Here is a 119,063-nt window from a genome sequence, read left to right on the forward strand (position 1 = left end):
CCACTTTGGTAGGAGATGAAGAGGGGCGGCTGTGGGTCTAAGCGTACACGCTGGGAAATGAAGTTGTGTCCAGGTCCCCGCTTGAGGAAGCTTAGTCCGGCGGTGTGCGCCTAACTCTGCCCTTGAACTCGACTGCCTTTGAAATGTGTGTAGTCCCACTAACTCCACAGCCTGGTATCATCTGCCTGCCCTCTGACATCTGTGTCTCTTCAGGTTTGCAGCCAAGGAAGGGAGTTTATGAGGAAGTGGGGGGTCAGAGCACCCTTCCCTGCCAGCTAAGGAAACACTACAGATTGCAGGCCACGGTTCCTCTGGGCCCGCCCTGATTCTTTTGCCTGTGTCCAAGGTCTCTTTCCAGGGGTACCAGGCGCCATGCTTTCATGGAACTTCTAGAATGGGCTGCAGGCTACCATGTCTGCCCTTCAGGGACCTTCTTGTGACCTCTTATGTGGAGTGTTCAGCCTGTAGGACCGCCTGCCTCTCCCACCCTCGGATGACAGAGCATCCAGTCCTGTCCATAAGCAAATAAGTGCCTTCTGTTTCAATATTTAAACAGTTTGGCTCAGACCTAAAAAGCCCATTAGCTTAGGTCTAGAGCTTTAAGGCAAAGGCACAGTTTTGTGTGGTTGGGATCCTTACCACACTAAAAAAAAAAAAAACAAAACCCAAACCACCAAGTGAACACACACAGCTGTGTCAACTTCACATCTGGAAGGCTAGTGTCTTCCTCCTGTTCAGCTAACCGGCAGGGACCATCTTCCTCACTCCGCTCCGGACCCTTGACATGGCTTTGCCCTCTAAAAGTGTATTTATGGCAGCCAGGTGGTGGTGGCACACGCCTTTGATCACAGCACTCAGGTAGATGGCTCTCTGAGATTGAGGCCGGCCTGATTCACAGAGCAGGAAGGCCAGGAGGGTCCCATGGAGGAGCCCTGTCTTGAAACACCAAAAAATAAGTAAATAAAATAAAATTTTACAGTATTTATTTATTGGGGGGTGGTGGTGTGAGTATGCGGCACACATGGAAATCAGAGGACCATTTGAGGAAGCCACTTTCTCTCCACAGTGTCTGATCGGGGCATGGCTACCGTTCTCAGCCTATCAGGCCTGTGGCAGGAGCCTTTCCCCGCGGAGCCGTTCTGCTGGCCTGGCGTTATTCTTTCCTGATGGATGGGAAACACACAAGAGGTCGGGAAAGCAAAAGTCTTTCTGTTTCAATTTCAGTAGACATGTATTAGAAAACACAGGAGAAGCCAGGTCCTGTGGGAATGGATGGCCTGTCTCATCACTGTGAAGCCATTTCTCGAAAATGCTCCCGAGGCCGCTGGCGAGCAGACAGGTGTTAACTTGGATAAAGAGTCGGTTGTGTCAAAGGAGACAGCAGATCTCTCTCTTTCTCTCTTGATGGCAGGGCCATCAACAGGACAAATGTCTAACGGGCATGTCTCTGTATGTCCAGGCTTTCCTGGCTTCTGTGTAGGAGCCTTGCGTTCACTCTGGAAATGGAAGGAGGACTTTCATGTTCAGAAAGACACTTGCTCATGCTGGAGGGGACACACTGCCAGGTTGGGAAAGGCCTGGGACAGGCTGCAGAGAGGGAGGAAGGGCCAGTGCCAGTTTTCCCAGGGAAGAACGGTGTCATGACCTTGGGAATGAAACCGGGACTGGGGAGGAAAAGGTATAGGGATGATTTCCCCCCTCCCAAGAGCAGAAGAAAAATAAAGCGATCATCGGCAGGGGCGGCCACTTTTCTCGTGGGCACGCCTCAAGAAGCTTTTCCTGCAGCAATACCAGGATTTTGAACTTTTCTGATCCTTGAATCCAATTTTTTAGATCCTCCCTCAAATGTTACTCTCAACACTTAAACAATACAAGACCCGGAATAAAGTTTTTTCTTAAGATTTAATACTTAAAATTGTACATCTTTTTTTTTTCTTTTTTAATTTTACCGTGTGTGTGTGTAGCTTTCAGGTATTGACTCTTACCTTCCATTGAGGTTTATGGGCCTAAACTCAGCCCGACTTGCCTAGCAAGCCTTATTACCTGCTGAGCCATCTTGCCAGCCCTACACCTCCATTGTCCCGCCTGCTGAAGTACATCTCAAACGTCTGTTGGTCTCAGCAAAACGAAGTGTCTGTCGTCCTGTGAAGGGTTGCAGGCCTCACTCTCATGACAAGAACCACCCCTCTGCCTCAGGCTACCCTCTCCTCTCACACGCAAACCATCCGTGAACAAAGCTACAGAGAGTGTGCAAATCTACCTGTAGACACAGGCTGTAATGAGAAGGCCTGTGGGACAAAACCTTATGTTCCCGGTGGACTGGTGGAGTCTGGCAGCACAGGGAGCTTCCTAGGACTAGAACCCCAGCCCTACCCCTGTGCTAAAGAATCAAAATCTGCATGCATCACGATTCCCAGATGGTTCAAACATGCAGCAAAGCTTGGGATGCCATGAGACCCCCCCCCACATACATTGCGAATTATACTTTTCAGTGTGGCAGATTATTTTAGGTTTTATATTAGAGTCATGGCGGGGAGATTCCGCAAACTCCTGATGCTTGGAGCTCTACGCCCATTGATGAAAACAGAACCCCTGGATAAAAATCTGGTGTTACCACAGGGCTGAGGTCGAGCACCGCTGGTTCCCACCCGGTTCCCGGTGCCTTTTCTCCAGTGGCTGGAAATCCAGCAAGAGACACTCCTCCGCAGAGCTTCACATTCCCCCACACCCACACTGTCTTTTCAAGGATGTTAGAACAATAAACAGCCCTGGAAGCTGGAGATAGTGTTTCCCTCTGGAGTGAAGGGCAGATTTATTTACTGTCCGGTATAATAAAAATAATGTCTGTTTCTGAAGCCCAGGACAGTTGGGTTCACTGCCTATTACGGAAGTTCAGGGTCTTTGGGTTTCAGCCCTGTCACGTGATGGGCATAGAAGCCTCCCTCTCCTGCTTCATCCACAAGCAGGAATCTGAATAAACTGGAAACCGAGGACTTTCCTTGGACTTACTAGAGAATGGAGGTCAGAGGTCAAGCTGATATCCTGGACTCTAGAGAGACAGCACTTTCGGGGTCACAGATGTGCCCTATGTACCCAGAGCAGAAGACACGGTGGGTAGGAGGAGCAGAATTGCACAGCAGTTTAGTTGAGGGTGGAGGTTGAGCGTGGACCTGTGTGAGTGTGCGAGACCACCCAAGACACAGGCTCAGTCTCCTTTCTTGTGTTTTTTGCTTTGTTTTCTTTTTGTGGATCTTTTCTCTGGACCCTCACTAGGGTCTCCTGGTTAAGAAGCCAGAGAACTTTCCTGTTGTCTCAGACAGGGGGAGAGAGAGCCAACCATTTTGAAACACACCCAGTGTGTTCTCCTCAGCATAGCCCTACTCTGTAGAAGAGGGAATATTGACTATGTCAGCATAAAGAACTGAGGCGTGAGGCTGGAGTGGCGGATCCATGGTTAAAGGCACTGGCTGCTTTTCCAGAGGACCTGGGTTGGCGTCTCAGTACCCGCATGGCAGCTCATGTCTGTAACTCCGGTCCTAAGGGATTCCACGTCCTCTTCTGGCCTCTGCAGGCACCAGGAGCATAAGCGGTATACAGTGGTACACAGATGTACATGCTAGTGACCCTTATTTGATCATTGGACATGGATCACATATGTCAAATATCTCTCTCCACCCCCATGAAGCTACATGCTAATCTTAAAATCATCTCTAAGTGCTGAGTGGGACTTCCAAGGCTTTGTCTGACTTTGGGGGAAAGACATGACCAAATCCAGCCTTCTCTAGTCTTCCTCGCCCACTTAAGGGAGAGAGGGGAAAAGAAAAGCTAAGAACACTGGTAAAGTTTGAAGTTCAGGAACTCATCAAGACTGTTTCATCCTGAGGCTATGAAGCATTTTCTTACCCTCCTATCTTATTGCCCCACCAGCAGGGCTCACTGTGGATTAAAACTGGAAGAATTGCAAGGTGCTGACTTTCTCAGAGATTGCTGTTGAGGAAAGCCCAAAGAGAAGAGACATAAACAAACAAATAATAACAATAAACACTTGAAAAATCTGAAGGCTCTAGTATTGTTTATCTATGTCAACCAGGAAACACAGCCTGGCTTCTACGAAGATTAATATAGACCCTCACACCCAAGGCCTATTTAGTCCAGTTCTATTACTCCATATGTTGTGTCTATCTTTCAACAGAAAGATACAAGGCGTGCTGGAGGGCAAGGAACAAAGTGCCGTAGAGGGAAGGCAAGCATCAGAACTAGAGTCATATTGGGGAGCCATCACATGGGGAATTAAAGATAACCAGGACCAGGAATTAGGAAGACGGCTCAGGGCTTAAGAGCACTTGCTGCTTGAAGGCCAGAGTTCATTTCCCAGCATTGTATTGGGTGGCTCATAGCTGCCTGTAACTTCTGCCCCCGGGTCTCTGACACCTGTTTCTAGTCTCCTAGGGTATCCCACACGTGGGTGTACATATTTATACACATACATACATGTAGATAAAAATAAAATATATCTTTAAAAAGCAACAGTGATCAATATGTTAAGGACTCTAATGGAAAGAACCACATGAGTGCTATAAACAGCAGAGAGAAAACAAAATCCCAAAGGAAGTGCTGGCAAAAGACGTCCTGAAGCAGAATTAAAGGATGCTTTGGATGGACCTATTATTAGTAAACTAGACAAGGCCAGAAAAAAGAAAAAGGGAGATTAAAAATATAGTCAATAGAAACTTCTGGAAGTAAAATGTAAAGGGAGAAAGAAAAAAAAACAACCTTCCAAACAGAACAACAGAATACCTAAGAACTGTGGAACAATTTTTAAAGGTCTAGTATATGTGTAATTGGAACACTAGAAGGGGAAGAAAGAACAAAGCAGAAGAAATATTTGAAGTAATATGACTGAGAATTCTCACAAATTAGTATCGTAAACACCAGGAAATTATCCTCAGAGACATCATAATTGAACTTCAGAAAAGCAGAGACATCAGGAGGGGAGGCCACCTTACACAGAACCAAGAATCAGAGTTACCTAGCTGCTCTGCTAGAAACTACGCAAGCAAGAAGAGGGGAGTAAAATATTTGCAGGGTCGGGAGACAAGCTCACTCTTCTAGAATTCTGTATCCAGTGAGATTATCCTTCAAGAGTCAAGGATCAATACTTCCTCGGACAAGCGAAATCCTAGGGCATTCGTCATGGCAAACTTGCTCTGAAAGCAATAGTCAAAGCAGTGATTCAGGTCATAGGAAATGATATAGGCCAGACATTCGGATCTATATAAAGAAAGGGAAGGGGAAAGAGTATCTGAAGGAAAAAAAATCAAAAGAGTTTCTTTTTCTCATTCTTTATTTAATGGCTAACTGGTCAGTAAAATGGCAGCGTGTTCTGGATATAGCCTATGAAGCGGCGAATGAATTTAGCAGCAATGTAAAGACAGGAGGAAGGGAGCAGGAGGACCAGTTACCAGGCACCTGCCTGGTAGCAGAGTTCCATTTGAGAGAGTACTATAAGCTAGAGGCAATTACAGGCTAAGCGTGATACATTAATGAGGCAAAACTTGACAAAGCCACAAGGAAAGCCCAAGTCTACCATTATGGTTGGAGACTTCTTTAGAAACTCATCTTTTGGTAATTTATAGGCGACACAGGCAGAAAATCAGTAAAAAAAAAAAATAGGGTTGACCTGTTAAAGCGCCATCCATCAGCTTCCTATCACTGGCATTTATGGAATAATCTATCCAACGGCAACTGGGTACGAATGCCTTCTTCTGGAGATCCCAAGGAATACACGCTAAGGTAGACAGCTCCTGGGTCATAAAAATATCAAAAACTTTATAAGAACAGAAATCATACACAGTTTCAGGTTCTCTAGGCTCAGACGCTTCTGTAATTCAGCCCACTGGGGTTTGCAGGAGTCTCTGATCTCTTGTTGCCTCGTGAGAAACGGGGCTCAGGGGAGAGGTAGACACGTTGACAGTGTCTCCGAGTCAGGGTTTGTGTGTCTTCTGCCATCATCTGTCAACTAACTTGCTCTTTCTAGAAACTGTAAGAAAAGTCCCCAACTCTTCACAGTTTTCCATTTTTTAAAATGATCTTTACTTTGTATGTTACGGCATATGTGTATGTTGGTGTGGGCGTGTACATATATGTGTGTGGATGTGCATGCGTGTGTGAGTGTGTGCAGGCCAGAGGTTGATGCTGGGTCTCTTTCTCAGTTGCTCTCCACCGTATTTTGGGGAGCAATAGGGCTTTTCAGTGAACCTGGACTGCATGGATTCTGCCCTCTGACTCTGTCCCCTCAGTCCTGGGGTGACAGACATGTGCTGCCATGCTTAGGTGTTTACATTGGTCCCAGGGATCCAGACTCAGTCCTCATCTTACACAGCAGGTATTTTACCAAAGGGCACATTTCCTCAGCCCCGATTTTGATTTGTTTCTTTGTGTGCATGTGTGTGCGAGTTTGCGCATGTGCTTGTGGAAGCCAGAGGACAAAGTCCTCTACCTCAGTGTTTCATAGTGTCTCTCAATGACTTGCAGCTTGTTTGGTAGGCCAAGCTGACTGGCCAGTAAGCCTTGGGGACACACTTGTAATCCCCACACTGGGATTACAAGTACATGCTACTAATTGGACATTTGTGATGTGGGTTCTTCTTCTTTTGTTCTTCTTCTTCTTCTTCTTCTTCTTCTTCTTCTTCTTCTTCTTCTTCTTCTTCTTCTTCTTCTTCTTCTTCTCCTTCTCCTTCTCCTTCTCCTTCTCCTTCTCCTTCTCCTTCTCCTCCTTCTCCTTCTTCTCCTCCTCCTCCTCCTCCTCCTCCTCCTCCTCCTCCTCCTCCACCTCCTCCTCCTCCTGCCTTTATTGTTTTTTTTTAAACTTTATTTTATGAGCATTGGTGTGAAGGTATCAGATCCCCTAGAACTGGAATTACAGATAGCTGTGAGCTGCCATGTGGGTGCTGGGAATTGAACCTGGGCCCTCTGGAAGGGCAGTCAGTGCTTATAACCACTGAGCCATCTCTCCAGCCCTAATGTGGGTTCTTGAATTGAGTTCAGGTCCTCATGCTTGCACGACAAACACACTACTGACTGAGCCATTTCCTCAGCCTCCTTTCACAGTCTGTGACTACGTCTTCCCTAGCTTTTACCTTTTCCCCCTATCTTAATCAATATTCATACAGCCAGGCTAAACCAAAGATGTCTGAGGGAGGGTAATAATTGGCCTCCAGTACGCTGGCTTCGTTGTTTTGGTTGCATCAAGGTTATCGAAACTTTCAGACTAATACATTCAGCTTTCCGGTTTCCACCCCTTTGCAGAAAGCGCACCAGATGCTGCTGTGTGGACGAAGACAAGGGAGGTGAGGAGCCACACGGGAAGGCTCCCCACCCGGTCTCCCACCCTTGTACAAAAGTTGGCTTTGTTCAGGAGACTGACTTCAGCAATAAGGGAATATTGCTATGTAATTTCTGTTTGCCAAGCCCGGCCTGCAGCCAATATGAAGCAGGAGTTTGAAAATTATTGATCCCAAAGGCCTTCCTTGGGGTACGATGGTCCTGACTCTACGTGACAACAAGGAGAAGCCAAGAAAATCCCAACCAGACGCCAGGCTCTACAGGCAAACTCTTGCTTACAGTTCTGCTCAATATTTCCCCCCTCATAGTACAACAATTTCAAGGATAGTGAAATTCCCCAATGTCTATCAACATTTATTTAGCAAAAAAAAAATCAATTAAAAATCAGATTCTGCCACCCGGCACCGTGTGAGAGATATTTCCAGGAACAAAGAAACGACAGTGTGAAGGTTTTCAAAATTAATTGATGTGCCATTAGCCCGCACTTCAGTTTTTTTCATGCTGCATTCCTATAATTTAAAAAATTAGCATGTCACACCCAAGCTGCATAATTACATAGCTTAGAAATTCTGCACAAATATCATTATATTCGCATTTTACTAAACAGAAAGAAAAACCGAAGTTGAAAAGGATGAGATTAAAAATACAGCACAGAAGTCCCGATCCTTTCCTCTCCCCCCCCCCCCCCGACAGGATCAAATGCCACACTTGGGAGGTTTCTGAATCAGAGCACTAGTCGTTAGCTCTGATCCCCCGACGTACCCTCTGCTAGGTTTGCTTTAGTCATAAAAGAACATCCATTCTCAACTAGATGAGGGCCCTTCGCGCTACAACCCGCAGACTTGGTCTAACCTCTACCTGGGTTGTACAGCCTTCAAACTAAGAATCCTGGGTAGCCATCCCCACCCTGATCCCCTAGCTCCCACCACATGGTAGCAAGGGTTGTGGAACAGAGGCCCAGGGCGTGTTTCTGTACAGTCCCCAGCCCAGAGATTAGCGGAATGGGTTAGAACTGGGGTTCCCTTGGTGGGTATCTGAGCCAGCTGTAAGGGCAAGAAGGTCTCAAGGAGTTGAGAGACAGTAGCTGGTGTCTGGATGGAGACAGCCATGTAGCAGAGGGTTGTCTGAGAGTCTGTGATTAACAGCTGGAACAGGGCAGGGAGGGCGGGTGTGAGGTGATGATGTTGGAGAGTTACACTTGAGGATGATGTCAAGTGGGTTCTCTGGCTGTAGGGACTGGACTGGGGTCCAGTAACTAAAACTGGAGAAGCAGGTTTCAGAGCTCTGAGTGCTGGGTGCAGAACTGGAAGAAGCCGGCATTGTTGAAGGTCCCGGAACTGGGAGTCTGTTCTAAGATGGGAAGGAACGTTCTAAGATGGGAAGCACAGAACAGACAACACACAGTTAGATCCTAGAACCCGGTCTGGGCTATCCATGTGATTCCTGAAGTTGAGCAGATGCATGGCCAAGCCCCAGCTGACAAGGGGCTAGCTGCATATCGTTGCAACCTGCAAGGAATTTGAGTGTGTGGCCGATGGTGACCAAGGAGGCCCAAGACATGATTAGCTAAACCGGGAGATGTGGTTCGTGGCTGTGGTTTCCCCTAGCGGGTGGGAAACCCTGTGCACAGTTTTGAAGGAGGAAGCAGTTCTAGAGCCCCCGTCTCCAGCAATATTAGCCCACCTTTTGGTAGCTCATTGTTTTCTTGGATATCCAATACCTAATCCCCTCTGAAAGCACATCTCTCGAATAGTTCTGGAAGGTAGGCTAAACCTGCTTTTCAGTTAATTCAATCACATTTGAGTATCCTGGGGGAGGGGGGATCTGCTATTTTAAAGAACTGTGGAAAATTCGCTTGTTAATCAAAGAACCCGACGGGAACGATGGCGCGCTCCTGTTTTTCTGTTGTTTTAAAGATTACAGTTGACGTATTTATTTCTGTAAAGCACCCAAAGGGGACTTGTGGAGATTAAACATAATTTAGTCTGGGAGTTTTATTTGTGAGCGTTGAGGCACCTCATGGATCTTGGAGACCCTCAGGGTGGTCGCTGACAGAAGTGGGAATTAATACCTTAATGACAGGGATTCAGGGCTCTCTAGCATCAGGTTTCCTGGTGCCTTCCTGTCCTTGCCGTGGCTGCTTAGCTCCTTCTCATCTTACCTAGCAGCTCAAATGTCACTGTTTATTCTCTTTTTAATTTTCTTAAAAAATTCTGAGTGTATAATTAAATATACACATACATACATATATATATAATATAGAACTTAGACATTTTCGTAGCATTAAGAATGTTCATATTACCACGCAACTATCCTTACCCACACATCTCCTGGATGTCAGGGCACCCAACTGAAATCCCCACTCAGTAAGCACCTCTCCCCTCTCTCCTCATCCTTGGCAAATCTCTCTATGTATCCCTGACTCTAAATTCATAGTTCACTTTGGAGACTTAGAGACATAGTCAATGTCTTGTTTGAAGGATGAAATCGCTTTCTAAACTCTTTCTGTGAAGAGTCCCGCCCACATCTTGCAACCATGTTACTTGAATTTATAAACCCAGGTAAGGGTGTACACGGCTACTTTTTGACTTTTCAGTTTCGGGCATTTTTTTTATTGATTTCTTACTATGAAAAGTACAAATATAAGCTGGATATGATGGTTCACATCTGTAATCTTGGAACTTAGGAGGTGGAGGCAGGAAACTTGCCATGGGATCTGAGCCCAGCCTGGACTATAGAATGAAACATCATCTTATCCATCCCCTTAAGAAAAGAAAGAGAAAGAAAACTTTAACATTCTAGCATCTTCTGAAAGGCAGACATCCATTCATTTAAAAACATATTGAACATACATATACATTGGTTTTATGTTCTTTTTTAGCCCCAGAAAAAGAAACAACATCATCACCAAAGAGCTTCACAGCCTCTTAATGTACACCCTCCCTTCCCCCAGCAAAACCACCAATCTGCACTATTGATTTCCTTGCTTTTCCTCTTACTTATCACATAGGTATACGTGTTCTTTTAAAGCAGAGTGCTGTTTTGTAGGCCTATATAAATGGAGACAAGCATCTTCTGACTTTGCCACTTCACATTACACTTTGGGGTTTGTCCACCTGGGCGCGTGCACCTGGTATTGATTCATTTCCATTTCTTGCTTTTGTTTTTGAGGCAGAATCCCACTATGTCGTCCTGACTGGCCTCGAACTCACAGAGATCCACCTGCCTCTCGGTCTCCCGAGTGCCGGGATTAGAGCGGTGCACCACCATGCCTGGCTCTCGTTCTCCATCCAGCCTTGCGCAGGAACTCTGGTTCATCTGCTTTCTGCAGGCTGGTGGGCAGGGCATTAGGGCACAGCACAGTTTCTCCCTTACTAGCTAAGGCGATGCCAACAAAAAGGATATTTCCACATGCTAGGGATTGTAGTGAGCCGGACAGGATCGCCATTACAAGATGGCGCCGACACCCTGTCTTGTTTGTTACAAACAACTCCATATTTGGCTATTCCACTGAGAGCTGCGCTTCCCAGCTTCCCGCATGCGCGGTGGATGTAGATTCTTGAGCCTATCCCGATGCGGTCTGGTGTCAGCTGTTGGTGGCAGCCAATCACAGGGCGACCCGTGTGCCAATTCCCTATTTAAGCGGCTGCCTAAGTGCACCCCCTTCCCTTCGCTTCCTGCTCCCCTTCGCTTCCTGCTACCTCTCCCCTGTGCTCCCTGCCCCTTTGCTCCCTGTCCCTCGTTTTCCTGCCCCCTCGTTCCATGCCCCCATCAATCAAGGGCACTCCAGTAAAGCGTGATCTGAGTTGAATCCTGGTGTGGTGGTCGTTCTTCCGTCACCGGTCAAGAAGTCCGCCGCAACTGGTGCCGAAAACCCGGGAACTTCGGTCGCCAGGCGAAGGGCCGAAGAGGATTTTGAACTCAACACGCGGAGTGGCGACGTCGGTAAGTTTCTCCCAGTATGCTGATTTCAGTCTCCCCAAGTATGCTGTTTGCGGGAGTGGGTTCTTGGATGTTTGGTCTCGTGTTCGTGGCGTTTGTGGTGTTAGTACTAGCCTGCTTTCTCTGGTTTCACTGCCTTAAGTCCGGCTGCAACCTCAGAGCAGGGAACAACGTGGACGTTCCGAGAGAGGGGCGAAAGGCCCGGATTAAACACAAGAACGGTTTTTCAGATTCAAAGGGAGGAAACTTGGAAAGGCCTGAAAGAAAAAAAGTAAAAGAAAAGGATCCTGATACAATCCTCTCTAAAAGAGAGGCTAATGAGAAGAGGGAAGGTCCCCTCTATCTAGCGCTCGTGGAATTTGCGGGCCTGGATCGGTCTGAGGAGGAGTTAGACCCTCAGGAGGAGAAAAAACTGGAGAAAGCCGCCTCTGGCAATCTTAATGTGTCATCCTATGGTAGGCTTGGTAGAGATCTGGCCGCTAAACAAGATATGCTAAGGAAGGGAATTATATTCTTCTGGTTCGAGTTACCAAGGCCTCCAGATTTTATAAAATGTGAACCGCTGAGGCTCCAAGGTCAAGCAGCACGGAGGGTCTGCAAAGCTGAAAACACAGGACCTGCCTTGAGGACCCACAGGCTAAAATTCTAGGCCACTCCCAGCGTGGGCCTCAGGGCATAGTAGCGCAGCACGACAGTGGTAAGGCTCACCAGCTTGACCGGTTGGGCCCAGCCGCTCTGCTCAGCCACACATCCAAGCAAGGCTGAGCTGCTGAGCACATGTTCTTGTGGTTAAACAACTTTGTATTTAGGCCCAAAAAAGGGTATTGCTAAGTTTTGAGGTAGATATTTGCCTAATTTTAATAAATAGACATAGTGGGAGACTCCCAGTGCTGGGGAAACTCTCACTCGGGTCTAGGGATGGTGCGGACCCCCGCATGGCTCGCCAGAGACCATCCTTGCTGAGGTCGCACACGTGGCCTTGGTTGGCGCTGGAGGAGTTCGACCCCCAGTGACCGGGAGAAAAAAATTTTTTAAAAAAGAGGCCACTGCCCAGTGGTCCAAAAGGGTCATAAATTCCAAAAAATCCACAGGTGGTTGCCTTGGGACCACTCCCAAGGTCGTAATCTGTTCCTAAAACACAGCAAGCTGATAATCACAAGGAGGAAACTCACTGTTTCTTGGGATCGTTATCAGAATTGCAGTCTGGTTTTGTCTTCAGCTAGTTCCTGATGCAAGGTCGCTGTACACGCTAGTCCTGGATTTTTGGTTCTTCTCTTCCTGCTGGGAGAATCTGGTTTGTTCAGGTTTTTCAATACGATGTGCGATCCAAAGATGACTGTGTCAGTTTACACTTCCAACAATAAAGTTTTTTCTTTAACCACATTTTCTTAAACATAAATTGTTAGCAATAATTTTTAATCTTGGTCATTTTTACAAGGATAAGGTAAAATCTCAGAGTTTTGGTTTGCATTTCTCTGAGGGCTAAAGGTTGTTATGTTTGAGCATTTTTTAAGTGTCTCAGTCATTTTTAAGTTCGTCTGAGAGTTTTCAGTTTAGATCTATAACAAATATTTATTGGATTAAAATTTTTAATAACTAATTTCCTGAGTTCTTCATATATTTTTGAAATGGATTTATGATAAGTAAAGATCTTTTCCCACTATATAGCCTTGTTATACAAAAGCATCTCAATTCAGGAGATATAATTTATGGTTTCTCACAATGTTTGTGCCACTGAGGCTATGTTTGAGACGTGGCAAAGTGTGCTTCAAAAATTTTTCTCTGTGAGATTCAACATAATTTTTATATGCTAAGGCCTTTGGCTCATTTAAACTTAAGTTTTGTACATAAAGATGGATATAGGTCTATTTTCATTTTTTCTACATGTTGGGGCCTGGTCTTGGCACCAGATAAGATCCAACAGACTACTGCTATAAAATTTCTGGGGGCAGTTATATCCCCTTTGACGGTGACCCCTCAAAAGATTTCCATTCGCACCCATCATTTGAGGACACTTAATGATTTTCAACAATTATTGGGGGATATTAATTGGATTAGGGGGTATTTAAACATCCCCCGGGCAAAGTTGTTGCCCTTGTTTTCTATTTTGGAAGGTGATCCAAATGTTAATTCGAACAGAACTTTGACTCCCTTGGCTGAAAAGGCTTTAAAACAGGTGGAGAAAGCAATGACTAAGGCACAATTGTGCCGAGTCGATCCTGATTTGCCTATATTCTTATGCATCTTAAAAACTGCACATTACCCTACTGGGGTGCTATGGCAAGATGGCCCCTTGTGGTGGATCCATGGTAATTCTTCAGGTACCAAAACCATTCAATATTATCCCGAGTTGGTTGCTTCTCAAGCGGTATTGGGGATAAAACATTGTTTAACATCTTTTGCTACCATGCCAGATAAATTGATTATTCCCTATACCAAGGGACAGGTGGAGACATTGGCAGCTACAGTAAATGAATGGGCTGTTTTGGTTTGCGCTTTTCCTAACCTTATTGATAATCATTATCCAAGACATCCCCTATTAAATTTTGTGGAAAGGAACTTAGTGTATTTTCCTAAGGTTACCTTTAAAAAGCCCATTAATATGGCCTTGACTGTTTTTACTGATGGCTCCAAAACTGGCAAAGGTGCCATAGTAATTCAAGGTAGGGATCCCATTTTGCTTGATTTTCGACCTGATTCCCCACAAGTCACGGAATGTATGACCGTGCTGGAAGTTTTTAAAAGATTTTCAGAACCCTTCAATTTATTTTCAGATTCTAAATATGTGGTGAATGCTGTTGCCTCATTGGAGGTGGCTAGCTTTGTTAGAAATTCAAGTACAGTTTCCAATATTTTGTGTCAAATTCAAGAATGCATTTTACAAAGAGATAATCCCTTTTTCATTGGACATATTCGGGCTCATACTTTGCTTCCAGGACCCATGTCTGAGGCCAATGATTTGGCTGACTGCCTTACCCGGTCTATGGCTTTGGTCGTCTCGGACCCTGTAGAATTAGCACGAGATTTTCATAAGCTTTGGCATGTGCCTGCCAATACCCTTAGAAAAAAATTTCATATTTCCAGAGAGATAGCAAGAGAAATAGTTAAAGCCTGTTCTTCATGTGTGACCTTTTTATACCCCCCTAATGTTGGGGTCAACCCTAGAGGGCTACAACCTAACGCGTTGTGGCAAATGGATGTTACCCATCTGCCTGATTTTGGCAAATTAAAATATTTACATATATCAGTGGATACCTTTTCGGGCATTATTCATGCCACGCCCCTAGCGGGAGAAAAGGTAACTCATGTAAAAACACATTGCCTGGAGGCCTGGGCCGCCTGGGGAAAACCCCTACGCCTGAAGACAGACAATGGCCCGGCATATACCTCCCATGGATTTCGTGCCTTTTGTGCACAGCTCCAAGTGACCCACATTACGGGTCTTCCATACAATCCACAAGGACAAGGTATTGTGGAGAGAGCCAACAAAAATATTAAAGAAATTCTACAAAAACAAAAAGGGGGAATAGCTGAATCCGCTTCCCCCAGGGAAAGAATCTCCCTTGCTCTCTTCACACTTAACTTTTTAAACCTGAATGAGTCGGGTGCTGCAGCAGCTGAAAAGCATGCAGCAGGCCCTATGGAACAAAAGGAATATGTGAAGTGGAAAGATGTATTGGATAACAAATGGTATGGACCGGATCTTGTGTTGGCAAGATCCAGGGGAGCTGTATGTGTTTTTCCACAGGGCCAAGAGGCTCCGCTTTGGGTTCCGAGCCGGCTGACACGCATGATCAAGGAAGTTCCTAAGGATGAGGCTGAGTCTCTGGAGAAAGTTCCTGCAGACATCCCTGATGACGTGGATCCAGTGGAAGGCGGAGCACTGAAGGGGAATCCTGTCAGCCTTCCCAAAGGCGATGCCTGTTCGGCATGATGCCACAGTTCTCCCCAGATTTTTACCTTTTAGGAGAAGCACGTAACTTTACAGAGAAAGGGTCCCTGTGCTTTCAGTTGCGTGGGCATGTTTTTGGCAAGCTGCCTGGGTGGCTGTGTGTTGTGCCTGTGGTTGGTTTGCTGCCTTCGAGCCCAGACCAATAGGGATAAGGCTATATTGGGATAAAGTTATAATCTCTCAGGCATTAGCTACTCTGGAGTGTGGCTCCTTCCCCCAGATATGGTTGTTAGCACTAAGAGACGCTTAGAGCTTCCATCCTGCACAGCCTTTGCACCCCATGGGATCTGTTGATCCATTGCACTTGGGTAGGTGTGCGGATGTAGGCTCCTTCTGCACAGCCTTTGCACCCCATGGGATCTGTCGATCCATTGCACTTGGGAAGGTGTGTGGTTGTAGGTTCCTGCGACACAGCCTTTGCACCCCCGGGGTTCCTCGAATACCCATTGCACAGGGGAAGGTGTGTCCATGGAAAATATTTTCCATCCTCGATCGACCAACACATCATGAGGTGGGGGTCAGATTGGATGACGTTAGTCCTGCGCTCATTGCTTACAAACAATAAGGGGGAACTGTAGTGAGCCGGACAGGATCGCCATTACAAGATGGCGCCGACACCCTGTCTTGTTTGTTACAAACAACTCCATATTTGGCTATTCCACTGAGAGCTGCGCTTCCCAGCTTCCCGCATGCGCGGTGGATGTAGATTCTTGAGCCTATCCCGATGCGGTCTGGTGTCAGCTGTTGGTGGCAGCCAATCACAGGGCGACCCGTGTGCCAATTCCCTATTTAAGCGGCTGCCTAAGTGCACCCCCTTCCCTTCGCTTCCTGCTCCCCTTCGCTTCCTGCTACCTCTCCCCTGTGCTCCCTGCCCCTTTGCTCCCTGTCCCTCGTTTTCCTGCCCCCTCGTTCCATGCCCCCATCAATCAAGGGCACTCCAGTAAAGCGTGATCTGAGTTGAATCCTGGTGTGGTGGTCGTTCTTCCGTCACCGGTCAAGAAGTCCGCCGCAAGGGATAGAGTCCGGAGCCTCATGCATTACGAGGTAGGTGTTCTAGTGTTGTTCTGACACCGTTTCATCTTAGACTCTACCATGCATAGATGACAAGCTATGTGCACCACATCTGTTTTTGTTAACTCTTGTCATTGGCTGAGATTTTAAACTTTGGCTAATTTGGTAGCACGCAATCGTAATTTCGTTGTGGTTTTAACTTGCTGTTGTATGGCTGAATTTTGTACATTTATAGACAATTTGAGTCCTCTTCTGCCACATAACCTTTCATTAAAAATAATTTATAGAAATTGATTTACATATGTTCTTTATATATCTTGAATATTAACTCTTTACCAGTTTTATATGTTGCAAAAAGTTCTTAATTTAGAATCTTAAAAACAGATGTCCTTTCTTTTTTTAATTAGTGGTCTTGTTCAGTGGCTCAAGCTGCCTCCAACACATGTAGCTCAGGCTGGCCTTGAATTTGTGAGCTTCTACATCAACCTCCTGAGTAGCTAGGATTATGAGTGTGCACCACTGTGCCGGATTTAGACAATTTTCATTTATTTTTTTATTTTAACATTAGAAATAATATTTTTTTTGAAACAGGGTTTCTCTGTAGCTTTAGAGCCTGTCCTGGAACTCATTCTGTAGATAGGCTGGTCTCGAACTCACAGAGATCCATCTGCCTGCCCCTGCCTACCGAGTGCTGGTATTAAAGGCATGTGCCACCACCACCTGACTGAATAAATTAATTTCTAATTTTATTTTGAGATAGAGTATCACTGTGTATGCCAGACTGTCTTCCAACTTGTGATCCTCCTGCCTCAAACTCAATAGTGATGGGATTAAAGCATTTACACTATTGCCTGGCAATCAATCTTTTTTTTTCTTTTGCTCTTTCTTTCTTTCTTTCTTTCTTTCTTTCTTTCTTTCTTTCTTTCTTTCTTCTTTTGCTTTTCTTTCTCTTAAGAGATGGGGGTCACAGATTCAGCGCAATGCCCAACAAAATCCCAGAAAAATTCTTCAAAGACCTTGAAAGAACAGTTCTCAACTTCATATGGAAAAGCAAAAAACCCAAGATAGCCAAAGAAATCCTGTACAACAAAAGAACTTCTGGAGGCATCACAACCTCTGACTTCAAACTCTACTACAGAGCTACAGTACTGAAAACAGCCTGGTATTGGCATAAGAACAGACAGAAGGACCAATGGAACTGGATAGAAGACCTGGATATCAATCCACACATCTTTGAACACCTGATTTTTTACAAAGAAGCAAAAAAATATCAAATGGAAAAAAGAAAGCATATTTAACACGTGGTGCTGGCATAACTGGATATCAACATGTAGAAGAATGAAAATAGACCCATATCTATCACCATGCACAAAACTCAAATTCAAATGAATCAAAGACCTCAATATAAAGCCAGCCACACTAAACCTTATAGAAGAAAAAGGGGGAAATACACTTGAACACATTGGCACTGGAGACCACTTCCTAAATATAACCCCAGCAGCACAGACACTGAGAGAAACAATCAATAAATAGGACCCCCTGAAACTGAAAAGCTTCTGTAAAGCAAAGGACATGGTCAACAAGACAAAACAACAGCCTACAGAATGGAAAAAGATCTTCACTAACCCCACATCAGACAGAGGTCTGATCTCCAAAATATACAAAGAACTCAAGAAATTTGTCACCAAAAGAACACATAATCCAATAAAAAAAAATGGAGTACAGACCTAAACAGAGAACTCTCAACAGAGGAATCTAAAATGGCTGAATGACACTTAAGGAAATGTTCAACATTCTTAGTCATCAGAGAAATGCAAATCAAAACAACTCTGAGATTCCATCTTACACCTGTAAGAATGGCCAAGATCAAAAACACTGATGACAACTTATGCTGGAGAGGTTGTGGGGAAAAGGGAACACTTCTGTATTGCTGGTGGGAATGCAAGCTGGTACAACCCCTTTGGATGTCAATGTAGCAATTTCTTAGAAAATTAGGAAACAACCTTCCTCAAGACCCAGCAATACCACTTTTGGGTATATATCCAAAGGATGCTCAGTCATGCCACAAGGACATGTGCTCAGCTATGTTCATAGCAGCTCTGTTTGTCATAGCCAGAACCTGGAAACAACCTAAATGCCCCTCCACCGAAGAATGGGTAAGGAAAAGGGGGTACATTTACACAATGGAGTACTACACAGCAGAAGAAAAAATAATGACATCTTGAATTTTGCAAGAAAATGAATGGAGCTACAAAACATTTTGAGTGAGGTAATCTAGATACAGAAAGACAGTTATCACATGTACTCACTCATAGGTGGTTTTTAAACATAAAGCAAAGAAAACCAGCCTACAAACCACAATCCCAGAGAACTTAGACAACAATGAGCACACTAAGAGAGACTTACATAGATCTAATCTACATGGGAAGTAGAAAAAGACAAGATCTCCTGAGTAAATTGGGAGCATGGGGACCTTGGGGGAGGATTGAAGGGAGGAGGAGAGAGACAGGGAGGGAAGCAGAGAAAAATGTAGAGGTCAATAAAAATCAATAAAAAAAAAGATGGAGGTCTCAGTATGTTCCTTGGATGACCTTAAAAATATCACCCTGCTTGAGCGTATTCTGATCTCTGAAGCTTTAGATACTGTTGGGAGCTGTGACCCCTCAGACCCTGAATTTCTTGTAAACAAAATGTTATGCTTGCAGCTGCTCTGAGCAGGAGACCCTCAGGAGTTCCTGATGGCAGGGGAGTGGTTTCTGGCGGGTTTGGCTGGGGCGTAGCTATCAGTTAAGGATCCCTATTTAAGCTGCTCCTGCTACAATAAAGGGGCCTTCTTGGGACATTCCTGTTTACAAGGATGACCCGCGTCACTGTCTCTCTGTCTGTGTGTCTTTGTGTGTTTCAATCTCCAGCCCCTTGCCCGGTTCACAAACTGTACGGTAGCGCATAGAGCGCAGACAGGCGTGGTGCGCTACAAGATACAGCCAGCTAGAGCTTCCTCACTTTAGTGTGGTTAATTTTTTTTTTTTTACCAATCTTTCCCTTTATACAAACCTTTATTTTATTTTGCTTCTCATGTTTTGTTTTTAAAAGCTACTTCTTACCCCAATGTTACATACACTGTGTTGCCTTCTAGAAGCTTTATAGTTTTGCCCTCACATTTAAGAATTTTAATCTACCTGGGATTGATTTTCGTATGTGGTATAATAGAGATTTCATTTCATTTCCCCATACAGATCTATACAGTCCCAGCCACAGCCACTGTCTAGTCTGTCTGTTCCACATCGATCCGCGGTGCCATCTCTAAAAAGATGAAGTTTCCGAATGTGTTTGGGCTTCTTTCCGTGCTTCCTATGAGCTATTGGCCTCGCTATGGCATTATACCATCCCAGTAATGACCGAGACTCCCCCTCGTCTACAGGGTTAGCTGCACTTTTCTTATGGTCTTTGTTTTTTGCGGCTTGTTGAATTTTACGTAACCGTTAGGCTTTGAGGTGAAAGGAATTAGACCGAATCTCTGGATCCTGGCCTGTTTAAGTTTAAATGAACAACAATATAAGGCGTCCCTTGTCGGTTTCTCTATCTTCAATGGTTCAGCCACTGAGGGATTTGTTGGGAAGAGGAAAGGATTCAGAGAGAAGAGGGAGAGACCACAGAGGTGAGTTTGAGGACATAAGCATGATACATTACATAAATGCGTACAACTGTTAAAAAAAGGCACCGGGTGGTGGTGGCGCACACCTTTAATCCCAGCACTCAGGAGGCAGAGCCAGGAGAGTCTCTGTGAGTTCGAGGCCAGCCTGGTCTACAAGAGCTAGTTCCAGGACAGGCTCCAAAACTACAGAGAAAGACCCTGTCTCAAAACAAACAAACAAACAAACAAACGGTTAGGTACATACAGCTCGGTGATAGAGCACTTGCCTCGCATGCATGGGAAAGGACCAAGAATTTGATTAGTTGAGCTTGAAGAAATATCAACTTGAATTACAAACGAAAAAGTAAATACTCGATTTTGTTGATGATAAAATAGGATTGATTGCAAGAAACCGTGATTTTTATGTGCCCTCAAAACCACTGCCACTTACTAGAAGATGCGACCTTCCTGCCTGCCTGCACAATGCATCTTGATTTCAAAGGTTTTGAAATGAGAGGAAAAAATTTGTTTTAGGATTGTTGTATTAAGCAATTGAAGTTTAAAACTCACTCGATCAGTTAAATTACATATTAAATTTAATTGGTGAGAAAGTTAACAAACGTTTGATGCAAATTAATTCTCTTAGACGTAGCCCAGAAGGACAATGAAATGAAAACATAACGGGATAGTTTAAAGTCTGAGAGGATGGCATGAAAAGGCCTAATATCATCTAATCAAGAGCTCCAGATGGAGGTAATGGGGACTGGAAAGGAGACAATGTTTGAAAAACAGGATGGCTGAGAAAATTTGAAAATAGTGCTAATATCCAAATGTAGGGAACTAAATGAGTCTCAAACAGAAGAGAACAAAGAGGCTCATCCTCGGGCTTATTATGATTTCTGAAGTATAAATGATAACAAAACTGTAGAACATGAAAAGCAAAGAGATCTTCAAAGCAACCAGAAATGAACAAAACCTACCAAGGAACTTGGAGCAGATAGACCAAGTGATTAAACAGCAAAAGAGAAGCCACAACACTGCGGGACAGATTTTCAGTGTGTCCAGAGACAAACAATGATCAAGTGGGATTTGTACCCATTAAACCTCCTTCAAGAATGAGAGCGGAACAAAGGCTTCTCAAAGAAATCAAAACAATGATAAGAAAATTTTCTTTCTTATCCAAGCAAATGGGGGGGGGGGGAAATCAGCCTAGATATGAGGTGTACCTTCTGGGAGGAGACACCAGGGCTCTGCGAACCCAGGGGAAGGCTTGCTTGGCTCTCGATGTCTGGCTGACATTTTAGGACTGTTGGGTCCGCACACACTTACTTGTATGGCATCCCGGCGATGCGTTTAGAAAGATGTTTTTGAAGATATTGTATCCTCCATCCCAGTTGCTCTTTTTTGGGCAGCATTGTTTAATCCTGCCCACTTGCCGAAAGTAAAAGTCTGTCAACAAATTTTTGTTTAAGGACACTTGCAGCTGTGTGTTGTCTGTCCTTGCGTGCTTCTCCCGGGTGGCAGATGCACCACGCCCACCTGCTGTGCGCTCTTCACTGTCAGCTTACCCCTTGGAAACAATGAGGCCCGGGTTAGGTTGTATTTTTACTCCCAGATCTCGGTGAGTGTTTGGCACATAGTAGGTGTTCCGGTAGACTGCTCATTGAGTAAATGATTAACGGGCCATTAATGATGAATGAGAAGCCAGTATGAAGAATTTTGTTAAACAGATATATGCTTCAAATGTAGCCATTGTCTGTGACACTCGGAGGCCTACACAAATTCCTATTGAACTCTGCTGGCTGCTATTGTAGGCATTCCCTAAGTGGGGCTATTTAAATTAATGAAAAGGAAGCACAATAAAAGTTTCTCCAACATGCCAAGGGTCCGGTGGAGTGCTCTCTTGATGATGTGAAGGTAGAACATCTCCATTATGCTAGAAAGTTCTATTGGGAGTGCTGCCATAGAATCCTCTGGAATTCCTAACGCTTCTCTTTCTCTCTCCTTGCCCTCCCCCCCCCCCGACTCTGACTCTAATTCTCTCTCTTTCTCTCTTTCCATCTCTCTCCCACTTCTAAACCAAGTACAGGGATAGTTGTCTCATTGTCAGTGGCTTAAAATGATGCTTTTGAACAAGAGGATGCTGGGTGCTTTCGGTGACTAGTACCATTCCCACTTTTTTTTCCCTTTTAAATTTCTGAGCTATTATTTACCAGCTCATTCTTGTATTCTCAAGGCGACTAAAGCCGGACAATTGCTTTCTTTTCTAGGTCCTTAAGCCCTTTGCTAATGTTACTTTCTGCGCGTTTCCAAAGCTGGGGTTCTAGGAGAGTTTGGCGTGTCTGAACAGCTGACCCATGAAATAATGGAGTAAGGGCAGGCGGGGTGGAGAGCGGGGCCCACTATCAATAGGAGAGTGACCCCCTCTACACACATGGCCCGCTAATTGGCCGTTGTGGGAAAGCATGGGTGGAGAGGGGGCTGCGGAGCGCCTCTAGTGACAGTTAAGTGGCCTCTGTGGACAAAACAACTTTGTTGGATTTTGGCTTGGAATCTTCCCACCTCTCGGATTTTGTAGATTCGTCCTGTTTTGTTCAGGCCCCCATCTTTCGCTCCGTTCTTTCAAGATGGCTCCTTTGTGTACTGGCCTCTGCTTTGTTCTTCCTGTTCCCAGACCACGAGGAGACTGTGTAGGGCTTCTGCAGGACTGAGAAATGAACTTTGCCGTTTGTTGAGAATATAGAAGTGACTGCTGTGGCTTCCACGTCCTGCAGAAATTGCTCCACCTGTCTCAGTGGAGTGGTGGCTCCCCGATGACAGAGACCGGGCATCCTGACTGAGTTCCTTCTCTTGTACAATATATATATTTCCTCTGTTTCACTCTCCCTTCGCCCTCGCAACAGGCGTCAGACCTGTGGCTAAGAGTTAATGCCTTCTAAATAATAAGACATTACGTGTCCTAGGCTTCACCAAGCCAATTCGTCCAGGTTGTCTCATTTAATACTTCAGGTCTTCTGTGAGGGAAGGAGGGAAGGTATTTTTTTCATCACCACCTGACTGGCAAGTTAGTCCCTGAGATTAGAGCAGGTCAAAGGCCCGGTTCCTTTAGACAGGGCCTGAGCACCCCTTCTCTGTCCTGAGGCCTGTGACCCTTCAATGATGCTTACTCTCTTCTGTGTAGGAGCATCTAGCCCAGTGACAGTGTCAGTGTGTGGGAAGGGAAGGGGTGGAAGAGCAGTTTTGTGGAGGGGACAGCCTAGAGCCGATAGCGACTTCTCTTTCTCTGGAGATGGAGGATTTGATGCTCCTGAGGAGGTTGGCGCAGGGAATTTCCTCCTCATCCTGCAGAGGAAAGAAGAGTCTTGTCTTCCCTTTCCCCCATCTTTCCACCCCCTACCAGGAAAGGAGGGAGGAGGGTTGGCCTGGCTCTCTCAGGGCCTGGCATGTGGGTACCACATGCTAGACCTAGACCCTTAGAGCCTAATGTCCATTCTCAGGCCCGGCCTGCTGGCCTTTAGGTGATGCGCTGTCGTGAGGCCTAGGCCATGGCCAAACTGGAAGAAAGCCCCCGAAGCTTACCTGGAGAAAGAAGCATGCAGGGCCCCCGAGGAGGAGGAACAGGCCCTGGGCTGTCTCCTGTGGGCAGCCGGACACTTCTGATCTGTACCTTTATCCTGGCTGTAGCTTGGGGCCAAATGAATTTTACAGGGTGAGTTGCTGCTGCTCGGTGGGAAGGAAGACTGGCTGGGAGGGAGGAGACCTAAATGCTCGGAGTGTGTGTGTGGTGTGTGTGTGTGGTGTGTCTATGTGTCTGTATATGATGTGTGTGTGTCTGTGTGGTGTGTATATATGTGTGTGGTGTGTATGGTGCATGTGTGTGCTTATGTGTCTGGTGTGTGTGTGTCTATGTGTCTGTATGTGGTGTGTGTGTGTGGTGTGTCTATGTGTCTGTATGTGATATGTGTGTGTCTGTGTGGTGTGTATATATGTGTGTGGTGTGTATGGTGCGTGGGTGTGCTTATGTGTCTGTATGTGGTGTGTGTGTGGTGTGTGTGTCTATGTGTCTGTGTGTGTGGTTGGTTGTATGTGGTGTGTGTGTCTGTGTGTCTATGTGTGCGTGGTGTGTGTGTGGTGTGTATGGTGTGTGTATCTATGTGTCTGTATGTGGTGTGTGTGTGTGGTGTGTATGGTGTGTGTGTCTATGTGTCTGTATGTGTGTCTGTGTGTGTGGTTGGTTGTGTGTGGTGTGTGTGTCTGTGTGTCTATGTATCTGTGGTGTGTATGGTGTGTGTGTCTGTGTGGTGTGTATATATGTGTGTGGTGTGTATGGTGCGTGTGTGTGCTTATGTGTCTGTATGTGGTGTGTGTGTGTGTGGTGTGTGTGTCTATGTGTCTGTATGTGATGTGTGTGTCTGTGTGGTGTGTATATATGTGTGTGGTGTGTATGGTGCGTGGGTGTGCTTATGTGTCTGTATGTAGTGTGTGTGTGTGTGGTGTGTGTGTCTATGTGTCTGTATGTGGTGTGTGTGTGGTGTGTGTGTCTGTGTCTGTATGTGATATGTGTGTGTCTGTGTGGTGTGTATATATGTGTGTGGTGTGTATGGTGCGTGGGTGTGCTTATGTGTCTGTATGTGGTGTGTGTGTGGTGTGTATGGTGTGTTGTGGTGTGTATGGTATGTGTGTCTATGTGTCTGTGTGTGTGGTGGTTGTGTGTGGTGTGTGTGTTTGTGTGTCTATGTGTGCGTGGTGTGTGTGTCTGTGTGTCTATGTGTGCGTGGTGTGTGTGTGGTATGTGTGTCTGTGTGTCTATGTATCTGTGGTGTGTGTGTGGTGTGTATGGTGTGTATGTCTGTGTGTGTGGTGTGCGTGTCTGTGTCTGTGTGGTGTTTGTATGTGTCTCTGTGTGTCTCTCTCTGTGTGTGTATGTATCTTTGTGTGGTATATGACTTTGTGTGTATGTATGCATGTGCCGTGTGTGTGTCTGTGTGTATGTGTATCTGTGTATAGTGTGTGTGTGTGGTGTGTGTCTGTCTGTGTAGTGTGTGTATGTGTCTGTGTATCTCTGTGTGTCTCTGCTTGTGTGTATGTGTGTAACTGTGTGTCTGACTCTATGTGTGCATGTCTGTAAGTCTGTGTGTGTGTGTGTCTGTGCATGTGTGTGTGTCTTTGTGTACTCCTGGGTGAGACAAGACAGAAGGTTCAGTCTCATCCAGAACCCCTTCAGGTTCCTTGATCTCCCACTCATACTCCGGAGCTGATATCTTGGCTATGTTATTATCCCTTTCCAAATCTAGAGTTCTAAATCTGAAGCTCAGGATGAAGTTTTTAGGGTTCTGAGAGGATCCCCTAAAATTGAGACTAATTGGGAAGAGGGAAAGGACCAGAAGAAATGGGAGGGGACGAGAAAGGACAGTGGGGAAGAGTGAACAGGATCAAAATACATTATATGCATGCATGAAACCGTCATAATGAAGCCAATTATTAAGTACAATTAATATACATCAATAAAAAAACAAATTAAAAACTTCTAAAATCACATGCAGCAGATTTTATACATGTTCTTCTTTAGGGTCGAAGGCTTATATTTTCCTTGAAGAATTTTCTAATCCTTGTTAGACTATACACTCATATCAAAAGTAGATGTGCTCTTCACTGTGCACCGACCCACCCAACTGGAAGGAAAGAGCACAGCTCCGCTGTCAGGAGAGGCTGGAGGTCTCTGATCTCCCTTTCGTGGGGTTCAGTACGCGGAGCTGCCCTTGGCTCCCTAGCCCCTTTGAATCCATCCCTCCCCAATCTTCATCCCTTTTGCTGTGTGCTGAGTCTTTCCTGCCTTCCTCTTCTCCACATCACCTCTTCCTACTGACCTAGCCTTCCAGGGTACCACCATAGCTTTCTCCCCATGTCTTCCCAGAGACCAGGTTCTTCGAATCCTGGCTAAAGATGAGAAGCAGCTGTCACTTCTCAGGGATCTGGAGGGCCTGAAGCCCCAGAAGGTGAGGACTGCTCTCGGGAACACGACTATCACAGCCCTTGTCACTGTCTGCCTAGGCTCCTTGTCTGGTCCCCTTACTCTTTCCACCCCCAAACCTTCCTGACGTCTCAAAAATGTTCCTCAAGCTGCGGACAACTCCAGTGTGGCTCCTCTGCCACAATGTCCCCATGAAGTTGGGTGGCCTTTCTAAGCTGTGACCCCTTTAGCTTTTCCCTCTGTCGTGGATGAGGGAATGACAAGCACGCTCTGAAAACAGCTGCAGCGTCCTAAAGCCACAAGGAAGCACAGATGTCCCTGCTGCCGTGCCACGAAGCACGGGGGCTGCTCACATCTGCCTTCCGACTGGAGTGGCTTCGCTTGGCAAACTTGTGTGGTATTTGGGTTGGTGTCTGTCAGCCCGGGTTTCTGTTTCCAAGAACATTTGTCCTCCACAAGTTCTCACAATGGAAAACATTTTCTTCGACAATTATAATAGAGGGGGCTTTTGTCTGAGGGCTTGTAAAACAACCAGCTCTTTTTGGATGTGGCCCAAGGCTCTGGCTGCTCCTTGTAGGCGTGGCCCTATCAGTGAGGGATTCTCCCGCCCTGAGTCTACAGTTTACACATCTATAGGTAGACGCAGGGTGTGGCCTCCTCCTTTGACTCTGCTTCTCGGGGGACTATCACAAGTCATGCTTGCCTCTTCTGGTCTTGACCAGGCTAATGTCCCAGGTGATGACAGTCTCACTTGTAGGAACTCTAGGGCTCTGTGGATCCAGGTGACAGAGCAAGGGATGAGTGAGGCAGGGCAGTAAGATGACCAGGAAATGGGAAAAGAAGTTTGGTGAGGACGGATTTCTTCCTCTCTGCATACCCTAGGATTTTCTTTATGGACCTGGACCCCTTTGAAGTATAAAAGAAACCGAGTTCCCCTCTCCCCCTGCCCTGTAAGATGCCCCTGGGGGAAGGGATATATAAAGACAGGCAATAAATACAGCTGTGTTTCTTCCCTTCCTCCTTCTGTTCCTCTCCCTTTCTTTTTTCTTTTTCTTTTTTTGTGAACAAGGTGGACTTCTGGCGTGGTCCAGCCAGACCTAGCCTCCCTGTGGACATGAGAGTTCCCTTCTCTGAGCTGCATAATGTCAAAGACTATCTGAAGTCTCACGGCCTTGTTTACACCGTCATGATAAAGGACATCCAGGTGAGGTCCTACCCTGGGTCACAGTGAGAATCTCATTTTCCACATTCGTTTTTGTTGGTTCACACCATGGAGAAAAAAAAAAAAACAAACAACATACCAAACCAAAATAAAACAAAAACCCCTCAGGCCAAGTGCAGACATCTTGCTTGTGGATATCCAGTTGTATGTTTGTGGACATATTATGGAAGAAATTAAATTGTATATTTCTGGGCTTGGGGATGTAATTCAGTAGAATATTTGCCTAGCATGGATGAGACCCTGGGCTCAATGTTCAGCTCTGCATGGAACTGGACATAGAACTGGGCACAGAGGCACATATCTGTAATCCTAGTTAAAGGGAGTTGTGAGTTCAAGGCCAACCTAGGGTACCTAGGCTGTCTCAAAACAAAAAGCAAACAAACACAACTGCATATATGAACACACGCAAAACCAAAACGAACTAGATAAAATATTAAAGCGTACATTTCTAAGAGGAATTTTAAGTCTGGGACAGAATTCCCTCATGAAGGCAAGGCGAGCTCACAGTGTGATGTACCCTCTTCTGGGAGACTTGGCAACCACCAGGAAAGTATAAGGGAAAACGGAGACAGAAGGGAACAGCCAAGGTCCTTCCTAGGCCCCTCTGATGGCTTCCTCTTGTCCCCTGTTAGATTTCAGACATACAGTACGAGGGATTCTGCGGGGGGAAAGACGTCCAAAGACTCTGCTGTGCTTAGCCCCTGTCCTGTACCCAGTGTGCTCAGAGCATCTCCCCAGATGGGATTCTTCCAATAGCTTGGGGAGTATGGCAGACCCTGCTCAGGTTAGGGCACAGAGAATGGCATCTTAAACTCCCAAACTCCCTGCCCCAACCTGATTCCACCTCGTCCACTGTCTTCTAAGCGCTATGAAAATGGATTTCATCTGCGCTCTGTTCAAGGACGGGTCTGGGGAGATGATTCAGTTGAAGTGCTTGCCACTCAAGCATAGGATCTGAGTTGGATTGCCAGCATCCATATCAAACTCAGCAGCAGCCTGAGATCCCAATGTTGGGGAGGTGGAGACAGAGGGAGGATCCTGGGGCTTTCTGGCTAGCCAGTCTAGCTGACTCAGAGAACAAGAGGTTCAGGGAGAAACCTTGTCTCCAAACCTAAGGTGGAGAGTGAGTGAGAGAGACATTGTCTTCTGGCCCTGCTGTGCACCACCTGCACATAAGGGGAGTGGGTATTGGTAGCACGGCCTCCTCCCATAACAGATCCTTGGGTACCACTCAGACTTTCAGCCTCTCAGGCTGCATCCTTATGCAGATTCTGTTGTTGCCTATGTACCTGTAGAATTGCATCCACAGAGATTCATTCCTAACCACACTGTTCAGCTCTAATCTCCTCTAAAGGCTTAGAGTGTGGGAACACAGAGCCTCCCAACGCGCACACACTTGACACCGCATGCCAAGGGATCAACGCATTAGGCAACATTCCTTTCCCAGGCCAGCACAGGGCTGGGGCACTGGGTCCATTCAAAGTCCTTTATCCCAGATCAGACACATCTGTTTCCCGCTCAACATGTGGGGGTGGGATGTTTCTCTAATTAAATCCCCCACAAACAAAAATGGGGAAACTCACACAGACAAAAGAGGCTACCACATCAAAAGAACAGGACCGAGTTCTCGTTTTTTAACCCATGCCTGCGTTTCGAAGTTCCCATTTTCCTGCTTCTGCTGCTCCAGCCTGGGAACCCAGCAGCATTTAGCAAACAGACACTCAGAAAACTGTTGATTTCTGCATGATAGGGACAGTCCCTGGGTCGCCCTGTGTTTCCCTCACTGGCCCCTCTAGAGAGAGCCTCTCCTGAAGTCCCCAAGCCTGAATTCCTACGGGATCCCTTCCCAGGAAAAATGCCCTGAGCACTCTGCTCTAACCTCTGCAAGCAGAATTTCCAACCATCCGTCTGCAAAGCATCAAGCTCGGACTGCCGTCCTTGAGGTCACTCTGTGGCTTCGAGGGCGCCAGGGGTGGGGAGAGGCTGTTGTTCCTGGTTGATTTGTGGTGACAGTGGGGGAGGGGTGCAGGCCAGAGGCTCAGACAAGCCTGGAAGGGATTTGCACACCCAGGTCGATGTGAAGCAAGTTTATTTGAGATGCTGACCCAGGCTCAGCTCTGGTACTAGCTTTATGCCCTCAAAGTGAGCCTTCCATAAAGGTAGCTTGAATGATGTCACTGGGTCTAGGACTGGCATGGACGGGGGTGGGGAGGGTCCTTATTGATATATTGGTCTCCTCCAGATCCAGCTGCATTTTTCTCATTGATCTGTGCACCCCTGGCCTTGGCTGGGCCTTAATAAGGGCTGGCTGAATTAATATATATGAAAAGGCAAAGAAGAAAGAAGTGTGTCTGGCAATTGGGGCCAGGCACGGAGGCTTCATGAAAACCTTTGCTGGTGGTTTTGATTTTTATCCAGAGGCTGGCAAGACTTTTGAGGAGAGGACCAGGGAGTACTTAGAAAGGCAGCTGTGCTTGCTCCACTGCAGACACACATGTGCCTACTGTGTGCTGGGTACTCCACCCGTGGACACACATGTGCCTACTGTGTACTGGGTACTGGGCAAAGCGCTAGGAAACACAGGAACTGAAAAAAATAAAAAATAAATAAAACCCACCGAACTCAGGGCTGTATCCAGGGTAGCGGGAGAGAGTGGGGGCTGGGAGGGTGGGAGTAAATGGTGGGTACAGTGGAGTGGGTGAGGGCCTTGATGGAGTGTGCACAGGTTGCTATGGGAGCGAATACCAGAGGCATTGCACGTCACCGGCGCTGTGAAGCAGTAATTACCCGTGCGTGTGTGGGGCTGAGCACGGAAGGGGGGCTTGTGGGGAAGGAGGCCCCCCACCCTGATTTGATGATGGGGCCCAGACTCCATGTAAAGGGCATCTTCTGCCCTGTGGAGTGGGAGGGGTTTATTCCCCCCAAACCGTAGCTAGAAGGGAGAGACTTAGGACGTACACCATCAGATTTGCATTCAGAAAGGCTGCTCTTACTGAGGCTGTGTTGAGCTGGGGACAAGGCCCGGGAGACTGACAGGCAGAGGCTGGTGGGGAAATTGCAGTGGGCCAGGCAAGAAATTATCTGATTCCGAGGGTGCTTGATTTGCATTTAATTTTTCTTCACCTCTTCGTTCTTTTCAGTCCTTCAGTGGTTTGTTTTTTTTTTCTTCCTTCCCGGGATGAGTCACCACTGAAAGCTTCACTTGAGCAATCAGCTCTTCGGATTTTAATGGCTTTTTTCTGATTACAAAATTAATAAATATTCATGTTAGATAATTTGGAAAACAGGGGAAAAGCACAAGAAGAAAACAAAAATCACCCGTGCTCTGACCATCCAGAGAGAAATACAATTTAGCATAAAGCCCGCTTCAGCAGCTTCCCCTCGCTGTAGGCTGGCCGCATCAGCATACAAATGGGCGCTATTGAGTTCTCTGGAAAAAAGCCTCCCGATCCCTCTCTTTCCCCCTCATTGAGTATGCCCTATTTCGCTGCTTCCTTCTAGAACAAAACTAGAAATACTGACTTTTTATTTGTTCTGCCTACCATTTTCCTTTGGCAGGCTGTCTACCCCTCACTTCACCAAAAGGGTCCGGGACAAAGACACAGAGACATTCGGTCCACTTCTCAGTTGATTGTACATCTTTCCCTGGTGCGGTTTAGCAGTGTCTCTCCGCTGGCTTCCTGGCCTCTGTGTACTGTCACCAGCTCTGTGAGTTCCCTGGTTGCTCTGTTGACCACGGTGTTCTTGTTGGCAGGAACATTCAGACCATTCTCGACACCTTGGTCCAGGGTGATGGAGCTAACCCTCCCCCCACGATCCCCGTGTCTCCAGCTGGGGTCTTCCTTGAACTCTAGCACCTCCTTCCTATAGTTCGCATGGCTGTCTGAGGGTCTTTGCAAACTTTACAGGTACAATAGCAACATCCTAAGTCTCCATCTGCTCCTCTACAGCCTCTGGGAGCTCAGGAGTTCCCTAGGAACCATTCTGGACTTCCTTCTCAAACCTTCCAGCCAGCCTACCGAAGATCCTGCAGGCTCTTCCTTCAAACACTTCTAATGCATTCCAAACTACCACTGCGGGTCAGCATAACTATCACTGGGGGTCTGTGCCAGCAGTGTCCCACTAAGGGACCCACTAAGCCTTCCGCCTCAGCCTCCTTGAGAATTGGGATTATAGGAGTGGTGGGCTGTGTTCCGGGAACTTTCTAATTTCTCTCCCCAACTTTATCCTTGCTTCCCTCTTATCCATTCTCAAGACAGCAGCCAGATGGGTCCTTTACAAAATGTATGAATGTGATTATGTCCATTCCCTACTTGACAATCTCCCTTTGGGGCTGGGCGAACCACCTCTCTGGAGATGGAGCTAAGGGGATGTTAAGTTCCAGGCTGGCTAGATAGTATGACTCTGTCTAAGTAAGTAAGTAAACAAACAAACAAACAAACAAACAAACAAATAAAAGCAGGAAGAAAAGGGCAGGCAAGTTGTTGGGGGGCTTCTCCAACTCAAAATGAATGCAAAGTTCTTGAAAAAGTCAAGGCTCCGAGTGAGCCACCCCTTACCCCAAGTCATCCTTGCTGTCTAGTGATCGGTTCCAGCTGCCGTCTTTGACATTCTTAGAACTTGCCTGATACATTCCTGCCTCAGGGCCCTCGGCTATACCCACACCTCAAGTCTTTATAGCGGCTGGTGTCACCCCTGGAATGCCGTTCCAGTAGGTGTCTGTCTGCATGGTTTATTTGCTCATTACTTTCAAAAATCTTGCCCCCATGTCAGCGTCTACCCCTCTTTAAACTGTCCCTGTCCCCTCTCCTATTTTCCCAGCCCCTTGTCATGGTCACTACCCTCCTCCTCCTAGCTAAAGTTAGCTGGAATTTACCGTGTGCCAGGCTGCTCCTTATGACAGCACTTTTAAGTATGTGTTAGAGTGTAAGATAAAATGACCCTCATTGTACAAGGGGAACTGTTGGGGACAGTATTAGTGTCTCATCTGAGACAGCCTGACTAGGGGACCACGCCGTGTCAATCAAGATGGTTGCTTGTGTGTGGTGTTTTAACTTGGGTTTCACTGCCCTAGGGTTCAGCCTTAACTGCTGAGGGGCCTCATTTTAACAACGGCAGGTCAGTAGCACCTCCCATATATGCTGCTTACATAGCAAACGTTAGGCCTAGAAAAGAGAGACAGAGAGAATCCAAGAGAACTGCTTGCTGAGCTGTGTCTACGGAGGTCTGTGGGTGGAGCAGGGGGCATGGAGATAGGCATTCTTCAGACCTCAGCTCCATTGTTGGGGTCCCAAGGCTGCTTCTTTCTCTCACTATGGGGCTGCTGGTTTTTTTCCTTACGGCCTCACACTTCCTTATCCCTGTAATAAATGAATGCAATTCAGGTCTCTCTGTCCCTGTCAGGTTATGGCTTCCAGGGAGGGCAAATGGCCGACTTCTAAGCTTTTTGTTCTAACTCTTCCCCCTGAGGAGCCTGACGGGGGGGTGTTTGACATCCTGAACCGGTGTTAGGCCTCCTTCTCAGCTCTCAACCTCTTCCCTCACCCCCAGGAGGGAGCAAACATCTGTGCAGTTTTCAGGCCAGGGTAGATTGATGTTCCTAGAACTGAGGTCCAGCTGTAAGGGCTGAGGGTTCCTAGGAGGGTGTCCTATCTCTTCATGGGACCTGGAGGGGGTTTGAAAAGACATTTGCAGTTTGGTGCCAACCTCCCATTTGTCTCCTGCCTGATTTGTGGGATCCAGGCTGGACTCTTCCGGGCTGTGTGCTATGGGTGTCCCTGGCCTTGTTGGAAGAACTGGACCTTCTGTGACTTTCTTCCCAATTTCCCCACCAAACATCCCCAGCTCAGGCCTCACTACACCCTGGGGCATTAGAACTCCCGACCTTGCAGCTTATTTTTGGTGGGTGTAGAGAAAGACCAGGCCTGCCCGGACCCAGCTGTCAGTCTTCTCACAGCTGTTCACGACAGCTGACTGGACCAGCCCTCGGTGACAGATATACATTGGTCACGGTGGGCTGCTGTGATTTGGGTGGATTTCCTGGGAAGAAGACACATTCCTTCTATGGGAGCTTTCCCACGGTAGTACTCGTGAGTGGCCCACGAGGATCCGGTCTCCTCCAGCCATGTCTTGACTTACCTAGTTATTCCGGCTTTGCCCAAGCGGGAAGACCCTAGCTGGGCCAGCCTAGTTCGAAACATGGTAATTGCAATTACTGAACCTGTAGCTGGTGCTGAGACAGTAAGTCATGCGAGCCCCAGATATTGCTTTCCAGTCCTGTTTTAAAATGTATAATCTGTGAGTTTGAGGGTTGTGAGCAAGCGGACGGGGCCCTTGGGGATGCATAGGCCACTGGGCAAGTAGCCTCATGCCGAAATAGCAGTGGGTGGGGACCCTCTCCCTCCCCCAGTCCTGGGGACGGAAGACATTGCAGCTGGCACTTCACACGAGTATTAAGGCTTTGGTTCTGGTATTATTTATTCACGTAAAAGCCCTTGCTCACTGAAGTAGTATAAGCATGTTGCCAAAAATGTAAAAAAGAGAGTATGGGGGAAAATGTTCAAAACTCTAATCTTATTCGAACAGGCACCATTAGCATTTTGTTATATTTATTTTTGGCATTTTAATGTCTTGCTTTCCTGTGTTCGAGGATACTTGATTTTTCATTACTTGAAAAAAAATTTTAATTGCAAGAATGATAGGATGGCGTCTTCGGCTGTTAACATTTTGCCTACTTCTGTTTCCTCTCTTTATCTATATTTATTTATATACACGCAAATATGCATATCTGTGTGTATGTGTTATTGTTGTTAGTCTGTGGTCTCTGATAGCTCAACTTGAGGAATCCAGGGCTGGGGACCAGAAGATCTGGCTTTCATCTCATCTCTGCCACTTCTTAGCTTTGCATTGAGGAGCTGTCACCTCTCCAATCTGTTTTATCTCTAAAACACCCCGACCCGGAGTTAATTCCCTCCCTGGAATCTGGTCATCTGACCAAGTGAGAGAGAGAACAGAGGATAAAGACCAAAAGGCACTGCTCACCAAATAAGGCAATGTCCAAACTGTGACCCAGAGCTTAAGGAGGCCCCTTTGGGTCAAGGAGGATGCTGGCTCACACCCTCAGGCAGAGGACTTGGGCGCTTCCCACACTGAACAACCCAGGCTAGTCCTGGGGTGCCTTAGGTCAAGGCTTGCCTGTCACTCTCCTACCTGAGCTAGGAGCAGGTTCCCAGCAGTGATTTCAGCAACGGGTAGTCTGAGAGGTCAATAGTCAGCTGAGGCATTTGACTGCACTCCCGTCCCGTGACCAGGGGGAAAGTATTACACGAAGGTTGAATGCCAACAGCAAACCAGCACTCCAGGGCATTGCTGCTGGCTCCTGTGTCTGGTCTGGCAAGTAGCTAACGTGAGGAGTGAGAATATTGACTCGTTCGTCATGATTTGGGCTGGCTTTTTCCATGCCTGACTTTCTGAGTGGCTTGGATACTAGTTGTCTAGACTGCTTCCTAGAAGAAGGGTCGCTGTTGGACATCAGAGCAGCCATCTGCTCCCCAGGGGGCTCAGTGTCCATGGTTCGGTGTTAAAAAGTGCAAAAACAACCCTGGCGGGAACCCATGAACGTCTCTCTTGGTGCCCCTTCAAACCCATTACTACCTTTTATCTTGTGAGGCCGCACAGCCAAGACAACTAAGGCTACAGCAAGTAACACGAGGGTTGGGAGCAGAGACGCTTAGAACTTGTCTCTTCAGACTGACTCATTCTGCGCTCATTTGGGCAAAGGTAGCACGGATGTCAGTACACGGAGGATCGCTCTTCATCCGTACACCCTTCCGTTGCATGGCACACGATCGTGGTGGCTCATTCCCCGGTGTCGCTGCTGTGGGTTGAGCCTTCTTCTGCTTTTCTCATGTGTCTTCCTATCGGATAGGTGCTGCTGGATGAAGAGAGAGACGCCATGGCGAGGTCCCGCAGGCTGGAGCGCAGCACCAGCGGCTTCAGCTATTCTTCTTACCACACTCTGGAGGAGGTAGGGCCACCTGGGCAAGCCCCTGAGCCCCTTGGGGTCTCCAGGAGGAAACGTTAGGCAAAGGGATGTTTGGTAGACGGCAGCCTATAGGGGTCCAGAGTCAGACACGGGGGGGGGGGGGAGCTACAGCTCAGAAGTACACCTAGGCAGGCTCAGAGCCTACGGGATGGCACTTCGGTTGGCACCCTAAGGTGTGGATCCATGACAGGCCAGAACAGAGTAGCTGGAGGCACCTGACTATGATTCATTGATCTCCCCGGGACCAGTCCTGGTGATCTGTGGTCCCGGCTGTGGATCCCTGAGGTCTGAGGGGCAGCAATCCAGACGCATTGGGAAGCCATACTTGTGGAAACATCAGTTGCTTATACTTGGAGAAAATGTATGGTCGTGGAGACAGCCAGCTAGGGCTGATTTGAGCCATGGTCACTGTGTTTAAGGGGGAACAGACAAGTGGGTACAGAAACTTCCACTCCAGAAAGAAACTCGAGGCACAGGTCTCGTTTGCCTGTACAGGACACGCCATTACTGATACGGTCTCCTCTACCCCTCTTCCCAATTCATAAGACCTGTAACGGAGAATCCGTTTTCTTTCTAATGTTTATTCATTGATATGTACTGAAAGGACAAGAAAATGAACTAATATACACTGTCACTGTTATTGATGTCAACAATAATAAAATACTACCCTTCCCTTCAAGCTGCTGAGTGCAGAAGGAGTGGGAAGATAAAACAGGGCTCCACAGTTTATGAGATCTGTCAGACGGATAAAGCCAAGGCAAGAGAATGAATTTTCAACCGAGAGGTCCATGCAGACCACGTCTAGGAATTTATTTATTTATCCGTGATTATTTTTTTAGATGGGGCCTTCCTATGTAGCCTAGGCTGGCTTGAATTACTGATCCCTCTACCTCTGCCTCTCAAGGGTTGGGATTACAGACATGGCAGCTCCTGCTAGGATTTGAGAGGGCTTAACACACTTTGTTCTCCCAGTGAAAATACAGCTCTGCATGGGCATGAGGAGCCTGGCATTCTAGCAGGCCACAGCTCAATGTCCTTTAGTTCTGAGGGTATCTTTGGGATTTGCAATTGTTGAGCCATGATCTTCAAGATGCTCAGGGGAAGCGGGAAAGCAATAAGGAAGGGAGATGGATGAACAGTATCATTGGCAAGCTTGGAACTCACCCCCTCCCCATTTAACTGCCAGTCTGATAGACCTCGTTGCTTTCAGATATACAATTGGATGGACAACTTCGCAGCTGAACATTCTAATCTCGTCTCCAAAATTCGCATTGGCAACAGCTTTGAAAATCGGTCCATTCTTGTCCTGAAGGTAAGAGCCTGCTGCGTCAGGCAGTAGATCAGACAGTGAATGTCTTTATCATAAGATCGAGCTCATGGAGAAGTGACTGGGCGGAAGTTTCTGGATAGCAAGGATATGCGTATTCTATACCACACACCCATGAGCTTTGTGTAATCAGGGGCTCCCCTCTGTAGCTATGGACAGGCAGCAGTGCCATGACCTGGGCGGGAAGACGTGGAAGGTTGTCAAAGAGACAGGCATGTGGCTTGGTAGTTGTCACCTCAGCTCAGGGTGCGTGTGTGAGTCAGTGCCCTTCCTGTTGCCAAACTGGCTTTACCTGCTAGGTGAGAACCCAGGGCTCATTTGATAGTGACCGGGGGTGTCGGGTTTTAGCAGCCCTACAGATGGGCCCTCAGCTCTAGAGAAACCTTCCAGCCCTTCAGGGGGGGCCACTGAACACAGCCTGAGCAAACTGTAGTGCTCTTGGTCATGATGGACGCACATCCTCCTAGAAAAGAATCCATAGCCTGTGGTCCAGCGTGTGAACCATGTGGGGACTTGACATTGGTTGTCAAGGAGGCTAGGCACTGAGCACTCGCAGGACTCTGGTAGATGCTTCTGGACAGTCACATGACCTCACCTAACCTTGCCATGACTTGACTTGCCTCTGCTTTGACCTCTCACCAGGCATTGCCACAGTCCTCTCTCTCTCTCTCTCTCTCTAAAAGGACATTGCTCCTCAAAATGTGACTTTGTACATCAGTCCCCTCATCACCTGGAAGCACCTGTATCAGAAATGCAAACTTTACCGCTTCTCCAGACTCATGCACCATAGCATGCATGAGAACACGTGCCCATTAACATCTGAGAGGCACCAGGCTTTTTCGTTTTTGTTTTTTGTTTTTCGAGACAGGGTTTCTCTGTAGCTTTGGAGCCTGCCCTGGAACTCTCTTGTAGACCAGGCTGGCCTTGAACTCACGGATCCACCTCAATCTGCCTCCTGAGTGCTGAAATTAAAGTCGCCACCACTGCCCCGCTGAGACACTAGTCTTTTTTTTTTTTTTTTTGATGTTGTAGGCAATCACCATTTTAATTCTCTCATCTCTAAATTATATTCAAGCTTTGCAACAGTATCATCAGCTATCAGGAAAATTTAGTTTTCGTTCAAGTGTCAAGTAACAATCTTCTAAACATGCACTGTGAGTTTCGTAAGTAGGTTTTAGGGGTCCATGCACACTGTCAACTAATTCAACTTATTTCCTGCCCCTCTTTTCTAAGTTGCAAGTGGAAACACATTTCATTACAAAATCCTCCAAGTAATTGCCCTTTTGTTCAAAAATATTTTAGTTAATTCTTTGATAATTTCATACATGATGTCTACTTCTACTTTTTGTAAATTGATTTTTATTGAGCTCTACATTTTTCTCCTGCCTGTCCCCTCCCCTTCATCCCTGTCCCAAGATCCCCATGCTTCCAATTTACTCAGGAGATCTTGTCTTTTTCTACTTCCCATGTTGATTAGATCTATGTACGTCTCTCTTAGGGTCCTCATGCCGTCTAGGTTCCCTGGGATTGTGATTTGTAGGCTGGTTTTCTTTGTTTTATGTTCAAAAACCACTTAGGAGTAAGTATATATGATCATTGTCTTTCTGGATCTGGGTTACCTCACTCAGAATGAGAGGCACAAGTCTTAAGGTACTTTTAGTCTTGGGAAATTCTGTGTTCCGGGTTGGGTGGCTTTGCCTTCCAGCTGGTGTTCTTGGAAGGCAAAGCTACCGTATGTGTTCCCTCTTCACAAGTGTGTGTGCATGGACCAGCGTGTCCTCCTTGAATCAGCTTGAGTGCTTTGCCATACGGATTCGTTCCAGACAGTGAGAAAGCATCTTGAGGGACAGCACGTGGCTGTCTTGGTCATACCTCTGTTTGTGGTCTGGTCCTTTTCCCCAGTTCAGCACTGGAGGTTCAAATCGCGGAGCTGTCTGGATCGACACTGGGATCCACTCCCGAGAGTGGATCACCCACGCCACTGGCATCTGGATCTCGAATAAGGTCAGCTATGACTGGCAACTAGGGAATAGAATCGAAGGATTGGGACCAGGGGAAGGGGATTTTTGTGTATTGAAAGGGACCTCTAGTTGAAGTCTGAGTCAGTTTCTCTGACTTCAGGGTTCTCGGTCCTCTCCTGGCCTTTGGAACATTATCATATGCTCTGACCTTTTTCCGATTAGGGAGTCTGTCTATCTGACTTGTAATTGTTTAAGACTAAAGTGTTTGATTCTCTGTGGTATATGTTTGATGAGCCATTGCCACCTCCTCTTGTGGAAGAGTCCTGCTGCACCTCCCCCGGGAGAGAAAGCTAATCATATGCTACCGACGGAAGCTTCCTTGGGCAGTGGGCAGGTTCTTCCACCTGGAAGGCTCGCTACTGTCACCCTGTCTTGCAGATTGTCAGTGCATATGGCAATGACCATGTTTTGAAAAAAATATTGAATACCATGGACATTTTCATCGAGATTGTCACCAACCCCGATGGCTTTGCTTTTACCCACAGCATGGTAAGGGCAGCTGGGGGTGGGATCCCCAATATGGTTACCTGGGGTGTGTGCTGGGGCAGGGAAATGTCATGGTGGCTTCCGGCTGTCTTCTTTGGGGGCTTTCTACAGAGAGGCTGTCCGGCAAAAAGAGAACTGCAGGGGTATTAAGGCTATGGGATTAAAACCATCTTTCCCAAGAACCTGCCCACTGCCCAAGGAAGCTTCCATTGGTAGCGTGTGATTAGCTTTCTCTCCCAGCACTCACAAGAACCACTGGAGATCCAGTTTGCACACAGTCGGGCCCACCTCCATGTCAGCTCATCCTGTCCCTGCAAGCTCCTTCCTTTTGCTCCTTCCATCTCCACTAGGACCATCTTCCCTTTCCATGGGCCAGGATGTCAGTTATCCCATCCCTGGGAGTGGGCCCAATTAACGAGGCTGCATGCCCTGGCTTTCCTCAGAATCGCCTGTGGCGGAAAAACAAGTCAAGTCAACCCGGCATCTCCTGTATCGGCGTAGACCTCAACAGGAACTGGAAGACAGGTTTTGGAGGTATGGCAATCTGTTTCATCCAGGGCAGGACTTGAGGAGGAGGGGTTGGTCTTCAGTAGGTTCTCTCATACTGTCGGGGTGGGTTGACTCATGCGTCGGGAGGAATGGACAACATCATTGGCTAGTCTATGTGCGTCATGGCCAGGGTCAGGTGAGCACACAGCTAAGGCTGACTGTGGAATGTAGGTAAGATTGTGTACATGATACGTAGATCCATATGCTAAACCTATAAGGGAACCCTTAGCTATTAAAATGAAGACACATTGCAAGTATCATCAAATCCTCAACATGGCAGAGAAAGGCTCCAGTAAGCTAGCTCATCCTGGCAGAGTTATGCCATCCCATGGCTGGCTTGGCTGCTTTCTCCGGAGTTCTTTGATTAGCTTTTCTGGTCGTTTCTCTCTCAGCATGTGCCAAAGGCGCAGAGTCTAAATAGGGAAACCAAGACCATTCAGAGGGACTATCAGGATCCCAGTAAAGTAGCAATTTGGATGGGTGGGTTTTCAGGACCAGCTAGAGTTCATCTACAGGATACACACAGCCTTCATCCCCAGACACAGTATCTGTACTCCACAGTGGAGACACGGGTTGGCTCCCCAAGGGAGACCAAACCACTGCTATTAACAAACCATAAGTTGGTGCCCAAGATAATGGTAGAATATTCTAGATATTAGATTAATGATAAAATATTGTAGGTGTCTGTGGTTCTGTAAATCTGGCTTCTTGGAGTTTGTTAACAGTGGAAACTAAGGGAATGTCTAAAGGATGGGTAGGAAAGCCTCCAGGTCACATGGTGGTGGGTGCCTGAGGATGAGGGCCACGTGTGGCCACTGTGGTCAGGGATCGTTGACTGTAAAATTAGACCTGTCTGCCTCCAGATTGACCAGGGTTAACCTAGCTAGGCAGCCATGGCTCTAAGACCAGACAGTACTCACAAATACTGAGGTGGCCCAGTTTAGAGATACATAAAATTCTGTCTTAAAGAAAATAGCACTTGTGGGTCTGTCCATAAACAAATAAAATAAAATAAAATCTGTAGGTACACAATGTAAAAACTCAGGGGTGGGAGAGCCCACAGGGGTAGAAAAGCTCCCATAATCCCAGTACCCGAAGATTAGTGCTTTAATAATTCACAATGTACTTCCCGAGATCTCCTCTTGCTACAATTACATCTTTAGAGAAGGAAAAATAAACAGCTAACAAATCCATTAGCAGATACTTGTGAGGCAGGCAGGCTCAGAAGACCTTGACTGTGGACGTCAGAATGGCAGGCAGCTAATTCCCGTTTGGGCAGGGGAGATTAGTTTATTCTGCTGAGCTCAAACTAGAACTAATGGCCTCAAGTGTTTCTCCATATTTGGGCAAGGCCACCTGGCCGTTGGCAGGGGAACAGCTCTCCCTGCGTGGGCTGCAAACACAGACAAAGCTTTCGGCCTCTCTGCTCTGCTCATCTGTTGCTGTTTGTCATTCGTCAAGTGGAGCAGGTGCAGGAACTCAATAGACACAACAAACAGGCCACTGTGAGCCCAGCCCGTGCCAATCCGGGGGGTGGGGGGGCTTCTCTCCCCCTTCTAACCAGGGTCCCCCACCTTAGGCGAGGACCACCCAATCGAGAGGGGCTGCGTTCTTTGTTGACAGAACAGCCTCTGGGCTGCCTCTGGCCAGGAAGAACACGTGACTCAGGCGGGAAGATACTGTTCGTGGTTCTCATGCTGTCTTAATTGTTGGGTTGTGGGGACTCTGGTGACTATCCCTTAGAGCACTGTGTCACCCCTCCCTGACCTCCTGGGGAACAGTTTGCAGTAGCCTGCTGTTGGCGTTGGGGACTAGAAGGCTTCAGAAGTCAGAGGCCATCCCTGGTCTCTGAGAAGGGCTTGGATGTTGGACGCAGTCACTTCTGGGAGGTAGAAGGGGAGATGGAAGTGGGAATTTACCTTCCCCATGAGTTGCTAACTCACAGATCTTGACCAGCCCTGTCCAGCACTATATGACATGGCTCTGAGGAAATGGGTGAGGCACCTAAGTCCTAGAGAAGCAACAAACTCAATGTGCCAAAAAATGGAAGCCCAGGCCTGGGGGTGTCACTGAGTAACAGTAACACCACCACCCCACATGCAGGCACGCACACAGGCATGCACGTAGTAACACATGAGTACACACACACACACACCTCTTTGCCTTCTCCTCCAATTCTCAAAAAAAAAAATTCTCAAAAGCCTCTCCTGTGATTCTCAGGCCAGCCTCGAGCAGCTCTGGATAGCCATTTTGTCTTTCCCACACTGTCTTTCTGGTCCACAAGGCCATGGAACTTCTAGGGCTGTGGCTGGGGACCAAGCTTCACCAGATACCAAGTTTGAGGGTCTCACTAGCATGAACCCCAAAAGAGCCAACCAAAAGGCTGCTGTTCAAGGTGGGGCTGGGGTTGGATCGGAGGACTGGGTTGCTTCTGGATGCACCTTCCCTGGCAGGCCTTCCTCTCCAGTGGACAGTTGGGACTTAGGCCAAAGGATTAGCCAGGGCACTCCCTGCAAACCCAGAGTTGCTGAGTCATGGTGCTTCTATTCAGAGTGCTTTGTTTCAATCACAGAGAAGAGAATGTGGAGTTGTCCCTCCCTCCCTCCCTCCCTCCCTCCCTCCCTCCCTCCCTCCCTCCCTCCCTCCCTCCCTCCCTCCCTCCTTCCTTCCCTCCCTCCTTTCCTCCCTCCCTCCCTCCTTCCTCTTCCTTCCTTCCTTCCTTCCTTCCTTCCTTCCTTCCTTCCTTCCTTCCTTCCTTCCTTCCTTTCTTTCTTTTTTGAGCTGGGTTCTCTCTATGTAGCCAGGACTGTTCTCCAAGACTCGGTCTGTAAACCAGGCTGGCCTTGCTTGAACTCACAGAGATGGGTCTGCCTCTGCTTTCCACGTGCTGGAATTAAAGGCGCCTGCTACCAGGTCTCGCCACCTCTTTCCTTAACAGTCTCAAAACAATGGACACATCATTTCTACTCATATTTTCATTGGCCAGAAGCTGTCACATGACCTCAACCGAATTGCAAGAGGCACTTGCAAGCCATAATGGTGTTTGGTGAACACTGTTTTGCCACATCTGATCATTGGGGTGGCTTTACTTTACTTTCAGGAAATGGTTCTAACAAAAATCCCTGCTCAGAGACGTACCGAGGGCCCGCACCTCAGTCGGAGCCAGAGGTATCTGCAATTGTGGAGTTCATCACAGGCCACGGGAACTTCAAAGCGCTGGTCTCCATTCACAGCTACTCTCAGATGGTCATGTATCCTTACGGCCACTCTCTGGAGCCTGTGCCAAACCACGAGGAGCTGGTAAGACTGGCTGTTTAGAGTGTGGGAAAGCAGAAAGCTTCTCTCTAGGAAAGTCCATCCCTGGTGCATGCCTAGGGGATTGAGATTTTTGACTCCCAGTATGAAGATCCAGACCAATGATAGGGAGACCCCATAATGTAATGAATAGGTAGAGTTGTTCTCATGTGTGATCAAACTCAAAGATGGAGGTATGGCACTGTCTACACGGTCAACTTCCAGGGCTCCAAGAGCCCCACTTCTCACCAGCTGCTGAGCACGCGGGGGATGGGTTGGGGAGCCCCAGCATCTTACTCTCATCTGTCATTTGCAGTTCAATCTTGCCAAGGAAACAGTGAAAGCTCTGCATAAGGTGCACGGGACCCAGTACACTTTCGGCAGCATCAGTACCACCCTCTGTGAGTGCAGCCCTATGTGCCTGGGGCAGGGCAGGTGCAGCAGCACCCCTGACCTAGCCGGCCTGGGTGGATGCTGGTATCCAGGCAGTCCTTTATCTACAGCATCAGATCCTGACAGCTGGCCTATTTCAAAGTCCCCTGAGGGGAAAGGTTCTCAGTTTGTTGGCCTATTTCTGCAAGGGGGAAGATTGGTTGTGGGTGGGTGGGGTAGGGCTCAGGATGAGGTCTGAGTCAGGAAGTCTGATGTGATCAGGTCCAGGTGGGCGGCAGCACCTCACTTTCCACTCAGGATTCCCCTGTATCCTGTGGTCACACCTTCGTCTTCCCCGGGCACTTTTTTGCCCTTTTCCTTTTAGATACAGCCAGTGGGATCACGGTGGACTGGGCCTATGACAGCGGCATCAAGTATGCCTTCAGCTTCGAGCTCCGGGACACTGGACAATATGGTTTCCTACTGCCGGCCTCACAGATCGTTCCCACAGCCCAGGAGACATGGATGGCCATTCGGACCATCATGAAACATGCTCTGAGACACCCCTATTAGCCACCTTACTCAGACCAGAGCAGGTCTGGGATGCCCCCTGCACCCCAAGTTAAGCATCTCTCCCACACCCTTAGTTGGATCCTTAGAAAATAAGAGCAAGTTTGAACAGCCTGTTGCCTCTAGTGTTGGCTGCCACCTCTTTGTGCTCAGTGTCGAGAAGGGACAGTCTGCTTAGACATCCCTCAGGGCAACTTGACGTGTCTGGGACATTCCTCCACCCCCCCCCCCACGCTGTCTTCAGGAAAATATGGGGCCTGAGCTCTGCTGTTTCTTCTCTTTGCTCCCCAACACCAGGGACAATCAAAATATACATTGTCCCAGCAGTTTTTGACATTTTAATGAAATCCAGAGGGGGACCAGGCTTGATTTAAACAGGAAGAAGAAGGTCCTTGTCCTTTCTCCCACTTTCCTCTTAGACCGGGGATGGGGTGGGGGACATTTGAGGTGCTTCCCCAAAGGGCTGCACTGGCCCCGTGTCTGAATGTGAACAAGTTCTTGGTTTGTGGCCATCAAGCAGTTACTCCAGGTTAGGGGTGTGCTGAGCAGGACTTTTTCAGGGAGAGAAGGAGGGCATCGTTTTGAGATCCCAATGAGGTGGGGTCCCTGTCACTTACTATCGGGGAGCAAGGAAGAGAGCCTTCTGGTATGTTCTAGAAGCAAGAAATCAAATGGAGGCTGGCAATATTTGTGGAAGTCTGAGGTGGAAACGTTAGTTTGAGAGCAAGACTTTTGGCTGCAAAAGTCAGGCCCCATGAGAGAGAGTGTGTGTGTGTGTGTGTGTGTGTGTGTGTATGTGTGTTATGTTAAAGATTCTGGATGTCCCATAAGTCAGTTCCTGAGTGACACAGAAAAGGATGAAAGCAGAAAGATATAGGAAGAAGGCCCTCTATGCCTGCAAAAAAGAGAAACCCTTCATGAAAGGAGATGATGTTAGACGATCAAACTATTTTCAACCTAGATAAGGCTCATATTCACTGTGATGCCTAAGCAGCAAATTACTAAGGGGTCTGGGCTGGTAATTAGAGGCAGCTATATGAGCTGCAGCTATTAAGAATTCTGACCAAAGGGGAAAAAAGTGTGTGTGTGTGTGTGTGTGTGTGTGTGTGTGTGTGTGTGTGTAGATTCTGCAGGTGAGAGACAAGGGCAAGGCCAACGGCTGTCCAGCCTGTAACATGACGGCATATTGGTCATTAGATGGACATGCATGCAGAGGACCAGCTGGGACGTCCCAGGGAAGTCAGGGCATTTAACCCCTCAAGAAGCTGGATTACCTACAGGGGAAGAACCAGCAGTGGAGGATGACAGAACATTCTAGCTAAAATTTCTAGCTAAAATTTCTACAAGAAACTGAGGTGTTTTTCTTTTTAAAGCTGTAAGTGGTTTAATCAAGTTGGAATTTCCAACCCGAAGTTTTCTGTTAGTGGAAATACAGGGTAACAGGCTACATTCATATAAGCTGGAGATAAATAAAACGGGTTCTACTTCTGCACACTCAAGTGTGGTTATAGCTTTTATGCCCCTACACAAATATTTTCATTTTATCCTCATGGGAGGGTACATTACTGGTATCAATAAACTCATTTTTAAATTACAAAATTATTTTTGAAGCAGAATCTCACACTGTAGTTCAAGCTGGTCCTGGAACTCATGGCAATCCTCCTGTCTCAGCCCTTTGTGAACTATTATACCTGACTCAATAAGCTCATTTTTAAGATAAGGGAAGCTGTTTCAGAGCATTTAAAAAGCATTACAAAGTCACCCAGAACCTGGTTTGTGTAAATCTGAAACTTCTGTCATTATTTGTCCAATCGTGGAGGCTTGCATATCCTGAAGGTATTAGGATTTCATCTTGACAGTTAACCTGCGTTTCCGGGGTGGGGCAGGAGGAGCTGGAGCAGCGTTATCCTGGAGGCAGGAGGACTGGCTGGTAGGTTTTTAGTAATGTGGTGTTAAGTTCTTTCCGAGCATCTACTATTGGCCAAGCACAGCTCCAGGGCATTATGGGATTCAACCCACGGCTTCCTCTTAGCTGTCTTAGGTAGAACTGCTAAGGACCTCATTTTTGAGGAGAAGGCTCAGACGCAGAGATAACAACAGTTAAAGGGCACACACAGCAAAGCAGGGTGCAGCTGGCCCTCAGGTGCCACAAACCCTGAAGACGTCTCACTCTCAAGCTCCCTGAAGATGCTAGGAGCCTGTTGTCAAAAACTCCTGTGCAGAGAAGAGTCCCACAGAAAACTGAGTGATGTTAACAGCTAGAGGTGATCTTTTATTATGTTTTTTTTTGTTTGTTTATTTTTTGAGACACTCTGTAGACCAGGTTGGTCTAGAACTTACAGAGATCCCCCTGCTTCTGTCTCTGGGCTTGTATGGATGTGGCCTATAATGGCCTCATTCTCAAAACAAAACAAAACCAATCAACCAAAACAATGACAACAACAACGAAACCAAACCACAACAACCAAAAACAATGATTTCAAAACCCCGCCCAGGCCAGACAACCTGTTCTTATCCATCTCAGCCCCTTCCAGGTCTTCCACTAGAGATCCTTCCATGTGCTGCTTCTCCTCTCTGGAATGTTCTTTTGCCCACTCTTCCCCTTTAACATTTCCTTATAAGCCTTAGCCCTAGATCCATTGCCCATAGATCATTGTCTCCCATAATCTTCCTTTCCAAGGCCTCATTTATCTCCTTTGAAGCACTGATCGTTAGCAACTAATTGATTTTGTTTTCTTGTTCATCTTGGCTGGTCGCTGAGACCGTAAGGCAGGCCCTGCATCTGGGTTGTTTGCTCTCCCTTAGCTCTTGGCAGCACCAGGCATATGAAAGGCATTGAGATTTGTGGAAGTGTCTCTCCTCCTCAGCCTCACCTCCATCCACATTGCTATATGTGACCGTGTGACAGAACTTACCTCACTATGGCTGAAACCGGTGGGGTTCATCCAACAGGGGCAGTCCGGGGCTGTCTCAGGGACTGTTTTTTGTTTGTTTGTTTGTTTAAGGCAGGGTTTCTCTCTATGTAACTATATATAACTGTCCTGAAACTCCCTTTGTAGACCAGATTGGCCTTGAACTCACAGAGATCCACCTGCCTCTGAGTGCTTGGATTAAAGGTGTGTGCTGTCAACCACCTGATCAGTGATTGTTTTTTGATGCACTGGGAACCCAAACCCTTCTAATCTGTCTTATCATTGGAGACACAATATTGTAACAGTGAGGACATAGCCACCAGCGGCTTCATCATTGAGCAAGCATCATAGTGTGTTTACATAGCTGTGGATGCTTTAGCCCACTACACACCTAGGTTTCGTGGTATGTACGTATGGCAGGGCCTACCCTCTCTATCCACAATGAAGAACAAATGAGATTAAGCCCATCATCAAGAGATGTGGCAAGCAAGAGATGTTACCTTGGAATGTGGTTCAGTGATGGAGTTTGCTTGGTGTGTTTAAGGCCCCAGGTTCGATCTCCAGCGCTTTCAGAAATAATATCCCCCAAACCACAAGGTTGTCTCTGGAGTAACCTGTCTGCTATACTCTAGATTTTTTTTTTTTTTTGATTAAGAAACGGGACTGTATGAGCTCCCTTGGTTGCCGTGATAAAATATCATGACTAAAGCCAACTTACAGAAGAGTATCTGAGCTCATGGTTCCAGAGGGAGAGTCCAGAATGGAGGTAAGGCCTGGCAGCAGGAGGCTGGAACAGGAAGCTGACCGGTCATATTGTCAATTGCAACACAAACCAGAGAGAAAGAACCGGAAGTGGGGAGAGGTTCTTCAAGTCCACCCCCAGCAATGTAGGTCCCCCAGCAAGGCTCCATCTCCCAAAGACCCCACAGCCTTCCTAAACTGCCACCAACGAGGTGGCCACATGTTCACACACATGAGCCTGTGGAGGACATTTCTCGTTCAAACCACCACAAGTACATTCTAAAACGACAATAAAAAAACATAGGCGGGTACACATAGAACCCAGGACACAGGTGTTTCCTCAAGGGACATGTGGCGTGTGTAACAGTCTGCACGACATCTTGGTATGCCATCTTGGTATGCCTGGAAGCAAGAGGTTTGAGTATGTTGACGTCCCCACAAATGCACGAGCAACGTGCTTGCATTCCAGACTTTATGGTCGCTACAGTGATATTCAATGTCTGGAAATTTTCAGCTCTGTTACCATCTTGTGAGACCACTGTCAGTGGTTTTACGGGGAGCATGATTGGATTTTGATGTCTGTTTTCTAGACGGTGCTATTTACTCCTAACCTAGATCTGAATTTCAGGCCGGAAGGGCAGGGGGTAAAAGTGTGAGCTTCTGCATCGGCTTGTCTGTGGGCTCAAATTCCTATCTCACGGCTTGGAGCAGCGCCATGTGGCGCCACCCAGCTTACAACAGAGGCTGGGAACTTGCTCCGCAGCTGGTCACATCACTGCTTCAAATAAAAGCAGAGTTCTGATAAGGAGGAAGGAAGGACGGATATTGGAAAGACATCCAATGGAATCTGCGACAGCATCTATGGGGGAAGAGAGCGTGGGAAGGACCTCAGAACCAATTTCTTGTTCTAGTTAACTGAAAAGCCCTATAAGTTCCCAGATGTTCTAACCCACCCCCTTCATCCTGGGGCTTCATAAAGACTTCATGAAGACAGAGGCTTCTGCATCATGAGGTTTGCACAAGGGTCACATGACCCTCATGGCTGAGAGACTACTAACTCCAGGAGGTGGTGTGGTCTCAGCTGGTGGTTGCTTTGTCTAGGACTGAGGTCCCACCAGGTCCCAGCAAGATCAAGGAGGTAATGGCCAGGGCTTAAGTGCATTGACCAAGAGCTTAAGACTCAGACGCTATGGGGCTAGAAAAATTCTCTTAAGATTTCTCTTAAACCTGAAATGTCCCCCTCCCGTTTTCTTGACTATGTAAAGCTAAACAGAACCTTGGTTTTTCTACATCTTTCCCTCCCTTTCTTCCTTTTTCCAACAAGCTATTCCTTTTAGGTATGTTTTTTCATCCTTTTCACCCATAAAATTTATGAGCATTTATTTGAAAGTGAAAAAAATTGGAAAAACTGAAGGAGAAAGAGCAATTATATATATGGAAAACCATAAGAACCACAGTGAATGTGCACAGTTATTGCTTTCTTAAGAAAACAAACCCGCCCTCCAGTTTGGAATGTGCGCGGCTCGTGTGAGGCCGGCCAGCGGCAGAGGCCCAGGGTGAAGGGCCAGTGCCCCCTATTCAGGAGCACTGCCAGGTGCTGTTTCCATTCCCAGCCTCTTCCTCTCCCCTCTGACCACTCCAGAGAGACAGGAATGCAGAGAAACCGACAGAAAAAAAGCTAAGATTTCAAATACTCCTTCAGAAAAGCAGGAAGGCTGGGGCCATCAGAAGGGGCAGGCGTGAGAGAGTCCAGGGAACGCTGGGCCTTGAAGTGCATCTGAGCCAGCCTGGAGGGGCCATCGAGAAAAAACAGGGGGTCTGTGCAGAACAGGAAGAGAGGCACGCCACCGGCAGGCCAGACCTCATGGAGCCATGGAACGTGTTACCATTGTCTGAAAACTGTCCCAAAGACTCTGAGTCTGAGAACCAGAGAGGCAGACCACTGTACAGATCTGTACACCACTGTCCGTTCCCCATTTTCCCAATAGAACTTTCTCTGCCGTCGCGCCACTTCTGATCCCAGCGTGGTCCCAGGACTGTTGGAACAAGGGTTGAGATGGTGCCTGTAAAATGTTCTCAGGTGACAGCCATTTCCTAGGCTACCGCCATGATGAGTTCTGCCACCAACTGTCCCTCTTTTCCATGGGTCCCTGGTTAGTGCCACACTGCCAGCCTCTTTTTTCCTTGCCTTCCCACACCCATAAACTGACTGAATTGGGCCAGGCCTGCCCCATCTTCAGCACGAGAGACAGACTAATAGTGAACAATGCAAACCTACTTAGCCTTCCAAAGTGAGTATTAGCCACAGCCCTTAGAAATAATGGCATAGCCTCAAAACCCTTGGGCTGGGCCAGCATCTTGCTAGCTTTTTGCCCTGGTCTGCAATTGGCCTTCTGTTTTACCAAGCATAGCTAGGCTCTGTGGTTCTCATCCTTTTCCCCATCCCCTAGCCCACCTCCCTCGACTTCCTGAAGCAGAGGGAAGACCACAGGGGAAATGTTCATAAAGCTGGACTTGGGATGCAAACGGGAAATACACTATAGAAAACAGGAAAGCCGGATGTGGTGTTGACGTTCGAGTCCTTCATGAGGAAACACATCACATCTGCTCTTTCTGAGCTTCTGATGCTGGGGACAAGAGTCCCTGACCCTCCTTTAGGATCAGTAGAAGCACTCTGTCGCCCCAACTTTTCATGGGAGTGCATCCCTACCTATTTCTTTGTCACAAGCAAAAATTCGGGCTTTGATGTGACATTCCCTAAAGACCCTAGACACTGGAATGTCTCTCTTCAGAGGGCCCTTACTCCAGACGTAAGGTCTGTCCTCACTTATGGAAATACATGCCACTAGCCATTGTCCAGGGACAGCTTGGTAACACGTGGGCTTCACAGAGCAGTTTAAGGCAAAACTGAAGCAGGGTGTGGATGGGACCTTATCCCAAACTCCCACACAAGCTCAAGCCACACCAAAGCCTTAGGAAAATGTGTGGCCCCAACCTACACTGCCCTGGCCACCCTTAGAGACTTCTGACTGCCCCACGGTCCTGACAGATTTCTCTTCACCATTCCTAAGCATGTTTCCATGGCTTGATTTTAAAGTGGAAAGGAAATCCAAGAGTCCTGTTTTTACCTGTCACAACTGGAGCGCCCACAGAGATCATCATGGTCATCCACTCAGTGGACACACCCTCCCATGTCATTTTTTTTTTTCTCTTCTGAAGTTAGAGAACTTCTTTGAAGTATCTTTTATTTTGGTCACAGGTAGCAGAAAAGCAACTTAAATCTCGAATGGGGGAAAAACATGGAATTAGTTGGCCCTCCCTGGAACTAGGCCCAGCTGAGCTGCGACTTTTGAGGGAGGAAAAAGAATATAAACAGATTAAAAACAACGAGCAAAGGTGAGCCCTAATGTACAGCACCTGAGATGATACTCGGGCCTCTGCAGGCACAAACATACAACCAACACAAACCCAGCAAGGTGCCCATTATGAGTGCGGGGGTTGAGGCAGGATGCGTTTGCATTTTGTTCGTGTCTGTACGTGGCCTTCACCTGTCTGTCACAAGTCATAAGACACAGGCTGAAAAATAACTTATTTACTACACAAAATATCACCACCTAGAAACTTTACCAACTTAAATCAGGAACAGCTGGCCTCATGGGTATTTCAAAGCTATCAGAAAAACAAAACCAAAAACAAACCAACAAAAACGGGATTATGAACTTATCAAACACAGCAATGAACGACACAACCCCTTCACCTGGGTCATACATAAAGACGACACCAAATACTGGGTGGGGTGTGGTGGTACTCACGGCCATCACCTTATCATCACGGACATGCGTTGTGGTATGGGCAGGAAACAAACTATTTAGTCTCTTTCTGGATTTCCTGTTCAACATGATCTCCGTGCTTGACACGGCCAACCTCCATTTCATCATTTGGACTCTGAAAGCTTAGAGCTAGCTCAGGACCTTGATGCGGCTCAGCGCTTGGCAGCCCTTTGCCTGAACAGCTCTGTAACAGTGTTAGCTACATCAGTATCTTATCTCACCACCTGCATCCGATCCTGCCTTTACTAAGGCCCCTCTGGACCCAGAAGCCCTTTAACTCTTTGGGGGAATCTCCCTAGTATCGTGTGAAATGTAATGTGTGATCACAGAGCTAATATCAGCAACCAGGAAGACTCTGTGTTTGTCAATGGCCGTGAATATCAAGTGAAATCCATAGTTGGTGAATTGAAGCCAATGATGCAACCTGGGCATTTATTGCTATCCAATAAATCCTGTGGAAAAATGCAAATATGTATGTTCTTGGTTTTGATGGAGTGTGCTAACAATAAGGTGCCTGGGGCTCTGGGAAGCCGGACGAGTAGTCCCAGCTGGGAGACTTCAGGCCCAGCTGACCCTCACGGTCAAGGGTGAAAGCCGAGCTTATCACTCCACCTGCCTCGTTCCCTACCATATTATCAGGAAGAGCGAGTGGGCGGCACGGTTTGGACCTCCCACTTCTCCCTCCCCGTGGGACTGGGTCCAGGTGTGAGGGACAGTCTGCAGGGACCTCTGTCAGCATTTAAAAGGCCTCTGACCTCAGGCTGGGCTTCAGTCCGCCCGACCTTCTCAACATGCGGAGGCTATTGATTTTGAGTGTGCTGCTGGAGGCAGTTTTGGGCACTGAGATCTTTGTGGGGTAGGGATGTGGGGAGAAAGGCGGTGTCCTGGAGGGTGATGAAAGGGCTCCCCAAGTCGGTGTCTGGAAGGGGCAGACAGACACACAGCCAGAGAAGACAGACTGACATCTCCCTGAGTCTGAGACCTGATGGGGAGGGCAGGGCTCGGAAGAGCCCAGATTCTTCTAGGCCCTGAAAGAAGTTGAGCCCTGAGAAGGAATTTTTAGGTGGAAGAGGTCTGCTTGGGAAACCAGTCTAAATCGTGATGGGGCCAGCACAGATGTCTAGCAGCTTTCAAAGACAGGGAGAAAAGACGCGAGGAAGTTCAGGTCTCCCATTGCTCAGACCCCCCTTTGTCTCTACAAGCCCAGCCTGGGAAGTGTTGGGGTACCTCCAGTTCTCAGGGCCCCTTCTGCTCTACCCAGGCACCAGGTTCTCCGGATCTCTGCAGCTGATGAAGCCCAGGTGCAGAAAGTGAAGGAGCTGGAGAGCTTGGAGCATTTGCAGGTTAGAGATACAGCGCGGGGCTCCCTGGGGATCCACAGGAGCATCTCGGGTCTCCACTGCTTCCCATGTCCGTCTAGCCTCCCAGTAAAGAGCCATGAGATGGGTCTGTTGAGAAATGACTTCAGAGCCCAGATCCAGATCTTGGTGCCCTTGAGAATCTGATGACATTCCAAGACCCCTTTCCCACTTCCTCTGTCTGCCTTGTTCCCTCAAAGCCTCTCCGTTCTGACCATTTCCTGACCACACTGGACTTTGTCCACTTCCCAAGCTTCCCCATTCTTTTTCTGCTCCCAATGCCCATGCGTCACCCCCAGCTACGTGGAGCTCCTAGTGTCAACGTTCCTTCTCCAGCTCTCCCACTCCAAGGACCTGGTTGGTGCCTCTAGCCCACTCTAACAGTACTGGCTCCTGTCCTTCCTAGTTGGACTTCTGGCGGGACCCTGTCCGGCCTGGACTCCCCATCGATGTCCGAGTGCCCTTCCCCAGCGTCCAGTCTGTCAAAGTCTTCTTGGAGTCTCATGATATTAGCTATGAAATCATGATTGAAGATGTTCAGTCACTGCTGGATGAGGAACAGAAGCAGATGTCTGCCTTCCGGGCCAGGGCCCTGACTACCGATACCTTCAACTACGCCACCTATCACACACTGGATGAGGTGAAGAGCGCCTGGACAATTCTATCCATAGCTCCATACTTTCCTTCATGGTTGGCAGAACGCAGGCCAGGGTCAAGGCTGGTCTGCTGTGGGTAACCCTTAGTGTTTCTGTGTGGCCACTGTGGTCAGTTGTGACAACATAGCATGACGGGGCTGCTGAGGGAGGCGTCTGGATTTCCAGAAGCCATTAAGTCCCTCCGTCTCTCCTTTTCTTCTTTCCCATCTCAGATCTATGAATTCATAGACCAGCTGGTGGCAGAGAACCAACATCTTGTAAGCAAGATCCAGATTGGCAACACTTATGAAGGCCGCCCCATTTATGTCCTGAAGGTAAGAGAAGCCCCCGTGTAGACAAGGGCACACATGTAAAAACGCCCCCCACCCCGTGAACCTCCATATAAGGGTGTAGATCAAGTCTCCTAGACGTGTAATGGAATGAGCATCCATGCTGGCCTAGGTGGTCATGCACATAGACAAAGTTTGAGGTCACCCAAGTGTTACCAACCAAGTGTTGGCATATGAGAAGCATTGTGGCGTCTGAGCTGATAAAGTGTTTCCCTGGTGACCTTCCACAGTGGACTGTCGGAGCATCGGGGTAGGGTCAGGGCTTGGAAGTCAGGAACCCAAGCTCTGTAGGGTTGTTGTCTGGCCCCGGACCCCATAAATCCATAATGGATGGTCCCCAAGACAGCCTCCCTCGACGTTAGGTATACAGAGAGCTGGTGGCTTCGGGGCCAGGCGGGTTCCTTTGCAGGGGATGAACTGAGGCCCATTTCCCTGCCTCCTCTTCAGTTCAGCACTGGAGGAACCAATCGCCCAGCCGCCTGGATTGACACCGGCATCCACTCCCGGGAATGGGTCACCCAGGCTAGTGGGGTCTGGTTCGCCAAAAAGGTAAGTCTGGGGGGATGAGGCTCTTGCCTGCTGGGGAACTGATGTTCACAGACCATAGGAGACTGCACCTCAGAAGCAATGACCACAAAGGGAGGCCAGGGAATGTGTCCATTGTACCAACATGGCCGACCTCTACCTTCTCCTCCTCCCACCAGATCACCACAGACTATGAAAAGGACCCAATCCTCAAGGCCATTCTTGAAAAAATGGACATCTTCCTGGAGATTGTCACCAACCCTGATGGTTTTGTATATACCCACAAAACGGTACAGACTACCTTTTGTTCCCTAGGACAGTAGGATGTACCTTTGAGGCCATGAGTAGACACCCCCCCCCCAGTGGAGGAAGGACAATCAGGCTTGCCCTCATGGAACTGGAACTGTCAGTCTAGGGCACGACTGTCATCTTAGATTGATGATTCTTTGTTGTTGGGACTATCTGTGTGTGGCAGGTACTGAATAGCCTCTTCACTTACCAATAGATTCCACTACAACTCTCCACAACACAGAACACCTCTCAACACTGTAAAATGTATGGGGAAGCCAATGCTGTCCTCGGTTGAAACCCTTGCCCCAGCCCTGATCTCGATTTCCACAGCAGCTTTTATTCTGTGGCAGATGTCACAGCTAGCGTCGTAGCAGTGCTGACCCCTGGCTCATCCTCTTTCCTTCCTCAGAACCGCATGTGGCGCAAGACTCGATCACGCATACAGGGCTCTCTCTGCGTTGGGGCGGACCCCAACAGGAACTGGGATGCTGGCTTTGGGTGTAAGACTTCTGTGGGGCAGGGGATGGGACGGACATGGCTTCTTGCTCTTCTTTTTCTGGTTGGTTCCCTACCTCTTCCTTGACCCAGCAGTGAAGAAGCATGTGGGCTCTTAGCTCTGCTGAGGGTTCTGCTGAGGTGGCACTCAGGGACTTGGGCCCTTGTTTGTAGGAAGAAAGTTCCTTCTAGATGGAATTTGGGTCTGAGAACTTCTCTTGGAGAAAAGAACTTAGTATCAACTCGATCTCCTTGGCCATGCCCCTGTATAAACTGGTTTCTGCTTTACCCAAACCTGGGTAGTAAAGGAGGTGGGGCCCCAGATGACGTGAAGGCTGGTTGTTCCTCAAGCCAGGGGGGGCCTCCCTGCACCCCACTTGAACATAACTCGATGAAATGTACCGGAAGCCATGGACGTAGCAGAAGCCTTGTCACTTGGTTCTGAAGCTGTGTCCTCTGCCTTCCCACAGTGTCCGGAGCTAGTAGCAACCCCTGCTCAGACACTTACCATGGCAAGTCTGCCAACTCTGAAGTAGAGGTCAAGTCCATCGTGGACTTTGTGAAAACACATGGAAACATCAAGGCCTTCATCTCCATCCACAGCTACTCCCAGCTCCTTCTCTATCCTTATGGCTACAAATCGGACGCAGTACCTGACAAGGAGGAGCTGGTGGGTGATAACCCCGATTGCCTTTTGTCCGGGCTCCTTCTTTGCCCCCACTTTTAGGAACCTGGGTTTCACCCCTCAGAGTGATGAAGGGATAAGGGCCTACCAATGTACCCAGTGTCCCCCTTTCCCCAGTCTCCTGATGATTTGGGACGTCTGGCAGGATGATTTGTGTTGACGGGCAAGGTAGATCTGCTCCATTTTCTGGGAAACAGAAGCACGGTGTGGTTGCCACTTCTGTCACATGACAGAGCAAGAGGCAAGGCTAGACCCTGAATCTGTGGACTCCACCTGGAGCTGTGGTGTGACTGGAGTGGAGACAGAGGGAACACGCTGCTGTCATATTCTAGGGCTGACCTGAAGGGCAGGCTCCATGTCCTCTGTCAGGGGCCTGATTATGCTGGTGCCATTCCTGGGTTACCCTGGCAGTACTTGGGCTGGCCCGGCCCTGACTGGCACTGCGGGATCTTTTTTCCAGGATAATCTAGCTAAGTCTGCCGTGACGGCCTTGACATCTCTGTATGGGACCAAGTACAAGTACGGCAGCATCATTGATACAATCTGTAAGTCGCTGGTGGCCCAGGAACCAGCAGGAGCTGGCTCCTCTTGCCTAGGGTGCTCAGATCTGGGAGTTGCTGGCTGAATCCTTCCGGAGGGTGGGCAGTGCTGTCTCTTGCTATGAACCCCATCTTTCCTGACACTGTAAGTAGGCTCCTCTGAGCACATTGTCCTCTTATCTCGAGGTTACATCTGGATCCCTGCACGGATGAGGTGGAACTCTGATGGGATTTATAGGCCACCATAAAATTCTGTTTAAGAAACGCCTTTCCACCCCTTCCTTCCACGATACCCAAGGTGCCCCTGGGAGGGTCGTTGCTCCTCGCACTGGGAATACAGTCTGTGTGTTTACTCGGCACCTGCTCTGCCCCAGGCCTTGTCTGCGTGTTTGGAGTACGACTGCGAATAAGGGGAGCAAACACGTTCTAGGCAGGGAGACTGGCCCTGTGCTTAGAAGCCACAGTGGATTTAGTGAGAGAAGCAGGAAGACGGTGTGAGCAGCCCTGGGGCATCAGGAGTACTAGGGTGGAGGCCGAATACCAGGGTAAGAGGCAGACTTGTAGACAGAGAGGAATTTGGGCTGGTGGTGAAGGAAATGAAGAGAAGAAGCCAGGACAGGCCATCTGTCTAGGTAATAGGCCTTCAGGCAGAAGAACTTTCTAGAGTAAAGGCTGTGCTGTGTGATGTGGTGTGGGGTGTTTGGGGAATTTTGTGCATCAAAATTTTTGCCTGGCAAGCAAAGCTGGACCTGGGTGCCAAGGTTGAGAGAGCTGTGCACCAGCTCCACCCGCTGTGCATGCGCTCTTGCCAGGGGGCCCAGGTCTTAGGTGGGGAGTGGGCTGCAATCTTACCCAAAGCAGAACTTGTTTGGGATCTCAGGCTTTCTTTGGAGATGGTTTCTAATCTGCATCCAACGATTTTGCTGCATTTAGTGTTCTGCGGTGAAATTCTGATTTGCAGCCTGCCTCCCTTTCCCACAGCCCAGTTCAACAAAAGCAGTTTTGTCAGCCGGTGTATACTGGAAAGTTGGGAGATTCTCCCTACAGAAGACAGACAGATAGGAGGCTTTGCCTTGCCGAAGACTCTTTGCACTTTTCTCTTCAGGCCAGAGTCCCTGGAGATCAATTCCTGGTCACCCACGCATGGGGCTCTGGCATATTTAGAGGTGTCACTGAGGTGACTGTTGGGTGAAGACAGTTTTCAGATAGGTTTTTGCGATTACAGACTTTTGGCAGCCCCCAGTGAACAGGACAACTACTGCCGGATGTCGGTCTCTTGAGTTTAGACCCAGCAGGGGTTTCCTGGAAGCCTCACTATGTGTCAGTTACAGCCCCCAGAAGACACAGACTCTATTTGGCATCACAAAAGGCCTGGACTTTGGGTGCTAACCCAGTCCACGTAGATACCTGTAAGGCTGATCAACCCTTACACTCACCTCTTGTCTTTGTTCCTGTCCCAGATCAAGCCAGTGGGAACACTATTGACTGGACCTACAGCCAGGGCATCAAGTATTCTTTCACCTTTGAGCTGCGGGACACTGGGCTCAGAGGCTTCTTGCTGCCTGCCTCCCAGATCATCCCTACAGCTGAGGAGACGTGGCTGGCCCTTCTGACCATCATAGACCACGCCTCAAAAGACTCCAACTAAAGCAGCCCTTTACCCCCAGCCTCTCCTCTCTCTCTAGCCCCACCTGGGCAACCCAATAAAGTTGGATTGTACAAGAAAAAGAACCTTGCAATGTGGGATGCACACGGAGGGCTCGCTCTTTTAGCTGAGACAAAAGTGATTTAGTTCCTGCCGGTCTCGAGGGGAATGTTGTGGGTGGATGAACTGGATGACCCCTAAATTCGCCTGCATTCCAGGGTCCCATGAAGTTCAAGAGCAGTGGGGTGGTCTGTTCCTAGCATAGTACAGGCAACAACCCCAGCTTGCTAACCGAATGCCTGGCACCCCGTGGTGAAGAGGAATTTAGCATGTGCAACAGTCTAGCTGATGGTAGCCATTCATCTTCAAAAGCAGTAGCCCAGAGTATGGAATAGAATAGCCCTGGTGGCCACAGCTGTCCAAAGGTGATGTTGCAGATGAGTCAAAGAGATTACTAGAAGCAAACTGTAGACCTCCCACTACAGAATTACGTTGGAAGAAAACATTGAGGAGAAATGAAATAATTTACTGACGATAAAGATTGAATGCCCAGCCAAGGACACTTATCAGCTGCCGTGTACCAGGGACACTGCCTGAAAGAATGAAAGGCAGCTGATAGTTTGTTTGCCAAATCCTCCATGAGGTCCCCAGCGTGCCACCTCTGCTGCCTCTTGTTTCTGTCCCCCACCTGCCCATTTTCCTGTCCTACCCCTCTCCAAAAAGCTGACCTCCCTCGGCATGGAGACCCTCAGGCCTGCAGCGGCACATTTACTAGCTAGCGTCACAATACAGGGACTTACCCACCTTCTGTAAAGCAAGACTTGACCTTGGTTTCCTCTGTGTACCTTAGTGTGAATGTGAGCTGGGGACACTGATACCCAAGGATGCAGGTAGACAGGCTGGGGCGAGACTGGAGTCTTGTCCCTCTTCCTGTCACTTAGATTCCAAGATGCTTCTAGCACCAGAGTCAAGTCTTGCCTTTTCCACAGAAAACGGCTTGAAGGTCAAAAAGCCTTTTATCTTAGAGTTCTATTTCAATACTGTTTTTTTTCCTACCAAATATTCTAAAAATTAGAACGAAGCTGATTACACATAAATGTCTGTGTACTAAGAGACTGGGAGACAAGGTGACAAGGTCATCCCAGCCAGGCACAGTGGCACAGTCCTGCAGTTCCAGCACAAGGGAGGCAGAGGCTGGGGGATTTGAGTTTGGACCCAGCCTCAGGCTACTTAGAAAGACCCTGTCTCAAACAACAACAAAAAGGTAGTTTAGACTGAAGATTTGGTAAGACTCCTTTATCTTTTGAAAAGTATTTCCCTGTCAGCCATGTGACAAGACTGTAGAAGAGCCAAGGCTGTACTGTAACGGAGAGTTTGGTCACCAGCTTAATAAAGACTAGTTAAAAATAATAATAGGTTAGGATGATGACTTATTTTACAAATAACTCCTTAATTTAAAATAAACCGTGCCCTCCCTGCTAGTAAGGGGCTTTCTATCTCCAACATCCACAGAGTTTAGAATACAGGTACCTAGTAATTGTTCAGAGAGCTCTTACTTTTATTGAGAGAGGGAGGGAGAGAAAAAGAGAGAGGGAGGGAGAAGGAGGAGAAGGAGGAGGAGGAGGAGAAGGAGGAGGGACAGACAGATAAATATTGACTCTCTGTGTAGCCCTGGCTGTCCTAGAACTTGCTTTGCATACCAGGGTGGCCTCGAACTCACAGAGATGTGCCTGTCTCTGCTTCCTGAGTGCTTGGACTAAAGGCATGCACCACCATCGCCCGGCAAGCTATGGCACGTATTAACACTTAAATATATTCAGATGTGAGAAGAGCTTTATGCTATTCACTAAGTTACAAATCCATAGGTACAAATTATATAAACTTATAAAACTATAACAATTTTAGGAACTAGTACAGCTTAAATGAAGATAAGTGTTAATAACCTCGAGGGCATAAAAGTAAACAAAAAAGACTGAAGGAAAAGAACTAACATTTCAAAAGACAAGCAGCCATCTCCTCAAAGAAGAGATAAAAAAAAGCCAATAAAACATGAAAGATACTGATCCTCAGTGAATTCTTGTATATTAAGGAAAACATGTTTCTTTCATCAGATAGCTGGACAAGAAAAGACTGGCCACGCAGTGCTATCAAGGGCATGAGGAAATAAACACAGCCCTGTGCTGTTGGGGGGAAGAGAACTGTCTGTGCATTTGGCAATTTGACTCTTAGGATTAAATATAGTACCTCTTTGACGGGGCAAATCCATTTGAAGGAATTTATGAAAATATTTGGACTGTATTGCAAGACTGGAACAGCACAGGAGCCAAGTGCGTCAAAAGGAGCCTTCATAAAGATCGGTGTTGGTACTGGTGTGCCACAACCACATGGCAGGGTGTCATGAGACCACACAGGTCTGTGTTCACCTGGAGACACTGTTCACCGCGCCCTAAGGGGAAGAGGTTGGCTACAAGGTGGAAATGTTTAAAACTGGATCGTGTTGACGGTTGAACAGTTCTGTAAATTTACTTAAATGGTTACATTCTTCAAAGAGCTGAGTTGCAGGGTATATGATTTATATACCAAAAGTTGTTTCTGTACAAAGTTAGCTACAAAATAGTACGTTAGAAATATCATTTTGTCTAACACACACACACACACACACACACACACACACACACCAAGGACACACCCCCAGTAACAACTGTGGTGCCCTGGGTAGAGGTGGTGGTTCTTCTCTATACTTTCCAGTTTCCTGCAATGGGCTTTTACAGTCAGGGGTGGTGAGGGCTAGCTGAAGCACATCAGGTGAGAAACCTCTGTGTGAAGTTACTTAAGCCAACTTACCAACATCAAACATGGGAATGGCCACCTTAGTCTTTGCTCAGTTCTTTTTAGATAATTTGTCTAAACTCCGACCCTCTGGGCCAGCAGTGTCACATTTCACTAACTTTCCCTGGTTTAGATTTAGATTTATATTCTGGATACCTGTGTTACAAACAAGGCTGGGACTATACAGGTTCCCAGTTGGGACATATTTTAAGTCCTCCGCTGTAGCTCTGGCGGAGACTCCCAAGAGCCCTTTCTGCTCACATTCAGTTCCCATTGCAATCTTGGGATTGTATTATGTTAATGTCAAGTCTCCAGGGCCCCTCTTAGGGCTTTATTTCAAGTGACCTCATTTCATGTCTTGCTTAGGCCATTACAGGTGGTTCTCAGTGAAGCCCAGGGGCCATTGCTTCTTCACGAGAACTCTTCAGGTAGTCTCTTGAATTAACACTTAGATAGGGGTATTTAGTTTTCTGGCTTTGGCCTGAAGCTAAAGTGTTATTGACTACAGTCCAGAAATGACTTCACCTATCCCTCCCCAGTGCAGTTATTCATCACCTGGCAACCGTTCTGCAGGGGCAAGAGGGACTGGGTGGATTGAAAGGTACTCAGGGGCTCCCGCTTGGAGGGCTGGGGAAACATCATTTTGTGAACATGCTAAGCCCCAGATGTTGCCTGGAGGAACTTGAGATGAACAGCCACAGTGTTTGCAGTGTCCGGGCCAAGAAGAGCTCTGGGAAAAGCACGGAGCATCATCAAACCTGAGAACCCGTCAAAGAGTAATGAATTCTTCCCCGAAGCTTTCAGGATCCGCATTCATTTGGCAACTCAAACTGTGAGCATCATCTAAAAACCCCAGAGATGGAGACAGCCAAGTGTTTATTGCCAAAGTAAAAGGAGAAAATTAAAAGTCCCCTCTTAAGCACAGCCACGGTGCCAGCTGCAGCTTGAGAACACGGTGAAGTCAGGCTTCTGCTGACTCGGGCTGCAGCAAGGAGCTGTGCCTCTGTTTCCCCATGAAACACAGGCCTGGGGCCACTGGCCAGTTCTTGAGACCTGTGTCAGCCTAAACCAGAAATATTATCAAAGAAGGGGAGATCAGACGCCAATCATATCAGCAGGCTTTATTATGGGAACGGTTCAGTCTGTGAGGGGCATAGCCTACGTTCCCCTTCTACAGTTGGTTCAAGTTTTGTAACTCTCGTTCTGTAAGTGAAAGCGCATGACATGTCTGTGAACAAACAAACAAGCAAACAAAACCCCCCCGAAGACGCTGTTATCGGAGACGGGACTCCTGACGCGGGCAGTGGAGATGAGAAACTGCTCCCGGGAGCCGCTATTACAAGAGCTCCGTTGAGTCTTGCACAGGTAGAAGGCACACTGATGAAGGGGAAGGGCAGCCAAAAGCCAAGTAGAAGTTACATTTCCGTGGGTAAACTGAGGAATCACCCAGGAAGAAAGAGCAAGGCTGAGTCTGTTCTGAGAAGCCAAAGCAAGAACCCACAGGTTTTGCTTGGGAGCTGCGACTCTTGGGTCGGGTCCCAGCTTCTCATCCAGTCAGAATTACAGTGTTAGCTGTCCAACCCCGTCTCCTCTTCTGACAGTGGGGGTGCCACCGCACTGAACTGCTGGGAACACAGAACACGCCAAAACATACTGGAGAGACCCTGTGTGCTGTCTAACATAGAACAGCTAGCATTACGTGGGATTTCCCAGTTTTGAAACACAAGGGGAAACAACCCTTAGATGGAGGCAGTGCGGGTTACCTGTAATGAACTGTGAAGGCTACTAAAGGAACAGTGAAAACCGGCAAAACAGCTCACAGGCCGGCTCTCTGGGTACCGTCTGGAGAGGGGAGAAAAGCCGTGGCTGCGAATGCCTGGAGAAGAGGAAGCTGCACAGGAGACGAGAGATAATGAGCTCTCTGGGTCTCCAGAGGAGCAGAGTGGCCACCACGCCCCAACCAGGCACAGTCCTGAGAGTTGATTTACTTAAGGACCACTGTCACAGAGTCGGTGAACCAGACCCTGGGAGAGCTTCTTGTCTAAATTTCAAAGGGAAGTCATGTTGATTTTCTTGTAAGAATGTGGTCCAGCCATCAATGGCCCCTAAGTAAGTGACCTCTGTTTATGATACAATTTACCAGGAGTCAAGACGCTGTACAGGTGAAAGAACTTGGGCTTCTACATCAGCACAAGAATGAGGCTATGAGGGGACCAGTGGAACCTGTGAAGAGGTTTGTGAACTCACATAAACTGTGTGTTGAATCCTGTTCTTTCAGAAATCAGGCTGGGTGGCAAATGGATGGATCTAGAAAACATCACATTGAGTGAGGTAGCCCAGACCCAGAAAGACAAATATCATATCTACTCACTCATAAGTGGCTTTTAGACATAAAGCAAAGAAAAACCAGCCTACAATTCACAACCCCAGAGAACCTAGACAACAATGAGGACCCTAAGAGAGACATACATGGATCTAATCTACATGGGAAGTAGAAAAAGACAAGATCTCCTGAGTAAATTGGGAGTGTGGGGACCATGGGAGAGGGTGGAAAGGGAGGGAGGAGGAAGGGATGGGAGTGGAGGAAAATATATAGCTCAGAAAAAAAAATAAAACAAACAAAAGAATTCAGGCTAGATAAACTTCTACTGGTACATTTTTAAAATGCTATATCTGACTTGGGGTCCAAATTAAGGACACCATAATCATGTCAGTCATTTTTGTTTGTGGTATATGTACGTAAACATGTCCGTGTGGATGTGTTCATGTGTGTGCATGCAGGCTAGAGATCTTCCTTAGCTGTTCTCTCCCTCACTTTATGAGATGGGGTCTCCCACCAAACCTGGACCTCAGTGATTTGGCAAGTCCCTGGGATCCTTCTGTTTCTGCCTCGCCAGCACTGGAATTACAGGTATGGACCACCATGCCTGGCCTTTTATGTAGGTACTAGGGATCTCAGCTCAGATTCTCATGTTTACACGGTGAGCACTTTACCCAGTGAACCATCCCCAGTCCCTGATTTCAATAATTACTACGAGTTTAGGAAAATTCAACCACCCACATTTATTTTGAACACTGGGAAGCACATTGGGCCTTGTTCATTGCTTTTTCCATGAGAAATATCCTTGTTTATAAAAAATAATTGAATTACGTATAAGTACTCAACATGTTCACATAATTTAATTGATGAATTATAATCCACATAGTTCTGGGTTTGTTTTGGAGAGAGAAGTTACAGGACTTGGATATTTGAAAGAATCTTGAAGACCATACAGGCACACTAAAGACATTCAACAGTTTGTCAAATGTTCTTAATGGCTGCTTATCTTCAGGCTCGAACTGGAAGAGGTCGTCATGGATTTACGTCCAGGTGGACTGAAATTAGTTATTCCCTTAAACATGTCAGACAACAGAAAAGACAGATTCTCAGCCAGTAAACAACCTGGCAGGAATGAAAAATCACTGACATACTTCTTCCAGCCCCGGATTCTGACAACTTATACCCCACAAGGGAATCAGAGAAGAGGGGGGTTTTGTTTTGTTCTGTTTGCTTTTGAGTAGCTTAATGTCTTAAGTTCTGTATAATTTAAACAGCACCACAGGAAAAACTCCCTGAGCAACTAACGGACATTATTTATTCTAATTCCTGTTTATATCAAGTCCAATATGACTGCCGGCTCTGGCTTTCCACCACAGAGAGAGAAAGAGAAAAAGAAAATTACTTTTAGGCTATTTACTCATACCACAGATTTCAATAGACCCAGCCTGATGTTACAGCCCAGGATGTTCCCGCTTTTGAATGAACAGTGTAGCTTTTTCCTTCCTCGCTCTCAGGCCACTTCCTGCCTCTTTTCTATCTTCCCTCTTTTGTTTCCTGGCTTCCTTCCTGCCTGGCCTCTTAAATAAGTGTACCCCTTAATGGCCTCTCTTTCTTAAATGCATATCCCCTCTGAGATACTGGGTAGAGGGAAGGCCATCATACATTATCAAGGAGCTTCCTCGCGGAGTGCACAGACCTCCAGACAGGGGAACAAGCCAGCCCCCAACACGACGGCACGAAAGCCATAAGACTGTCGTCCAAGGTAGCAATCTGTCCCTGCCCGAGTTCCAGGAAAAACACAGGCTCCTGACTAGAAAGCTATGCTCTCTTGCTCTAAACTGGAATGATTTCCAGATTCACTGATGCAAAGAGCATACGCCTTGCTGGGAAATGCAGTAAAAAGAGGTACGCTTTCAAATCACTCTAGTCTCCTGGGGCTCCCCCAAATCATTCTGACAGAGAGGAAGAGAGAAGTTGGCAGGTTTCAGCACATTAATAGCAAACGACAAATTAGTAACTACGTTCTTTAATCTTCAACATTCATAATTGCACAAAGTATCAGTGATCATTTAAATAATACATGTCAAATAATCTAATGAAGAAACTGGTAAAGCGGAATGTCAGGAAGCAACAGCGTCGGAGAGTAACACTGAGTGCAGATTCAGATCGCTCTCTGCCAACGGGGCAAAGTGCTGTGGAGAAGCACATGGACCACGCCAGCGAATGCAGCGAGGCTGACTAAGCCAGCTAAGCCAGCTTTGCACGGCCACACACTTCCCAACACTACTGTCCATTGGTGGGAATGCAGGAGGGAACGAGAGGAAACTGCCCTTTACTTTCAAATCAGAATTGGGTCAGGAGGTCTGCCCTCCTGACTAGCCCGTGTTAAAGCGGCAAACCAGAACTTTGTTGCCGAGGAAAATACTTTCCTTAGGAATGTCAAAGATGACTGAAAATCTTGTCCATGCTAGGGGAAAGTCGAATGTGGAAAAAATTGCATTTTTCTATCTATTCTGCAAAGAAAATAAAAAGCCAGTGCATTTTGGCATTAGCAAAGGCTGAACTAAGTTCTCAGGCAATAAATTTATGGGGAAACATGACAGGCTTCTCATTAAAGCTATGTGTATGTTGGCTGAGTTTTGTACAAGATTCTCGAATCTTGTGGAAAATTGGGCACGGCTTGACATCTGAACAATATCCCTGGTTTGTTTGATTTCTAAAGCATTGGAAAACGTTGCACTTTGGAAATCAAGTAGAGAAGAATAAACACATTCTGAAACAGAGCTGGGTTGACTGAGTTATTTTTCCATATGTCTCCACGAGATATTTATTACGTTTATTTCTCTTACAAACACAGCCCTCATGCTAGAAATACTGTGGGCGGGCCTTTTTCTCTTTTCCTTTTTCCTTTTTTTTTTCTTTAGTGGTTAGAAAATAGTACTGTTAAGGCAAATCTTACCAGCAGCAGTAACCACCTAAGCATAGGCAATTTTCAGTTGGCTTTTCAGAAGCTGGTTGCCATGACAAAGAGCACAATTTATTCCTTAGTCCCTTATCACAGCTCCAATCACAGACCATAAAAATTAACAGGGCTCTTCTTCCCCTGACTTCATGCGCCTCATCCTTACCTGAGGTCTTTTGTTCCCGCAATTAAAGAGAATGGATGTCAGTCAGCTAGCAATTCAATTAATGCCAATTCAAAATTCCGGCCAGAACCAGAATCTATAATCACAGCCTCCTAATCACAGCTCAGTCGTGAGAATGAAAAGCAAGCAGGAAATTGCACTAATTACTCAATTAGACTAATACTGTATTTTTAAGCAAGGCCTTGAGGGGTTGTCAGCTCTGACAAAAGACTCCTGCGTCCTCCTCACCTGTGCGTTCCCCTTGTCTGTGAGGAGCTGATGCTCTCACGTGACTGTGATTGCTAGCCATCTAACACAGCTGGACTCAAATTAGACAATGGGAAATTTTAATTGAAATAAGGCTCACAATGGAGGGGACCTCTGTGGTGGCCTTCCAGGGCTCTTAGCACAGCCCTGTAGGATGCTGGGACCTCATATACTCGGGCCTCCTTCTGGTGTGAGGACAACTGAGCTTTCCTGGCCTCAGAAACCATTTAACAAGGGGATCATTTTGACAGAGCCTCTCTGATAAACCAGTAAGATGGAACTTTGCTCACAGACCCCTCAGCCTCAAATTCCCAGCAGAGCCTGCAGCACACACAGAGCCTGCTGGGCACAGAGCCTGCAGCAAGTGACTCAGCCAGCCACCTGGCCCAGTGTGGGGCCTGTGGGCTGCAGGCACCAAAAATCATCTGCACAGCCCGGGGACAGGCGCCAAGGGCAGGCCCACCTGGAGAATCTTTCATGAAATCAACAGAGAATGAAAACGCTGGCCTAGAAGAACACACCAGCAGATGTGACTAAATTATTTACAAAACAACACTGCTTACAGACCAAACAGGCTGGGCCTTAGTTAACAGACAGTATCTTTCTTTTTTCCTATTCAATTTCAAAAGACATGAATATCCTGTAAACAATGGGGAGTGCACTAGAGCCGGTCAAGCCTCTGGTTTTTGTGGTCATCTGTCAAAATCCTTCCTGAGTGAAGGAAGGGGAAGCTGCAGACAGGAAGAGGTGGGCCTGGTCTGGACCAGGTAGTGTGGCTTTTCTCTATAACAGTTCTGAAATGACCAAGTTGGGAGTGCTGGGGGTTCCAAAAGGAGGGGACATTTATTTGACTAAACGGCACAAGGTCTTCATTTCCAGGGTTTGCCTTGCAGGTGACCACTGTTGAGTGTGCGGGGGTTTGAGTGGCTAGCAGGACTCCCGGTAGGCAGGTTCTGGCCACTGCGGCCAGCAGGCACCTTCGAGTCTCTTCCGGCAGAGTTATTCTGGTTCATTCGGCCTGATGGGAGCAAAAAAAGAGGGACAGAGATGCAAGAAGGGTTCCAGGGACAATGGGCCAAGAACACTTTTAAGCTAGTGATGCTTAGTCTATGATCACTTTTATGCTAATGAAGCCTCCACAGAATCTACTGTGGGCCAGTGATGATCTATTTCTCATCCCTGAGATCAACTTGATGTTGGGGAAGGGGGAGGGGTGGAGAGAAGCCACACCGTCTACTTTTTTCCCCTTCACTATCCTCGACAAATCTGGACTGTCTCTCACTCCTTCCTTGGTAAAGATGGGTGAGGGGAATTGTGGAGAGGGAAGAGAAAGCAGCAGGCAAAGGTGGAAGACAGAGCAGGTGTCTTCGGGTAGGCCTTTAAGCAAACCCAGAAGCAGAGAAGGAAGGGCAGACCTTCCAAGAAGGAATCTCGACGCCCATACTATGCCTCAGATACATGTTCTGTGGCTGACTCTCCACATTTGTCCTCAATGCCTAACTTTGCCATCACCGGTGACCCCTACTAGTACCTGTATCACACACAGAACCTCAAGTATTTTAAAAACAGGGATATAATGGTGCTTTTTCTGTGATGAGGGGACAGTCAAAGGTGCACAGGTCAAGCTCCACCAAAAACAAAGGTCAGAATCTCTTACTGTGATTGCCTGTCAGCCCCTGGTCCGCTTCCAGATAACATTCTATCTTTTTTAAGTCTTCTGGGGTAAATCTCCACTTGTTCTCAGCTGGCAGGGGTGGCATTTTGGGGCTGGATCGCTTCCGGGAAGAACCAAGAGGGAGGGCCTGCTGGCAAGAAGCTGGCAGGGAACCAGTGACCAGTCCTTCTGGGAATTTCTGAGCTAAGACTTTCAGACCTAAGATGCAGGAGAGCATAAGAAAAAGCAGGATTAACATAGTGAGGCCCCAGCAACGCTAGAGAGGCCTGTGTGTCTTCCCGCCCTTCATCACCGAGTCCTTCACTGCTGGGTCAACACATAAACTAGAAATGTCAGCTGAGAATTCCATAGGAAATCTTCTGCTCGGGTTTAGCATTCTTACAGAACCCTGCAATAATGCTGTTATCTCAGGAATTAAAACCATGTGCTAGCTAGGCCTGGAGGCCATGCCTGCAATCCTAGCAGTCAGGATGCTGATGCAGGAAGATTAAGAGTTTGAGGCCAGCCTGGTCTATGGAATAAGATCCTGTCTCAAAAACCATCAAAGCTTCAAATCAACAAAACCTACAGTGAAGAAAATGAAACCCCCATCCCCCACCCCCGAAACAATCCCACACAGACGTGCTGACAGAAGCAGAGGACGTTTCACATGACCCCTGGTTCCTTCAGACAGCAGGGCTCTCTCTCTGCCCAAGCTAAGGTCCCTCTCGTCAGTGAGCACTGGAAGGGCTGCTGGGTGCAGGGCGGGATGTGGGAAGAGACTGAAGCTTTGCTCACCCCCAGAGAGCATGAAGAGGTTTTCAAAGCCGCGTTCACACATGGTGGTGGCCGCCTGGCTCGCCAGCCTCTCGTCATCGTCGTACATAATGATGATCTTGCCGTGGGCATTTTTCTGTGAGGTGAGTTAAGGTTTTGGAACTAGCACGACCTAAGCCCTGACAGCACGAGCCGCACTTTACACCTTCTAATTCTTTCACCTTACAGTACTGGAGAGGAGAGATTACAGTTTCCATTTGAGATGTCTATGTCCACACATCCACCGTGATACAATAGAACCACCCGAAAGCCCACAATAAAGGGGCAGTTTAGGAAGTAGATCTGACAAGGAGATATTACATACTGTCAAAAATGGAGCTTACCAACAGCTTCCATTAGCATGGGAAATTACAGATGTGAATGACATCTGGTACAGTTTGACTTCAATTTTGTGAAGACAAATTTCACATACACATATAGAAAATAGAACAAAATATACCAGCATTGTGACAGGAGTTGCTACACAATTATTTGATAATAGGATATTTTCTTTCTTTCTTTTTTAACATTTTCAGTATTTTCGACTTGTATGAAAAAAATTAAAAATTTTAAAAGAAAAACGGAAATATAAACATATTTACTCTTAAGTTCAATGTGGGCAAGCTTTCTAGAGGAGGCAGAGTCTTAGGACACACCCTGAACCTAGTGGTTTCTGGCACAGGGAGGCATAATTGAAAAGAATTTGTCTTAACAGGACACTCAGCAGCGGCTAGGAATCTGAAATCTAAAACATGCTAACCTGGTGAGTGTCAAGGGTCCTTTGCAGTTTTCACACTAAGAACATGGTTCATGATAAGTTTGATTCTTAAAATCCTGATAACATCCAACTCCTTAAAATGCAACAAAGGATACATACTCAAGTATGTCGTTTGAATAGGGGTTCATTGTCCTGGACAGAGTTGCAATTGGGTAACTGTACGCTACAAGAGAAGAACAAGATTAGGAAGCCTAGAGCTCTCTTACAATCTGGCCCCACTTCCCAGCTGACGTACAGTCTAAGAGGTGAATATGTATTTCAAAGTCAGTGAGCCATAAACCAAAATACACCTAAGTACTCCACGAAAGACGTGAAGAGAGAAAGGGCACCATGAACAAAGGAGGAACGGCTTCCCTGCTCAGTGCACTGTGCGCTGGGCCTGTGAGCCCCAGAGAACACGGTCAGCCTCTCTCAGAGGACATGTGGTGCTCACTCCACGGGTTTCCCTGACGGCTGTGCTAGCGTCCCACTTCCTCTGGAACGAGGCTAGGCCCTGCTCCTGGGACTGAGGGGCTCCACGACCCCTCTTCTTACCCCCGACAATGTGGCACTGCTGATAAGAGTCTCTGTCACGCACGTCTAGCAGCAGGAAGGGGCAGTCCGGATAAGGCTTGTCTTTACCACTGGGCTCTTCTTCTTTTACTAGCCCTTTGTCTACATCCAGTTCCCCAACGCCACTGATGACGCTGTAAGTGGAAAACAATAGGTCGTCAGAAACTAGTCAGGGGTCAGAGGTTGAAAAGTCAAATGTGTCTCTTCAGAATGGGGAGATGGGGGTTCCTTGTCTCCTCAACGGGTACCCCCAGGAAAAACCAAATGGGCAGAGTGCCTCAGTTCTTTCCAGAAGGCAGAGGGCTGTGCGGATGCTACTCTACAACACTGGACCCCAAGAAGGGGCTGGCATGGATTCACCATTACCCGCAGAGAATGCTAGAGGCAGAGGGGTAGAAAGTGTAGGGCGCATGCTGCCTTCAGCTGCAAAGGTGACACTAAGAAAGAGGCGACAGTTATTTCTAATAGGATTAGAGTAAGGAGTAAGAAAACAGAATACATGGACAGAGAAAAAGGCTTGCAGGACAACAGAAATGCAAAATATTTTATGTATATTAAGCACAATATAAAGTACCAACATTGTTTTATGTACTTCACATACGGTCTGGGACCATGTGAAGATATTCCAGTCAAACGTGGGCAGAATATAATGGCAGCCCCATAAGATGACTCTGCAGAGTGATGGGCAGCCATTTCAGTTTGTTAAAGTACACTCCTGATGCTCCATCATGGAAAAATCACCTAATGACACATTTCTCGGAACGTCCTATCATTAAGTGATGCGTGGATGTACTTACACATCGGCCTACCCAGTGTGGACACTGAACCCTATTTTCAATAGTTATCTGCACTCACTTCCAATTTATACAGGATGATGATGAGCCTGAAGAGGCTTTTAGAGCTAGTGGCATTCATATAATGAGACAAGGGAAGAGATGGGATTGAAATAAGGGGTTCGTCACTGACAGTGCTGCTTCCACGGTCATTAAACATGAGCTGAGCTGCCACCTTAATGTCAGAAAGAAAACGTGGCAGGACAGCAGAGGACTAGAAAACCAGGGACCACGAACAAAACGGCCAAGGATCTGTAAGGACATGGCAAGGAGCCGCTCAGTCAGAGGTCAGCATGTTACCTAGCTCCTCTGCCAACGCAGGGCTTCACTGTCTGCATTTATATCCAGTAAACACTATGACTCCACAGTGCATACTTCAATGAGGCAAAGGAGAAGAAAACCTATTTGATACAAACCTGCATGCTCTGAGGAAGCCCTGGTGGCCCATATCTCTTCTTTTTCAATCTGTGTGCACGTGCATGTGCACCTGGGTATGTATGTGTGTGTTTGCGTGTGTGCACACCTCATGTTTGCAGGCACTCTCAGAGGTCAGAATTTGGTTTTGAGCTGCAATATGGAGACTGGGAACTGAACCCAGGTCTTCTTCAAGAGCAACAAGTGCTCTTAACTGCTGAGCCATCTTTCCAGCCCCACCTATATCTTCTTTCTGTATCTATAAAAATGAATGCATTTTTATATAGCCCTTTCACAAACACAGCTATGAAAATGACAACAACCAACGATGGCACTTCTTTTGCTAGAAATTTCCCTGGCAGAAGTGTTTTGTGAGGAGATGGGATGGATACATGCTGAAAACCAGCACCAGTCTCACAATCCACGGCTAATATTTGTGAGAAGTAATGCATGGAGTAAGGTCCTTGTAAACAAAAACCATGAGCCAGGGCAGTTTCAGAATAAACTCCAGTGGCTATTGCCATTCTCTATGCTTGTTCCATGCCGGGGCATTTTGTGGCACTGAGTCTTTCTTATTCTATATAGGACAATATAAGCTTCAGCAGACAGGGCAAAATTCATACTCAGAATAAAAACATAGTACCTGAAAAAGCTAGACCCTAACTAGCTCACATGTAGAAGGGCTGAGAAGAATGGAACCAAGAAGTGGAAAATAATACACACCTGTTAACCCACTCTCACATTAGCTCAGTAAGAAGTGAAAAGGGCTCAGGTAACATTTAGATAAAAAGGAAGAATGTAAAGGGCTGGGATTAAAATGTAGGACGTCACTGCTGCCAGTTCCGTTTCAGGTACGCCAATCACTGAGATGGGCCAGAAGAACACAGAGTAAATGCTCGGATCCACAGGTACCTCTGGAGAGTGGAGCGACTGGAGTCCCCTACTCCAGTGCTGTTGATGAACTGGACAGGACTGGGTGACTGCTCCCCAGGGCTCTCTTTTCCATTGGTCTTGGCAGCAATTTCAGCATCAGCATCTGAAGTCGTAGAATCACTGTCTAAAATTTGCAACAAAGAAATACAGGGCGGGTTAAACAACTCAGTGGGTGTAGACGCTTGCCATCAAGTCTGATGACATGAGTTTGATCCCTGGAAACCACATAGTGAAAAGAGAGACTCAATTACCTCCACGTGTGCACTGCTGCACGCGTGTGCCCACTCACGCACACCCACAAATAAATGCAGATCTTTAAAAAATTTAAAAAGAAGTAACCAAATGCAATCTCAGGATTGGAATTTACCTATTAGGTATCTCCACTGATACAAAGCAAAAAACAATTGTATCACTATTGATGAGTTATTATTCTAAAAGTTGTAACACAGGGAGCTCTCAAAATGCAGCAAAATAAACCCCAGGAGTTCCTCAAGACCCTTTCATATTGAATACCAAGTGAAAGCTATTTCCTAAGATGTCATCTGCCCCCACCCCCACCTCAGCTGAGGACAGAACCCAGTGCCCTGAACTTGGTAGGCAAGTGTTTTACCAGCGCTAAGCTCAAAGCCCCTGTCACTTTTTGGCTGTATTTCTATTTGCTCTGCTGGTACAAAGAGGACAGTGAAAACTCTAGCACTCGGGAAACGCGGGCACAGTTTTCCCTGTTGCGCATGCTCTCACAGTAAATACTGAAGAGTGTCCTCATAAAACAATGATTCATCATTCCCATCACCTCTCACCTTGAACCGGTGTGGTGACTCACGGCTGCAATCTTAGCACTTGGGAGGCTGAGGCGAGAAGACTCAACTGTTTGAGCCAGTGAGTCCCAGGCCAGCCAGAGCTACAGGGTAAGACCCTAGCTCAGAAAGAAGAGCAAACTGATTCTCTAGGTGTTTGCCTTTGAGTAGTCTGTGTGATGCCAGGGTGGTTTTCTAGATACCCATGTACGAGGAAATGTCAGGGGTAAGGATTAGAATGCTTGCTAGGCTGTGGCAGAGCCAGACATTTTTGCCGCAGGCATTTTTTTCTTTGCAAGAAAATCTGGGTCCTTACTTGCATATTTGGAGACGTTGTCTCTATGATGAATTGAGGGAGAATTCTTTTAAAGAAAACAGTTGATGGTATTTCTTGTCAGTGGCTAAATTTTGAAGAAAACCCAGACTTTTGGAATCTGTGTTTGGCACCTGGAGGTGAAGCATGAAGAGCCCTCCCAACACACATTGGACACATCTGATTTCCATGTCAGTCAAATGACATTGGACAAACAAGCAGTGCACGGCGTGAGGCTGCGCACAGGCAGGAGAGGCACTGAAAGCACGAGGCCGACCAAAGGGCTTTGACACAACAGAGCGGACAGTCCACTGAAGTGGGTCAGAAGCCAGACGCAACAACTGGCCACACGGGCTGGCCAGGCCTGTGATCAGCAGGAGGACTGCGAGTTTGAAGCTAGGCTAGAAAGAAGGGAAAGGATGGAGAATAAGGAAGGAAAGAAGGAAGGGGAGGGGGAGCAAAGAGAAGGAAGAAAGGGAAAGAGGGGGAGAGGATGAACCAGCTGATGGGTTTTATGTAGTATCAAAAGAAGTAGAAACAGCTGACTGAAAGGGTTAGTGAAATACCCCTCCCTCTCCCAGCTAACTACAGGTCCATGTGAGTCAGATTTGCTTCACAGACTTCAACCCAAACAGCACATTGCACTGACTGAAAGCAAAAAGCAGATATCAGAATCAGCTGTTGTCTATTAAAACCGACATGAAAGACACTTACAAAATACTCAAAGCCACTTGGTAAAATTCTGGGTTGGAAATTTAATGATTTTTTTTAAAATATGAAAGTATGTTTTTATGGGTTGGGGATAAAATTCAGTGGAAGAGCATGTGTTTAGTATGCACACAGTCCTGGGTGTGAGCCCCAGTAACCCCCCCCCCCATGCACTGTTTTTGTTTGTGATGGGATTACAATTGATATTTTTATATTTGGCAATAAATATTGCTTAAATTCTCAGGTTAAAATTTAAACATACCTGGCTGGGTAGTGGCAGTGCATGCTTTTAATCCCACCACTCAGGAGGTAGAGGCAGGCGGAACTATGTGAGTTCGAGGTCAGCCTGATCTACAGAGAGAGTTCCGGGACAGCCATGGCGACACAGAGAAACCCTTTCTTGAAAAACAAACAAAACTGGTTTTTAATATACTAAATTTGAATAAATACAGTTCACATATACCAGAGCTCTCTGGGTCTTCAATAATCTCTAAGAATATAGAATGGGAACGAAACAATGACATTAGGGGATTTTCTGTTCTAACAAATACAGTGAAAGAAGAAATAGAGGAGGCTTAACTACTAAAAAAGACTAAAATTTAATTTGTATATGATATAATATGCCTAAAACTTCAAACAAATACTAGGATGACATGGACAAACAAACCTGAGGTTATGATTTAAATGCTAATAACCATACAGAACATCTTTCTTATACACTGATTAGAAAACATGGAAAAGATCTCATTTACTATAACTGCAGTGATTAAACATTCCCTAGAAATATAACTATAACTATAAAGATCTATTCAAACCCTTTAGGCCCCTTAGGCTCATGCAAAACTTTATTCTGGGTCTCAATGAAGCCCTCAACGAAGAGGTACCATTTCTGGCATGTTCCTGATTAACTGCCCTCCAGCCAAACATGTCAGTCCTTAATTCTAGTCTCATTAATTAATTATAAATAAGCAAAGAGTTCTTTCTCACCATTTTCAGTATTATATTTGTTACTGTTGTATAAAGATATAAATTATCCATAGTGCCCACAAAATCAATAAGAAAAAAAGATGGGCATTGCTTTAGAAAAACAAAATAGGAAACAACATACAAAAATATTTTTAAAAGGCAGAGGCCCAGTAAATGAATGTATATGGGGACATGCACATGCATATATACACAGCTCAATTTAATTATCAAAGGAATTAAAAAATAAAATGATTAGATACAATTATTTTATCCATCGCACGAGCAAGTAGTTTCTAAGGGGTATTTATTCCATTTTAGCAGGAAGGTGTTCCTGACAGGAATGCATGTAGGTCACAGCCACGCCGCGATGGTGTGGGAGTGGTTTCACCTTCGACCATCTGTAGCGACTGCAAGGAACAATGAGACTCACATGCCTGTTTACATGTACAACGTGGTGTCATTTCATCACAGTGACACAGCACATAAAAACCACCATGCTCAACAGTAGGATAGTTAAGGTATGTCCCAAAGATAGATATACAAGAACACAATTTTTAAAGTCATGTTTTTGAAGTCTGTTTAATGACATTGGAAAATATGCATGAAAAAATGTTAATTTAGAGCTGCACAGAGCAAAGCTGCACACAGAGAGCATGCATTGTAAGGAGGAAGATGCAGAAAAATGGACCCAAATATTGACACTCATTGTTATCATTTTCTTCTTTATATATTTTTACCATCCTGAGACATTTTTAAGTCAGGAAAAAGCATTAACATTGTAAAAGGAGGGTTTTGCATTCTTCAAGGTAACCAACAAATGTTCAGACACAGCTTGTTCTGAAGCACCCCTGACTGAGCTGTTATCCGTGTGGAGCCCTAGAAAAACACTAATGTTACTCTCACATTATGGCGTCCTATTTTACAAGAGCCTATTTTGCTGTGCAAATTTATCTCAGAGGAGAAAATTGCATGTGCGCATATGTTCTGGTGCAGCAATCTCAACAATGAATTAAAGGCCAAATCTAGGTGCTCCTATAACCCGGTTAAAATTGGGAGCGCTTGTATGAGGAGACTCAATTACCTCTGTTACAATGAACCCTTCTTTCTCTGCCGGGTGAGAGGCATCTGTCAAAGATAAATTCCTGTCGTTTTCAGATTCTCTTTATCCTCCCTAACAAAAACCAGCCCAGTAAAATGACAGCTGAGTTGCACAAAACCAGTGTGCTCAGACTTCCTGAGAACCTTGTCTTGAAATCAGAAGTTAAATTCCTGGCCTACATCAACCTTAACAAACACATTACTCTTTAGTAAACAGGCACGCATTGATTGCAGGGTACTTCAGGATAAAATCAAGACCCGAAGTCTGTGTATTCCTTTCATGAGTGTACAACTAAACGGGTTTTGTTTTGCAGTTGGTATTTAAGCAAGGAAATCTGGAGCCTTGCTTATCTTTCTGGCCTTATCTTCCACCCAGTGTCTACTCGTCCCTGAAGACCAAAACCAGCCTGGATTACCAGATTCCTGGCATACACATTGTCCTTTCATGTCCATGCCTTGCTTAGGCTCCTCTCCCCCATAACTGTGCCTGCCCCTTTGAGGCCTACCTAGTTCAGATACCTTCAGGAAGCCTGGTTCGGTCTAACTGGAAAACATCCTTCCTTCCTGAGAACTCCCGTGGCATCTCACGTATCTTCAAAGGAACTCTGCAGAGTCCCTTGGTGATACAATGAGAAGAATGCTACTGGAGATTTAGAGTGGAATCCCAGGTCTAATCTTTACTAGATATGCCAATGGGGGCTTCTCCTGATGCTCGGGCTTCTCATCTCTGAAATGTACCTTCCTTCCTTCCCATTTTTGAGAATATTAAACAATAAAATTCGTGTGTAACAAATGATTGCTGCCTTCCAGCAATGACTCCTATCACATGTAACTTTCAGCACTGTAGCATTCTCCCATCACACACACACACACACACACACACACACACACACACACACACACACACACACACCTACAAACCCTATGGGAGCAGAGGTGTTTTCTCAGCTTTCTAGTCTCTTACCACTGACTTCTGTAACCTGTGCATATGCACAAGACATTAGAAATATTTTCTGGAAAAAAAGGAAGTCGTATATTCAAACATCTAAAACATTGAAATTGTGTGTCAGAAAATACGTGGTTTTTTTTGTTTTTTTTTTAAGAAATGAGAATAATTAGGCACCAGATAGCATTTCTCTATGAGTAACTGACTGCAGACAGCTGTATCAATGGCCCAATTCCCTGTAAACACACCAATACACGTACAGGGTGAGGACTTTCACCACTGGCCAACCTGCTAGTTTCCGACATCCTCAATTCTTATTACCTTCAAGCCTTTGAATCTCCTCAGCTGTCACTTCCAGTGTTTGATCTGACAGGGAAGCAACTTGAATGACCTGATAGAAAAGAACGAAACGTGTTGATGTGCACATAGTTTTGCTTTAAACACAGGTGGTTCTGTCTTTTAAAAAAGACTGGGCAACTCCAAACATCAAAGCCATCTTGTCTGAAGCAGCTGTAGTGTCCTGACTGGCAAATCTTACTGATTTCAGGCCTCTTAATCATTAGGGTGCTAATTACACCATGAATGAATGTTCCAGAAAAAAAAAAACAGAAACTCACTCAAAACTTTACACACAAACGGCACAAGAAATAAACAAGTAAAGACGCATCATAGTATCAATACAGAAACCCCAGGGATCAGTTCAGATGGGAGACGTGATAAGAGTTTACATGTATAGAGACGGAGTCAGCACAGCATAGTGTTACTTGAAAACATGTTACTGACTTATAACAACACAGGATGGTGTGGACAGGTCTCCATACGATTGGGAAATAAAGGGAATTATGAATATGCTGATTACAGATTGTCTGTCTTAACACAGTGATGATTTTTAAAGCATTGTCCATAGAGCCCGAAATCTAACTTGCATCAAGGAACCTCTTGTTTGGGGGTCACAGAGACACCTTGTCCATTATTTTTTAGTGAAGGGAGAAAATGCCTTGCTTGAAGTAAAGAAATAGCTCACAGCAGAGCAGTTCAGAAAGTTCAGAGACACAAAAAGGAGTCATTTGTTTTAAAAAAAATTCAATCTAGAATTGAAAATGTTAGATTCTAAATGTTAAGTGTACAAAGTATAATAAAAATCTAAATCACAACTCTGAACATTAAAAATAGAATGCAGATGTATTTATTTCATGGAACCCCTATTAAAGAGAAAAGTTTCATGCCATCCTTTTGTGAACATCACCCCCATAGACACCAATTCATCCCCTTATGGTGAAATAGGAAGGGCCAGAAGCTTCTCCTTGCAAGAAGACCCCGAGATGCCCAGAATGCTCATGTAGAGCAGTACAGACTCGCCTTTAGTCCAATAAAAGATCAGCAAACTTACCAGCTGGGCAAAGGTGGTAACTTTCAGTCTCTTGAAAAGTTCGTCTTTTTTGTATCTGTAATCTGAAAAAGCAGAATACAACACACACTTGTGAGGGTTCACTGTGGGCTCTGGGCTATTCGTTCTAGTTATCAAGTTCTATGGTGTCACTTTCAAGTTCTGAGTGTGCTTTCATACAAGATCTGATCTTCGAAGGGTGCTCAAGGAGGCAAGGTGGGGTTTTCAGCGCACCCCTGTGCTTGGCCACTTAGAGAGCTGTCCTTCCACTAAGTTGTCTCCACTACGGCCATACTGTGTGGCGTGCATTCGTGGGAGCTGCCTCAAGTCCTTTTTAGAACAAAGGAAGGGTTAACTGTCTACATTTAACAGAGGATGATGGAGACTCGGAGTTGCCTCGGGCCACACAGCTGGTGAGGCGTCTCTACCCTGCTCTTCTGACTCTGACTTCAATGACAGGGATTGTTTTCCCTGTGGTTGTAAACTGTGCCAGAGACAGGAGACATCGTGTGTGTGTGTGTGTGTGTGTGTGTGTGTGTGTGCTGGGTGTGAGGTGATGATTGGGCCGCATGACTTGGTAAGTGTTTCTTTAAAGACTCAAGTCAGCCAGCTTTCCACGAGGACGGTTCTGGAGGCTGCTGCACAACAGGACACACAGCACAACTGTAGAAACTGCGCACTTAAAAACGGGTTGGTGGTAAATTATGTTTTTACCAAAAGGAAAAGAAAATCAAATAAAAACCAGACTAAATAATCTGTATTCACTCAGCATCATCTTTATAGTTTTGAAATATAACTCAAATGTGTGTGTGTGGGGGGGGGGTGCTTCTACAGTTATAGCAATGGCTCTTTGCTGTTTTTGGTTTGCTGTTGTTGTTTTGGTTTTTGTTTTTTGAGACAGGGTTTCTCTGTGTAGCCCTGGCTGTCCTGGAACTCGTTCTGTAGACCAGGCTGTCCTCGAACTCAGATATCTGCCTGCTTTTGCCTTGTGAGTGCTGGTACTGAAGATGTGCACCACCACTGACCATCAATAGCTCTTTGTATGAGTCAGGCATGCTAGAACATTCTGTAATCCCAGCAACTGGGAGGCAGAGACAGGAGTTCCCAAGTTCAAGACCAGCCTGAAAGAATAGCAAGATCTTGTCTTCACACAAAGAAAAAGATATCTTCAGAACACATCGGACAAACATTAAAAACCAGACAATCTCACTTTCCAATATCTGCTCTGAAGATTCTCCCCAGAAGCTCACTTCCTGAAAATTTTCTAACAATGATGCTAATTTTAAAGCTTGCATTGTTGAACTCTGCCCGCCTTTATCCTTCCTTCCTGTTCATGGTTTTTACACTGGTGCCCAGGGCTCCTTAAAGACTGCCTCATTATTTAAGAATTACTAAAGGTTAGCTGGATAATTGCCATGGCCTTCACAGAATGTCTCATACATCAAGATTCCTAGCAACAAAGGAAAGGATTAAAGGTGTTTAAGATTATTTACTTGGTGTTACTAATCAGTTCCATGAATTCCCCAAAAAACTCATCACAAACTGGATGGTTACTTTGGAGGTTAATCTAAGCTTGATTTACCAAATATTTTAATAATTAGAGTCAGGAAATAATAATACCTTAAAAACTAACCATCTGTTAAATATATTACAGCTCTTTCTTGCAGAGAATTAAAACTCTGTTTTAAAATGTCTTGAAGAGAGCAATTTGGCAAGTAAACTATTATTTCTAGAAAGTTCTTAGAGTAGCTTCTACTGAATAAAGTAAGTTAATAAATGTGCCTGGCTGCACACCCCAGCAGGCTTAGTAGAGCCCTCCCAAGAACAAGGGAACTGCTATAGTAGTGCCCTCAACACCAGCCTGCCCACCTAAAGAAATTTTTTGTAAACTAAAATAGCGATAAATTAGACAATAAAAAAGCCAATAGCTTTCAAAGAGCTTGTATTTTGACATCTATCCATTGGTATTTCTTTGGTATTGTTACATAGCTTGAAATACCTGTAAGTTAAACATGTGCACACTAAAATCCCCTGTGGCTAAACAGAGATGGTACCACACAAATAGCAAGCTTTGCTGTAGCATGCAGAATATCTTTTGGACAAGCCCTCGGAACCCACCACATATTGCAGCCTGGGCACAACATACCTGGTTCTGGTTTAGGAGGAGAGCCATCCGTAGGACTTTCTGACATTATTGCTCAGAGATAAAAGATCAAGCCAAAGTCTTATGTGGAATTTTAAGTTGTATAAAAAAAGACGACTTGGACAACTTTGTCCGTCTGTCCTCGCAAGAGCGAACACAGCTTTAAGAATGGAGCTTCTACTACTTGGGCTCCTCTCGGAGTCTGCAGGAGACAGACTATCCCAGCTCAGACACACTATCAAGCTTGGCTTCTCCAGTGAGTCCAGGGGCTGAGTTGGCCTCTCTTGAGTTACTGGAAGGACAGAGACCTGACTATCTAGGATGTCTCACACTAGGCCCAACTAGTGTCATCTAACCACCAGGTCCCAAGAATAGGCTTTGTCAACGGTCAATAGCAGAGAGCATCGCTTTCCCCAGGTACAGTGCAAAGAATGTTCAGGTTACAAAGGACTTCTGCATTTCCAGGGCTCTGTTAAAATGTGCTATTAGCAAAGAAAAGGAGGATGAACTCACAGAGGAAGACAGATAAAAGAAAGTAACAGAACAAGGTTTGTGACTTCACAGACAGACGTGGCATCTGAGGTGAGGCCAGTAGAGAGCTGGGTCTAGGATGACAGGAGACAAAGCAGCGTTCTCCTCCACGTAGACCGAGAGAACACTTGCAACAGAAAGTGGGGCGGGGCAGCTTCTGAAATGCAGGCGCCAAACCAGAGTCTAAAGTGTTTCTTTGGGGATGAGCACAAAGCATCAGATGGAGGTGAGAGGAAGCCCACGACTTCTAAGGAAGGAAGGAAGGAATATGTTCAAGGATTCAGTTCCAAGAACGGTTCTATGTGGGAGATAGTCTCTATTAAAGTTTAGAGGCTCTGGAAGCCACATTGTACTCTTAATAAATGTTTAAAGCAAGGTTTAGATCATCTGAACGGACTAGATCCTGGTATGGACATGTGAGCTGACACCTCGCTTCAAATGGAAGGGAGCTGAAAGAGGCCACAGACCCAAACTGAAGCAGGCCGTGACAGCAGTATGGGTGAGTGAACAAGATTTCGTTCATAGTTCAGAAATTTAGCATGTATATATTAAGATAGATAACTGACATCATGCAAAATGAAAAAGAATGATCTGGTGACATTGTATTTATTATTTAATATTGAATATATAATCTAGGATGTCTATAGACCTGGGTCTTCTAGTCGGCTGCAGCAAATAAAGAGGGTAGAAAGCTGCCCCAAGGCCGCATCTACTGTGGGTTTCCCTATACAGCACAATTCAAATGGGACACCCTCGTTTTAACTTAAAAAGGTCTGTTGTGTCAAAAAAAAAAAAAAGTTCTGATGTATTTCAGAATTGTAATTTCTCTCCCAAGAAGATGCATGTTCGCAGAGTCAAATCCTGAGCTGGGTAAGAGAGCCTCTTCCTATCAGCCAAATACCCTGGCCCTGACTTCTCTAGAAAACATCTTCTTTAATTCTGGCCTCAGCATGTACATTTCCTATCGACTGGTTTTAGATACAGATTTAAAAAACAACGATTCTCTGTGAGGGCAATGCATTCAGTTACCAGCCAGATAGCTCTGCAGAAGATTAGCTTCTAAAGGGATCTTCATGAAATATGGTTTTTAATTAAAAGAAAACAGACTGCAATGAATGGCTAATGTGGAGCACTGAGGACAAGTCAGCTTCCCCAGACCTCCTAGTCCTTCATGAACATTCGCCAATGAATACTTATAAGACCATTATGAATAGAGCTATTATTACCCTATCTCAGGTATGGACCAAATAAGAGGACCGAGCACTAGAATAAAAGCCCAGAACCACTGCAGTATGACGGAACCAGAAGCCTGGGTTCTAACATGAAAATTTCCTACAGGATGGACTTTGAGCAGATACGGGGGTACCTGGTGTCTCCAAGCACCAGCAGGCTCACCTGACCCCCACAGCCCTCCACGCATGGCAGCTGTAGAGTGTGGCGGCCAGCTGACAGATGACTACAGAGTTCCATCATTTCTCCCAAGCCATCAAGAGTGGTACTCACTTTTTTTAATCTCTTCTAGCTTCTCAATGTATTTGGTCATACTGTTACCTAGAAAGAGAAGACACGTCTTAGATATGCTTTACTGTTGGGAAATGGGTATCATCGTGAAATCAGGCTGAGAGTGAGCACCCCCCAGTTCCTCTGTCCTGTCACCAGAGAACGCGGGACAACAGGCATATGAGCCACGTGTGGTAAACAGCCTTGTAGATTATGCGGCATCAGCTAAAGAAACGAACCAGGGAAATGCTCTGGCCCAGGGTGTTTACTGCTCTGGTCCAGGTGTACTGTCCCAACCAGTGCCCAGTCTCAGGCAATACAGATGAGCGTTTACAGCCTTCATTCCCTTGTATTACCCTTTTAGAGTCAGAGGTTTCTTCCTCCTCATATCCCCCAAAGCCTTTTGTGGTTAGACATACAGGGGAAAACGAAGAAAGAAGCAATCATCGTTGAGTGTCTAAAATCTGCCTCTGTGGCTGCCCAAGCAACTCTTTCCACTGCACTTTGTCTCTGTGGCTTCCCCTCCCCGCACCGTGTATTCCACTATTCATGCTGATGCTGCAGCCTGAACCAGACCACACAATCTGGGCGCCAGTGTCCACCACGGACTTGGTGTGCTGGTGTGCCCACGGAGCACGCCCGGCCCTCGTGCTTTACGGTCTGGTTCTACAGTACTCAGCCCTAGCCAAGGAGGTTTGGAGCATTTTCATGCTTTAAAACCAGTCCATGATCATTTGGTTTCCAAATGAATTAAATTCTAGCTTTCAAGCCAGGGCTATTATTATTTTTTAAACTGAGTGTGCTGCAATTTGATTTGATTCAACATGGCAAGTTCTATCTTACACCTAAACATGGTAAAAGAAAAACATTAAAAATAATTTCTCATTTCTACAGTTTTGCTACTCTTTAGACCTTGAGATTCAGCCTGACTTCAGATCAAAGTAACGCTTTTAATGAATGACAGTAATTCTGAACTTTCTTCATGTTTGGGTCAGAGACTGAGAGAAAAAAAAAGTCCCATTTTAAACTCCCAAATGTATTTTCAAAATAACACCATACTTAATTTGTTATTAAAAATTTACCATGAATTCAGCATAGAATAAACACTCACTATTTTAGGTTTATTTTTAGTTATTATTGTTTTGTCTGTTTTTATCTTAGGACATACACTATCAGGATAGGAAGGGTGCAGTGCACCCCTAAACTCAGATGGTATCCTTCCAGAATCTGAGAGAGAAATCGGGGCTGTTAAGGAGGCTTGAAGCCAGCTCAATGGGCCCTGCCTATGTTTCAGAAGACCCTCCCAAGTCCCCAAGAAGCAGACAAGAGCCAAATACAATGTGTTTTAAGAGCTTTGGGTTTTTCTTTCTTGGGTCAAAGCTTTCTTCCTCCTTTTGTGGGAAGGATATACAGAGGGAGAGAAAGAAAGAGCCAATACTCCTTAAATGTCTAAAACAAGCCTTTGACCTGCAAACTGACCCAGGAATTCCACAGCAGAGACCATCAATTCTTCTGATCCCCACCCTCTCCCTACTGCAGCTCTGAGCACAAGTGAGGACTTGCAAACCAAGGTTTGCTGTTCAGCATCTTACAGACTTATTCTTAAAACACTCGACACACGAGCCCCAGTGACAGGTCCCTTCCTGTGTCTCCTACACCGTGTGTGGCTGGAGCGGCAGTTTCTTTAGGTTTCGGGGGAGCTTCAGGCGATTTAGTCAGAAGACTGGGAGGGGAAAAAAAAGAACCCTCATCAATTTGCCCAGCAATGCAGCAACTCACCAATTATTCGAGGATTAGCATTCCCACCCTCCCAGTTTCTAGTATGGTTCACAGAACCACCTGGCTTTTCCACTGCTGTTTTATTGTAACTGGAGATTGAGCCCCAGGCTTCCTGTATGCTAGGCAAGGAGTCTACCTTAAGTGACAATCAAGTCCTCCTGTGGTTTGAAATGCATTGTAACTTGTGTTCCTTCTTTGAGCACAGGATCATTTTGATGCTACAAATTTCCTGAGGAATGGAAAACAACAGCCAGCTCCACTGATTTAATCTCTTACTAAAATATTGTAGTCACAACTAATACTGTTTATATTAACAAAGTATCTAAAATTTATATATGAATGTATGTATTTTTTTAAATTTCTGCAGTGCTGGGGATTGAATCTACGGCCACAGATGTACTAAGTAAGTGCTCTATCACTAAGCGATAGCCCGCCCTGAAAATTAATCTCTGCACTACCCACACTTCCTGTGGGTTTGCACAGCACCTCGTCTTACAGCAGCAGGCCTCCGGCAGAGCCTCTGGCAGAGCAAGGGCTTCGCCACCACCTTTGCTTTTCATACTGAAGGCAGAAAACCAAAAACCTCTTGCTTTTGTTTCTACAAATACTTGGCAAAATTATGGCCAAATCTAAGAGGACGAGTAACAAAAGGCTGTTTTCTTTATAGACATTCACTCTTCCCCCGGTATGGAGGAGAAAGAGCAGAGGGTGTCTACTCTGCTTCAGCTGCAGACGGAGACAGTAGGAAGACTCCCCCGGCCCTTTGTAAATGGTTTGAATAAGTATGAAAAGTGGCATTTTATCATGCATTATATAGTGGTGTGTCAAATAGGGACTTTGTCTTAATACATCTAATTGCAACAAAATGACTGGAAATGGACAAACTTCATAGGCCATTTATATATAAGCATGTCTTTTTATACCAAAGGAGCCTGACAAGCTATCAGAGAGCTAATCTTTTAAGACTTTTTGAAATCCAGTATTATTGCCAAATTTTCCTAAATCAGACTAATTAAAAAACCAAATGAAGCAAAATAAAAGCTGAGCGGCTGTCCACTGCCCAATACTGGATTTGAGTTCCCAGCTCTAGGAGTGAAGATGCCAGCAGCTTGCTGACTTTTCATGGCTAACCTTGTGCTCCGCCAGCCTTCATTTTCTAGTCCCTGCACTGGCTTCCTCGCAGGAAGTGTGGCCTTTCCCTCCCCTTACTCCTACAGCAAGCGGCTTGCCTCTAACAAAGCATATATCACTGACTAGACTGCCTTATCTACCGTCTTCTACAGAAAGCCCAGGGCTATTTATCTGTGCACATCCACACATAAAATCTTTATTCCTCTGTTCTAGTGTAGGAGACACTAAAAAGACATTAGCTGGATAAACATACTACAAAACTCTACCATTTGAAAAGTCCTTAGAGAAAGTTATTTTGTAATGTAAATCATCACATGCTGATTTGCCTTGCGTTTCATATATATCCGATCTCCTGATTTCCTTTAGATGATGTGCAACTTTAATGATACACAATTACGCGACAGAGTACACATAGGAGCCATCGACTCAGGCAGCCTAAAAGATGCCTAAGGTGATATTTAGTTTCTACCTTGTTTACCACTGAAGTTGCAATGAAAGATATCTAACAAGAGTTCTACAATTTGAATCAAGAGAAAGAAACAACTCAATTCTATCAGTAGCCCCGTGCAAAGACAGAGTACAATCGATTCACGGAGTGACTCTGCTTTGATTTTTTCCCCCATTGTGTTCCTATAATTTAATAACGTTATTTGTACTGAGCATGTAACAAAAGCAAATGATTCTGAGCAGCAGTAATCTAGAGAGGGCAAGATTTATAAGGCAGGAATTCAGTTGCTAAGAGACAGCTCCACGGCTTTATTTTTTTCTTCAATATTTCCCTCCTCTATGGAGAAGTTCTTTTGGCTCAGAAGGAGCAGGAAGCGTGAAAAGAGGCACAGTGGTCCTTTGTTAACCCAGATCAGTTATACGTGGGTCTACAGCTTTCTGGTTTGTAAAAGCCTTTCACATACATTCCTTCCTTTGACGTAAGAGACAAATCAAATACCAAATGAAAATGAAGCGCACGTAGCCTGTAATGAGCTTGAGTGCTTAAGATCAAAACTATTAGTGAATCATCAGCGAAAAGAGTGACTAAGAGAGAGAAAAGGAAGTGATGAGTTGTACAGATGTAACAAAAGGAAGGTGACATTCACAAAAATAAAGAAATCATGCTAGAAAAGACCAAGTGGAGGAGGGAAGCTAAAGAAACAAGAGTTAGACTGAAAATAGAAGGGAGACAACAATGCAGCGACCACGAGAGATGAGACTAGCCCAGGAAGAGCCGGGCAGTTTAGAGAGTGGCCCTAAGGAAGCAGAGCTGCAGAACAGAAACCCAGAGAGGGTCCTGCTGCTGGGACTGAGCAAAGTAACTCGAAGCCAGCCCACTCCAGGCATATTCTGGCAATGGGAGGGGCTGAAGAGATATACCTAGGTACCTCTGAAACAAAGGAAACACTCCAAGTTCAGCATAGCCCTGCTGTCAGCCACAGCTGTACTGCAGGACGCAGGTCTCCTCGAGAACTGGAGTCAGGAGCAGAGACCAAACAGCCTCCTTCAGGAGGAAGAGGTCAGACTCCAGAAAATAAAAAAGAATAAAGGCTCACCTAGTTAGCCTGGACATGGGAGCTGCCCACTCAGTCTGCCCATTTCCACAGCTGTGGCTACAGAGCTTAAACACACCCTGTGCTCAGGTGAGCCCTTCTCCCTGTGCTCAGTGAGCCCTTCTCCCTGTGCTCAGTGAGCCCTTCTCCCTGTGCTCAGTGAGCCCTTCTCCCTGTGCTCAGTGAGCCCTTCTCCCTGTGCTCAGTGAGCCCTTCTCCCTGTGCTCAGTGAGCCCTTCTCCCTGTGCTCAGGTGAGACCTTCTCCCTGTGCTCAGGTGAGCCCTTCTCCCTGTGCTCAGTGAGCCCTTCTCCCTGTGCTCAGTGAGCCCTTCTCCCTGTGCTCAGGTGAGCCCTTCTCCCTGTGCTCAGGTGAGCCCTTCTCCCTGTGCTCAGTGAGCCCTTCTCCCTGTGCTCAGGTGAGCCCTTCTCCCTGTGCTCAGTGAGCCCTTCTCCCTGTGCTCAGTGAGCCCTTCTCCCTGTGCTCAGGTGAGACCTTCTCCCTGTGCTCAGGTGAGACCTTCTCCCTGCAGCTTGGGCTCTAAGGTTTCCTCTAGTGTTTTTTTATGCAGGACTCCTCAACGTTTTTACCTACGGCAATGCTAACCTTTGGGCAAAATGATGCGTTTAGGGCTCCCATAGACCTTGATAGCCCCCAAAGGCTGACAGGCTGTGCATCTTAGCCTGTAACCCACAGGGTTTGAACACCAGGGAGCTAAGTCACAAAAATACATGGAAATGTAAACATTAAAGATCTCTCCCTGAAGTTGATTGATGGCTAAATGTGAAACACACACACAAACCAAATGCTAGAAGAGGATTTTTCTCCCACACTGACTATAAAGTACTTGGGAGTTTGAAGCAATAAGGCACGCTTGGTTCTTCCAAAAGCTATTACAAAACTAGTTTGAGAGACTTTTGCTTCTAGGAAAGATGGGTAGATGTAATTTATTCCTCCAGCTAAGTCCCACAAAAACCCCAGACAAACCACAGCATAGGAACATACATCTGAAAATCATATTTCTGTTAAGAGTCTAGTATCCAGAATAAACAAAAGAACTTAAAATGTGGAAAAATAACCAGTTTAAAAATGAACAAATGATCTGAATAGACATTTTTCCATAGAAAATAAACAAGTGCCAATAAGCGCACAAAAAAGGCGTTCATCATCATCATCAGTCATTAGAAACACACAAATTAAAATCACAAGAAGATACTTCATGCCCATGATGGTGGACAAAGCAATGGTGAAGATGTGGAGGGGACACAGCCCTCTTGCATTGCTGATGGCAAGGTAAACTGGTGTGGTTTGGTTAGAAAAGTTTGGCATGTTCTCAGAAAAAAAAAAGTATCGTATAACCAGTAATTCAAGTCCTCAATATCCAAGAGAACTAGAAACATATGTACAGAAAAACTTGCATATGTAATGTTCTTAGACATACCATGCCCAAAGAGTATAAGTAATCTAAATGTCCATCAACTGCCGAGCAGAGAAGCAAACAGAATACTTGTACAATAGACCATCCCTTGGCAATAAGAAGGAATGAAGTACTGACATGCGCTGTGGCGTGGATAAACTATGTCAAAGGGAACAGACACAACAGGCCACATACAACTCCACGTACATGAATGGTCAGAATAGGCATATTCACAGAAACAGAAAAAGACCAGTAGTTCTCAACATAGTCAAGATGTTCTCTACAAATTGATAAATAATTCCTATTAAAAACCAGCCTTTTTGCAGTGTGGTGGCGCACGCCTTTAATCCCAGCACTCGGCAGGCAGAGGCAGGTGGATCTCTGTATTCGAGGACAGCCTGGTCTACAAAGTGTTGCAGAACAGCTAGAGCTGTTACACAGAGAAACTCTGTCTCAAAACACCCAAAACAAAACAAAACAAAACAAAAATCAGCCCTTTTACAAATGTAAAGAAAATTATTCTAAAATTTATATGGAAAAGCAAAGAAATTAGACTAGTTAATATAATTTTGTAAAGAAAAACAGAATGGGAATAATGAGGCTAATCAATTCTAGGTATCCAGTTTACTATGCAGCCACATTAATCAAGACTGTGGTATTGGCAAAAGGCTACACAGACAGATCACGGGGACAAAACACGGACCTGTATATAAACCCGTATAAATATTCCCCTGACTGTAGACTCAGATGAAGATGCCAGAGCAGTCAGAGACCCTAAATTATGAAGCTAATTTTCATCTCAGTCAGCCCTCCCTACATGAAAGCAGTTCAAAATGTATCATGGACTTAAATGTAAAACCTAAAAACTTTAAGGAAAAAAAAATTGTGACAGAAAGCGTCTCTGGGATATAGTTTAGGTCAGGAGTTCTTAAAGTGGATGATTGGAAATATGATTACTAAAAGGAAACAGATAAAAGTGAACCTCATTAAGATAAAAAGGTTTTTTTCTTCAAAGATTGCCAGGAGGAGGAAAAGACAAGCTACAGATGGAGAAAGGATACTTATAAACCATGCCTCTCACAAAGGGTGAGCGTCTAGAATCCAGAAGAAACTGGAAATCCAATGACAAAAATGCAAGTAACCTGGTCAGCATAGGCATTTCAGCCAAGCAGACAGACAGAAAAGAAGCACACGCAAACGAAGAGCCCTCATTTGCCAGCCGGTGAGTGTAACTGTAATGCTATACTACCACTACAAACCTTATCAGCACGGGAAAAGGAAAAGATGGCGCCGCCGCCAGATACAGGTGAAGATGTGGAGAAAATGGTCATGCATCTCCTACTGGTGGGAATGTTAAATGGTATAGCCACTTTGGAAAACAGTTTGACAGTTTCTTACAACCAGGAGGCAAAGGCAGGAAAATCAGGAGTTCAAGGCCCGTCTTGGTTATAAACGGAGTCTGCGGCTAGTCTGGGCCACATGAGACTCTGTCTCAAAAAGAGACAAAACAAACCGACTCAAACCAAACTATAAACTATGACCTAGCAATTGCCTCTAGGCAAAAAAAAAATCACTAAGACTTGCTCATACACAAAAATAACCTGTAAACGAGTGCCTACAACACTTTATTTTTTATTTTATTTTTGTTTTGTAACTATCCCCCAATTGGAAACAGTGCTAATTTCCTTCAACTAGCAAGTGATTAAGCCAAGTACAGCCATACCAGGGAATACTAGGTAATAACACAAAGAACACACTGCTGCTACCCACAACAAACTTGAAGCTCCAGAGAATTCTGCCCAGTGAAAAATATCCACCCAGGCTGGATACGCATGGCTCTGTGGTAGAGCAACAGTCTAGCAAGTGTAAGGCTCCGTGTTTACTCTCCCCTCCCCCGCCAATGATCCGCACGGATAAAAGCAAGGAGAAATGGAAGACTAGCAGAGCACAATCCGCAATGCTGCCCGCGGTACAGCTCCACAGATGTAGCGCTCAGAAAAGACAATGACAGGATGACAGACTGGAAAAATTAGCAGTTGTGAAGATTAGAGAGGGATGGGAGTGGAAAGGAGGCAGGGCTACTAAAGGACCACATGGGAATCTTCGTGAGGACGGCAGTAGCCCATAGCCTGGCTGCACGTGTCGATGCCGTTATCACCATAGCAATAGTGCAGGCGGGGAGAAACGAGCAAAGAGTATGCAGAATTTCCATCTTGTTTCTTACAAATGCATCTGCATCCACAATTATTTCAAAATAAAAAGCTTAATTAACAAAAAGCAATTTAAAACTCATGGGATATAAAAGGATTCTGGCATTTAATATGCACGACAAAATCAGATGCTATGTATTACATTAAAAATTTAAATTAATTTCAGATGCCATTATTAAGTCAAATTTTTGTTATGGATTAAACTGAAGAGATAGACAGGGGTGGTACAAATTCCTACTTATTTCCATGAAAAAAACTTTATGAAGGTATAGATAAATCTAGATATCCGAAATAAACCTGGACTCTTAAATTTTGCTTGTTTATTGTGGTACAAAAAATAGAACCCAAGGCCTAGCAAATGCTAGACCTGCACTCTACCACTGAGCTATACTCCCATTCCTTTAAAAGACAAAATTTTAATTTCTAGTAATGGGTAGATCGCTGTGAGTTCAAGGCTCGTCTGATCTACATGGCCTGTTCCAAGACACTTAGGGATCCGTAGCACAAAAACGTACAGAGGTAAAAAGATTTTGACTGAAATTCATTTATTTACAGTGGTTTTTAACAAAAGAGATGAGCCCCTTACAACACTATAGCACTGTGAGTCTTCCAGAAAGATGGATGACTTGCTATTGAGGGGAAGCTGGAGTTGTTGAGGGTACTGTGGCAGAAGAAACGCTGGGGGTGGGGGTGGTACACAGGACAAGAAGTCTAAGAGCCAGACCGTCAGGCTTGGGACCCACTCTCCAGTGTTGACTTCCTCACCCTGTCAAAGACCCTAGCTTTTAGCTCCTTCACTGAAATCTGAGTAAATTACAAAATCTCCAGGTCATGATTTTCTCCTCTGGAACGGTAATAATATTTTCATTTGCCTATCACACAAAATATTTGCAATAATAAATATCCGTGTAGCATGGAGATGCTTCAAAGAAATAGTACATGCAAATCTGGTACTGAAAACATTTGTATCTATGCTAGTTAGGAAATGCAGAATGGAAGAGCACGATTCTGAAGGCGACTGGAGAAAGGAAGATTTAGACGGAGGGGACCACCCCCTTCACTCTCCTCAGGTGGCTTCAGACACCGCAGAGAAATTCTGAACTGCGAGGGAAAGGCTGAAGAGAACAGAAACAAGCAACTCAAACCTCACAAGACTGCAGAGCCACTGGGATCTGGGCATCAGCATCAGCAGAACTCGGGAGAGATTCGGACAGTATGGAAATTAGCAAGGTTCTCTTGCAACTGCTTTCACCTAGGGGCAGCTCTAATTCACTCTCGGCTGGCATTTTCGTTTCTCTCAAGCCAGTCAGCCTCCACTTGAGTCTCGGTGCTCTAATTGCAAAAGCCACAACCCACAGCCATCCTCCTATCTAGCGGAGTCCACACTTTTACATGCAGTCAGCACTGTGCAAACACGGGACTGAACAAACACGCACATGTATAATCTATTGCTGTCAGTTTGATGGAGTACACTTAAGGTGCTCCAAAATGGACTGTGACCTCCTGGTATTTACTCAGCGTCAGGCCTGTAACTTATTCAACATTGGCTTCAATTCCGATGATTTCCTTTTCTTGATTTAGACGATTTTAATGGGGTAAGCAACAATAACTAAAATTACGTGAGTGCGAAATTTTACTGGTAACAAGAAAAACAGCTTTCAAGACATCAGGCAAGACAATAAGAAACTTCCAGCTATGGTTGACCCCAGTTTGATGGGCTCTTTCCTGTCTATCAATAGCTATTAGAGTTTTACAATTCTGTTTCTGATTGTGACTTACCAGTATCCAGTCTTGACTTGATATGTTGATACCTTGGGTTCTGTGGTATCCGCCTGGTCAGGTACTACAACAGAAGACAATTCACAAGGAAGGGGTTACCATGAGGGTTGTGGTGGGAAGAGGAACACATGCTGAAATTTCAGGTTCTAGTGACAAACGAGGTTCAGAGGGTCAGAGCCCTTACAGAAAGGGCTCGCAGTACATTTCCTCCAGTGGAGGTAGTTACCTTGTTCCTATTAAAACATTTCCACATTTTATCAAAATAATCTCAGAGTGCTGTGTGCTAAGGAAAAAAAATACCTTAGGAAGGTTATCTTCCAATGAAGAAGTACTATGCAGTTCCCTTTTTAATGTCATTCTTTTTATGACGGCTTCAGGGCCATCTCCTCTGGACACTCCTAGATCTTATCCACAGCTCCCTACAGTGTGGCAGGCGGGATCCAGATGCTCCAGATGCTGGCAGGCACTCTGGGGCTCCACAGATGTCACTGCCATGGCATCTGCTCTGTGGCAGCTGAGGCTCATGTGGGCTCGGGGTGAGCTTACGGTCGGCAGAGATGTTCATGTCAGATTTGCGTGTATTGTGCTATGTTCTGGTAGTTAACCCTTGGAATCCAAGTGCAGATAATCCCCCATAGTAAATCCCCGAGGTGAACGCAGAAGCCAGTAAGGAAGGGCAAGCTCAGAATAAAGAGCATCTGCGCTGACCTGTTTCTAGTCTACGGATATGAAAAGCATGTGTTCTGGACAGGGACCCTCTGACCTTCATCTCCTGCACCCGATCCCATGTTGCATGGGTGGGGACTGTCCCTCCTAACGTCACCAGCTCAGGCAGATAACTGCCAAGAGTGCTTTTCCTCAACTTCTCTTTGGCAAAACTTTTGTCCACCGTGAAGCTGCCTGAGGCAGAAAGAGACACTCTCCTGCTGGCCTGCAGAATATGGAACCCCATCCCACCCTCCACAATTAGATCTTCTCCTCTAGTTTGGGATTTTCCTGAAGACAGGGACAATGCATTGCTCATGTTTGTGGGACCCAGTACATGCTAAGTCACTAATTATGTGTCTGAGGACTGAACTATACTACCTACTCCTAAGGGAGAATGTCAAACTTAGAAAGACTGGATCACTTGCCTTAGCTAACAGCGAGGGACAAGCATGCTGTTGGGAGGGACTGTGAAATAAATCACACCTTTCAGAATGGCCTACAAAGCACAGAAACAGCCTAGCATTTCTATGATTTATGCAATCAGAGCCCAAGAAGAATTTTTAAAAACTGAGGGCAGTATGACCAGAGCGATGACTTGGTGGGTAAAGGTGCTTTCTACCAACCCCGATAACCTGCATTCATCCCTAAGACCCACATGGCGGAAGGAGAGGACCAACTCCGGAAGGTTGTCCTATGGCCTTAACACTACATGCACGCATCTGTGCACATACACAGTGAAATAAAAAAAAAAAAAAACTGGGGGTACCTACAGAGAATTATCCATTTTAATTTTTTAAAATTTTGTCAAGTAAGTACACAAAATCCTCACAACTTCCACTTGCCATTTTATTTTTTAGGTAAGTATATCTGTTTTTTAATTAAATTAATTTTTAAATGACATAATACATAATCTATCTGCTATTTTTTTTTAACACTGAGGATCAAACCCAGGGCCTCTCATATGCTAGGCAACCAAACTATACCACTATACGCCAGCCCCACCATCTGCTATTTCAATTACCTAAAAGGTTAAAAAAAAAAAAGAGCCCTCAGGGTAAAAAGGTCAGTTCCTTCATGTTATTAAAAAGCCAATGACGTTGTCTGTGTTTTTCATTTCACACCAGGCAAGTAAAACCTTTATTATGAACACTGAGCACGGATCCGCTGCTAGTGTTTGCAATCACTGAGCTGACTGAGCCCCAGAATATGGTGGAAAACTGGCTTCCTGTTGTGACCAGTGATGGCTGCCTAGAAGAGCAAGGGACAAAGCCAGCTCCAACACCTTCCCTAGATGAAGACGGAGACAGTTCTTAAGAGAAAGAACAGCACGCAGACACAGAGAGAAACTGGAGGCCAAGTTCCCAGAGGCAGACAATATCATGAAAAATTAAACAGGGAAGCAAGTCCAGCACACACACACACACACACACACACACACACACACACACACACACACACACACACACACGTCTCACTTATCTTCAGCTTCAGCTGAGGGACTTTTCCCCCAAGTCTATATTTTTATCATTTCTATACCCTATTTCCTGTTTTTACTTTTGTTTTGTTTCCTAGCAAAGCTTCTTTTGAAAAATTCCAGGCTAGTCTCTGCCGAACCATGGACATTTGTCCATCCCTCGGCCACATAGCTGAGCCGTGAGGGCGGGCGCCTCAGGGGACCAGGTGTGGCGGCAGCAGAATGACGAGGGAGGGAGTGTGGACAGCTGCAGCTGCGGAGGCCTCCCCACCCCCGGTTTTCCCTTACATGGACTAATGAGAAATCCATATGCCGCTGGAGAAAAATGTCAGATTTCTTTCCCAAGTTCTCATTTCTGTTCCATTTCTTAGTCCTTTCTAGGACCTGCATGGACAGTAAGCTCTGTGTGCTACATTGCCAGCGGAGTGCCTTAGGATCTGAGGAAGAACCACACTTTCTTCCTGAAAACTCCTGCTTTGGGGATGGCTGCCTCTTGACCTACTGACCAACTGGCTTTGTTTCCATGATATACACAGGCTGGAATGGTGGGAAGTGGAAGGCCTGTGACAAGAAGCCGGTTAAAGAGAGACCGTTCATTCCTTCTACAAACACTTAGTGAGTGCCATTCATTCCAGGGACATTTATTACTGAGGGCCTGGCAGACGCAGGTCCCTCTGAGGAATGCAGAGGTAAAAACAGGCCTGGCCATCACCCCTTGCTCCCTGCGGCTATTTGGTGTCATTGTGACAAGGAGAGGGAATGGAGGGGGATGGGGACACGTGAGACTAGTACCTTAACAAGGCCAAGAGTCAAGAAATGCTGCCGAGAGAGTGCTGAGTTCTGAGGGTCATGGTGGGTAGTGAAAACTGGCGTGTGGGCACTACGAGGCCCCAATAATAGAGAAGCCCAGGGGAAACGTGAGGACAGAGCGTAGGTGACATCTCAAGAAAGCTAGTCAACACTGGAAGGCATGGAGTACTGGGGACTCTGAGAGAACAAACGGCACTGGAGAGGCAGGGTGGGGGCAGATCACAGAGGACCTTCTATTGAGAAAACCTCCTGTCCTGTCAATCAGTGGTTTCCAATAGGTGTGTTTTTGCCAGCTCTGTACCCAGGGACATTTCTCAAGGTCTGGAGACATTTGAGTTGTTACAACTGAGTCGTGATGGTGGTGTGTTGCTGGAGTTTCTTAGGAAAAGGCAAGAGAGACTGGGTAACATCCTATGACAAGAGCCAGCCCAGATGTCAACAGTACGGAGCTTGAGAAGCCCAAGAGGAGAGGACTGGGAGTCAGTGAAGGTTTAGGTGGGCGTGGTGAGAGCTCATTTACATTTTGGGATGATCTATCTGCACAATATTGAGAATATGATCATAGTCAAGAGAAGAGGCACAAAAATCAGCCGAGAAGCTCATGCTAAGGGGACAGAAAGCCTTATAAAAGTGGCAGCACAGAGAAGAAGAAGGTTTCGAGAAATCTTTGCAATGTGAAGCTGGGGCTGTAGCTCTGCCTAGTGCCTGCCCCTCCATCTTTAACATGTAAAATCAACATGGCTACTCATGGACCACCATAAAAAGAGGGCAGTAGCACCATAACCCTCAGAGAAAGTAGTGAAAGGAGAAGCATATATGGAAAAACATTATGTAGGAAGTTTGGGGACATATTAAGCAGGGATGTTTGTAGGTTATCAAAAATAGAAGTATCCAGCTGACTATATGGACATCAAGATCCAAGAGAAAACTAGGTTAAAAAACAATTTGGGAATTATTCATATATAGGCTATGAAGCCAGGGGGACTGTCTAAAATCATTCTAGAAACAGTTTGCACTAGGAAGACATTTCCCAACCTTGGCAGTCAGGTGGAGAAGAGCCCTGGCTGGGAGGCAGGAGAGGCCAAAGGAAGGAGATTACAAAAACTAGGATTAAAGATTTACAGGAAGAAGGAAGGAGTCAACATGGAACAAAGCTGTCAAATCCAAGAACAAGAGGCCAAGCAAGAACAGACAAACAAGAATCCAGGTCAATTAACAGAACAGAAAAGTAAATTTGGATTTACAAATCAGGACATTGTTGATGGGGCTAGAGGGAAGCAATTGTAGGAGAGTAGGAAGGGCAGAAGCAGAAACAATAGGCAAATGTCTGGGGGTGGGGGAGGAGACTTGTCAAGGTGAACTCTCTCTTTCCTCTCCCTTTCCTTTCCCTGCCTCTCTCTCTCTCTGTGGTGCTGTTTTTATGTATTCTCTTTGGGGGGGGGTTTAAAGGAGAGATTTAAGGATGTGTACAGACAAATGGGCAGAGGCCCAGAGTTCACGTGGAAGGGGCAGCTTTTGATACATACTTAAAATAAATATTTAAAAAATCCACAGTTATATATAATAAAGCTCATCATGAGCGGGCAGGAAGTTGAGAAAGTTGGTGTTTGTAAATTACTACAGGCTTTTTGGAAATGGCCAGCTGTGTCCAAGACACTTTAAGGTGAACTATCTTAGTCACTTTCCTGTGGCTCTGACGAACACCACGACCACAGAGCAACCCCACGAGGGAAGGCTTCATTTGGCTCTATGTCCTGATATAGTCCATCTTGGGAAAGGGACTCCACCCTGAACACCATTCAGGACCTGTCAGAGAACCTTGTGCTAACAAAGCAGCAGGAAGTGTTTGCCAGATACACTGAAACTGGGCACAGTGGCAGACACTTGCAACCCAGCTCCTTTGGAGGGTTGGGGGGAAGATGTGAGTTCTAGGACAACTTGTAAGAACCCAACTCAATACACACATGCTAACACACATACAAAAACAAAAACCAAACAAACAAACATGAAGGCCCATGCACACTCTGTAAGAACCCAACTCAATACACACATGCTAATACACATACAAAAAACAAAACAAAACAAAAAACCCACAAACAAACAAACATGAAGGCCCAGGCACACTCTGGTACCATAAGAGTAGTTCAACATTCAAGACTCTTAGAAGTCTGAAAAAAAGATAGCCCAGACACTGGGTTGAAAAGGCAGACTTCCTGGAAGAATGAGTACTAGATAACAGGGATGGAAAAAGTATTCCAAGTGGAAAAAAATTCTAATAGCAAAGCCATTTTAAGGGAATGTTTGAAAAACAAACTGTTCCTATTTGCTGAAGAAAGCGGAAACTCAGCAGAATGACAATGGCTCCTCTCCTTTAGTGAGCACGTCTTATGTTGTTTGACATCTGACTAAGCATTTTATCTACTTCGTCTCATTTAACCATCAGCCACTGTGACTCTGAACTCCTGCCAGGGTCTTCACATGAGCTCACTGGTAAGTTTCCATGAATCCAGGAAGCTCTGTGAAACATTCTGTGTGCGTGCATTGTCCCTGCCAGGGTCCTGGGCATCCACCAAATTTCCAAAGAAGTATGTAATCCCCAAGACCTCAATAACCATCAGGATGTGGGATCCTGGGCAATAGATAACACTGGACTGGGAGAGTGAGGCTTCGAATGGAGAAGCCTGACTACAGATTAGGAGTGAGGACTAGCCCTTTCAACAATGGATCACAGTGAAGATACCGAGGTGGGAGGCATACAATCACGACAGAATTTTAGCAGTGTTCTTCTTTGCATACCGACATACAGATTTGTGAGAATATGAATGTGGGAGAAGAAAGATTATCGAGACGTCCGCAATGGCATCTTTCTGAAGGAACACTACAACGGAACAAAACACACCACCAGCAGCAAACTGTCTGGACCGCAGGTGCTTTTCTGACTTCCCATCTCTCAAAACAGGCCTCACATGCTGTTTGGCACCCTTCATTCTTTTTTAAAGACACTGTACATTTTGTTCAGATCCACCCTACTTTTATATTCACCAATGGAGGGGGGGTGAATACTGGTCTTGAGGTAATCACATATTAAAATAGGTTTTTCAAAGAGGAACTTTTAAAATAGGTGTTTTAATTGGACCAGTTATGTTAATATCAAACAATCATCTTGGCCCAAGACTCCATGTACAACAATACCTACTTTCTCAGTAGCTACTACCTATGGCAGACTGTATTTTTCAAGATGGAGTCAAAATCTCCCATTCCATTAGACTGTGGTTTTACTGTCTGCTGTCTGAAAGATGGGGCCTAGGCCTTCCCTCATCTCTAGACTCGGATGAGCCTGGGGTATGACATCTAAGCTGAGATGGTAAAAGTGGTTCTCTTGGCCGCTTGCTTTTAGAACTCAGCCACCAAGTGTGGGAAAGTCCAGTCCATATGGAAAAGGGCATTGGTAGGAGTTATTAGCTCCAGTCAACAGACAGCACTGATGGACACACATGTAAGTGGAGTTTTTGAAAACTTCAGGCTGTTTGCAAAATCACATGCGCTTTCATGAGATAAGCATGTAGCAGAGCTAAGAGCCAGAAGAGATAATGGCAGAAGGGCTCCTGTCAAGTCACTAAATGAGGGCACTATTCATAACAAACCAACATATACCGGGAGTAGTGCCCTACCCTCACGTCTTCTGCTAAGTCTCTTAGGGCTAACAATGGCCAAAGTCCACACTGTCTGAACTTTACTGTCACGCACTACATGACTGTAGTTCTCATGCCCGCTACCCAACATCAAAAATCTACTTGCCAAATATAATGGATATTTTTCCTTCAACTTTCTCAATCCTTTTATACCACATGATAGAATATAATGAAACACACACATACTTGTTCCTACGGAAATTGGCTTCAGTAATCTCTCTCTCCCCTGACGTTCCATTGATACATGACTCATTCCTCTGTCAGCCCCCTAATTACTGTGTTTTTCAGGATTCCACCTCCTCAATCAATAGACTCCCTGTGACTCAAAGACTTAGACTTACTTCCTTTTATAGGCTTCTAATCTCCAAATGGTGGAATTTTACCCTTAGCTTCTCCTTTCAGCTTTAGACATAAGCTCATTTATTCAAAAGTATCTGTGAAGCACCATGCCTGACAAGAGCAGTGCAGGTGACTTAAGGTCCCTATGCTCTCACAAGCATGTCAGAAAAACACGTCCATAAAATCATTGTAGATGATGATCAACTGGAACAGAGAACAGACTGGATGGATGCACCTAACTTCACTCCCTCCCAAAACCTCAGTAAGACTTCATTAAAAACTATCTTAAGGATTTAAACAATGCCGGGTCCAGAGAGTGGGAGAAATGGCAGCAATCAAACCCCAGCGTTCTCAAACCCACAGAGAGGCTAGTGACGGAGAAGGCGGAACCCTAGGGAATGAGTAATTAAGTGGCTGGCGGAGGAATAAGCCATATATCACCAGAGATCAACAGGTGAAAATGACTTGATAGACTTAGGACAGCTGAAGAAAAGCCAAGGGAAAGCCAAGAACAATCTTGAAAAGGCCAAAGAATGAGCCGCCTCCGGCAACCCCACAATGGACTAAAGGAGTGGCTGAATAAGGGCTGGTGAAAGCTCTCTGGAGCTGGCTCTCCAAACCACACCCCCACACAGACACACCACTGCGCGAGCGAGGCAATTATTTCTTGCCCATCTTGGTAAATGTCACCATCTGTAGCTCCCCATCAGCGGGCCTCTTAATGAAAAACAAAAACCTCAATATCTCAATCACCTTTTAAAATCGCCTACTCAGAAACATAAATCGAAAACTGATGGTTAAAAGAAATCTGAAAACATCTTACCTTGTCTAAGAATATCAGTGTCCTTATGAAAAGAGAGTACCAGTGGCTGGAGAGATGGCTCAGTTGGTAAAGTGCTTGCCATGCAAGCCAGAGACTTGAGCTCCAATTCCTAGCACTCACGTAAAAGGCTGGACATGATGGCATGTATCTGTGGCCCCAGCAGTGAGAGACTTGGGCAACAGGATGGGGACAGGCAGATTCCCGGAGCTCACTGACCAGCCAACAGAGCTTATCCCAGGAACTCCAGGTTCAGTGAGAGACCCTGTCTCACAAAATAAGCAGCAGAGGAAGACACTAAATGTCGAGTTTTGACCACACACGCACAGGAATGAACATGTACACATGCACATACCACACCTACACCCATAAATAATTTTTTTTTAAAGGACAGAGTCTCACTATGTAGCCCTGACTTCCCTGGAACTCACTATGTGGACCCGGCTGGCCTCGAACTCACAGAGATCTGCTTGCCTGTGCCTCCTGAGTGCTGGGATTAAAGGTGTGCGCCACTATGCCCAACTTCAAAAGTAAACTTTTAAAAAAAACAAGACAACTTTTTAAAAAGAGACACCAGGGAACTGCCTCTTTCCTCACATACACCGTGAGGACATCATAAAAGGTAGCTATCTACAAGCGAAGGCAGTCCTCACCAGAAATGGAATCAGCTGGCACCCAGAGCTTCAAGACATATTGTTAAGTGGGGGGAAAAAGCAAGTCAAAACACCATATGTACAATACAACATTTATGTAAAATAAAATTACAATATAAATCTCTCCTTGCCACCCGACATAAAATGTGTAGAGAGAAAGTTTTGGAAATGATAATTATGAAAAAAATTATAGTGATAGTGGTGTAGGAAATTTTCCTAAATATAAAGTAGAATAAAAATAAAATTTGATAGTAACAATTACAAGCAGTGATAATGATTTGTAGACACATTATTCATAAGAAGTGTAGACTCAAAGTAAAGGCAGACAGAAACTCCAGGAAAAACAAAAAGCAGGAAGGAATTTAAATTCTAATTATTATCAGCTGTCTAAAAAACAGTATCTATGCAGTCAGCAACAATGGCAAGAAAAGGGAACACAGGGCTCAAGTGTTAGAGCAGGAAGCCCCATGGAGAGGCCCATGCCTGTACTCCTAGCACTCACGAAGCTGAGGCTGAAGTGAGGTGAGTTCAAGGTTTGTCCAGGCTCCAGTGGGAGACCCGATCTTTTTTTGTTTTGTTTTTCGAGACAGGGTTTCTCTGTGTAACAGTCCTGGCTGTCCTGGAACTCACTTTGTAGACCAGGCTGGCCTGGAATTCACTGACATCTGCCTGCCTCTTCCTCCCTGATGCTGGGATTAAAGGTGTGTGCAACCACTGCCTGGCTGTGAGACCCTATCTTACAATTAAAAGGAAAAAAAAAGAAAAGGAAAAGACACGAAGATATTTTGCTGAAGAAGTTGTCTAGATGACAGGTGATAACATAACCGCATGAAAAGATTGCCAGTTTGCGTCCATTCAGGAGACACAAACTAAAACCACAATGAGGGCTGCTGAGATGACTCAACAGGTAAAGGCACTCAGTGCCAGGCCTGCCAACCACACGGTGTGAGGAAGAGCCAGTCCTCCGGGTTGTCCCCTGCCCTCCACACACATACCACAGCACACAAGCACTCCACACACAAATGGTTTTCTGTTAATCCCACAATGAGATAACACTGTGTACCTACTGAGAGCAGCTGTAACAACAATGACAATAACAGATGTGAACCTAAGACTCTCATTCACTAGTGACAGGAATGGAAAACAGTACAGCCTCTCTGGAAAATCGTATGGTGTTTTCTATTAAAACTAAACATATGCTTACCATACAACCCAGCCACTGGGTCCCCACTTATCTCACAGAAATGAAAATTAATGCCCGCACAAACAGCTGTACCCAAAGACAGGTATCTTTATTTCTAATAGTCCCAAACTGGAAGCAACCACAACGTCTTATGTTGACTGAACGAGTTAATGGGTGAACAAACTGAATATCCAAACTACAGGAACTGGTCATCACTAAGGCATCGACTGCACGCACGCTCACCCCCGATGTGTCTCAAGGACATCATCCTAAGTAGAAAAAGCTGGAAATTGGCTTTTCTATTGGCGATTCTATTCAAATAGCACTCTCAAGATGGACAACCGCTTTGTGGCTGCCAGGGATGAGGGCAGGACTGGGAGGGGCAGCAGGAGAGGAAAGTGGGTGTGAGTGGGAGAGGCAGAGGAGCTACGGCGACCGCGGCTCTACACGGGCACAAGTTAGACTCTATGGAACCTGCACCTGTGTGGAGATGGCCTCCAACTACGCACAAATCGTGCAGACTTTACTACTTGTGGAACACAGCGAAAGGCACAGACCTCTCTCACGATGTTAGCACCTTTCTGCAAAGCTTTGAAAAGGGACATCACAGTGAAAACCGGCTCTTACAAGTGATGCGGGTCTGAGACATAGACATCTCGGTCAGTAAAAGGATGGCTGGCCAAGCATGAGGGCCTGGCTTCCATTCCCTGGAATGTGCTGCCCAGCTAGCCTAGCTCAGTGCTGAGTCCCAAGTCAAGGAGAGACTGTCTCAAACCAAATCAAAAACAGCAAGAAACCCAAGGTGAACAGCATCTCAGGGGAGTACCTGAGGTTGCTGACCTATACACACACACCCATACACATACAGGGCCCCCACATACCCACACACATGAACTCACACACACAGTGATTCTCTCTCACACACAGACACACATAGATACCTCCCACACACACCACAGCAGACATTACAACCAATATAAGAATTAGAAAATAAAGTTAAATTTCTTAAAGCATAAAGACAAAAATAGACAGGAGATAAAAGTGAAAAAAAAATCAGAACCATGGGTCTAATCTCAAAACAACAAATACAAGAAAGAACACGTAGAAAATAAAGTCGACAATAAAATAACTCAAGAAAAAAACAACAAACTAGAAAGATACCAGTTTCTGGTGTTTACCAAAGTGAGTGAAAACAGACCATAGCGAGGATCTTTTCGTGAAATGTCCTAACATCGGGAATAAAGGGAGGCTGCCTGAAAGAAGCAGGTCACAAAGCAGCAAGATGGCTTTGGAGGTTCCTACAGAAACGCTGGCTGCTGGGCCACTGAGCAGCGTTTCCAAGATGTTGACGTTTCCAACCAAGAATTCTATCCTCAGCCACACTCTCAAGAGAGAAAAAGAAAAATCAAAAGGTGAATGTAGAATATAAACAGTTTTAGACATGCCTTACATTTTAGCTCCAAAAGTAATTATGCATTCTTTCTCATGATTCCTGGAAACTTGCCCTCTACTCAAGGAAGGCCATAAACCCAGCAACTGTTTGTACCCCCGCCCCAACATTCTCTTCCTCCTGGATCCCTGACTTCATTAACGAGAGCCAACGAGAGGTCCCAGCTGGACATCCAAGTTACCCATCTCAGTGCCCTCTCTCGAGGGTGATCATGCCTGCTGGAGGGGTTCACCCTCATATGTCTCCCTAACTCTGTCCCTACTTCCTAGCCCCTGTTTAGACACACATCAACAGAGCCACCTCCTCGGTCTCTCTGCTTCTTGCCTTGGCCTTCTCAACTCCATCCTCCATGGCGTGGCTGCAATTGTGCCTAACATGCAAGTCTGACCACACTACCAAAACTTCTTCAAAGAAGGTTCTTGAGTTCTGACCAACAGGCAGAAGGACGCTGTCACCCTACAGCCGCCTCTCCCACCCCATCACATGCATCTCATTAAACGTTTAAATTTATTTACAGGACACAGTACAGATGTGCACACACTATGGAGTTATTAAATCAAGTTAGTAAAGACAGTCATCACCCCATCCTGCTGTATAACAGACCTCAGAATTTTTAGTTCTAACTAACTTGCTATCCTGTGACCAGCGTCTGTGCATCTCTTTGTATCCCATCCCCAATTTCTGGTGACCGCTATTCTACTTTCTTCTTCAACGAGTTGGATTTTATATTTTATATTCCAAAACGGAAGCGACACTGTGTAGTATTTACTATCAAGGCTGAGTGGTGGTTAGTGCGCGCCTTCAATTCCAGCACTTAAGAGTCAAAGGTAGGCATAGATCTCTGTGAGTTTGAGGCCAGCCTGGTCTACAGAGCTAGTTCCAAGACAGCCAGCAGTACATGTGAGACCCTGTCTCAAGAAACCAAAAACATAAAATAATAGATATTATTATCATGGCGCTCCAATGCACATGTCACAGTTTCTCTGGACACCAGGCATTCGCCAAGAAAGACCTACAACTAACTGGTGTTTGGTCTGAAGGCACAGAAGGCCTCTTTCAACCTGCCTCCATAGACTCCTACAAAGGCTTGGTGGGAGCTCGTTTCTCCTTAGCTTTGTTCGTGCTGGGCTAAGTAGCATGCTCTTCACCTGACTAGTGAACAGGTTTGATGTGTCGGTCCCTTCCGACTCCAGAACCTTCCTCGTTCTCTCAACTGAGTTTTATCTTCCTCTAACATCTTCCCCAATATCATCGTATTCAATTCCAGTTTAGTTCCCATCTCTAGACTGAACTCACAAAGGGTGGAGACTTGGTTGTTTTCTTTGTAGGTCTGGAACTTGTTTGGTAAGAGTCAAATCATACTGGGTGACATTATAAATGCAGAAGGGCACGGAAGGTAAACGAGATGAATAAAGTAAAAGGTACAATAGAAAGCATCCCATTTTGCTCCTTTTGCAACAGCTTGGTCTGCTTGTATCCCGATCCTCAGAAGTGATGGGCCCCTTCACCTCCTTCCATGTTTCTGGAGTGTCTTTTATTTTTTACTTGTTTGGCAAGTGTCACTCCTAGACTATAAACTCTTTGAAGGCAGGGGCTGTGTCTTTACGTACTTGGCTCCTCCAACCCTCCAACACTGCTGTCAGGTCAGCATTTGGGGGGGAGCACGCCTGTCACCACTGCGCTTCCTGACGCAGAGCCTAGGCCTGCCCCGCCCCAGGCCCTGAGCTCGGCCCCCTCCTCACGCTGGCTACTTCCCGCCTTCCAGGCGGCGGAAGTGGCCGGCTGCTCGTCCCTGCCCACGTGGCGCCTTTTCCGGTGCGCCCGCCCCCTCCGGCTCTCGGGTCCGGACCTGGCCCTCACCTCAGGATTCCCAATGTGCCTCCGGGCAGACATATCTGCTCCAACCGACCACGCTCGGGGTTCTAGCCTCACGTCTTGCTACTATTCTAGCTTCCTACCCCCACAGCCCGCTCAACCGCCTCCCTGTAACCTCTCTTCCGATTGGCCAGGCTGTCCAGGCCAGCCAATAAAAGCTCCGTTTACTGTTTCGGCTGGGCGAGGGAGAGCGAGAAGCCGCTCAATGGTTGCCAAGGGCAACGCGGGACGCCCGCTAGCTCAGTTTGCGGTGCAGGGGCCTGCCGGCCAGCTCCGGCCTAAAAGCGGGAAGAAGGGCGCGGGGGAGGGGAAGGCTGCGCCTGCGCAGAACTGAGGCGAGGGGCCCGACCTGAGGCCAAAAACGAGAATACAAATTCAGGCCAGGTTGTCCCCCCCTCCCCGCATAGCCATTTTAACCAAACTTCGGGGCTACTTCTTCTACGACAGAGGACATGATATGGGCCATGGTTGTTCAACTGAAACGAGTACACAGTTTACTATTTGCAGGTTAAAGTTATTATGCAAATTATGCAAAATATCATGAGTAAACACAGTAATTATTGTTGCTTTAAAAGCTTTTAGTCTAGCTAAAGAACGGCAGCCTTAATTGCAAAGAGCACACACCGTTCAGTGGCTCATCATTCATTTAACAAGTATTTAATAAGCACCTTATGAGGAAAGCTACAGTACGTTTTGTGGAGGATGGGAGAGATGACTAAAACCCAATCCCGTTGCCATGGAAACCATTGTGACTCCTGCCACCAACCACCACCTGTTCTCATTTCAGATCTGAAAATTAAGTCCTAGCACCTTTACAAAACAATTACCCACACAGTTTGACTCGGCCCCTAAATGTCCCACCGAATCCATCAAAATTATTATTCCCTTTTACAGGGAGGGAACAGCACAGTAACCCTTTGTCCTTTACTCTGAGTCTTTTTTCCCTGGGAGTAGAGAAGGGTTACATTGGGGTGTTCATACTGACTGGCTGTGTGAATAATACCGCCCACGCGAACCACGGCAGGGTCTGTGCAAATGACCGGTTTAACAACGTGGGTTCCCATACCCTGTCTTCTTAGGGGCTTCAGAAACCTGCTCTTCAAGTTATTCTGACAGGCATAGCTATCCCTTGCTTTTTGTTCACTCCTTAATGCCCGTCAAGCTTTCCCTTATCTTCCTTTGCTGTCTGTGGTCCTTTAGCCTTCCTCTTAGTCCTAGCCCCTCGTCATTCTAGAATAAAAGATTGGGCACGGCAACAAATTAGTAAGGATTGGGTAGGAGAATATTTATCAGATCTTTACTTAGGAAACGGAAGCTTCTAGACACATATTTAGAGTGTGTGCTTCCCCGTGCAGCTAAGAGTTGGAGTGGCCACAGGAATTAGAGGTAGAAAATTGAGAAAGGGGCAGGTAAAGTGGATGAGGGTCCTGACTGCCAAAGTGGATGAGCCGAGGTCAATCCCTGGAACACACATGGTGGAAGGAGAGGACCAGCTACTTGCAAGTTGTCTGTGACTTCCACACATGTGCACACACATGCAGACTCACAAAATAAATAAGCGAATGTGGGGGGAAAAAAGAGAGAGAGAGTAATAAGGAACCAAGCTAAGAGGTGGGGAGAAAAAGAAGCAAGGAGAAACTTCAAGACATCTATAGGAGAAGTGATGGTTATGCATGAGATGGGAGAAGCTGGGTGAGGAACTGGAGTGTGTCAAGGGTAGCTATAAATCTTTAAACTTAGAAATCAAGTTTTAAGAACAAACAATCAAGTATCCCAGGACAGAAAATGTAACGCCCAGCACACACTCAACCTCCATTCTTCCATGCTGGAGTTCACCCTCCTTGTAAGACTGTTAACTCGTGTTCCAGTGGGCATGGAAACATCAGGTTTACCGCCCATAGTGGCCACTGTGTTTATCAAATCAGAGCAGCGTATAAGGCTTATAGCAAGGTTATGAAAGTGTGGATTCTTTGATATGGCGCGCCTTGTGACTGGGGTGGAGTAATTTAAACATAGGATCTTCTCCATCCCCTGGATTTTGATACAGAAGAGCTCAAAGGCCACACTTGAAGAGACTCTGCTCAGGAAGAGCCGTCCTCGCTTTCATAGTGCACATCCGTGGACGTCTTTGGCAGTGTCAAGCTACAAGCCAAAGGGCTTTTTGCAGGGAGATTTCTTTCAGATCCTGCTTCTGTCAAAACTGGAGCAAAAATTAAAGGGAGGTATTTATTCTCCATATGAAAAGTGGATACATTGTATCAAATGATATTCCACGGAAGAAGACATTCAATAAACATAGCAAGCTGTGTCTAACAAGGTCAGGAGCTAAGTCAGTCACATTTTTTAACCAGCAGACCAAAAAATTTTTTCGTTTTTAGAATTTAACTATATGGCATCCAGTGATTCATGAAATAAGCGCCTTCAGACACAACCAGTGTGCATAGAAAGAGGTGTGTGTGTGTGTTGAGTAGTTTATAATAGCTACAGAGAAATCTTCAAATCTTTTTTTTTTCTTTTTGTACTCACTCTGTAGAACAGGCTGGTCTCGAACTCACACAGGCCTGCCTGCCTCTGCCTCCCAAGTGCTGGGATTAAAGGTGTGCACCACCACTACTTGGCTGGAAATCCTCAAATCTTAATATCCTAAGAGTTTCTCGGGAAATAATCAGGGCAATGTCGGACAATGGCACTCGTCGATGTTAACTGGACTCTTACTTAAAACACTGAAAAAAATGGGACCAACTTAATTGATCACCAAGTAAAAAAATCATTAAAATATGTGATGGCGTACTCATAAAAGGTATTTTTACAGAACTATTAAAAAGTATATTTCAAGGACTAAATGGGGCAATGGAGAGCTAGTCCTGATGCAGTAAATGAAAAGAAAACCGGGGAACTTCTTCTTTGATATGATCCTGATATGTATGGAGAAGAAAAATACAGGTATCCACAGGGAAAAGAATGGAAAAAAATTTAATAAAAGCTATGTCTGGATTACAGAACATAGACGTTTGTTTTGTTCAGTAGACATTTTGTGAGTTTCACAGATTTTCTTCAGTGACTATGAACTCATTCCATATTTTAAAAATCTTATTCTTTCCCCCAAGAAACAGAACTCGTGGTGCTGGCTGTGTCCTGAAAGCTGTCTAAGGCTTTTGTCTGAGCTGATGCAGACCAGAGCAGAATTCTGAGTAATTCCCCTATGTGAAGTGCTGCAGTTCTTAGTGGTAAAAGGCTCTCCAGGCACTTGAGTGAGACCCTTGCAATCAGAGTGGTGATTGCTGAGAGGGTCGGGCTTTGTTTGCGAGAGAAGGAGTTCTGATTCTTTTCTTTAGAAGTTCCTACACCCACTGATTAATCTTATTTTTCTCTGAAGTTAGAAGTGCACTTAGGAACTTCCATTTGTTTGATGTCTCCTTTTTAACCCTGTATGGGCTCCCAGAAGCTTTTAGTCCCTATTGAGCTGGAGGGGAGGGAGCCATCAGTAAGGTCAGTGTGGTTGATGGAAAGCTAGTTGTATTGCAGGTACCCCTGGGCTCCCTCAGGCCCCCCAACTCCCGCCTCCAGAACTAAATGGGCATTTTGGTACCATTCAGGTTGGTCCCTCCCCATGCCTCAAACTCTCTGTACCTTCCTTTACCCCCAACCCCTCTGATTGCCCAGCTTTGCATGCAATTGCTCTCCCTGCCCTCCCTTGGGTGTCGCGTCTATTTTCCTGATTAAAGCCTACATTCCCCGCTCCGCCAGGCCTGTCTCATGATGTTCTTTCTCGGATATAGGCCTTGGCTCCTTTCCTTGGCTTCATTTGTTCTCATTTCCTAAAGGACACGCATGTCCAGATGCTAAGGAGACAGTTCCACCCAATCTAGGCCAGTCCTGGAATCCTTTCCTGGGTCCCCAGAAGTGGAACATAGCAGAAATGGTGAAACCCTACCCTTCCAAAGGTTCCTACAACAGTAGCAACAACTTGGTGCCATTATATTGGTGTGCCGTGTGGCCAAAGGAAGAACCCACGGAATCTGGGCGGGATATGGCCCTTGCCTATACATCTCTGCAGCCAGTCCAAAGAGAGTAACTGGTACTCAAGGCTGTGGTCACATACTGCATCACTTCCGGATGAAACAGATCAGCTGATGTAAATGGCATCCTGGTTGAATTGCTTCTGGAGTCCATGTTCCTACCTGGGCACTTTTGCAGCCAGCTCTGTGTCTTAGTCCATTTTCTGTTCTTACAACAAAATGCCAGAGGCCAGACAGGGCACTCTATTCATCCATTGATCCATGAATGATTTAGTCTACTTGTGAGGACAGAACTCTTAATGACCTTATCGCTCCTCAAATGTCCCAACTATAAATATATGAATTAGGGATTAACTTTTTCAACATATGAAATTTGGAAGACACCTTCAAACCCTAGCAATAGGGTACACGGACTGACTTGATATGATGGGAAACAGAGGTGATGTTCCTTCCCAGAAGATCTTATACCTATGATAGAGACCAGGATGTTAGGGAATACAAGGAATATTCTGGCCTTTGACTTGGGATTTTTTAAAAAAACTATTTTATGTACACCGACGTTTTGCCTGCATGTATGTCTGTGTGAGGGTGTCAGATCTTGGAGTTACAAACAATTACGAGCTGCCACATGGGCGCTGGGAATTGAACTCAGGTCCTCTGGAAAAGCAGTCAGTGCTCTTAACCACTGAGCCACCTCTCCAGCACCATTACTTTGGGATCTTTGTGGAGCAATGTTCTTCCACAGACCCAGTACCTAAAGCACTCTGAAGAGCTTCCCTGGGTCAGAATGGAGAAAGAGTCGGAGTTGGGAGGCACTTACCGTACTCTGGGCACAAGGAACAGCCAGTGGGCCTGTAGGCCTGGAGAAGTCCAATAAGAACAGAATTATCAGATGATCGCATTTGTCAAAAATAACACAAGAACTCGGGGTTTCATGTAAAAACTTGAGACCATAGGGGCTGGAGAGATGGTACAGCGGTTCAGAGCACTGACTCCTCTTCCATAGAACCTAAGTTCAATTCCCAGCACCCACATGGCAGTTAACAACTGTCTGTAACTCTAAAATCTGGCAGCCTCACACAGATATGCATGCAGAGGAAACACCAATATACATAAAATAAAATTAATAAAGTTTTAAAAAACAAAACAAAAAAACCACCTTGAGGCCATTAGCTTGTAATGCCCCCTCTCCTTGCCTTCCTTGCCTCCCTTCCTCCCTCCTGATATAATTCTTGTCCATAATTTTTTAAACAATCAAGATGATATCCACAGTAAAAGCAAAACAAAAACACATTGACAGGCGTTCTGCTTTCATTTAATATACAAAAGACTGCAAGGGAACATCGCTCCATTCTAACAAATAGAAAAGTAACTCATCTATAAAAACCTCATTTCCTTGAAGCCTTCAGAGAGATGAGCTCATGTTCCTAAGGCAGCCACATAACTAACTCCAAAGTCCTGCGGGGGCCCACTCTGCCCGTTGGGCAGGACTAAAAGGTCATACAAGTGGGGAAGAAGAAATGGATTCATGCCCAGAGGCTGGATTTGGGTTAGCAGACCAGTGTGGAAGAAATAATGGAGAGCCTGTAGTAGTTAATTCTGTGTGTCAACTTGGCTGGGCCAAGGCACGCAGATGTTTGGCCAAACATTAATGTGGGCGTTTTGTAAAAGATGCGATTAATTGGTTAACTTGGAGCAAAACAGATAACCCTGTATGCTGTGATTTGGCTTCATCCAAACAGTTGAAGACCTTGAGAGAAAAAAGACCGCGCACCCCCACGGAAGTGAGGAAGTGAGAATTGGCCAACAGGCTGCCTGCCTTTGGACTCTTCCCTTTGTCTTCAGACTTTTGCAGTCTTCCTTCTGTAGACTTTTTAGACTTGTTGACCTCTATAGTGACATAAACCATTTAGTCCTTTCTTCTCCTCTTCCCGACATACAGGAGAAATCTACTCTTGTAGATAAACGGGTAGAGACATCCACAACCCGTTTCTTCTGTTTCTCTAAGAACATTGACCAGGGTGCAGACCCTGACGCAAGCATACATTTGAACTCTCTTGTTCATCCATGTCCCCTGGTTACTCACAGAAAGACTGGAGCAAGACAAGGTAGCCAAAGGAAGCTACCTCAGTGGAGTAGATGTGCAGGAAGTGAGCGGTCATTACCGGGGGACAGGCATAAACATTACCCATATCCTATGACTCTTATGTAAGTGATAAAACCTTAGACCCTCAGGGTACGGGGCCCCTCGAAGGGGGGAAACATCTGGGGCCAGGAAGGAAGCTGGCCTTCCATTCCCAGGAATTCCACAGACATCTGTTGTTTTAGAGAAAGGGCAGAGGCAAAAGCTGTTTGTGTTGGGGGCAGGATGGGGTGGGTCAAGAAAAAGTTCTGAATCCCAAGAATTTGCACCAACACACAGCAGGGATAGAGTGCCAAGGGGAATGAAACTTTTGCCTAGGTCCTCCAAAGATGCCAGGCAGCAACTGGCCAGGTACAGGAAGAAGGAGAAGTTCAGAGCCCATCTCTAGAGATGGATTATCCTTGTGGGTGACTGAGGGGACTTGGACCAGAAGAATCAAGAACTACCTCCTCTTCCTTACTGCAGCAGTTGGGTGACAAGCAGGGAACTGCTTGGATTAGGAGGCAGGGCTGGAGGGAGGGTTGTGGGGGAAAGCCTTGGAGTGCCAGTGGGCAGGTAGACGGGAATGCCAGAGACACCCTGCATACTGAAGAAACCTTTCGAGCCCCAGGCACAGAGCTGTGGCCCCATGTGGTACCCAGGAAAGTGAGGGCAAAATCCAAACATGAACCAGCTCAACTACTGACCAGTTAGCGAGGCCCCCATAAGAGCAGCCCAACAGAGGAGGGAGGCTGCCCACACCCTGGTGTAAACACAGGTTACCTCATTTCTCCTCACTTACATAATGGCTGCCACTCGGTACCAAATCATGCCGTAGAAACAAAGAAGAGAACAAAGGAGACTTCTAGTCACTCACAAAGATCCGTCAGACTCGGATTTCGCAATAACTGACTAACACACTAGAAGTTCTAGTGACAAAGGTAGAAAACATATGGAGAATCTTAGCAAATGGGGAGAAACTATGAAAAATGAAATATGGCGAATAATCACAGTATCAAGGGTGAAAAATTTGGGGCTGGCAAGAGAGCTCAGGGGGTAAGAGGTACTTGCTTCGAAGACTGACGATCTGAATTTGATCCCTGGGACCCACACGGTAGAAGGAGCGAACTGACGCCTGCAGGTTGTCCTCTGCCCTGCGCATGTGTGCCGCAGGATGCGCATGAGCTAAATAAATGCATCTTTTTGAAAGGTTGAAGAATTCTCCTAATATCAGCAGCTACCTAGACACAGCTGATGGGAGCCAATGACCTTGAAGACAGTAAGAGGATTATCCCAAATGAAACTCAGAGAAAGCTTGGGAAAGGAATTCAGGGGGAAAAAAACCATTTAAAATGCTGGGGGTGCTGGGGATATGGTCAGCTGAAAAAGAAGCCCCACGCCTGGTACACACACCCATGCTCACACATTGGAATATACACACTCACACATAAACATCATCCATGCACGCACACGAGTTAATGTATTTACTTATTTTTTAAATTTTGGCATGTCATCAAGAAGATACTCAAGCAGGAGAGATGCAGATGACAGGATACAGCGAGGAAGATTTTCCGAAATGAAGGGGGCAGGTAGCCAAAGCAGAGGTCCGAGAACTCAACTGTGTACTACAACCAAATGAAAGTAGAAAGTAATCAAACGCCCCCGCAGTGTAGGCTCAGAGAAAAAGTCAAAGACAATGGGAAAGGGGAGAAGTAGCTACAGAAGTAGCTACAGGCGGGAGAACAAAGATAGGGTACAACAATGCTCTGTAAAACAAAACAAAACAAGACAATTAAGGGATGTGTTTTAAATGTAGCAGAAAGGGGGGAAGGGTTAATTCTGAATTCTACAATCGGAGTATCCTTTTGTTGTTTGTTTATCTAAGGGGGAAGGGTAGATTTGGGGTCATAGTTTTCGAGCTCTTTGTCTACCCTGGCAAGGAGATTTTATTGGAGCAGGCTCACATCCTACTGTCAGGGAAAATATTTTTCAAAAACAAAAATAGATATTCTTCAGACAAAATTTGAGAAATTCATTGGCAATTGTCTCGTATTAAACAAAATGTTAAAAGGCGCTCTTTGCCAGAAAAAAAGCATGATCATAGCGAGAATCTTGGCACACACAAAGAAATGAAGAACAATGGGAATAATTTTCTTAATGAGGATAAATACAAAAGACATTTCCCATCAATTTTTATTGTCTTTAAAAGAAAATTCATTAAGTACAAGTGGTAACAATGTCTTCTGTGATTTAGAGTGTGCATAACAAAATCCTCAAGAGCGGGTAATTTATGGAGACTAGACGCCCTGGGAGCTGAGCAGTTCAAAGGCGCAGGGCCAGCACCTGCTCAGCACCTGTTGGGGTTCTTCTCTGTGTGTCACAAGGTGGAGCGGGCTGGGCTGAGAGCTCAGAGCCTCTCACCCTCTCCTACAGTCGCCGATGCTGTCATGGGGCCCCCACTCCAGGACCTCGCCTAATCCTCACAGCCTCTCAAATGCCCCAGCTCCAAACGTTATGAACATATGAATCTGGCTATTGAGTTTCCCAAGGACGGCATTGTAAAGGGTACGTTCAAATCACCCCAGGCTCCATAACCACTCAGTGATTTCCCCACAATGGAGTCTCCCAAGCTTCTCTTCCTGCCTACTATCAGAGGACAGCTTCTCACGGCCCTGAAGAATCTAGTCACTCCAAAGGACAGCTCTTTCTTCCAGCATGCCACGCCACGCCACCTCTTGCCTCTGACGCCTCTGTCTGCACTGCCTTCTGTTTGGTAAGTCTGGCTGTGGATCGCTTGGTGACTGGAGAAATATAAAACAGCCTCACTCTGGGAACCCTCTGTGACTGACCTCTGTCCTCATCCCAGATCGAATGCCACCAACACGTGCCTGGAAACAGCCTGGGCTGCTAGGTGATTTCTTTATCTGTTTCCTTCATTATCCCATACCCTACTCAACACTCCACGAAGCCTCATTCTTCACACCCTTGGTGTCTGGGATAAGAGAGGTGCTCAATATTTGTCAGGAACGGACTGTGACAGTTCCTATGAAGACACAGGAGGGACTGATACGTGGCAAGCCTCCTCCTTTGTCACCCTGGCCGTTTTCAACCTTTCTTATCTGCTATTGGGTGCATCAATAATAAGGCCTAATGATAAATGATCTCCCGAAGTGATAAATAATATTTCCCTTTGATTGTTAGACCGACGAGACTCACACGTGATACACACATAAGTGTCTGCAAATGTCATCCTGAGAAACAGGATGCTGCAGAGCCCGGAAATGGAATCAAGGCATGACGGAATGTGAAGAGCTGTAACCTAATCAATGGCCTAACAGCTGAAGCAAGAATCTGGGAGCTGGAGGGGGGTGGTCTGTAGGGAGAACCCAAGAGTGGAGCCAAGGAACAAACATTTGTCATTATGTCTCCAGCCCTGTCAAGGGAAAGGGTTGTTTTTTTTGACCGTTAGACACAAGCACGCAGTCCACCCTATATCCCCATGGATGCCACAGAACTCATCCAGCTCCCTCCCTTTGTTCTGATTTCAGGCTCACAAACAACCTCCTGATTAGAATTTGGCTTCCCATGTAGATTTTCCAACAGGAGAGAATGCGCTGACCAGTCAGCACGAACATCTGGTCCATTTGGCAGGGAGCATTCTCTTTGTATATGAATGTATTAGTGTTCTGGTTTATATATCAGTCAGTTTGTACACCCCAGGGGCTACAGAGGTGCTCATTCTCCCAGCCTTTGCTAAGGCCATCAACAGGGCCCCATTTTCCCTTTTTGTTCCCCTGCCTTGCTCAGTGTAGGCAGAGGACAAAGGATCTCGAGTGAGCTCCAGCTTCTATTGATGAAGCCTTTCTTGCTTTGGGCTAACCTGTTCTTCATCATGGTAAGGGCACACTACAGTCAACCACACACACACACACAGTCAGGGTATGTCCTCGGGCTTTCCCCCTTCAGAAATCTGGTCCTTGCTCATGGCTTCTTCCCCAATAAGTGCACTCACTTTGGTGATGACTTCAGAAGGTTGAGGACTGAAAGGAACACTTTCAGAGAGATATGAATTCAGCTGGTTTTGAATCCTCCTGCCTCAGCAGTCACAGTGCTGGATTTCAGGCAGGAGCTACCATGCCCAGGTGCCAGTGCCGATTACCTAGCTCTCTTTGGTCCGCTTTCAGTGACTGTAACAGAATACCTGATGTGGATTAATTTATAGAGAAAAGAGCGTTGCCTCACAATTCTAGAGGCTGCAAGCACCTTCTCTGGTGTGGCGCGCACTTTACCTTGGCATAGTTTAAGAAGCCACGCCCAAGTGGGCGGGTAATTTAAAGGCTACAGGCGGTTAGGAATTCCTACAGCACCTTCTCCTCTTCTGCTGAGGGCCAAGAGCTGCTTAACCTCATGATGGGAAGTACAAGGGTGAGTTGCCATGATGGGGGTGGGGCTTTGGTGATGCAGAGACGGCTCAGTGGTTAGGAAGCACTTGCTGTTCTTGCAGAGGGCATGAGTCCAGTTCCCAGCACCCACATCAGGTGGCTCACAACTGCCTGCTATTCCAGCTCTAGGGGATCTGACTTCTTTTTAGCCTATTTGGGCACCCACACATAGAGTTACACACACATAAATATAAGTAATAAAAAAAATCTTCAAACAAACAAACAACAACAAAAACGATGGGCATAGCAGTGCACGCCTTTAGTCCCAGCATTTAGGAGGCAGAGGCAAGAGGATCTCTGTGAGCTGGAGGCCAGCATGGTCTACAAAGTGAGTTCCAGGATAGCCAGGACTACACAGAGACACTCTGTCTGAGAGAGAGAAAATAAAAAGTGAAAGGGACCAGGCTCGGAATGGCTAGTCTAGTGCCTCAAGAAAAATGTCACCCTGTGAGAAGGCTTCTCAGGACCCTACTGACACAAAACCGTGCAGAGGCGGTCCCCATCACCGACAGAAAAGAGTTGCGTAGGGGTGGGGGGCGTCCACATGACTGATGAGGAGACACTCTGGCAAAACACTCGCCATTGGATGCAGAAAGAATTAATAAGAAAAGCAGGGGGATTAGTGGCTTTTTAATACAATCTTCTTCCTTCCTTCCTTCCTTCCTTCCTTCCTTCCTTCCTTCCTTCCTTCCTTCCTTCCTTCCTTCCCCTCCTTCTTTCTTTCTTGCATTGTTTGAAACAGGGTTTCTCTGTGTAATAGTTCTAGCTGTCCTTGAACTCACAAAGATTCTCCTGCCTCTGCCTCCCAAGTGCTGGGATTAAAGGTGTGCGCCACCACCACCTGACTAATATTTTCTTTTAAGAAGTGTTTATTCAGTTTTATTCAATGTGAAGATTAGAGGTGTTTTTAATAGTTAAAGAAGTACTAAATATATCCTGCATATAAAACACTTACTTGATATAGGATTTGCAAATATTTTCTTTTCCCCACTTTTTATTTATTTTAAAAAATTCTTATATATTTCGAACATATTCTTTCCCCTCCTGTTGGACAGCTACTCCTGGTCATGGGCTTGCGTTGGAGCGTTGTTGATGCACCCCGTGACGTCACGAAATGTAACCCGTTCCCAGCAGGTGTGGGTTGCAAACAGCTTCTAGGCCACTTTGTGTCCACTTTCCTCCCGGACTGAAATGTTGTCTGACCTCTACAAGTTTTTTCACTTTCTTGATGGTATCTTTCCAAGAAAAAGGACTAAATTTTTTGTGAAGTCAATTTTGTCTGTATTTTCTTTTGTTGGTTGCCCTTTTGGAGTCATTTCTAAGAATCTGTGCCTGACGTAAATTTATGAAGTTTTATGCCTACATTTTCTTCTAAGAATGTTATAATTTTAGCTTTTAGAATGAATTTAGGTATTTTATCACTATTCTTAACTTCCAACATAGGCTATAAGAAAGGATTTACCCTGTTCTCTTGTATCCAGTTACCCTAGAAACAACTGTGGGAAAGAGGATTTCTTCCTTTTTCTCCTGAATTGTCTTAGTACACTTGTCTAAAGTCAGTGGACCCGAGTCAGGCATGGGTCAGGCGTGGGTCAGGCGTGGGTCAGGCGTGGGTCAGGCGTGGATCAGGCGTGGGTCAGGTGTGGATCAGGCATGGATCAGGCGTAGGTCAGGCGTGGGTCAGGCGTGGATCAGGCGTGGGTCAGGCGTGGATCAGGCATGGGTCAGGCGTGGGTCAGGCGTGGGTCGGGCATGGGTCGGGCGTGGGTCAGGCGTGGGTCAGGCGTGGGTCAGGCATGGGTCAGGTGTGGATCAGGCGTGGGTGGGCATGGGTCGGGCGTGGGTCAGGCGTGGATCAGGCGTGGGTCAGGTGTGGATCAGGCGTGGGTCGGGTGTGGGTCAGGCATGGATCAGGCATGGATCAGGCATGGGTCAGGCGTGGGTCAGGCGTGGGTGGGCATGGGTCGGGTGTGGGTCAGGCGTGGGTCAGGCGTGGGTGGGCATGGGTCAGGCGTGGGTCAGGCGTGGGTGGGCATGGGTCGGGCGTGGGTCAGGCGTGGATCAGGCGTGGGTCAGGTGTGGGTCAGGCGTGGGTCGGGTGTGGGTCAGGCGTGGTGGCACACTTCTTTACTTACAGCAATCGGGATGCAGAGGCAGGTGGATCTCTGAGTCACAGGGCAGGTTTCAGGACAGCCAGGGCTACACAAAGAAACCCTGTCTCAAACAACAACAGCATCACAACAAACAACCAAAACCAGTGAGCCATAAATGACTGGGTTTACCTCTGAATTTTCATCTCTGCTGTTCATCTCCATCAACTACAGGACCCTGCACATTGTGGCTTTCACAACTTATATTTGGGAAACAGCTTTGTTCTTTATCAAGACAGTGGAGTTAGGCTTGGAGCTGGAGAGGTGGCTTATGAGCCTTGGCCACTCTTACAGAGGACCCATGCTCACCAACATCTGTAACTCCAGCTGCATGGACCCAAAGTCCTTTTCTGGCCTCTGTGGGCTCACAAACATGTGATGTGCATAAACTCATGAAGGTTCACATACATATACACAAATAAAAAATAAATATGCATTTTGAAAAAGATTATTGGGATCTTCTCAGTTCCCTGTATTTCCATTCCAATCATAAGCTTGTCTATTTATGAAAAAGAAGGAGGGGACTTTGAAACTTTATAGGAACCGAACTGAACCTATGGAATCTGCTTACAGAGTTTTGTCATCTTAACTAAAAGACCTCCCAGTTCTTCGGCAGTGTGTCGTTCCATTTTTTAAACTTACTTCAGTGATTTCTACAACACTTACTTTTCACTGTACCCGTCTCTAGCATCAGGAGACACAGACTCTCATGGCCTTGCTGATCATGCACACAGCCTGAGGCACGATTGTATTGTATACACACACATAGCTTCTGATAGTCCAAGAATATATACATTTTAATTCCCCTAGGAACA

General features: G+C 46.1%; 3 protein-coding genes across 6 annotated transcripts; 2 read left to right on the forward strand and 1 right to left on the reverse strand.

The window, feature by feature from the left end:
• Positions 1-23,476: 23,476 nt before the first annotated feature.
• On the forward strand, positions 23,477-44,834 carry Cpa5 (carboxypeptidase A5). 2 transcript variants are annotated; one of them, XM_075953475.1, is made up of 11 exons: positions 23,477-23,592; positions 25,798-25,879; positions 26,924-27,058; positions 35,004-35,102; positions 36,331-36,432; positions 38,350-38,451; positions 38,847-38,957; positions 39,398-39,488; positions 42,604-42,803; positions 43,114-43,198; positions 43,555-44,834. In XM_075953475.1, the coding sequence occupies exons 1-11, from the start codon at positions 23,477-23,479 to the stop codon at positions 43,740-43,742; spliced, it is 1,311 nt and encodes a 436-aa protein (XP_075809590.1). In that variant the 3' UTR covers positions 43,743-44,834. The 2 variants fall into 2 exon arrangements, with proteins under 2 accessions (XP_075809590.1, XP_075809591.1); XM_075953476.1 differs by lacking the exon at positions 43,114-43,198.
• A 7,159-nt stretch (positions 44,835-51,993) lies between these two features.
• Cpa1 (carboxypeptidase A1) lies at positions 51,994-57,831 on the forward strand. The gene is made up of 10 exons (XM_075953573.1): positions 51,994-52,078; positions 52,484-52,565; positions 52,987-53,220; positions 53,449-53,550; positions 54,013-54,114; positions 54,270-54,380; positions 54,791-54,881; positions 55,347-55,546; positions 56,022-56,106; positions 57,561-57,831. The coding sequence occupies exons 1-10, from the start codon at positions 52,014-52,016 to the stop codon at positions 57,746-57,748; spliced, it is 1,260 nt and encodes a 419-aa protein (XP_075809688.1). The 5' UTR covers positions 51,994-52,013; the 3' UTR covers positions 57,749-57,831.
• Positions 57,832-64,904: 7,073 nt separating this feature from the next.
• On the reverse strand, positions 64,905-105,621 carry Cep41 (centrosomal protein 41). Of its 3 annotated transcripts, none has more exons than XM_075953575.1 (11): positions 105,501-105,588; positions 92,512-92,575; positions 82,659-82,706; positions 78,485-78,546; positions 77,416-77,485; positions 72,246-72,390; positions 70,069-70,220; positions 69,630-69,697; positions 68,739-68,853; positions 67,944-68,159; positions 64,905-67,304 (listed from the first exon to the last, which is right to left on the reverse strand). In XM_075953575.1, exons 1-11 carry the CDS (start codon positions 105,531-105,533, stop codon positions 67,156-67,158), a joined length of 1,122 nt encoding a protein of 373 aa, XP_075809690.1. In that variant the 5' UTR covers positions 105,534-105,588; the 3' UTR covers positions 64,905-67,155. The 3 variants fall into 3 exon arrangements, with proteins under 3 accessions (XP_075809690.1, XP_075809692.1, XP_075809691.1); XM_075953577.1 differs by lacking the exon at positions 105,501-105,588 and adding an exon at positions 84,571-84,663 and having other exon boundaries at positions 92,512-92,541; XM_075953576.1 differs by lacking the exon at positions 82,659-82,706 and having other exon boundaries at positions 105,501-105,621.
• Between the last annotated feature and the right edge of the window lie 13,442 nt (positions 105,622-119,063).

Source organism: Microtus pennsylvanicus, chromosome 19 (assembly GCF_037038515.1).
Source record: "Microtus pennsylvanicus isolate mMicPen1 chromosome 19, mMicPen1.hap1, whole genome shotgun sequence".
Taxonomy (NCBI): Eukaryota; Metazoa; Chordata; class Mammalia; order Rodentia; family Cricetidae; genus Microtus; species Microtus pennsylvanicus.

Excerpts from the sequence above, each read along its gene's own strand:
- Cpa5 (XM_075953475.1), top strand. The coding sequence starts at position 23,477 with ATGCAGGGCCCCCGAGGAGGAGGAACAGGCCCTGGGCTGTCTCCTGTG. Across the intron at positions 42,804-43,113 it reads TGCCAAACCACGAGGAGCTG|TTCAATCTTGCCAAGGAAAC; the intron begins GTAAGACTGGCT and ends TGTCATTTGCAG. Across the intron at positions 43,199-43,554 it reads CAGCATCAGTACCACCCTCT|ATACAGCCAGTGGGATCACG; the intron begins GTGAGTGCAGCC and ends TTTTCCTTTTAG.
- Cpa1 (XM_075953573.1), top strand. The coding sequence starts at position 52,014 with ATGCGGAGGCTATTGATTTTGAGTGTGCTGCTGGAGGCAGTTTTGGGC. Across the intron at positions 52,079-52,483 it reads GGCACTGAGATCTTTGTGGG|GCACCAGGTTCTCCGGATCT; the intron begins GTAGGGATGTGG and ends TGCTCTACCCAG. Across the intron at positions 56,107-57,560 it reads CAGCATCATTGATACAATCT|ATCAAGCCAGTGGGAACACT; the intron begins GTAAGTCGCTGG and ends TTCCTGTCCCAG.
- Cep41 (XM_075953575.1), bottom strand. The coding sequence starts at position 105,533 with ATGTCTGCCCGGAGGCACATTGGGAATCCTGAG. Across the intron at positions 92,576-105,500 it reads GGCACATTGGGAATCCTGAG|TACCTGACCAGGCGGATACC; the intron begins GTGAGGGCCAGG and ends CTTCTGTTGTAG. Across the intron at positions 68,160-68,738 it reads CCTCTTCATGCTCTCTGGGG|GTCTGAAAGTCTTAGCTCAG; the intron begins GTGAGCAAAGCT and ends CCTGCATCTTAG.